This window comes from Neophocaena asiaeorientalis, unplaced genomic scaffold, assembly GCF_003031525.2.
Source record: "Neophocaena asiaeorientalis asiaeorientalis breed wild unplaced genomic scaffold, Neophocaena_asiaeorientalis_V1.1 scaffold86, whole genome shotgun sequence".
Classification (NCBI taxonomy): Eukaryota; Metazoa; Chordata; class Mammalia; order Artiodactyla; family Phocoenidae; genus Neophocaena; species Neophocaena asiaeorientalis.
The window spans coordinates 7,810,615-7,950,543 of NW_020175039.1; the positions used below are offsets into that span (position 1 = coordinate 7,810,615).

Sequence of the window (139,929 nt, forward strand, 5' to 3'; positions counted from 1 at the left end):
GGTGCATCTGAATATAACAGGCGCTGTACAAGGCAGTGTCATGTTAACAAAACAAATAAGGCAGTGAACCCATTGTCTTCATGGAGTGTACAGTCTGGGAGGCACAGGTAGCCGCACAGACAGATAATTACGGTGAGGAGGCATTGGTGCCATCATGAAAAGTACGTCCAAGGCAGAGGGAAGGATATGAAGGAGAGAGTGTTCAATTCTACCTGGGGGGAAGTTAGGAAAGTCTTCACGAAAGAGGTGATGCTAACTTGGTACATTAGTTCAGGTCCATGCAAAGGGAAGACTAGGCATGCAGGAGATCTGTTGGTGGAGGGAGCAGAGGAAGAGCCCTCAGACCACAGTGTGGCCTGACACCTGTGGGAAAGGAGGGAAGGGTAGGAAGAGGCTCAGACTGCAGGGCAGTTATAAGAAGTACTCTGCCAGACCAATGGGGAGTCCTTGAGCCAAAGCTGCCATTGCAGGAATCTCAGATCTTGTTGGATGGGGCTGCCTTAGTGACCCACCGTGCCCAGTTGCTGGCTGGGAGCAGCCCGCAAGAATCATGGCCTCAGCAGGAACGTGGTGGCGCCTCCAGCAGGGCAGCAGCTGGGGGCATCATCAATTATGCTCCCTGCAGCAGGAGATAGGAGGGCACGTTTTCTTGGTCTTTATGCTTAAGTAAGTATCAGCAGGCATGTAGGTGAGGGGATGTGGGAGAAGACAAAAGGGAAGATGTTCCAGGATGAGGAACGTGCATAAGCAAAGACACCAGAGCATGAAACAACGGGGCTCGTTGGTGGCCTGTAATAGTTGGGCATGAATGGAGTGTAGGCTGGGGTGTGGGGAGGCGCGATGCAGCAGGAGATGAGGTGCACTGGTGCACCTGTGGCCCCATCCTGGGGGGCCCCATCCTGGGGGTATTACATGGGAGCAGTGGGGAGCTGCGGAAGATTGGAGGGGTATTAGAGCAGATTTGGGCTTGGAAAGAGGCTCTGGTGGTCACACAGAGGAGGGCTCAGAGGGAGGTGGGCCAGACGGGAGGCCCTAGCAAGCACTGGGGAGCAACACACTGAAGATGGATGAAAGCAGCAGAGGTAGAAAAGGAGAGGAAGAGGGAGATGAATGAATGGAAGGATGGATGAACGCAGAAACGAGCGAGTGAATGCAGGTGGTCAGATGCAAACCAGCTGTGCCCTCTCAAGGACAGCTCGTTGTATCCAAAGCCCCGGATTCTGCTCTGCGTGCAGATAGAAACAAAGAGCTATTGTAACTCTTTCCTGCTGAAGAATTTCCATTAGGTGGAAATATGCCTGATTCATTATCAAGGGACAAATCTCTCTCCAGGGTCCTGCTCTGCAGAAACACACTATCACTTGCCCCCCAGCCCAGGCTCATCTCAGGCAGGCATGCAGGCGACTCTGTAACCAGTTGGCGCCCGGATCCCTGGGAGGCCAGGCTGTCCTTTTTCACTCCATTCATCTTCAGGGCCAGATGGTGTTTGCCTCATTGACTTTCACTGCTGATGGCATCTTGTTTGCTGGGTTTTCACAGGTTGCTTCCTTTCCTTTACTTCAATTCATTCTCCCACTTGCCCCACTTTTGCGTCCTGTGTCATGTTCATCACGATGGCAGGGAGACACCTGGAGTTCTCAGCAGGTGGACGTTTCCAGGGAGCCAGCCAAACCCAGTTCCTACGGCCCAGCGCCTACCCCCACCCGACTCCGGCTCTGCGAAAACATCGCGGTGGGAGCCCTGAGAACAGTAAACTCAGTTTTATTGAAAAACACATCTTGTTAAGCAAGAAGCCAAGGCCATCAACGACAGCCATGACCCAAAGGATGATTTCTGGTCCAATCTACTTCCGTCTTCCCAAGCTCTCTGTCACCATCTTGCATAAGCACTAAGTCTATAAAGCAACTTCACGATGGTCCCCATCCAGGTGCTCTGCAGGGATATCAGCAAGGACAGTCAGCTCCTCCACCTGCTCACGCCAAGCCTCCTGGCCTCAGGGTCTACCCCCAACTCGAAAGGCTCCATCCTTCCTTTCCAGGCAGACAACACCTTCTTTCACCTTTCAAATTCAGATTTACTTTCTGCCAGAAGCAATGTTTCCAACAATCTCTGTCCCTTACGTCTGCAGCCTTGTGCAGTTGTGGCTACTTGTTGACTTGCTTCGGTCTGAGTCCCCTTGGACATTAGGTGTTTCTGTTCTATCTTCTTCACCTTCTCAGGTCCTCAAGAGTGAGAAGAAGCCTTGCTCCTTCTTTGGGGCCTCCAAGCATCTGGGCAATGGCTTGTTGTCAGCCTGCAGTTGAGTAATGTCAGTGTACGTGACTTGCAAGGCCCGGCTTCCAGGTCTGCTCTAGCTGTGTGGTGAGTCCTCAGGCCGGCACCTCCACTCAGTGGAAGGACCGGCTTCTGCTCACCTGTAAGCCTTATCAGGGCCTTTTCAGGCAAAGTACTCTGAGGTCCTAGGAAGAAACAGGACAGAGAGACTCACAGCCATTATCAGCAAGTGATCAACACTGGAAAAAACATCCAGTTTTACGTTTGTCTTATGTTTTCATCACTCTCATATACCCTGGTCCTTCTTGTTTGGCTCCGCCACTTGCCTTCGGCCCTCCTCCCCGCAAGTATTGATGACATTATGTAACTACCTCACGTTTGGATTTAACTGACTCTAAGTGTAATGTCCACAGTCTTTTTTTTTTTGCGGTAGGCGGGCCTCTCCCGCTGTGGAGCACAGGTTCCGGACGCACAGGCTCAGCGGCCATGGCTCACGGGCCCAGCCGCTCCGCAGCATGTGGGATCTTCCCAGACCGGGGCACGAACCCGTGTCCCCTGCATCGGCAGGCGGACTCCCGACCACTGCGCCACCAGGGAAGCCCTGTCCACAGTCTTTTACTGATAAACACATAGTTCCCTGGGCCCCAACTCTGCACTTTGGTGGTGATGGGAGTGGTGTGTGTGTGTGTGTGTGTGTGTGTAACTGAGAAACAACTCAGCAAGTGCCAACTGGCAGCCTCTCTGGATCAATAATATTAACGATTTCAGAGAGTTCCAAAGAGGTATTGCCAACTCTTTTGGCTTTTTTCAATATTATTATCACTATTACAAGGACACCCCAAGGCCCTTTTACTTAAAGACATGGCGCAATGCCCCAAATGAGAGTAATGTTGAGTACCGTCTTCAAGGGCTGCAACCTCAATGTTAACTGGAGGGGTGGGTGCTTGGAGCTAAGCTTGACCTTAATTTTGCGGTTAAGGTTTCAGTGGGAGGGATGGCATGGTCTCCTGAGAGCTTATTTTTCACTAGTTAGCCACGTGACCACTTACTCTACATTACCCTGAGAATTTCCACCTGCCTAAACATGTCTTAAAAGAAGATATGTTTATAAAAATCTAGGGTTTCACCGGCAAAACAAGGTAGTGTTTAAGCACCTATGCCCAGGCACAGACATTTCGGTTCCACTCTTTGCTCTATCATTTACTGGGTGTTTGTCCTTCACAAGGCCCTCCTCTCCTGGGGTCTTCATCCCCTGTTACGTGGGGTGCAGGGGCTGGAGGGTTGTCTAATGATGATTGTTAGCTGAGAGTCTGTGGTGGGCATTCAGTGTAGGGAGAGGGGATCCAGAGAGAGGGTATATGGCTCAGGCGAGAAGACAAAGGTCTGAGAAATCTATGGAAATCATTCATTCATTGTTCCATCCATTCATTCATTCACATTCATTCATTCAACATACATTTTTTTTTAACATCTTTATTGGAGTATAATTGCTTTACAATGGTGTGTTAGTTTCTGCTGTATAACAAAGTGAATCAGCTATGCGTATACACATATCCCCATTCCCCCTCCCTCTTGCGTCTCCCTCCCAGCCTCCCTATCCCACCCCTCTAGGTGGTCACAAAGCACCGAGCTGATCTCCCTCTGCTATGCGGCTGCTTCCCACTAGCTATCTATTTTACGTTTGGTAGTGTATATATGTCCATGCCACTCTCTCACTTTGTCACCAACATAACATTTCTTGAGGGCCTGCTCTGGGTCAGGCATTATTCTAGGTTCCAATGTGGTCCAACAGAAATTTAATGTAAGCCATATGTGGGATTTTAAACTTTCTAGTAGCCACATTAAAATGAGGAAATAAGTGAAATTAATTTTTCTGACATGTTTTAGTCAGCCCAACATATCCAAGGTATTACCATTACAACATGAGATCAACATATAAAGCACTAATGAGATATTGTATGTTCTTGTTTTTATCCTGAGACTTTGAAGCCCTGTGTGTGTTACTCTTCCGGTACATCTCAAGTACTGGCTACGGAGGCTGCGACAGCTGGAGACTTGGGAACAGCAGTGACAGCTAACATTTACTGGGTTCTCATTAGGAGAGAGGCATCGTGCTAAGCGTTTCCATACATTAAATAAGTCCGTCCCGTGGCACAACTGATAGGTATTGCTTTACACTTACTTCACAGAGATGAGGAAACGGAGGCCCAGAAACTATTGGCTGAACCAAACCATATGGCTGCTGAGGGGTGAGCAGAGCAACACGGTCTGTCCGACTCCGCGTACTTAGTCGTGTATGTACAATCCCATTTACTGTGTCCCTTTGGGGCGGTTGGCCCGTGTGAATCTGTTAATACCATGCGGTTACTTCTTAGTTCTCAGGGCTGTGGTGAGGGATGCAATGAAGCTGTTGTGACCTGTATGAACTTCTTGCTGTGCCCCACCCAGGACACCAAGAAAGGTCACATCCTTTAGATTCCTCCAGTTTATTTTTAATTTTTTCTGTTTTGTTTTTGTTTTGTTTTTTTGCGGTACGTGGGCCTCTCACTGTTGTGGCCTCTCCCATTGCAGAGCACAGGCTCCAGACGCGCAGGCATTGTCTTGTTTTTGTTTTGTTTTTTTGCGGTACGCGGGCCTCTCACTGTTGTGGCCTCTCCCATTGCAGAGCACAGGCTCCAGACGCGCAGGCTCAGCGGCCACGGCTCACGGGCCCAGCCGCTCCGCGGCATGTGGGATCTTCCCGGACCGGGGCACGAACCCATGTCCCCTGCATCAGCAGGCGGACCCTCAACCACTGCGCCACCAGGGAAGCCCAGATTCCTCCAGTTTAGATAAAAGCCACCCATTAAGCTAATCAGTAGGAATTCAGTGTCACCCTTTTGGGATCCTCCCCGTCCCTGGGACTTACAGAGCCCTCAAAGGGGCTCTGCAGCCAACTGCCACTGTCCCATGCGCCACGCAGGGCCATGTAGAGTGCTGGGCCTCTCTCAACTGGAGCTGTGGGCTCGTGATGAAGTTGACCTGAGGTAACACCACAGGACTCCGCCCTCCACAGTGCATTCCTCAAGCCACAACCCAGCGGCAGCAGGTGAACCTAAAATCTCAGACTTTGGAGCCCACATTAAAAAAATCAGGATATTTCACAGAAAAATATAGAGCTTCTCTCAAAACCCCCCACAAAACCCAAGTATGATGACCCTCAGTCCATATACCCACATGGCTACTTCTGGGCGGGTTCCTTTAGGGGAGGCATTTGTTACCGTTGCCAACGGCCCTCACCGTTCCCTACTGTCCCTGACACAAAAGAAGATTAAAAATTTCATTTATCATCACACGTTTGCCATTGTTTTCAACTGTGGAGACAGTGATCTCTCTGTGCTCACGTCTCTACGAGACAGACCGCACACAGACAGGCTGTGTGTTGTCTAAGGGCAGCAGCTTAACTCTTCCTTACCTGGCACCTTGCAGCACCTGCCCAGCTCTCAGGGTCCCTCCTTCAGCCCTACATACAGCCGGTCTCTTCTCTGGAAGCACTGCACTGGGGCAGAGTCAGGCATCCGGCCCTGTAGAACCTGCAAGCTCTAAGCTTCTTTCCAGTTCTGAAAAGTCTTTGAAACACTAAGCATTCATTTTGTTTTCCCAACAGTAGGGTTTGAGCGTGTGGACATGCTTCTGAGCAGGCTGAATTTAAAACCTCAGCTGTCCATCTCTCTTTTGCTAGGAGCTGGGGAAACATCAACCATGGCTCACTGGGTTGTCTTTCTCAGGAGAGCATGTAGTAAAGTGACTAACGGCCCAGATTTGGGAGCCAGACTACCTAAATCTAAATCTGGCTTTCACCACTCACTACTTATGTGAACTTGGAAATGTTACTTGGTCTCCCTTGGCCTCACCTTCCCAAATGGGAATATGTACTGAAGTACGTAGGGTGCTTGTCTCAGCACCTGGCACAGCTAGTGCCATGGAAGTGATTGCTGTCATTCTGACAAAACACAAACCAAGTAAGTTCTCGGCGGGTCACCATTAAATCTGACTGGTGCAGAGTAGACAGAGGAAAACTGTTACTGTTTCCTGTCTTAGTACCATGGCCACAGAGTGCCAACTCTGGGAGAGACTTAACTTCTTTTAGAGTTTCTGATTTCACAGCAGGGACTAAGTGCACTTCATCTTTTTTCTGCACCAGGAAATAAGCATGATGATATGCCCCAAGGAAACAGGCCCAATAGAACAGCCCTGTTTACTCTGTTCACCGCTCAACAAAGAGGGGGATGTGTACCACGGGGCACAGCAGACAGCCCGACCCTTTTCACAGGTGGGGAGGCCCAGGCCTGTTCCCAAGTGTGGACACACAGGGAGATGGGCGGCCTGGCTCCAGCCTAATCACTCCCTCTGAGTTCAGGCTACAGCAGGAGGTGTGGGTACTGGGCAAAGTGTTGTCCCCCCACCCCATACAAACTACAGAGAGAGAAGGGAAGGATTTTGCAGAAGAAAACACAAATGCCAACCCAAAGGGCAGGATAAACACAGCAGGGGGCCAGGGTCAGCTGGACACAGGGCAGGCTGCTGTGAGTGACCCAGGCGAGCAGATTGTAGAAGGAATTTCAGGTGGCCTGGAGACATTGAGAGAAGAGGGGTAGGACTCAGGAGACTTGGGTTCCAGGCCCCGTTATGCTGCCAACTAGGCGAGTGACCTTTGAGTCCCCTCTGCTGGTCCTCGGCCAAGGAGGGGATGGACCAGGTATTCTTACTGTCCCTTCTGGCTGTGACACTGTCTGACCACTTTCTGGCCACCCTTGTTATGTGTTCTGTCTGTCCCAGTCCTCAGCGGTATACCGTGACCCCCCCCAAAGCAAGAACCATGTCTATGATAAGATCCAGGCTCCTATGTCAGGTGCTGCCTAGAACCTCAGACCTCACTGGGCTCAATAAACCTTTTTTTAAAAAATAGCGGTAGCTTCCATGCTGGGCACCCCACATTTATGTATTCATTTATCCATTTTTCCATTAATTCAACAGCATTTATTAAACATTGGTCATGGTGTGGGTACTGGGGAGAATGAACGAGACAGCCCAGGACGTAAAATCCAGAAACTCGCCCATAGGGCATGAGCCTGGACCTCTGAGCACTGCTGTGTCAAAGCATCCTGATGTGCCCCTGCTTAAGGATACCTGCCATGGTGTCACCCTCATTTCACGAGTCAGGTGCAGGGGGTACCAGAGGGCCAGGCCAGCCTCCGGCATCATCTGAAGTGCCATGCTAGCAAGATCCCTTCCATGTTACACCTTCCCCGTCTTGTTAAGGGCCAGTGAATGGTCTGAAACCAAAGCATTCCCAGAGACTTTCCCCAAACTGAATGTTTCCTGGGCTTTGGTGTCAGGAGCGTCTATTCTTTTCCCAGAAGCCTGGACGGCCTCCCACTGATGGAGCCTGATAATAAATGAGTTCATTACCCAGGCTGCTGGGGCCCATGACAGCCCATCTGCTGGCATGATTAATTAAAACTTTGACTGGCAATGGAGGTGCCATCTCGGGGCCGGAAAGCAATTAATTGGAGCATCTTCCAGCCCATCATTTCTGATGGATCCTAGAGAGACCAACGCCAGAGACAGAGAGCAGGGTATTCGTGGGCTGGTCCCTTTGCCTTTCTCTCCTCTGTGTTCCCTGCAGAGTCTCCTTCCCTGTGAAGTCCACTCTAATTAAGCAGAGGAAGAATGATGAACCAGATCCTCGAATACCCCAAGTGGGGTTATCCCCTAAGTCAGATTTCCTTACAGAATGGTTTTTCTACTCCTCCCAGGAGCAGGGAGTGTTGGGGTTTGCGTTTCCCCCTCTCTTTTCTTGACCCCTGTGCTCAGACACAGTGAACTCCTCCCACTTCTGTCTCCACATGGAGATGGTTTCATCCCTCCCTCCCTCTCTTTGTCCTGCCAGCTGTGTATGGAGCCAGGCTGCTAGGAAAGGCCTCAGGCCCAAGCAGAGCTCTTCCTCCTCTGGACAGCTTGTCACGTGAGACTCGCATACTATCAGGAAAGAAGAATGAAGAATGAAGACCCAGATGTCCTGGAATCAGGTATGACCTTGAATTAACCCATGTGTATACTTGGTCGCTTCTAGCAGGTGTTTGTGATTCTGGTACTGATGTCGAGATGGCTGGGAGACGAGTTGCGGGTGGGTGTCAGGCTGAGTACCTAACAAGTATGGCTAAGAGAGAGGATGGGCAGGAAATTGGGGTCACCTTGTGGGACGCTGACTCAGTTGGCTTAAGAGTTCAAGTTCTGCTTTCCCCACACATTCACCGTGGGACTGTAAGGAAAAGTCCCCACCTCTCTGCATCTGTTTCTTTTACATTCCCATTTGGAGATTCTTACTTGACTTATTGTATGGAAATGTGACAACAATCAGGAAAATTTCCTGTGATAAAAGATTTGAGCTTCAACAGGGGAGCTTCTATTACCTCGTCTCAAAGCCCCAGTGCCTGCTCCCTGAGCATGTGGACAGGCCGTCTCGGATGTCAGTTTATTGACGTGTCTAGAACAGTGCCTGGCACACGTTAAGTACTCCATAAATGCTCGTGGAAAATATGACGGAAAATAGACTAAGAAGTGTCCTTCAAGCCTTCACGTAGTCCAGTGTTTTTGAACTTTTTAAAGTCATGGAACCCTCTGATGAAACAGTATCTTACAGGGACTCCCAATAAGGAACACAGAGAAGGAGCCGCTCTGGTTCAAGTGTGTATGAACAGAGCCAGGAAGCCCTCACCTGCCCACACTCCGAATTTACAAATAAGGAAACTGCAGACGTAGCCCAGGGCCGCCCCCTCCCAGCCCAGCGCTCTCCCCACAACTCCGAGGCTACCAGACCACCTGGGGATGGGCCTGAGCTACCCCGCCAGGCCACCCCGCAAGTCTTCTCCACCGGACCAGCCCTACCTTTGTCTGTCATACATGTTAAGCTTCTGTACAGGCTTTCATCTGAGGAAAGGGTTCTAATGTTTAAAAAACAAATAAGCAAATAAAAACCATTGTTGGGGGAGTAGGAAAAGGGAGTATTAACTGAGGCAGAGGCTGGTGCTGGGGGAGATTCAGCTTCCTTTTATCAGATGACCCTAAAGAAGTCAGAATAGAAGAGGCAGGGACGAGACGTGAACATCCTTCCCTGTGCTTCTTCGGGGGATTATTGTTTCATTCTGTGCAGTAGGGAGGGTACTCCTGCTTACTGACTAGGATTTGATTTGGGAGGAGAAAGGCAGAAAAGAGAAAGGGGAGAGGTGAGGAGGGAAAGAGACAAAGAAGAATCCCTACTTTGTCCCTGGTAGACCTGAGATGCATGGAGACCAAATGCCTCCAAGCCAAACGGGAAGGAGTGACCAGACAGCCTTTCTGCCAGTGTCCCTAGCCCATGTCTAGAGCGAAATACTGCCAAGAGGAAGAGGGAGACACCAGGAGATGGTGCCCAAACTTGGCCACATGTGGAATCAGTGAGGGATCTTTAAACACTAGTGATGCCTGGTGCCTGCATTGTGATTCAATCGGCAGGGCCTGGGGCCCCGGTGGCAGGAGTTTTTAAAGCTCCTCTGGTGATTCTAAGGTAGAGCAAAGTTCGGAAGCACTGCACCAGGAGCAGGGGTGGGTAGCCCTGCCTGAAGCCTCCCAATGAGCAGCGTCTGTGATTCTTACCTCACTTCTCCCAAAGTGTGGGTCCCGGGGGACAGGAGCCTGGAGCCAGACAGGACAGAGGTGCAGGGGCATACCGGCATACCTGCATACCTGCTGGCATACCTGCTGGCACACCTGCATACCTGCTGGCATACCTACAGCCTATAGTTATTCTGTTCCACAGGGTTTCCTGCTCCATGGGGCACAGGCAAAGTGACACAGACAAGAGCTTTGCCAGAGGCTGCAGAAAACAGGAGGTGCCAAGTTGGAAGCATTTTTCTGAAAAGGGAGAAAAGGTCAGAGAGGGACAAGGCTGAGGCAGGAGGGAGAACGACAGGTGTGTCGAGGTGGGGCAGTGAGCAGCTGGTGGCTTGCTCTGAGAGGAGGAGAGGGAAGAGGCTGGGGGAATGAGCTTACTCAGCCTGACAAGTGGGCCGAAATGGGCAGACAGACACACGCCCTTGACAGTGGGCTCTGATTTTCCAGGAATCTCAGGACCCCAGCGGGAGTCGAGACAGATTCCCACCACTAAATGGCTGTCAGTGGGGTCAGGCTCTGGGCCATCCCTCCTCTCCACTCCCTCGGGGAATGCCTTGGTTTCTATCCTCATTCTCTTTCAGACGCTATTCCACCAGCCTCCCAATGGCTGACCCTGCATCCTCTCCGTCCTCTCTGCCAGAACAACCTTGAAGTGCCCATCCGATTGTATTTTTCCTTTGAAAAATACGGTTCTTCTCACAATAACTGCCCTGACCTATCTTTGCAGTCTGACTGCTTGCCATTTTCCATAATACGCCTCACCCTCCAGCCAAGCCAAACTACTTACACTTTTCGGGGCCTGGTCTGAACTCTTGCTATGTCCTCTATTTCAGCATCCTGCCCCTCTCCCATTAGATTCCTGTTCCATTCATGGTCCGTCTTAAATGCCACCACAAAAGTGTCCCCAGTTACCAAGACTGAAATCAATCTCTCCTTCAGTGTCTGAAGCCCTTTTTGGTCCCTTTTATAGCCTTTCTCACCTTGTGGATTCTGGCTATCTGTGAACTTCTGAAGGACCAGCAATGTGTCCTCCCATTCTAATCTTCTGGAGTGTGCCCAGTGGTGTTTTGGGTACAGCTGGCACTCAATATATGCTTATTAAATTGAATTTTGTAAACAGGGAACCCAGGGCACATGTCAGGGAATGGGTGGGCAGTGGGACCTGCTTGTGGGGTAGCTGGAAAGAGGCACCCCTTCCCACCAGCCTTGGAGTTGGATAAGAGCCCCGTGTCCCACATACACCCATAAGGGCAAGCGTGTGGTAGGGTCACATGCCTGGGCCAAATAAGACACTGACCACGTGGTCTCTGTCCTCATAACAAAGAATTCATGAATAAAAGGTTACAAAGACACACACGTATCAATAACAACAGCTAACACCCAGGGAACACTTTGCGGTTTGTTTCACATTTATATTATCAATAAATACAGACACACATACTCTCTCTTCACTGTTCACTCTGGCCCTTTACACTCACACAAGATGGACAAATGTTCATCACCTCTTCATCGAGCGAAGACACCACACACACACACACACACACACACTTTTTTACATTTATAGAAAGAAGGGGACTAAAATTATTGCATCTCTTCTATATTTCTGGTGCTGATCTAGGTACCTGAAGATATAAAAACACACTCCCCAGAGGCCTGCTCACGTGTGTGTGTGTGTGTGTGTCCAACTCAACCCACCTCCTGTCTGTACCACACCTCTCCTCTTCTAACTCTACACGTTTACTCTCTGCAGACATAATCATCTCAGTGGCCGCTATTGGTTGAATTGTGTCCCCATGAAAGCTATGTTGAAGTCTTCACCCCCAGAACGTGACCACCTTTGGAAATAGGGTTGTTGCTGATGTAATTACTTCAGATGAGGTCCTACTGGGTAAGGTGGGCTCCTAACCCACAACGACTGGTTCCTTATGAACGCTGCCCTCGGAAGTGAATATGGTGGCCCAGCAAGGGAACGTGTGCATGTCTGGGTGCACGTTGGGTAAAGGATTATGCCCTGCGTGTGTAACATGTGAGTATACGTGTGTAGGTACGTGCTAGAAGGTTTGAATCTGTACGCACACATATATCATGCATGTAAAGTCAAGGGATGATTTTGGCCTCTCTACCATCACACACACACACACACACACACACACTATAGCCTTCAGCCCTGAACCTTCCTGAGTCCTCTCGGCTATCGTGCACTCCCCTGCGTCCCTTTGCCGGTGGGTGCACGGCAGTTTATGAGTGGTGATTAAACCTCTCATCTCTACTGATCATCGTAGCCCATAAAAGGCATCTAACCCTGGTGCTGTTGGAGGATCAGGGCTCAGGGAGTTGGAAAAAGGGGAAGGAAAGCTTTTTTTTTTCTTTAACATCTTTATTGGAGTATAATTGCTTTACAATGTTGTATTAGTTTCTGCTGTATAACAAAGTGAGTCAGCTATGCTTATACACATATCCCCATACCCCCTCCCTCTTGCGTCTCCCTCCCAGCCTCCCTATCCCACCCCTCTAGGTGGTCACAAAGCACCGAGCTGATCTCCCTGTGCTATGCGGCTGCCTCCCACTGGCTATCTATTTTACGTTTGGTAGTATATATATGTCCATGCCACTCTCTCACTTTGTCCCAGCTTACCCTTCCCCCTCCCCATGTCCTCAAGTCCATTGTCTACGTCTGTGTCTTTACTCCTGTCCTGCCCCTAGGTTCTTCAGAACCATTTTTTTTAGATTCCATATATATGTGTTAGCATACAGTATTTTTCTCTGACTTACTTCACTCTGTATGGCAGATTCTAGGTCCATCCACCTCACTACAAATAACTCAATTTCGTTTCTCTTTATGGCTGAGTAATATTCCATTGTATATATGTGCCACATCTTCTTTATCCATTCATCTGTCGATGGACATTTAGGTTGCTTCCATGTCCTGGCTATTGTAAATAGAGCTGCAGTGAACATTGGGGTGTACGTATCTTTTTGAATTATGGTTTTCTCAGGCTATACGCCCAGTAGTGGGATTGCTGGATCATATGGTAACTCTATTTTCAGTTTTTTAAGGAAACTCCATACTGTTCTCCATAGTGGCTGTATCAATTTACATTCCCACCAACAGTGTAAGAGAGTTCCCTTTTCTCCACACCCTCTCCAGCATTTACTGTTTGTAGATTTTTTGGAGGGAAGGCTTTAAACAAAGGAGCCAGGTGAAGTGACGCCTTGCGATTTGACCTACCTGCTGAGGTTCCAAGACTCGGAAACGTGCCTATGCACGTGCACACATGTCTCCGCCCAGCCAGAACTCAAAATGCCCTCGAGTCCTTTTCTCTCAGAGAGCTTCCCATTCTTCATCTTCTGTTCCACCATCCCTCAGAGGCAGGTGTCCGTTTTGCAGGAGAAAACAGATGGCCTGCTGGAGTGATGCAATCCGGGACACAGAGCAAGTTAAGGGCAGAGATGGAGTTGTCCCTCCGAGCGTTGTTCCTGTCAGCTAATCCACAGAGGGTTACGGGTGTCCGTCCAAAGCAGGCAGAGCAGGGCATTTTAAAGCCAGACAGATGCTGGCGGGGAGGAGGAAGAAATACAGAAGTGGAGGGGCCGACAGTAATGGGAAGTATTACTGGGCACTACTGCGTGCCAAGCATTTTATGTGGATCGTCCTCATTCATCCTGACAACCCTGGAAGCTAGGCATGGTGGACGTAAGCCTTGTCTGGTAGCTGCATCAACAGGCAGAGACTGCTTAAGTGGGCCATGGTCACACAGCCAGGCAATGATTGAGGCAGGATCAGAAATGTAGGCAGTCTGATCCTAGGTTGGGCTCTTATTCATGATATTTGGTGGAAATTAAAAAGCAGCCTTCTGCAGAGACAGGAGGAATGAAAAAGGAGCTGTGGAATCACCAAGCGGCACAGACTCTGCAGACGACTGAAGCCCTGGATTCACGTCTGCACTCCTTCCTCCCTGGCCCCCAATTTCCCGCAGCTGCCAAGCTTGGGCCAGTGGTCATGGTGCACGAGGGACTGCACTCCTCAGAGCACTGCCCAAGGCTCCGGTGTAGAGAGTAAACAGGCGTGGGAGGGACACGGCATGCCTCCACGGTAGGCCCTGGACAGACGGCAGGAACCGTCCTGGCTCCACCCGGAGAATTCTGCAGAGTCTCGGGCTGTGACACAAGATGCAGGATGGCGAGCAGGAGGCCTGGGGGACTGGAATTTACCAACACTTACTGGTTTACTCTGTTGGAAGTGTTACTTCAATCAACTGATTTTAAATCTCAGATAAACCCACCAATTACCATATGTAGAGCAAAAGGGAAGTTTAGACGGGGAGGCAACTTCTCTGAGTTTATAGCCAGTACGCGAAGGAACCGGTGACAGGCGGCCAGTTGGCGAACCCAACATCGATTTTCTGCCCCCTTCTCCCTGACCTGTCTCCAGTTAGGATGCCTGAAACGATACAGATGCTCTTACTTCCCAGGTGCCCTTGCAGCGAGAATTGGACATGTGACACAGTTTCGCGCAAAGAAGTCAGCTGCCTCAGCACCACCCCCGTCTTTCTTTATAAAGAGGCAGCCACAACTATCAAACTCTTAGAAGAAAACATAGGAAGAACACTCTATGACATAAATCACAGCAAGATCCTTTCTGACCCACCTCCTAGAGTAATGGAAATAAAAACAAAAATAAACAAATGGGACCTAATGAAACTTCAAAGCTTTTGCACAGCAAAGGAAACCATAACCAAGACCAAAAGACAACCCTCAGAATGGGAGAAAACATTTGCAAATGAAGCAACTGACAAAGGATTAATCTCCAAAATTTACAAGCAGCTCATGCAGCTCAATAACAAAAAAACAAACAACCCCATCCAAAAATGGGCAGAAGACCTAAATAGACATTTCTCCAAAGAAGATATACAGAATGCCAACAAACACATGAAAGAATGCTCAACATCATTAATCATTAGAGAAATGCAAATCAAAACTACAATGAGATATCATCTCACACCAGTCAGAATGGCCATCATCAAAAAATCTAGAAACAATAAATGCTGGAGAGGGTGTGGAGAAAAGGGGACACTCTTGCACTGCTGGTGGGAATGTGAATTGGTTCAGCCACTGTGGAGAACAGTATGGAGGTTCCTTAAAAAACTACAAATAGAATTACCATATGACCCAGCAATCCCACTACTTGGCATATACCCTGAGAAAACCAAAATTCAAAAAGAGTCATGTACCAAAATGTTCATTGCAGCTCTATTTACAATAGCCAGGACATGGAAACAACCTAAGCGCCCATCATCGGATGAATGGATAAAGAAGATGTGGCACATATACACAATGGAATATTACTCAGCCTTAAAAAGAAATGAAATTGAGCTATTTGTAATGAGATGGATAGAACTAGAGTCTGTCATACAGAGTGAAGTAAGTCAGAAAGAAAAAGACAAATACCGTATGCTAACACATATATATGGAATTTAAGGGAAAAAAATGTCATGAAGAACCTAGGGGTAAGATAGGAATAAAGACGCAGACCTACTGGAGAACGGACTTGAGGATATGGGGAGGGGGAAGGGTGAGTTTTGACAGGGCGAGAGAGAGTCATGGACATATACACACTAACAAACGTAGTAAGGTAGATAGCTGGGGGGAAGCAGCCGCAAGGCACAGGGATATTAGCTCGGTGCTTTGTGACAGCCTGGAAGGGTGGGATGGGGAGAGTGGGAGGGAGGGAGACGCAAGAGGGAAGACATATGGGATCATATGTATATGTATAGCTGATTCACTTTGTTATAAAGCAGAAACTAACACACCATTGTAAAGCAATTATACCCCAATAAAGATGTTTAAAAAAAAAAAAAAAAAAAAAAAAAAAGAGGCAGCCACAGCTGATGCTGCCTTGTCTACCTTTTTTGCTGCTTTGAATGGGAACAAGATGAGGAAAAGGCCAAAAGAACTGATCTTCCCCACGACATTCCTGGGCCACGGAATCACCGGCAGCTGCCTATACTGCACTTCTTGCACGTGGAGAGAATAAAGGCTTGCTCTGCTTCAGCCAGCGTTAGCTGGTGTTCCCACTGTTCACAGCCTGAAGCTCTCCTGACTATTCTGACTGCGAAGTTCGCATCCCTGCCGTGACACCAGTGAGGGGAGCAAGAGGTAGGCGCGTTATTTCATCACTCCTACGTATTTTGTAGTATTTTAACATTAAAAAGATTAGGATGCAAACTAAAATGGCCACTGGCTTTTCTCCATTTCTTAACATAATTAATGGCGTTTAGATGTGAAGAAATACTACACCTGAAAAGGTCCCATGAAACGGACTGCTGGGCCCATCTGGTTTCTTGGGTTCTCCAGCGTTCACATTGCCCTTCCCACTGCCTCTCGTTTGCTCGTGTCACATGGAGGGAAGGATGGGAGGCTGAGTCTTTATCTCCAGGGACAAGTCCATAGATCCCTTTAAATAATCACAAGCCCTAGCAAGCCTCCTGCTGCTTAGAGAACAAGGTTCCTTTGAAATGAATACTTCAGCTGTTTATGCCATAATATAGGTATGCTGCCATTGAGTAAAACTTCTTCTCAAATTGTCTTTGGAGCCTATAATTCATCCTTTTGGATTTCTGCAGTGGTCTACAAATTTTGAGTACACTTGATGTTTGGAAACAGTGAAAAGTCACCTCTGGTCAAACCTTATGAATAATGATCAAAACGATGCAGCTGGTTTGCTTTAAATGAGTGACTGAAACAAGCATGCTGCTTCCCAAGATTTCTTTGAAGAATTCCAAGAATTCCAGCCCCCTCTTCCTTTTTTGAGTCCCATATCTCTCACCTTGCCTTTGAAGACCAGCAAGTGTGGCATTTGGGATGGCCTGCCTTCTCCCACCGCTCGTGCCCCGTAGCCCTCAGGCAGACGCAGGTAGAGCTCGCATCTAAGTGCCTCAGTTCCATCCACTTGTGAAACACTCGAGCCACAGATACGTTAGTTTTGGACGATATTTCCCCTTTAGTAAAAAAAAAAGTTAGGAGGGGACTGGTATTTCCGTATTACTTTGCATAGGGCTCATGCCTCAGCTTCATGTCTGGTCCAAGATAGACTCTAATCTTCTGAGGTGAGCACATTCTATTCTGTTCACCTCATCTGGCAAACACTGGGACGCAGGCCACAGGAACTTGGTGTTGACAAACAGGGTTCTTGGGTGCTGCTAAAGCTGCAGAAATGACACGTCAGCCTTAGGATAGCTTCTGCTGGATTCTGCCAACCCCTATCACACATTCCCAGGTGGGACTAGGGTATTACACCACCTGGCATCAGAGATGCCTTATAACTTCCTTTAACCCCCATCCTCTGCCAGCTTCTGTCAATGCAAACTAGTAAGAAACGACATATCTTTCAACCTTTTATTCTTGCTAGGGCAGGGACAGCGAAAAGCCACGCACACGTTACTTAAGGTTGGATTTGCCAGAGGTTCACCATGCCCTTCCTTCTGCCTCTCTGGGCAGGACTGTTTCTAATCCAAGTGGGTGGACCACCAGAATAGGGAGAGGAATCTCTTTCCTGTTTTCAAAATCGCTGGAGACCCCTCAGCAGGGCACAGTCTTAACACTATGGACAGACATAGCATCCTGTGAAATACACAACAAAGGCACGTGGCCACGTGGCATGCGTCTGCATCTTCGATGGTGTGTTGGATCTGGTCTCAGTTTCCCTCATTTGATCAAATTCAAGCCCAACAGCCGGGAATGCCATTTTTAAATTAGGAGCAATGACAAAGGTATCACAGACACTGCCTTCTGTGCTGTCCTGGTCCAGCTGTTATCTACTTGCTGTTACTTTCAAGAACAGAGTTCATTTTCGTTCGTACTCCTGGAAGGGGAATTGTTACACAGATGTTTGGTTTTGGCCATGAAACCACAGCTTGGGGGCATGGGGGCCTATACTGTGACCTAAGGAGTAGAGTTCGCTGTTACTCACATTTGACTAATTTCAGGTTTCCGCAGTAAGGAACCCACGTAATTCAGAGATGACTGGACTCTCCGTGGGCAGCCTATGTCACCCTTGCCCTCCTTGACGCAGGTCAGAGTTCATCACAGTTATACGCATCCTCTAAAATAACCAACTCTAAAGACACTAGTGAGAAATAGAGATTTCACTGAATATTTAGTGGGGATGTGAAGACTCACACCCCACACGGGAAAAAACTAAGAAAAACGTGCCCCACAGATGCCCGTGCTTCCCTACTCCCAAATTTCCCCTCCCTGCCAGCCGCTGGACCACTCTTTTCTCCTCAACCTCCTCCATCTCTAAAACTCTGCCCTCATTTACAGCACAACATTTATCCAAAGGGAGGCTGGTAATTACCCAGAACACCCTACCACCACTTCTGTTGTTCCCCAAGCTTCCCCGTGATGATGTCATCTTCCTCCTACGCCCCTCTCCCCATCCTGCCGTCACGCTATGTGTTCATTAATCCGAACAACCACTCTGTGAGGGGCTTAGAGAAATTCAGAGACTCACCCAAGCTAAGGCATGATAGTCGAGGACTCCTCCCAGGTCTGTCAGACCCCCCCTCAGGGTCCTCACCCACCCCACATGCCGCAGTGCAAAGGCCATGAGCCTGGGGAATGTACCCGTGAGGCTGGGAGAGGGGCATGTGTCTGGGGCTGTTTTCTCTACACCCCGGGCAGCACCTGTTCCCCTTATTCAAGCAGCTCCTACAAAGCCAGCTGTGAACCCCCTTTGAGTGATAAGGTCCTGCCTTCTCCCAGGCCATCCTGCCTGCTGCCTGCCGGGAGGAAGACTTACCAATGTGATTGGTGACTCGACCTTATTTATTAGGGGTCATTAAAAGCCCCGACAGATTGTAAGTACATTAAAGGACATGCGCATTTCTTCTCTCCCCCAGGCGGCCAGTCTGGCCCTACTCTGAGTGGGCCCAACAGGGTGCTCTTGCCCTGCCCCAGGCTTGGCAGCCAGCTGGTGGCAAGATCTGGACGCAGGAGGCAGGCTACAAACATAGGTCATGAGCTACAACCCAGCTGCCCCTGATTTCCACCTTGCTGTTTGCTCCCTGTGTATTTAGCTCCAGCAGGGCACTAACAGGAGAGGGGTGGTTCACAGGGGAGGGTATGTCCATTGCTTGAGCCCTGGTTTTGATACTAATTTATATGATCAGAACCCAGGGGGACCATGTAGTCCATACTCCATATTAGGAGGATACTTCTGAGAGTGAAAGCGGACACTGTAAATTATGCCAGGACAACTCCTAAGTAAACTGGGATGCGTGGTCACCTTATTGAAACTATTAAACACCTGGGCTTCCCTGGTGGCGCAGTGGTTGGGAGTCCGCCTGCCGATGCAGGGGACACGGGTTCGTGCCCCGGTCCGGGAAGATCCCACATGCCGCAGAGCGGCTGGGCCCGTGAGCCATGGCCGCTGAGCCTGCGCGTCCGGAGCCTGTGCTCCGCAACGGGACAGGCCACGACAATGAGAGGCCCACGTACTGCAAAAACAGACAGACAAACAAACAAACAAAAAACCCTACCTTGATCACACAGAGACTGGAACACTCAAGGTTCTGCAAGAAATAAGATGGAAATAAAGACAGAAGGCAGACCTATGAAAAAGTTCTGCCCATGCCTTCCTTCTACTTTGAGTTTTCATAATACCATAATGTTTTATTCATGTAAAGCATTTTATAGTTTACAAAGTACTTTCACAAGCATGCTCTTCCTTGATAAGCCTGGAAGGCAGGTAATATGTTTAGCATTTTGAAAAGGCCACAGAGTGAGCTGCAGAGGGAGAACACGAATCCAGGATCAGGGCGAGCCTAGTGTCCTTTCCTCACCCACACCGTGTCCCCTCACGGCCTCTACTCTGGACTGAGCTACCAGCTTGTGTTCTGAACCTAGAATACCTGGGAGAACAATATAGTGAGGCCAGTGGGAGATAGTGGACTGCATCACAGTGTTGTCTGAATCGAAATGAGCTGCAAACCCAGTCATCAGCACTGTGCATATTCAAACAGAAGTATATATGTGTTCATTTACTTCCAAAACCAAGGCTGGGCTAGGTAAGACACCGCCTATCCCCAACATGGCTTTCCAAGGAATTTTTCAAGATTCTAAATTTTATACATATATTAATTGGCAAAGGACCAAACTCCAACATTTGAGACAGTGGCTTTTAATGGGGGGCAGCACATTTGGGTGGTGACTGGGCGGGAGTCCCCTCCTTTATCTCTACCACCTCTGCAAGTCAGTGAATGTTAGTGACACAGAGGTCCAAAGGCACCAGGCCCGATAACTTCCAATTCCCACACAAGCCTACCATGTGTGGGACTAGTGGCCTTCCGGGGACTAGCCTGCAGCTAATGATGACATCTTGCGTGCTGCTCTCTGGGGCCACGGCAGGCACAACACCTAGAAGTTCTACGGATCTGCACATCTCATTTCAGGGAAATGGGACCTTGGTGTGTTCATCTAAAACATGATGCCCCTACTCAAAACAGTATGTTCTGAACAAGTAAACACAGCACGGATACCCTGCCTACATGAAATTACATAGCTAATTTAGTCCTTTCTCTCCCTAGCCTGTTAAACTTGCTTCTTCTTTTGGGTATTAAGATAACTTAGGTAAAAGTGGAGTTAGAGGAAGCACAAATAATCCCACTGTGTATAACATAAATCAAAAAGTATCACAAAGGACTAACCTGATGCAAACTTTTCCTGGTTGGACAGAAGGACTGATGTTTCCGAGAAAGAATTCCCCAAACCGTCAAAGACACGGGATGCTTATGAGGCCATACTCATGGAACTGATTCATACTGCCAGGAGGATCTGATGTGAATAACGAAGAATTCAGGGAAAAAAGTTTGCCCTCTTGATTCTGACAAATGTCTCAGTTTTGCCCAAGTCACAAAGCTCCCCTGGGCCTCAACTATCCAACTGGACAGTAAGATATGATACCCTTCATTGGGGTTGCTTTACATGGGCAAACTGTTTGTCAAGATTGATTGAAGTGTGCACGGTATAATGAGATGTCCTAAAGGCCCAGAGTAAACAGCTCCCCTCTCTCTTCATGGAGTTCCATTTTCAATCAAAGCACAGAGGGTTTTTAATTCTCAGCACAGTACTGAAGAATTCTTCTGCAATTAGTAATTAGCAGCAGTCCACAGGAGGAATGAATCATTGATGCCTTTAATGTTCGCAAAATAAAGTGAGTCAATGACTATTTATGGGGCTGCTGAGGATATGGGAGCCTGGGTACCATGAAGTTTGTGACACCAAGGAAGGAGAAGTTAGAATTTGGGGAAGAAATGAGGATAGGAAAAAAATAAGGGTTTCTTATTTTCTTATTATAGGAAAGGAAACATCATCCAGAGAGATAGGAAAGGAGACTTGGGTAGAGCTGGGAAAGATGGGAAAATTAAGGAAGAAGTGTTTTAACACAACCGAACTTTCTGTGAGACCTGCAAGTAGAGTGTAATGAAATGATAGAATCTTTTAACTATTGGTGATGAATCTCTCAGTTATTGTGTTTTCTTTTTCTTTTTTTTTTTTGCAGTACACGGGCCTCTCACTGTTGTGGCCTCTCCCGTTGCGGAGCACAGGCTCCGGACGCGCAGGCTCAGCGGCTATGGCTCACGGGCCCAGCTGCTCCATGGCATGTGGGATCTTCCCGGACCAGGTCACGAACCCATGTCCCCTGCATCGGCAGGCGGACTCCCAACCACTGCACCACCAGGGAAGTCCTGTTTGCTTGTTTTTGTTTTAGGGTTCACTGATATGTCAGAGGCTGGGTCAAAGTAGCATCCTTTCTTCATGAGCACATCATCGTAACTTTGCTTAAAATGGGTACACAGGGAAACGGTGCTCCCCCGCCCACCCTGCTGTACAGCCAAAGTAATGTGATGACTAAAATGCTTAAAAAAAAAAAAAAAAGAAAAAAAAAGCTGGCCATGATTTTCCAAAGCCAGATTTCTGTTGGTAAGAAACTAATGCCACCATTTGATCAGAATAAGCTGTGATGCTGTAAGAGGATCAGACAATGGACTAGACCTCATGGGGAGTATTGAGAAACTCACCAGTGACCATGCCATCATTCTACACGAGATAATTTCATGAGGCCTGCAATCCTCAACGATATACCAGATCGGGATGAAATCCATTTTCCAGGAACTTCAAAGCACGTGTGTAATACACTGAGATCAATAAGATCACAAAAGAAAGAATACACCGATCAGAAAATAATGACTCTTTATTAACTTGTATGGGGTCTAAATTATCCCTTATATACGTTTGTATTCATTCCACAGGGAATTAGGTGATTCACTTCTATATCATCTGCAGGGACCATCTCCAGATCCTCCGGTTCTACTCGAATGACCTCCTCCAGGTTGTTCTGTATAGAACTCTCAGCACCACAGTGATAGAAACTCTGGTAGATTCCCCACACATCCATGAGCTATATCAAGTCCAGCTGTAAACAGGAACAACAGATTTAGAGAGGAAGCAGGCCAACTCCAGAACACTGCTTCTCTGGGGAGAGAACCATAGTGACAATGGTTCTCGTCACTGGTGGCACGCATGGACTGGCACACTTACTCACCGCTAACTAACTTAGGAGTTAAATTTAGGAGTTAAATTCTAAGTACCTCTTCATTTCAATCCTAAGAAGTTCTCCACAAAACGGCTGAAAGTTTTTACTGGACTGCTGTCATGTGAGGCTTAAAGGCAGGAAGTTTCCACACATGAAAGATGGATACAAAAGCCAATACTCTACACAGCGTCCCAGGCATCCAGACTCAGTGTGATAAGGTCCAGAAATCCCCAAATACCTATCAGCCTATTCTGTTTACATAAAGTTAACTGAGAACATTTAAGAATTAGGCTTTTTAAAAGCTGTTTTTATTTGTCAACCCACACAAATCGCACATTGTATTGCTTATTTTGGTTGAGAGCAATTTCAGTAAATTATGACATTTTGCTGCTACAGGAATAGCCTTCCCAGCTCTTTTTTAGTCCTTCAATGACAGGATTAAACTGAATGAACAATAAACTTAAAAAACCATAGAGCACAGGAACATCCATTATGAAATTACGTATCTGATTACAAGTATAATGGCAATAAATAATAGTGTAGAGAGCTGCTGGTATGTTAGAAATTAAAACACAAATATGTGGGCTGGAAAACAAAATGGTGGAAATAACTGCTGAGGAGCAGAATAAAGAAAAAAGAATGAAAAAGAATTGAAGACAATCTCAGAGACCTCTGGGACAACACTAAACGTACCAACATTCAAATTACAGGGGTCCCAGAAGAAGAAAAGAAAAAGAAAGGGTCTGAGAAAATATTTGAAGAGATTATAGTTGAAAACTTCCCTAATGGGAAAGGAAACAGTCACCCAAGTTCAGGAAGAACAGAGAGTCCCATATAGGATAAACCCTAGGAAAAACACACCAAGACACATATTAATCAAACTAACAAAAATTAAATTCAAAGAAAAAATATTAAAAGCAGCAAGGGAAAAACAAAAGGTAACATACAAAGGAATTCCCATAAGGTTACCAGCTGATTTTTCAGCAGAAACTCTGCAGGCCAGAGTAGGATATACTTAAAGTGATGAAAGAGAAAAACCTACAACCCAGATTACTCTACCCAGCAAGGATCTCCTTCAGATTCGATGGAGAAATCAAAAGCTTCTCAGACAAGCAAAAGCTAAGAGAATTCAGCACCATCAAACCAGCTTTACAACAAATGCTAAAGAAACTTATCTAGGCGGGAAACACAAGCAAAGAAAAAGACCCGCAAAAACAAACCCAAATGAATTAAGAAAATGGTAATAGGAACATACATATGATAATAACCTTGAATGTAAATGGATTAAATGCCCCAACCAAAAGACACAGACTGGCTGAATGGATACAAAAAAAGACCCACATATATGCTGTCTACAGGAGACCCACTTCAGACCTAGGGACACATATAGACTGAAGGTGAAGGGATGAAAAAAGATATTCCATGCAAATGGAAATCAAAAGAAAGCTGGACTAGCAATACTCATATCTGATAAAATAGACTTTAAAATAAAGACTGTCACAAGAGATAAGGAAGGACACTACATAATGATCAAAGGATCAATTCAAGAAGAAGATATAACAATTATAAATGTTTATACACCCAACATAGGAGCACCTCAGTACATAAGGCAAATGCTAACAACCATGAAAGGAGAAATCGACAGTAACACAATCATAGTAGGGAACTTTAACACACCACTTCCATCAATGGACAGATTATCCAAACAGAAAATAAATAAGGAAACACAAGCTTTAAATGACACAATAGACCAGATAGATCTAATTGACATTTATAGAACATTCCACCCGAAAGTGGCAGAATACACTTTCTTCTCAAGTGCACACGGAACATACTCCAGGATAGATCACATCTTGGGTCACAAATCAAGCCTCAGAAAATTTAAGAAAAATGAAATCATATCAAGTTTCTTTTTTGAACACAACACTATGAGACTGGAAATCAATTACAGGGAAAAAAAATGTAAAAAACACAAAATACATGGAGGCTAAACAATGCCCTACTAAATAACCAAGAGATCACTGAAGAAATCAAAGAAGAAATTAAAAAATATATAGAAACAAATGACAATGAAAATACGATGACCCAAATCCTATGGGACAAAGCAAAAGCAGTTCTAAGAGGGAAGTTTATAGCAATTCAATCTCACCTCAAGAAACAAGAAAAATCTCAAATAAACAATCTAACCCTACACTTAAAACAACTAGAGAAAGAAGAGCAAAGAAAACCCAAAGTCAGTAGAAGGCAAGAAATCACAAAAATCAGAGCAGAAATAAATGAAATAGAAATGAAGAAAACAATAGCAAAGATCAATAAAACTAAAAGCGGCTCTTTGAGAAGATAAAACTGATAAACCCTTAGGCAGACTCATCGAGAAAAAAAGGGAGAGGACGTAAATCAATAAAATTAGAAACGAAAAAGGAGAAATCACAACTGACACTGCAGAAATACAAAGGATTATAAGAGACTACTACAAACAGCTATATGCCAATAAAATGTACACACGAAGAAATGGACAAATCCTTGGAAAGGTACAATTTTCCAAGACTGAACGAGGACAAACTAGAAAATATAAACAGACCTATCCCAAGTAATGAAATTGAAACCATAATTTAAAATCTTCCAACAAACAAAAGTCCAGGACCAGATGGCTTCACAGGCAAATTCTATCAAATATTTAGAGAAGAGCTAACATCGATCCTTCTCAAACTCTTCCAAAAAATTGCAGAGGGAGAAACACTCTCAAATTCATTCTACGAAGCCAGAATCACCCTGATACCAACACCAGACAAAGGTATCACAAAAAAAGAAAATTATAGACCAATATCACTGATGAACATAGATGCAAAAATTCTCAACAAAATACTAGCAAACAGAATTCAACAATATATTAAAAGGATCATACACCATGACCAAGTGGGATTTATCCCAAGGATGCAAGGATTCTTCAATATATGCAAATTAATCAATGTGATATACCATATTAACAAATTAAAGAATGAAAACCATATGATCATCTCAATAGATGCAGAAAAAGCTTTTGACAAAATTCAACACACATCTATGATAAAAACTCTCCAGAAAATAGGCATAGAGGGAAACTACCTCAACATAATAAAGGCCATATATGACAAACCCACAGCAAGCATCATACTCAATGGTGAAAAACTGAAAGCGTTTCCACTAAGAACAGGTACAAGACAGGGATGTCCACTCCCACCACTCTTACTCAACATAGTTTTGGAAGTCCTAGCCACGGCAATCAGAGAAGAAAAAGGAGAAAAAGGAACACAAATTGGAAAAGAAGAAGTAAAACTGTCACTGTTTGCTGATGACATGATACTATACATCGAAAATCCTAAAGATGCCACCAGAAAACTACTAGAACTAATCAATGAATTTGATAAGGCTGCAGGATACCAAGTTAATCCACAGAAATCTCTGGCATTCCTATACACCAACAACGAAAAATCAGAAAGAGAAATTAAGGAAACAATCCCATTTACCACTGCAACAAAAAGAATAAGATACCTAGGAATAAACCTGCCTAAAACACTTGTACTCAGAAAACTATAAAACACTGATGAAAGAAATCAAAGATGACATAAACAGACGGAGAAATATAGCATGTTCTTGGATTGGAAGAATCAATACTGTGAAAATGACTATACTACCCAAAGCACTCTACAGATTCAATGCAATCCCTATCAAACTACTAATGGCATCCTTCACAGAATTAGAACAAAAAATTTTACAATTCGTATGGAAACACAAAAGACCCTGAACAGCCAAAGCAATCTTGAGAAAGAAAAACGGAGTCGGAGGAATCAGGCTCCCTGACTTCAAACTATACCACGAAGTTACAGTAATCAAGACAGTATGGTACTGGCACAAAAACAGAAATATAGATCAATGGTACAGGATAGAAAGCCCAGAGATAAACCCATGCACATATGATCACCTAATTTACAACAAAGGAGGCAAGAACATACAATGGAGAAAAGACAGTCTGTTCAATAAATGGTGCTGGGAAAAGTGGACAGCTACATGTAAAAAAATGAAATTAGAACACTCCCTAACACCATACACAAAAATAAACTCTAAATAGATTAAAGACCTAAATGTAAGACCAGACACTATAAAACTCTTAAAGGGAAACACAGAAAAAACACTCTTTGACATAAACCACAGGAAGATCCTTTTTGACCCACCTCCTACAGTAACGGAAATAAAAACAAAAATAAACAAATGGGACTTAATTAGACTTCAAAGCTTTTGCACAGCAAAGGAAACCATAAACAAGATAAAAAGACAACCCTCAGAATAGAAGAAAATATTTGCAAGTGAAACAACAGACAAAGGATTAATCTACGAAGTATACAAACAGCTCATGGAGCTCAATAACAAAAAAACAAACAATCCAGTTAAAAACTGGGTGGAAGACCTAAACAGACATTTCACCAAGGAAGACATACAGATGGCCAAGAGGTGCATGAAAAGATGTTCAACATCATTAATTATTAAAGAAATGCAAATCAAAACTACACTGAGGTATCACCTCACACCCATCAGAATGGCTATTATCAAAAAATCTAGAAACAATAAATGCTGGAAAGGGTGTGGTGAAAAGGGAACCCTCCTGCACTGTTGGTGGGAATGTAAATTGATACAACCACTATGGAAAATAGTATGGAGGTTCCTTAAAAAACTAAAAATAGAACTACTACATGACCCAGTGATCCCACTACTGGGCATATACCCTGAGAAAACCATAATTCAAAAAGAGACATGTACCACAATGTTCACTGCAGTACTATTTACAGTAGCCAGGACATGGAAGCAACCTAAATGTCCATCGACAGATGAATGGATAAAGAAGATGTGGCACATATATACAATGGAATATTACTCAGCCATAAAAAGAAATGAAACTGAGTTATTTGTAGTGAGGTGGGTGGACCTAGAGTCTATCATACAGAGTGAAGTAAGTCAGAAAGACAAAAACAAATACTGCATTCTAATGCATATATACGGAATGTAAAAAAAAAAAAAAAAAGGTACTGATGAACCTAGTTGCAGGGCAGGAATAAAGATGTAGATATAGAGAATGGACTTGAGGCCATGGGGTGGGAGGCAGAAGCTGGGGCGAAGTGAGAGTAGCATCGACATGTATACACTACCGAATGTAAAATAGTTAGCTAGTGGGAAGCAGCAGCATAGCACAGGGAGATCAGCTCGGTGCTTTGCAATGACCTAGAGGGGTGGGATAGGGAGGATGGGAGGGAGGCTCAAGAGGGAGGGGATATGGTGGCATGTGCATGCTTATGGCTGATTCACTTTGGTGTACAACAGAAACTAGCACGGTATTGTGAAGCAATTATATTCCAATAAAGATCTATTTAAAAAAAAGAGAAAAAGAAAATAAGAAGTAAGTCTATGATAAGCAGGCTTTGTGGCTGTATTTACAGCTTAGGCAAGTTCAAGCATTAGAACACCTGCTATATATTAAAAGTACTTACCAAATCATCCACGTCACCACCTTCCTCACATACAGCTGCTGTGTCTTCATCTGGATTTTCTTTGGGGGCCAGAAACTGTGAATAGAAGTCAGGCACAATACCAAAAGGATGTTTTTGCCTCCTTTAATGGAGGAACGCATGCAAATGGCCCCAAAGAAACACCATCTTGACGTACGCTCCTTCATTTGGCTCTGGATGAGAGGACCAACTGTGAGGTTGAATAGTGCACTAACTAGTCACAGAGAAAGTTCTTGACAAGAGGGAGGAAATGACACGGCTCGCCAAGGCAGCGGGCACGCGGAGGGTCCTACATCAGGCACAGAGGACAGCAGATATTCCCATTTCTGCTTCCACAGGGGGCATGTGGGCTCCTGAGGGTTCAGAAGAGAACCAAACACCCCAAACAGGTATGTCTCTGCCTCTTTTGAAGAGAGCATTAAGAATCAAGTGTCTGGACTTAAAGATTATAACCATCTATTCCTCAGTTTCACTGAGGACAAAAAAGGTAAAAGGAAGGACTTCTTTTAGAGATGTGAAACACAAAAATGGGTGAGCTTGAGAGATTGTTCAATTCTTTTTCTGGCAATCTTTAAATTTCTGTTAGAAATTGTTTGAAAACAGGAAGGTGGATGAGAAAACTTCTAGTGTACACTTCTGCTTAGCATCAGTGTTGTAGACTTGGAACTTCTAAAAGGCAGCTACGTAGAAAAGCAAGGGCCCTGAATTGAAGTTTGCAAGCATCTAGGAATGCAACTCAGATGTTAAAAGGGTAGTGAGTGCCCTTGAAGACTATCTGAACATTCCTGCCCTCCATCCTGTCCCTCCAAGAGATAGCAGTGGGGACTCTTATCCTTTAAGGTGTGTGGTAACTGCATCTAAGAGCTAGTTTCTATGAACCACTTATCCATCCTCACACCAGAGTTGATCTTCTTGTAGCACAAGTACATAACATGGTGGCAGAGACAAGGCTGCAGAAGTGAGTGTTTTTAAAAGGGGAGGTGGGAGGCGAGGCACGCCTCTCCCGGCAAGCATCCCTCAGGGTCAGTGTGCATGGAGCCTGCAGGCAGTGAGTGAGCCTTTCGGCCCACTTGCTCCTGTAGTAGCTCCACCCAAGAAGGAAAGGTGTACTCGTACGCACTGTCCTCACTTTCTCGACATGAAAGCATGGCAAGAACCGCTTTCCCTATATATCCCTGTGATTTCTATGGTACAGTGGACATAATGGAGGCCTCGGAAACCTAAGATCTGTAAATAGGCCTTGTTAGCACCTTGGACATGGCCATGACAGGTTTTTTTGGTTTTTTTAAAATTAATTAATTTATTTTTGGCTGTGTTGGGCCTTCACTGCTGTGCGCAGGCTTTCTCTAGCTGCAGCGAACGGGGGCTACTCTTCGTTGCGGTGCACGGGCTTCTCATTGCGCTGGCTTCTTTTGTTGTGGAGCACAGGCTCTAGGTGCGTGGGCTTCAGTAGTTGTGGCTCTCAGGCTCTAGAGCACAGGCTCAGTAGATATGGCGCACGGGCTTAGTTGCTCCGTGGCATGTGGGATCTTCCTGGCCCAGGGCTCGAACCTGTGTCCCCTGCATTGGCAGGCGGATTCTTAACCACTGCACCACCAGGGAAGTCCCTGACAGTTTGTTTTTGACTCAACATCCCTCCTGGACTTTTTCCTCCTCAGTCAAAAACATCTCATCATTCATTAACTTCAATTTTGATTGAGAGATTAAGGAATTTTTCTTCTTCTAAGGACATTTACAAATCTTTCCATAGCCCTCTGTTGACCCTGAACTGGACTGTGTTCAGCGCTGGGCAGAAGGGGACAGAAAATGCTAGCAGTGGGCACACAGCCTGCAACAGAACTGTAACGCAGCATCCATATCATTAATTCTATTTATTCGGCTGATTTTTAATAAAGATATCTGAGGGCCACATAGAGATACATGAATAAGAAATTCATACTGTATTTGCATATGGTTTACATCTAAAGCTTAAACCCTGCTCTTAGATGCCCAAATTAATCTTTACTTATGATTCTAATTATTATCAATATTGAAAAAATATTTTTTATTTTATTCCTCTCCTCTCCTACTCACGATCATTAATCCCCACATGGTTTTCCCTGCAGCAAGAATACCAGCGCAAAGGACAAAGACTTATCCAGCTGGTAAGAAGTGAATAAAAGGTAGAGCCGTGTCTTACCATAGGCCTCTGGGGGGCTACAAACAACCGGCACCTTCAAACACAAGCTCCATGGTCTCAGTGTTTCTGTAGTCCACTATGCCTTTTATCATCCCTTAGAAACCTGATACATGGTAGGTATTTATTGATGAATCTAGAAAATTCCTAATGTTTTTTGGCACGCAGCCTCTAAAAGCTCTAATTCCCATTCCCTCCTCACCTGCAAAAGCCCCTTTCACACTGCAATTACAGGATAAATGAAGATAGGACTGTCTGCACAGTATGACCATGGTATATACAATTAAACACAAATGGCATGTCTCTGAGATGAGGCCAAGCTCCTAGGAAGAAAGGAACGGCAGCAAACAAACTTCCATTTCCATCAAGTGCTAAACATCTGCAACTGATTTCCTGACAGATCTGCTTCACATTTCTGCTCAAGCAAATTACAGCTAAAAGCTGGGCTGCCATCCATTATCCTCCCCAAAGCCCCAGGCAAGGCTGATCTCTTACACATATCATATCACTCCTTACCATCAGAGTTTTTAACTACAAGTAATTTCCAGGCTGTGCAGTGACAGGGAAGCTAGAGATAAAGCAGAGAATTCAACGACTGGCCTGTTTTCTCAATAAAAGCAACAGGTTCTCTGAACGCAGCCGAAAGGGTCACACGTCAACTCTTGACTTTTCTTTTGTTCTTTCTCTCTGCAATATGCTGAAAAAGCAGAGAATAAACAGAAAGAACTGTTGTGTGACACAGTCCTCCATCCTCAAACCACCATCATTTACTTGGGGTTACCAAGAAAGAACCTCCTTACTTGGAGATCTTTATGAAATGGATAAACTACTACTTCTCAGGTACACCGAAATACAATCCTGGCCACAAGCAGAGAAACGGCATCAATAACCTCTATAGAGAAGCTTCCAGTCCTATTCCTCCATAAGACTAAAAACTAAAACTCAGCTTGTCCTCAGACCCTTACCAATCCCCAAATTGAAAACACATGGCTTCCACCGGGCTTATTCCAACACCATCAGGTGATTCCAAAGAATCACCCATAATCCAGATACACAAAAGCATCAGGAAGAATGAAAATCCGCTTGCATGAATTTTGTCTACAACGACACACACTTAGGTTTCATTAATGCTATTTTCATGCTATAAAGACAACACAGTGCAGCAGAGAAATCCTGCTAACTAGTGTGGAGGGAAGAACCATAACCTAAGCACTGCCCGTTCCTCAGTAACCCTGGGCAAGCCGCCTGGCCTCTCTATAACTAGTCTTCCTCAAAAATAAGATGGGAATACTACTACTGACCCTATCTATTTCATGGGGTTGTATTGCTTCTCAGGTAAAATAAAGTATACAAAAATGCTTTGTGGTACTGTAGATTTTATGTTCCAATTCCTAGGAATACACCCAAAACATGTCTACCAAATGATAGGTATAAGAATACTCACAGCATTTTTATTCACAATTCCCAAAGTTTGGAAACAATCAAATGTCCATCATTAGGAGAATGGATGAATAAATTGTGGTACAGCCATAAAAGCGAATACTACCTAGCTATAATAAAGAATGAACAATTTTAACATCATGGATGAATCATAAAAGGCATGATTCCAATTATGTGAAGGTTAAGCCAGGCAAAATGACTCTCAAGTGACAGATGTCATCAGGGAGCCTTCTGAGGAGTTGGAAATGCTCTTTATTTTGATCTGGGTGGTGGGTACTCCGATATATGAGCATGTAAGAATTTATCACTGTACACATTTAAGATTTGTGCATTTACTGTATGTTCCACCTCAAAAAAAGTTTTAATTGTATCTTAAAAGTATCAAGCTCTAAACAAATATAAGGTAACACTGTGATATTTTAATTATCGCTTTTCTCATACTAACATCCAGAACAATTACACTAGAGATTTAAGGCAGAAAAGGAAAGTGGAAAAGAGCAAAGAAAAGTGTCATGGGGTCCAAGAGCGGCCGGCAGTGAGAGAAAACTGTTCTCAAGAAATGATTCCTAAATTTTATCTTATAATCCTTCACAAATTAGTTTTGGAGATCTCTTTTGAAAGAGGGAGCATGAGCCTCTTTTCTTTATGTACATGCAGCTGGTGGCATTCTAAGGCGGAGGCATGGAGATGACTATAGTGGGAATCCAGGGTCTGGGCTCTAGGCAATTCAGCTAGCCATGAACTTGTTGTGAGACACCGAGAAAGTCAACTTCACATCTCTAGACTGCATCTAGATAATGACCAGATCACTAAGCACTGAGCATCTGTGATGCTACGATGGAAAAATCAATAAATGTCAACAACAAAAAAGCAGGCTAGATTAGGCAGCTATAAGGAAAACAAGTGCTAAAATGATGCTTTCTCCCCCATAGATCTTGTATCAAATGATTGTTTAGACATAGCTCAGCATCCTGGAATCCCGTAAGAAACAATATTCCAAAGCCATGGGAAGAAATCCTCTTTCCCCTCTGTGCTCTTAATATGGAGTAAAAAGAATGGAGGACTGGGGGTCAGTCCAACAACTGGATTCCTGGCCAGTGACTTACTATGAGATCTCAGACACATCATTTTACGTCTCAGCCCTAAGTTTCTTCATATATAAAATAAGGAGTTTGGACTAGATCAGTATTTTTCAGGTTCTGTTCCTTGAGGTCCTGAGGGTTCTTCCAAGTCCCGTGGGCATGGGCAACCCCAATTTGCCACTCCCACTGCCCATCAAGTGAGAAGCATCACCTTTCTCTGTTTTATCTATCAGGCTTCCTTGTAAGCTTTCAGTTTTAAGAAATAAAAACTCAGCTAGGAGATCATGAGGATTCATTCCAGCTGAATAAAATTCTACACAACTTAAGCCAGTATCTTCCGCCTTAGTGAAGGCTCTGACTTGTTTAAATTCTTTTAGCCCAGGGCTTCTCAGAAGCAGCATCCTTTGTTGTGGGGGCCTGCACCCATTAGGAGGCAGTAGCACGCCACCTGCTGTAACCACCCAGAATCTCTGGACAATGGCAATGTCTCCTGGGGAACAAAATCACCCTTGGCTGAGAACCACTGTTCTATCCCTAACACAGGTTAGTAGGAAAAACTTAAAAGAAACTTTTTTTTTAATAAAGAAGATAAACTTCAAATGAAGAATCAGCTTATCTTGACCTTTCACAAGTCCAGGTCTCTCACTGACTGTGGTTCTCAGATGCTCCTGGAATGTGCCAGGATAAACAGGCACACCTCCTACCCACCACAGAGCCACGCCCTGTGAAATGAGCTGACGGAGGAAAGGTGCACAGGCGCTACGAAGGCCCATCCACGTTGTCGCAAATGGCAGGATTTCCATCTTTTTACGGCTAAGGAGTATTCCATTGTATATGTATACCACCTCTTTATCCATTCATCAACGATGGGCACTTAGGTTTTTTCCATATCTTGGTTATTGTAAATAATGCTGCGGTGAACAAAGAAGTGTATATATCTTTTTGAATGATGGACCTTGAGAGTATTATGCTAAGAGAAATAAGTCAGATAGAGAAAGACAAATAGTATATGATTTCACTCATATGTGGAATATAAAAACAAAACAAAACAAAATAAATGAACAAACCAAACTAAACAAAAACAAACACACAGATACAGAGAATAGAGTGGTGGTTACCAAAAGGGAAGGCATGAGGGGAGGGCGAAATGGGTAGAGGGGGTCAACTGTATGGGGATGAATGGACACTAAACTTTTGGTGGTGAGCATGCTGTAGTGTATACAGAAGTCAAAATATAATGTTGTACACAGAAATTTACATAATGTTATAAACCAATGTTAACTCAATAAATATAAATAAATAAAATAAAGCCGGAGGAAAAAATATAAAAGACCTTATCAAACATCAAACATTGATGGCATGTCTAACAATAAAAACTAGAAACAGAAAAGTTAAATGAAAGAATTCACAAGTTATAATGACAATAAACATGAATGAAAAAGAGGGGTAATATTTATGTCTAGGCTTTGAAATGAAATAGAGGTATCAGTTATTGAAAAGAATAGTGACTGTCTACGCTTATGTCATGAAAGAACTTTCTATTTCTGCAGCAAGGCTGACGTACCTATATTTCTCAAAGAATCATAAAATCCACATATTTCTAGAATACACTGGAGGGAAACAGCTCTCCTTAAGACGTACAAGTGTCAAGTTATGATTTAACTTTCATTTAAAATGGACATCCTGAATAATTATTTCCTTTCAAATCATCAACATTTAATAGCAATAATGTGACAGCTGCTAACTTTAAATAACTTATGGTAAATATCTTGAAAGAATTTTAATGGACTATGAGGACTGTTCTCCAATCTCTGATTATAGCCAAGTTTCCTTAAGTGATTATTTGGTAAGTGGCCAAACTTAACACTTGCTTTGGGACTTCCCTGGTGGCGCAGTGGTTAAGAATTCGCCTGCCAATGCAGGGGACACGGGTTCGAGCCCTGGTCCGGGAAGATCCCACATGCTGCGGGGCAACTAAGCCCCTGTGCCACAACTACTGAGCCTGCGCTCTAGAGCCCGTGAGCCACAACTACTAAGCCCGCGTGCCACAACTACTGAAGCCCACGCGCCTAGAGCCTGTGCTCTGCAACAAGAGAAGCCACTGCAGTAAGAAGCCCACGTACCGCAATGAAGAGTAGCCCCCACTTGCCGCAACTAGAGAAAGCCCGTGTGCAGCAACGGAGACCCAACACAGCCAAAAAGACAAAAAATAAATAAATAAATTTAAATAAATAAATAAAAACACTTGCTCTGAAGAAAATGTAAATGAATATTTTAGTGTATGGCCAAAAGTGATTACACTTCTATAACTTACCTAAGAGAAAAAGCTGAAGCATGTCTCTCCTATTAAAACCACAAGGAATCAACTTCCTTGAGCCAGAATCTCACTAATTCTCCCCATTATCATCTGTATGTACACTTTTCCTTCCACATTTCTCTCCAAAAATCAACAGGTGCCATTTAAAAATATTTTTAATATAAAGGATTAAGTTTTCATTCTGAAAAAAAATGAAGGGTTCATGTGATACTGAAGCAGACACAAAGGCATAACTGCAAGTCAGACAGGACAGAGTGTGCGCTGAGCATAAATCACAACAATGGGCTCCACTCTGCTGTTTACCATCTTTTCTTCCTATTCAGACATGGTGATGTTTTCAGAGTTGTCTTAAACCGCAATCAACTGAAATCAGTTCTGTTGATACTAGAATCATGTAAGGACACCAGCCCATATCTAGTCGTAACTGAAACTCCTCTCTGCAGCTTCATTACCAGACATTACAATTCCTGATGGTTAGGCTCGGTGCCCTTACATTCCAAAGGTGATGCTGCATTTGCGACAAAGACTAAGCCCCAGACACTTGCAAGCAGCACACTATCCCTTCCTAGATTTCTTTCTTTTCTGATTTTCTGGGGTCACTTAGCTGAGACACCTTTGGTTAAGAGGTACTGCTGGGAGGAAAGACTACCTTTTTCTCCCAAAACTGTAATGTGTACTCAACTCTCACCTGGATGATAGGTTTTTTTTTAATGCAATGACTAAAATTATTTGCCTTGACTTATTTTACCTGTTTAACAAAAACTGATTGATAAGCTTTCACCCTATGTGATTTTATGTGTCAACTTGGCTACACTATGGTGATCAGCTGCTGTGTCAAACACTAGTCTAGAGGTTTCTGTACAGGTATTTTGTAAATGCGACTAAAATTTACAATCAGCTGACTTTAAGTAAAGGTTACCCTTGGTAATGTTGGTAGGCCTCATCCAATCAGTTGAAAGAATTCTGTCTCTGGACTGTAATAGAGAAATCCTGCCTGAATTTCCAACTTGCTGGCCTGCTCTACAAATTTCAAGTTTGCCAGCCCCAACAATTGTGTGAGCCAATTCCTTAAAATAAATCAGTCCCCACCACCCCCATACATACACACACACAGACACCAGACACACACGCATTGTATTGGTTCTGCCTCTCTGGAGAGTCCTGAATGATGCATCCTAGTTCAAGGGGGAAAGATTATCATGCCATTGTATAAAATAACGAACAGAAATAGAACCACTTAAGTGGCACTCTGAAGCCCAAGGCACTCAGTCCTGACTGTGGCAGAAGGGGGTACAGACACCACTGAACCCCTTCTGAGACAATAATCAGCACCTTGGAGTATGCTTTTTTTTTTTTTTTTTTTTAATCCTGGTTTAAAAATTCAATTATGGGGGCTTCCCTGGGGGCACAGGGGCTGGGGGCCCCCCTGCCAATGCAGGGGACACGGGTTCGTGCCCCGGTCCGGGAGGATCCCACATGCTGCAGAGCGGCTGGGCCCGTGAGCCATGGCTGCTGAGCCTGCGCATCCGGAGCCTGTGCTCCGCAACGGGAGAGGCCACAACAGTGAGAGGCCCGCGTATCGCAAAAAAAAAAAAAATTCAATTATTTCCCTTTGAAGCATGAGGATGGATAGCTTCATTTTAACTAGGCCCTAACATCAGCCCATCTCGCCAAAAGACATTTAATAAGACGAGTGATGTTTTCTACTCTTATATAGCAGTCCACGTGGCCTTCTAATCCCAACCTGATCGTGGCGAGGAGGCAGAATTCCTCACATCCTTTCTCTGAAAATGGCTGCTGCTACTTAAGCACCTCAAGTATCTGGAAACCTTCATTAACTGATGCTTACTATGAAGTTTAAAATTAAGCAAAAAAGGCCTCTGCGTAATCGTACTTCATAAATATTCATCTACTATGTATGCCTCACTGGACGTTAACTCTCGTGGGGACTGTGGTTAACAGTGCAGAGGGCTTGGCCTCTGTTCGTCCAAGCTCTTCCTATCTCAGGCTCCAGGGCCATGGGCAGCTTATCTAAGGAGACAACATGGAGTATGCTTTTTAAATTCTGGGATCTTACTTCCTGAAAGCGGGGGCCATATCTGTTCTTTAACAAAATGCTTTTGCCAGGCAAAGTGCTTAATAAAAATTCTTGTATACTCTAACTCCTCTGCCAAACAATATTATGGTTTTTTCCAAGTGCATTTATTGAGCTGAAAATTCAAGGTATTTAAAATTTGGCCTGAATTTGGCCGTAGATGAACATCTCCAGCCTTGTTTCTGCCATTTCCTTAGATTACTGTCCACCAGTCCCACACCAAGCTCTCCCTTAGCTTGGCAGTTAATTTTTGAGTCTCCAGTTTTTCCTTCTACTACCTTATAACCAGCTGTTTGAGTTTCTAGAGGGCGGAGTGCTGTCTTATCATCGAGCACAGTGCCTAGCAAACAGCACAGACTTAGCACATAACTGACAGATGCCAGGTGTGGTACTAGCAGGGCTGGGTCAACCAGTGACTGTAAGTGACACTGAATGTTACAAACCATATACTTTTGAGCTACTCAATTTAATTTCATTAAACTTTCACCACAAATCTGAGGTATAATGAAAGACTACTGAGCTAAATAGCTATATGTTTTTGACTCATAACTGAAATCAGATTCAGTGCTCATACATCAAGCAGGAAGACACCAAGCATATTGACCATTTGTGTCAATATGAAGATCATGGGGTCTGCATACATGGGGTGCTCTACTCTAAAGACCTAGATATGCCTTATGTTAGAATACCACTATTGTTCTACCTTGTTGCACATCACAATCATCTGAGGGGCTTTAAAAACTCAAAATCATGCCCAAAACACATCTCAGACCAACAGAACCTCAGGGGAGAGAGAGAGGTACCTGTCATCAGTAATTTTTCTTTTAAAATAGCTCCCCAGGTGACTAACAGGTGGCCTGGGTGGGAATCACTGGGCTGGATAGATTTCCTAGCCTTACCCAGGGTCTAGGCTAAGTGTGGTTTACACCATGGACCAGGAACTCTAGAGGTACTGAGTTCTAGAAACACTAATCTAGTTACCCTTAGAATTTTACTTCTTCAAGAAAGAATGGGCATCGGGACTTCCCTGGTGGCACAGTGGTTAAGAATCTGCCTACCAATGCAGGGGACACAGGTTTGAGCCCTGGTCCGGGAAGATCCCACATGCTGTGGAGCAACTAAGCCCATGTGCCACAACTACTGAGCCTGTGCTCTAGAGCCCGTGAGCCACAGCTACTGAAGCCCACACACCTAGAGCCCGTGCTCTGCAACGAAGAGTAGCCCCTGCTCGCTGCAACGAGAGAAAGCCTGCACGCGGCAATGAAGACCCAACGCAGCCATAAATGAATGAATGAATGAAATTTAAAAAACAAAAAAGAAAGAATGGGCATCAAGAAAATAATATCCACTGCAATAATTCATCTAAAGACAGGGAGCTACCCCTCAATACCTTTTTGGCTTCCTCAGCAGTAACAGAGCTTCCAGAGGCTTCATCTTTGGTGATCAGAGTAATTCCATCTAGAAAGTAATTCACAGAGTAAAATTCAAGTACAAAGAATCAATCCCAATCCCACCTTCCTTTCCACCACACCTCCTCACATCTTTGCATTGGAGATTCTTAGAACTATAAAGGTGCTCTTCTCTATAAGACATATAAAACTTTATTAAAGGCACTCATCTCACATTGCTCCTCCCATCTTACATTACCCTTTCTCCTATTTTTGCTTATATAAAATGAAGGGCACATCGCAAATGCTACCAGCTGTGTGCAGTCTTTCTTGATTGACTCTCCCCTTTAGAACTCTCAGATCAGTTTGTTTATCCCTTTGAAATGGCTCTCATCATATCATATCCTGTATAACTATTCGTACATATTTTATCCCTCCTAACAGATTATACTTTTCTCTAGGGCAGGGACTACACTTTATTCATCTTTATATTCCCCTCAATGTAGTACATAGCAGGAGCTCAGTAAATAAGTGAAAACTGAATGACTATACTTTGGTCCCAACCCATGAGGTACCAAATATGGGAATGTGCAGACATTTTGACTTCTAGTAGTGTTACTGGCTATTGATGGAATGGCAAGAGAGCTAAGGTCAGGAGGAAACATGCTCTTACAATGAATGGCCTTGTCTATCATTTAGCACAGTACATCGAGTTTAGCTCAGTGAGAGCAAATCAAGGATAGAAAATTTACCCTTTAGTTTTCTCTTTTTCTTAAGATTTTCTTCTGCCTCAAATGGCTGATGCATGAAACGCTTTCAGAAAAGCATATGCATTTAACATCCACTTGCACCTAGAAATGGCACAGGTCATGTGTATTCTCTCAATAGGTTATAGGCTCTTAGAAAATATGTATCTTGTGTGTGTCCTACAAGTTTCTTTTCAGCAAGCAATATGTTAGAGGCATTCAATAAATACCAAAACCAATCGCTTTCATCTATTGGGTCGGCAGCAGGGACACAAAAGCGATTTGAATAAGCCCCACTCACCACCTATTCTAATAGCTTTTGCTCCCGAGTGTAGAAGTTAAAGGGCTGAAAAATTAACTGTCAGAGAAATGCTTGCCTGAGTGATGAAAAGCTGCCTGTTAGAAGCTGGATAGATAGGAATGCAACTCCTTTTATACAGAATTTGCATAGAAAGACAGGTTGAAACTAATTTGGGGGGCTCTACTTCAAGTACAAAGTTTCATACTTTGCAATATCATTGTTTTCATAATATGTATTTTTAATAGGTAACCTCTTATATTTGGGTTCTGAAAGAAAATCAAGTCAGGTTAAAGAAAATGGGCAAAGGACATGACGGAAATCAAACATCAAGCCTAAAATTGAAAGATTTGCCCTCTTTCTACGAGTGATTTGCATTGGTCACTGTAAGTGAGGAACGGAATGGCTTTGGTGCATGAAGATGCTGGTCAGCTGATATGGAAAGCCAAAGAACACGGCAATGAAAGGTGGAGGAGGGGAAAATGTGGGGGAAGTCAGTGAAAGTGCCGTGGATCCAGCAGGACTGAAAGGTCTAAGAATCGCAGGAAGGGGACAATGTCTGCCTGCACAGCTTCTTTACTCATCAAACAGAAAGGCGTAATCTCTGAAAGAGTCACGCTGCATAACGAGTTTAAGATGGGACTTATATGTTTACTTATTATTTATCACTTTGTATTTATGCTTATTAAGCAAAATTTTTAGTTCACTGAATCCTGAGCGTTTCCCAAATCCACATGGAAAGTTATCAGGTCCTCATATAACACATCACACAATATAATTTATATTTAGAATTTATACTTAGAAAAAAATAGCATAAATATTTGGATAAAAAGATAAGTGACACCTTACCCTGGATGACAATCTCCCAGAAATGATTTAGTTGTTTAACTTCCACTTTCTCTCGAAGGGCTTTCAGGAAACTGTTAAAGTGCTGCTCTTCTGAAAACTGTGGTAGCATGTGGAGGTAGAGGAGGTGGCAGGTCAGAGCTCATACAGAAACGTGCTTCATCCCCAGACCAAAGCAGCACATATACAAGAATCCACGATATTTATTAAGAATATATAAAATGTTCTTCTTTGGTAAATGGGAAACTGGCATTTCAAATTTCACCTTCATTTGCTGGGAGCCAGAAGAAATCTTTCCATCTGTTGAAGGCGCAGAAATTTCCATAGCCACACAGTTTTTTTGGTGGCCTGGTACTTTGTTTTTTAAGTTTTAATACAGACAGAGTCAAACAAAGACAGAATAATTTAGTGGGATGCTTGTGTACCCATCACCCAGCTTCCATAACTGTTAAGTCGGCCAATCTTGTTTCATCGATAACCCTCAACTTCTCCCACAACCCTTGGATTGTTTTGAAGCAAATTTCAATCACATTAGCTCATCTATAAATATTTCAGTATGCAATATTTAAAATATAGAGACATTAAAATATTCACAAAAAATTAATAACAGGAGCAAATAACCAGTCACATTTTCCCAATTTACTTTCTTTTTACATTTTTAGTTTAAAAAGGTCATTAAGATGGACTGATATGTCTCTAAAGTCTCTCTGGATCCTCCTCCATCTCCTTCTCTCTCTCTCTTTTTTGGAATCCAATGACCTGGTACTCTAAAGGACATGTGGTGGCAACAGTGCACAGAAGCGTTATCAGATACTCCATCCAGCCTGGGGGCAGGGCATGGGATAGGGGTGCTAAAAAACCATTTTCACTACCTTTTCATCTAAGCAAATCTTTCTCCACCTGACTGAGTCATCCTTAGTCTTATATTGACTCTACTTTGCCAAAATTTTGGTTTTTTATCTGTAGGGAATTTGGATTATCTACCTCTGAATCTTTTATCCCATTTTAATTTGAACAATTTTCTCATTTTCTTATCATTCTTTGTAACTACCTAAACAATTCAAGAAGTAATTTGTTCATTTACTCAGCAAATATGTAATAAGCACCCACATACAAACTAATGTACACTACAACCGTGTCTACTTTAAAAATATACTTTCTAATTTCAACTTACTCACTCTCGTCTACAGTTTATGTATAAAAGCCTAGAAATAATTTGGAAGATTTTTAGATGCGTTTTCTAATATTCCTACTAAAACAAAGAGAAAACCTCACAAAAGGTGGGACAGGAGTGCTGAGTTATTCATTTTCAGTGTTCTTTTTTTCCTGGCATTCAGATCCCTACTTCTGTCTTCATCAAATCCTTCTCAATAATTACACAACTATATTTTTTCCATCCATTTCCCTAAAATAGTTAGCCAAATATAATACAATACAATAGAAATTTCATTGGCTCCCTAAATAGAAATCATAAAGCCAGGGCTACAGAGTGTAATAAAAAGCTAACTCTCAGGGATAAAAGATCCCACTCACCCACACATCTTTATTCCTCCTCAGAAATTACACCAATAGCAAAATGAGTTAGTCATTTCTACTTCCTTGGCATATGCTGCTCTTCACAGTAAGGATGAGTATTTCCAAAGCCTAGGCTTATTTGTGGGGTGCTGTATGTCTCCCCGCTGTGATGGCGACCAACTGGTTAGGAAGAGGACACAGGATAGCATTACCTGAATGGCTTCTTCCCGGAAGACTCTGATACAGTCCATGCTCTTCATAAAATACAGTGTTTCGTTAGTATCCAAAAACTGCTCAATGTGATTTATTAACTGGTGACTTGCTAGAACATAAGACAATAAATTTATTTTCCTTGATTTGAGTGATGCTTGTTAGAGAGAATGTACGCTCTTGTGTGCTTGTAAGTATGTGTTATGGATCAAAAGCCTCGTGGTCCATATGCACAAAAGCCATTTTTCTTGTAAGGGGGTGGATGGGAAGGAAAGATGAGATGCAAAACACTGACTTCAAAAGTCTACATTTAGAAAGTCTGCATAATACTTATTGACATTTGACAAGAAATAAAATTTCTAAAATGCTTAGAATTATAGCTAAATGTTCCTTTTGGAATTTCAAACACTAAGCTGTTGCTGCTTTTTATTTTCCCCCCACAATTCAGGGGTCATTTGGATATTTCAAAACTGCCTTTCCTGATACAGTCATAGAAAATAGATCTTCTATTCCCTCCCCTAATTCCACTCAGGATAAATGTCAAACAGTGTCACACAATGAAAAATAATGAGCCAGGGACACTCCATCTTCTTCTAATCACAGGTCAAATTAGAAAAGACCAGCTCTCATCTTAATTTCATAAAGTCCTTTTAGAATGGAAAATCATTGCTACATATCTTCTGCCCTTAGCTGAATCTGAATAGTCTCTAAGTTACTCAGCACTCTACAGAGCCATGAATACTTAACAATAATGGTCAGCAAGCAACATCATAAATGCTATAGGAAGAGGAAATGCGTTAATAATGTTATAGTTTCCAAGGTGGTTTGCAACTTGAGACTACCTCATAAACAAAAAAATAAACATTCTTCATAAAAAAAAAGCAGAGGAAAATAAAAGCATAAAGTCATCAGGGAACTTAAGTTGCTGAGCAGATAGATCAAAATAGACACTTACGATCTGTGTGGAGGAACAAACCAAGGAGATGTGCACAGTCATGGCCTAAAGGCTCACTCTCACTTGTCCCCGAAACTGCTTGCTAGCTGGCTGTTCAGCAGTTTGTGCTGAATGGTCAAGATATTGTAAGACTGCAGGTCTGCCATCGTCGTGGCCTCATCCAAGCATTCCCATAGTTACAAATGTGTGTGCGTGCAGTACTAATGAAAACTACTTTCAAGGCTTGCCTATAAAGGCTCAAGGCCACTAACTGAATCACAGTGACCCGAGCATTGCTCAATGCCTTATGAAAGACATGAAATGCGGTGCCATCAACTTATTTCCTAAGGATCCTGCAGCATGTGAAAAGGATTAAAAAACTGGACAGAGTATTTCCTAATATAATAATATTGTAGCAAGAGAAAATATCCCCAGTAACCATTTCATCTTTTCTACCAACTAGGAGATTATGATCTCTATTACAATAAAGTACTTAACCAACTTGAGGGATTAAAGAAACGCTTCCCTGCAATTTCAGAAATCTTTACCAATGTATCCGGCAGCAGTGAATTAATATCCAACTACAATTCAAAGGAGAGAAGGAATGTTTGGATGGGTCTTTTAAAACAAGGTAAATAACCCTAATTAGTAAGCAGAGCAGAAAACCATCAACAAGAAACTCAAAGCAATAGAAGCTATCTCCCTTTTTTAGCCTGGAAAGGCGAAGTAACAGAAATGTTTGATATTTCCTATACCACTCAAGTAGCCTGCTTTCTCAGACAGTCTGATATGAAGTTCACTCAGCGTTTCATATCTGTGCACAAATAACAGCCTTTACAGGCCAAGGGCAGTAATCCCGGAGATGCCAAGTTTCTCATTTCTTTTGAAATGTGAGTAAGGAGTCTCAGCAAGCTACAATGTAAATATTTCTCTTTGCTTGATTTAGTGATTATTTTAATTTAGCCTAGTACATATTTACTGTGTAACTGCTACATATAAAATGCTATGCTACATTCTATAGGAGATACAATTAAGTTGAAGATAAGATCCTTACCCTTGGGAAGTTTACAGTCTAACAGAGGATATAATACATATACACAAAAAATAGTAACAGGAGGTAAATGTTAACAGGGCTGTGAGTGGTACGGAAATATATCAACTATTCTGAATTTTAAAAAATCTTTGGTGATTAAAAGAAAGCTTCATGAATTAACATGGCATTTTTGCTGGGCAATGAAAAACAGAATTTGGCTATCAGACAGCAAAAAACAGAGTGAGCAAAAAGTATAAAGAAGAGAGGTGGGGGCTTCCCTGGTGGCACAGTGGTTGAGAATCTGCCTGCCTATGCAGGGGACACGGGTTCGAGCCCTGGTCCGGGAAGATCCCACGTGCCACGGAGCAACTAAGCCTGTGTGCCACAACTTCTGAGCCTGTGCTCTAGAGCCCGTGAGCCACTACTACTGAAGCCTGTGCACCTAGAGCTTAGGCTCCGCAATAAGAGAAGCCACCGCAGTGAGAAGCCCGCGCACCACAAAGAAGAGTAGCCCTCACTCACTGTAACTAGAGAAAGCCCGCACGCAGCAACAAAGACTCAACACAGCCAAAAATAAATAAATAAAATAAATAATTTTTTTTAAAAAAAGAAGAGAGGTGGGAAAGCACAGGGTGTATCTGGAGAAAAGCGCATGGTCCAGCACATGGAGTCCATGGACAGGAGTAGAGAAGAAAAAGGAGGAGGAAGAATTAGACAGGAGAGGAGGTGGGAGGAAAGGGAGTTCCAAGGAGGACGAACAATGTGTGCAAGGGGCCTGTGGCAGGATAGAGGAAGTGTAGGAAAAAAAGGGTTCAAGAACAAGCCTTTTAGGAACTGCAGCGTTTAGAGGTTGTACAGTGGCAAGGGAGCTGACAAAGGAGGCCAAGAAGGAATGGTCAGGGAGACGGGAAAAAGGAGGGTAAGGCAACACAGATACTGAGAGAAGAAATTATTTGAAGAGGAGAATTGTCTACTGTGTTATAAAGTATTACATAAATAATATTATGTATAATTATTATATAAATTCTGCAAGAAAGAGTATAATGAGCACAAAAGATTAAGTACTGAAACTTAGGGTGTCCTTACACCCAGGAACCCATGAAACAACTAGAGACTGCTGAATGGCTTTGCAAAAAACACAGCTTCCAGACCCATTTTTATCTTGAAATATGATGGAATACACACACACACACACACACACACACACACACACACACACAGTTGCCATCTTATAGAAAAAAATATTCAAAAGAAACTAAAATAAAGCAAGTGCAAAGCCAAAAATCCATGTGCAATAACAGTATGGAAAAGAAAAGATACAAAGAAAAGAAGTAGGAGTCTCAATAGCCAGTTTCCATTTAAGAATGAAGTCTTTATGTATTTGCAGGCCTATCTGGATTTAGTTTTCTTATTTATATGTTAGACTGCTCTGTTCTTTCCTCCAGAAGGTTCAGGAATGCAGGTACTAGGTAAACATATCCAAACTTCTAATAAATCCAATGAATACACAGAACCAGGTTTTGCCCTTCTAGGAATACTCAGTTACATGGCCTGTGCGTCTGGTCCATAGTTGTGAATTCTGTCCCTCTACCTAGACTATTTTGTGGTTCACTGACTATAATGAATCATTTAACACCAGTGAACAGATGTGATGGATGATGCTTTAATATACTGAATATCAGAATGGGATGTGGATAAGGGACCTCTCATCCAAACTTTGGTGGATTTCCCTGCCATTTTTAATAAAAGTAAAATGCAGAAATGGCTAAAAAAATAATCTACTTTGACTCCCCCTTTCCCCCTGCTCCTCATACAGGAAATACTGATCATCAGGGTGCTTTTCTCTGCTTCTACATCAATTATAGGGCTAAGGAATGGCCTGTCAGTGTTCATACTCAGTAAATCACAGCCCTAATTATAATTCACCAAAATGCTTTTCAGAGTTAGTCAGAGGCTCAGTAATACTCATTAGCAGATAAAATAAAAAATGGCCATTGGAAAGGCCATCCATCTTAGGATACCAGGTCAGGCAAAGGCTGTCATTTATCTCAAGAAGTTTTCAAAAACAAAATGTCTATTCTGGATTTCAAAAGTTTCTGTTCTGGATTTTGAGGTTTATAATAGGGACATTATATATTAAGCCAGCATCTGACAGGAGTACAGATTGTCGATACATAAAATGAGTCAACACAATAATACTTTAATGTTATATTAAAATGTTATCGAGATCCAGAAGTGTCATGTAAGAGGAAAATGGCAGTGTTTCCTTGTTTAATCTCTTTAGAGAAAACATTCAACACCTTCCAAAGTCCTACAAAATGAGTCATCTCCCTTCTTGCTGCAGTCACAAACATCTGGGGCCATGAGCTTGCTGGCCTCTGACTTAACATTTACTTACTCCCTCTGTTCCCTGCAAAGATGTTTCCAACAAAGTGAAAGGAAGTCATTTGTTTTGGGTTTTTTCCCTCCATCGTACAGAGCCAAGAGAGCAGCAGGTTCATTCAGCTGTCACACATTATATATAAAGGACTGGAAACCATCTCAAATGATTTTGCTGAGCCCAGGCATCATCCAGGATGTTTCCCAGTTTAATTCTTCTCATGATCTCAATCAATGCCTTATGAGAATTTTACTTATTGAAGAGGTGCACATTTTGCAGATGTCAGCGGTTAAATCATTTTTAAATGTCAAACAAACAGTTTACATAGTCAATGGCATCTTTATAAAACAAAATAAGGTGACAATAAAGATCAAGCATTTAAATCAAATAAGTATATGATCAGATCAGTCATTAAGAGAATTAAAAGGAATAACATCTATCAGTAGCAAATAAAAATCTAAGCAAGTAGTCCTGTCTGCCGCCAATTAAATCCACATGTAAATTACAATCACTGTTTTAAAGGAAAACTTAACAAGAAACACTTGCCTGGTAAGAAAACAAGTCTGTGTTTTTAATAAAGGTTACAGAAACAGAAATCTGTCACAAAGAAGCTTCTTTGTGTCTCTTTACTATAGGGTATAAATTGGCCATTGTGGTTACAGGCTTCGTGTATTATTGGCCAGGGTCCAACCAGAAAAACAGAAATCACTGAATATTTAACCAGGAAATTTAATGCAGGCAACTGTTAAACGGGTGATAAAGAACTATTAAGCCAACTGAGAATGGGTGCTGTAACCCAGAGATTAGGAACAGCAAGAAGCTCCTAGCACCCCTGGCACTGTGGAGGAGAACAGAACAGAAAAGAAATGAGAGGGGGTATAACTAAAGTTCAGGGGACTGTCCTATGGGAGGCAAAACCATGGAGGACTTGGAGCTACTGCCCTACTCGGTAAAGGAAAAAGAGAAATATCCTGGCTTCTCCCTCCTTCCTTACTTCCCCCCAATCTCTCACACTGGCTGAACCCAGTAGGAAGCTAGCAGCTGTAGGAGCCTGGAAAATGCAACCCGCAGGGGCTGGACCTGCCCCAGTCCTCCTCCAAGAGCTGGTGCACACAGGGGAAGGGTGAGCTACATACACTTCCCTTTCCTTCAGGTTTATGATGAAACACAGTCAACAGGTTTCTCACAATTGTGTGGACCATGTTGATAAACCTGAGTAACTAGAAGTGACTGAACCCTTCCCATGGTATTCATGTCCTTTCAGGAGCAAATGCACTTCTGAAAATGTAAGCACAAAAAAAAGGTATCCTAAATATTTTCCCTCTAAATGACATTTTATGCTGATTTATTTCTTAAATACCCTTTCTGCTTCCATTTCCAAAAGAGTCTGGATCTAAGATACCAAGAATTTGTCCTGAATGTCTGTGCTCCTTGGTCTGGTGTTATTCCCATTTTTTGTCTTACAGTCTTTAGTGAAATCTGCTTACTAGGAGAAAATAAATCACTGGTGGCAACAAAAGAAACTGAGAACTAGGGAAAAACTATAAGCTTTATGAACCTGAAAGTGAAATTCAATTGTTGTCTTATTTTTAAGCAGGTGGACTGTGGAGTAGACACAGCTCTGTCCTGCACTCTGCCTCTGCCCCACCCTTCCCCCTTTTAGAAACTGTTGTGCTAGATTCTTTGCCGCCCTTTTAAGAACAGAAAAAGTCAGTAGATATGACAGAGAATACCACAGCAGTAATATTATGCATGATCAGTAGCACAGGAAATTGTACGAAGGGATATAAAGCACTGACCACTTCAACAGTACAGATATAGCCCTGCTTTTTTAAATTATTATTTTTCTTACCAATAACTGAAAAACTCAATTAAAACCTCAACGTTTAAGCTCCATAAGTTTAGTCACAGCCCATTTTTTCCATGCTTAACGATTTTCTCATTAAATGCAGTCATTTCTTACAAATCGCACTAATAAAAGTAAGTCCTGCTGGGTGTTTTCCCCCCTTTTTAAATGCTAACTTTTCATTGATGTGTTAAATTAAAACCCCAGGCACAGGAGCAGAGTAAATGCAAAACCTTTATTGTTAGACTCCAATCCTGCAGACTATGATATCTCTCGTTTTATTTTTGGAGTCCTACTGTGTAGCCACAGGAAGAAAGATTTTGAAGGTCTCTTGGTCTTAGCTCACTCTAGAAAAAAAGGTGATAGTGTAAGCTAATGAGAAACTAAAATAATGGCATCTGGTTCAGCCCACTGGCTTCAAGACGAGTTTAAATAGGGAACATTATGACAAGTCTTTTTCATTCTGGATGAATAATATTTCTCATCTTAAATAACTTGTGTGTAAGACCAGACCTGTTCCCAAGTCAGCTGGAAATTTTTAAGTTTGCTGGCCAATGGGTGGGTTTCACGGCATTCTATGGTCTTTTAATTTTTTTACTAAAAACACTCAATTTAACTATTAAAGACCCACTGAACATGTCCCATAAAACCTGAAGGTTATTAGTTCATATTTACAGGGCATATAGCAGTTAAGTTAAGAACAAGGAACATCCACTCTTTAGTCTAATTCCTCCATTTCCAGAAAGGATTGCACTTAAAGTAGTGCAAAACTGGGACATGATGCTAACATAAGAAAGAAACTAAAGGAAGTTCTTTTCATCAAATGAGGAAGTGATTTTTTGCTCCGGACGCGCAGGCTCAGCGGCCATGGCTCACGGGCCCAGCCGCTCCGCGGCATGTGGGATCTTCCCGGCCCGGGGCACGAACCCGTGTCCCCTGCATCGGCAGGCGGACTCTCAACCACCAAGCGGACTCTTGCCACCAGGGAAGCCCTCGAGGAAGTGATGTTTTTAGCTCATTTATGTAATGTACACATGCTATATGCTTGGCAGTGTGCGTTGAGGTTGGGAGTAGGGAGTGGAGAGGGCAGAGAAAGAGCATCTCCAAGATTTTCTTTTTTTCTCTTTCCATAATTTTCTAAGGTCCTAAAACAAATTCTAAAACTTGGTGAGCCATACTAAAATATGATAATTTACTAAATACTAAAGTGACACAGAATTCAGAGCACCGTCTAGACTTGATCCCATTCTAGATGAGTGGTAGGAGGGAGGCAGAATGCAAGATGACAGTAGTGCTGTAGTAATTTTATAGTATCTGTCTAGCTTCAGACCTGAGTGGATGTCATCAAACTAATACAGGAAGCTGGCAGAAGGAACCAAGTAGCCATAGAAACAGTGCAGCCAAGAGAAAATGCTCTGGAACAGACCAATCTGGCAATGAGATCCAATTAGAAGTTGGTAATTGAATGAAATTGAAATTCATGGATTAGCTGAAGAGATGCAGTGAGTAATGAGTCAGACTCCTCAGCAAGGAGAGAAGCAGGCGGCCACTAGTTGAATGTGCTTTTGTGGATGATGGAGGAGGGGACGCAGCTGGATGCAAACATCCAGCACTGTTTTACAATATGCCTCAAGAATGTGACTCATTCTTAAATGGAAATATCAAGTACCAGAAATTTTCAAACCATATTCCATGTAGTAAATCTTCTTGAAAATTGGTAAATAATGATGTACTGTGTTTATATTGTATCTTTCCTTAAGGACCCCTCATTTTTTTCTTTCATTTTTTTAAAATCTTTTTCTGATTTTGTGAAGAAAGTTGTATAATATTCTGGAGCTCAAAATACAGAGATGTTATTTTTCTCTACTTCTTCTTCGATGAGGCTAAGATTTATAAATCAATACAGAGAACCTGAGGATTAGTTCTGCTGTAATTCAAAAATTCAAATCGTTATTGTTAAAGACAGTGATGGAAACAAAATAATTACTGCTAACGGGCAGTACTCAGAGAGCATAAAAATAAATAGAGGTTTTATTTGTCCCACTGATGGCAGACCAGCAGCAGCACCTTTGATAATGAATCATATTACAATAAAACTACCACTGGGCATTAGTAACCCAGCATACACTGGCTCTTAAACCTCAAGAATCTCTTTAGAGGAAATTTGGGGGTGAGAAAAAAGAATGGACATTCTTTGTGGAAGAAAAACATACAGAAGAGCCGGAAAGCCAAGAGTATTAGCGGGAGTACAGTTTGGTTTGAGTACAGAGGGGACCTGTAGAAATATGGGTCTAGAATGGTGGGATGGGACACGGTTGTGGAAAGTCTTGGTTGGGGGACTAATTTCAAAGAAACAGAGCATGACTAAGAAGGGCTGACCCATAATCAGATCTGTGCTATAAGAAGTTAAATCTGTACCAACATACGGGATGAGTTGAACAAGAAGAACTTTGAGGGTAATTAATATAGGATGCTATAACTGTCCGATGGTAAAATAATGAAAGCCTAAATTAGTGTTTTTTAGGATGGAGAGAAAAAGACAGATATGAAACAACTGGATTAGAAAGTGATTAAAATTAGAAGAAACTTAGAAATGGTACAAAGTGGTCAGAAATGCTCATCAACAGTAAACTCAAGAGACAAAGTAACAGCAGTAACAAAAATCCCTATTTCTGGAGAAAGTCCTGTTAGTACTCATAGAACTAGGACACCCCATCACTTTGGCTGTTGCCTAACTTGGGATACCTTTCTCTGGGCCCTTTCCTATCCAGCCTTTTATGGCTCAGGTCATGCCAGCCTCTTCCATGAATTCTTCCTCAAACTGGTCAACCCACCTGCTTCTATACCCATACTCTGCATCCTTCCTACTGGCTTGGATGAACTGTGTGTGCATCTATCTAAATTACCCCTTCCACCTGTGCCCTAGATCCCACACCTCTGCCCCACTTAAGGATCTCGCCCATTCTCATGTCTTTATAGACCATCTCTATGATGACTTCTCCCAGATTTATATTTATAACCCAGGACTTTTTCCTGAAGTCAAGACCTATATAACCAACTTAGTATGTCTTTCCCTTCTCAGTAAATGCCAATTCCTTCCATTTGCTCAGGCCCAAAAACTTAACAATCACCATTGACTTGTTTCCTTTTCTCACATCCTATTTTCAAACTGCCAGCAAAACCTGCCAAGTCTACTTTCAAAATATATCGAGCGTCTGACCTCTTCTCGCTACCTCCATCACTACCTCTCTCACTTGGATCACTGCAGTAGCCTTCTAACACATCTGCCTACTTCAACCTTGCCCATGCTCATCACGGCAGCCAGAGTGCCTTTTAAATCAGATCATCCTCTACTTAGAACTCTTTAGTGGTTTCCCATTTCACTCAGAGTAAAAGCAGAAGGTCTAGGAAGCCCTATGTGATATGTGCCCCAGATACCTCTCTGATCTCACCTCTGCTTCTTTCCTCCAGACACACTGGTTTCCCTGATGCTTCTGGGCAATGCTCCCTCTTGTCTGCAAGGCTTTCCCCAGAGATATCCACCAGGCTCTGTCTTCCACTTTCCTCAATTCTCTGTTCAAATGATAACCAAGCAACAAGCCTTCCTTGATCCTCTACATAAAATCACAAGCCCCTCACAACCCCAGCATTCACCATCCCACTATCCTGTTTTAAGTTTTCTCTATAGTGCCGTCATGAGTTGAACAGTGTTCCCCCTCAAATTCAAGTTCTTTCCAGAGCCTCAGAATGTGACCTTATTTGGAAATAGGGTCCTTGCAGATGTAATCAATTTAAGATGAGTTCATAAAGGGGGGTGAGCTAATCCAATATGACTGATGTCCATACAAGAAGAGGTCAATTTGGACACAGTCACACAGAACTCCAACTGAAGATGAGGCAGAGACTGGAGTGATGCATCTACAAGCCAAGGAACACCAAGGATTGCCAGCTGTCACCACAAGCTAGGAGAGGGCCATGGAATGGATTCTCCCTCAAAAGTCCTTAGATAGAACCAACCCTGTTAACACCTTCATTCTGGGCTTCTAACCTCCAGAACTGAGAGAAAATAAACTTTTGTTGTTTTAAGCTAGCCAGTTTGGTTACAGCGGCCCTAGAACATAGATTTTATTTGTTTATTGTCTGTATCTTGCCACAATGACTAGCACATAATAGGCATTCAACAACCATTTGCTGAATGGATGAATAAACGATCAAGGCCTCACTGAGTTACTCCTCTAAAAGCTTCATGTCTAAAAGACATGAAGGTGTCTTTTTGTGTTCCTTCAATTTAAACCCATACACTGTGTATTCAGTACTGGCTATCACTGAATGGGGGAATGGACAGTCTAGAATTCTGATCACCACCCTTTACCTTAATTTTATAGCGATATAAATGGTTAAAATAAAGCTCTATGGAAAGGGAAAATACATAGACAAAGAGTAATGGGCTATGTAAGATGTATGCAGGTATGTGTGGATAAGATATCATTTCCACATTATCGTGACTATATATGTAGGCATCTTTGTTGTTGTCACTTACTAAGTATGAATTAGCCTCATCCCATCTTGTTGTAAGCTCTTTTTTTCCCTCTTAGGTCAAGATGCTTGATCCCATGAGGAATGGGAGGTTCTCTAAAATGTACTGCCTGTGGCTATAACCTCAATTTACCATACACTAAAACAATTAACCATCTTGACTATGATACAGAACATTAATAGGGATTAACAGGGTTATTCCTATGAAGTGAGAGAAAGCAAGACAAAGAATGTGGGTATGAGGAGGGTTTGTAAGAGAGGGGGACAATGAATGAATAGAGTTCCCCTTTTTATGTACTACTGAATTACTATTTGATGTTTTTCCAATGAGCATGTATTTATTTTTTAATGAGAAGCCAAAGAAGCAATTAAGTCATCTTGAAACATATAAGAGACTATTACATAAGTTAACAATAAACAATTGTTTGTATTTTTAGTGAGTTCTAAACGGAAAGACATTTTTCATGGGTTGACATTTACTGATGGCAGTTACTCAGGACCCTTCTATTTCACTGATCCTTTTATTTCTTTTTTGTTTTATTCTTTCTCTTCCACCTACTTCCTTCTGTTCATTACTCATATACTTAAAGGAGAGTACGAAAAAGGATCTTAGAAATTATTTAATTTCACCCACAATCCTCAGGATAGTCTACCAATTTGAACCAGATTTGTGGCAGGCAAATTTTATCATTAGTTTGTAGATTCAACCTCCCCTGTAATTCTATACATTTAAAATTCCAATGTGTAAGTCCTGCTGGCTTCATTATAGTCCATCTAAGAGTAATTAGAAATGGGACAATTATGAGATAATTGGGATAATCCAAACTTATGTATGAGGCAAATAATGAATCAAACAAAATACACCCATGCTTGAGAAAAAGAGCACCAAAGAAGAAACAAATGAAAGGAGGGAGCAATGAACCTATGAATTTTCCCAATCTCTAAAACACTGAACTAAGACTTGCCAGCAAGTTCCTGAAATCTCCACAGTTTTTCCTGTACTGAGTAAGCTTGTCATTTACTAATGTGAGTGAATTCCTCCCATGAAGCAGAGGATTCTGAAACACAAACATAATCCTGTGATACATACATCTAAGTTTTTTTTTTTTTAACTCCAATACCTGAAGACCTTTATTTAAAATACACTCTATTACTTGAACTGACAATGTTTTCTTTATTGGTACTCTAGAAATTCACTTGGGTTTCCAGATTTTTGTTTAGCTAGGTGAGGCAAAAATTATAAAGGTCTTAATAGCCCACAAGGTCTCAAGGTGAATAAACCTTCAATACTCAAAACATCATGGAGAACAACTAGACATAACATCAACAAAGATATAGATTTGAAAAAACTATCATCCAAACTGGCCAAATTGACATTTACAGAACCCTCAACCTAGCAACAACAGAATACATATTATTTTAAAGGGCATATGAAACATTTGTCAGAACAGACTATATGCTAAGCTATAAAACAAGTCTCAATAAATTTAAAAGGACTGAAGCCATTCAAAATATGTTCTCCAGTCACAACAGAATTAAATTAAAAATCAACAACAGAAATAAATTTGGGAATTTCTTAGTATTTGGAAATTAAACAACACAGTCTTAAATAATCCAGCACAGTTCTAAATAATCCAAAGGTCAAAGTAATCACAAAAGAAATTAGAAAGCATTTCTAATTGAGTGAAAATGAAAACACGTTATCACAATTCATGGTGTGCAGCTGAAGAACTGGCTAGATGAAAATGTATAGATTTAAATACCTATGTTAGAAAAGAAGTTTCAAATCAGTAATCTAAACTTCGAGTGTAAGAAACTAGGAAAAAAAGCAAATTAAATCCAAAGCAAGTAAAAGGAAGGGAATAATCAAGATCAGAGCAGAAATCAATGAAATTTTTAAAAAATATAATGGAGGAAAATCAATAAAACTAAAAGTTAGGATCTTCTATAAAAGAGAAACAAAGCCCATAATCCTTTACTTAGACTGACCAAGGAAAACAGAAGATACAAATTACCAAAATCAGGAATAAAAGCAGGCATATAACTATAAGCCACAGAACTCAAAAATATTGTAAGAGAAAAATAACATGAACAATGTTATGCCAACAAATTAGACAACTTAGATGAAATGGACAAATTCATATAAAGACACAAATTACCACCAATGACTCAAGAAGAAATAGAAAATCTGACTAATTCTATCATAAGTAAAATGACTATATTAGTTTTAAAAAGCTTCCCACAAATAAATCAGGTCCAGAAGGCTTCACTGGCAAATTCTATCAAATGTTTAAAGAAGAAATCATACCAATTCTGAAGAGGAGGAAAGAATACTTCTCAACTCATTCTATGAGGCCTGTATTCCCCTGATACCAAAGTCAGACAAAGATATCACAAGAAAACTACAGAAAAGTATCGCTCATGAATATATACACAAAAATCCTACCAAAATATTAGCAAAATGAATTCAGAAACATTCAGAAAGGATTATTTACCATGACTGACTGGAATTTACCCCTGTAATGCAAGGCTGGTTTAACAACTGAAAATCAATGAATATAGTATACCATATAAATAGAAGAATAAAACCCACACAATCATCTCAATAGATGTAGAACGTGCATCTGACAAAACTCAACATTCATTCACAATAAAAACTCTCAATCACATAGGAATGGAAGAAAACTTCTTCAAGATGATAAAGGGAATTTGAGAAAACTCAGAACTAACATCATACTAATGGTGAAAGTCTGAAAGCCAACACTGTACTGGATGTTCCAGCCAGTAAAATTTAAAAAAAAAAGAAAAAAAAGAAATTAAAAGCATACAAGTTAGAAAGAAAGAAGTAAAACTGAGTTTATTTGCAGACAATATGATCCTGTAAGTAGAAAATCCTAAAGAGTATATAAAAACAACTAGAACTAATAAACAAGTTTAACAAGGCTGCAGGATATAAGGCCAATAGACACAAATCAATATTTCTATATACTAGCAAGACAGTCCAAAAATAAATTTTTAAAAATTTCATTCACAATTGCATTAAAAATTAAAAAACACTTGGCAAAAATTTAACAAAAGAAGTGCAGGTCTTGTACACTAAAATCTATAAAACACTATGGAGAGAAAGTAAACAAGATTTAAATAAATGGAAAAAGAATCCATGTTCATGGATTAGGAAATTCAATATTGTTAAGATGGAGATTCTTCCTTAATTATTTTATATACTCAATGCCAATCCCTATCAAAATCCCTAAAAAATCGAAAAGCTGATCCTAAAATTTATATGGAAATGTGAAGGACCTAGATTAGCCAAAACAATTTTAGAAAAGAACGAAATTGGAAGACTTATGATTCAGTATTTCAAAACTTACTATAGAGCTAAAGTAAACAAAGCAATGTATTAGTGAAGGACAGGCATAGATCAATGTAATTAAATTGAAGACTACAGAAATAAACTCTTACACTTATGGTCAAATAATTTTCAACAAGATGCCAAGGCAATTCGATGGGAAAAGGACAGTCTTTTCAACAAACGGTGCTGGGACAATTAGTTATCCCTCTGAAAAACAATGAACCTACACACTTACCAAATACTCATTTACAAAAATCAACTCAAAATGAATTATAGGCCTAAAACTTTCAAAAGCAAACACAGGAGAAAATCTTTGTGACTTGAGCTAGGCAAAGATTTCTTATAGATGACAACAATATGACAGCCCATAGAAGAATAAAAACATGATAAACAAGATAGAAGATATATGAATGGCTAATAAGCACATGAAAACTGGTCAGCGTCATTAGCAGTCTTTAAGAAACTGCAAACTAAAACCACAATGATACACTGACACATTCGCACTAAAATAGCTATAACTGAAACGACTGACAATACAAGGTTATCAAGGATGTGGAGAAAGTGGAACCCTCATTCACTGCCAGTGGGGATATAAAATGGTACGCCACTTTTGAAAAGAGTTTGGCTATTTCTTAAAAAGTTAAACATAAACTTCCCATATGGTTCAGCAATTCCACTCCCACCCAAGAAAACTGAAAACATACAAAGACTTGTATGCAAATATCCATAGCAGCATTATTTGTAATAGCTAAAAACTGGAAACAATCCAAATATCCATTAATTGGCGAGTGGATAAACTAACTGTGGCATATTCATTAAAACGGAATATTATTCAGCTCAAAAAGAAGTCAATTATTGATACATGCTACAACATAGACAAACTTCAAAAACCTTATGCTAAGTAAAAGAAGTCAGATGCAAAACACTGCATATTGAGTGATTCCATTTACGTAAAATTTCCAGAAAAGACAAAGCTATAGAGACAGAAAATAGTTGCTTGAGGTGGTGGTGGGGAAAAAAAGAACTGACTACACACTGCCACGGGGAACTTCCTGGAGTTGAAGGAAAACTTCTTTAACTGGGTTGTGGTGATGACTGTGTAACCTCTTCCATTTATAAAGGATCACTACATCACACTTAGAATGAGTACACTTCAATGAACTATTTAAAAACTGGCAATAAATAAGTGCAATTTAACTGAGAGATCTGTGGAGATTTACCACAGACAGAAAGGAGACACTAGATCTTTCTTTTATAGAATGACTGCTGAAAAGCTCACACAGTAAATCTTATCCTCAATGCCCCAAGGAAACACTACAAGATTCCAAGGGCAAGAGAATTATAGTTAGTTAGTCCTCATATAAGAAATGGCTCCTGACTCCAATGGCCTACCAATGAAATACAGTGACTAGCTTGAGTGTTACAGTTGCATCTCATTACCACTAAAAGACATAAAGAGATAAAATACAGGATTTCAGCAGTTTAATCTGACAAAGAAAATGAGCCTGTATTAGTCAGCTCAGGCTGACGTAACAAAATATCATGGGCTCGCTGCCTTCAACAACAGAAATTTATTTTGTCACAGTTTGGAAGCCGGTGCCAGCATGGTCAGGTTTGGGTGAGGGCTCTCTTCCTGGCTTGCAGACAGTCACCTTCACATCACAGAGAAAAAAAAAGAGCAAGAAAGAGGAGAGTGCAAACTCTGGTGTCTCTTTTTATAAGGGCACTAATCCCATCATGAGGGCTCCACCCTCATGACCTCATCTAAACCTAATGACCTCCCAAAGGCCCCATCTCAAAATACCATCACATGAGGAGTCAGGGCTTTAATATATGAATTTTGGGGGGAACACAATTCAATCCACAGCAGAGTCTTTAATCATAACTATTAACTAAAGATTTTTCTGTAACTGTCCATAAGAAACTACAAAAAAAAAAGTTAATTTATGTCTAAGGACATCTACACTAATAATATTCTCAAGCCCTGCTGAAACTGTGTTCTATATATGAACCAAACTTCTCTCCCTTTTCTGACCAAAGAAACTAGTATGCCATTTAAAAAATTTTATGTAGACATGGGAACAGACAGGACTAAGTGTACTAAATTATACTTGCCACTTCTTTCTGTGTAAGCATACTTTTTGCCCTGCGCTTGTAATTTGAAAGGGGGAGGGGACCAAAATACTTTTATTGCCTTTAAATGGGACTCCAAGCTGTTTCTAGGTTCCTCTTAACACATTTCAGCCCATTAGTTACTATTTTAACAAAAGCCTAACATCCTTTCCTAAACATCTTAATTGGTTAAGAGCTTCTGCTGTTTGCCACAAGCAGTCACTTTAAGTCATTGATGAAAGCAGTTTGCACATCAGCACAACCTGAAATCAGTTTCCTTTATCAACCAGCTGGGCTTAAGAAACAATCGTGAAGACAATTCTCCAATTCAAGGAGAACCAAGTGCAATGCCCTGCATGACAGTGATCTACCATGCACCATGAATGCACCATGAATTTATAGGCAATAAAGAAAAAACCAAATTGCCGTGAGTAAGTACTTCAACAGCTTTTTGCTTCACAAATCATTCTCATTAGCACTTCCTGCAAGGGTGAACTCCAAAAGCAAGGTGGGTAACACACCCTTTTCCCCAAAGCACCCATCATTTAATTCCGTGTTTCCAGCAGCTGGCGCAGGTCAACAAAGCAAGCCAGTGGGTCACTACGTTAAATGCAGGCTTGAATGGACTCTGTTCTTCTAGCTGTTCTGACACAGGGAAAGCATTCATATGAGTTCCAAATTTTCAGCCAGAGGGAAAAATATTCTTTTTACTTTTAACCTAAAAAGGGAAAAAAATACTCAGCAGGTTTAAGGCAAGCAACTTTACCACCTGGCATGAGAAAACAAAACACTGGGAGAATGAAAATGCTGTCGTGTATCACATACAGACGTCCTTTAATGCTCTCAGGAAGAAATCCTGGTGCTCACAGAGAGCTTACCTATAGCAAACAGGATTTGTACGCTCTCTTTTTTTAACAGACAGCCAGGCTACATTTTACAAGAGCCATACTCTGTAATTAGAGATATTCTGATCTACAGATTGACAGGAATTTGAAAAGATGCTAGAAGCTGAGTAAGAATGGACAGACGCCTTTTAGGGAGAATTGTGAAAACTGAAAACACTTACTTATAAAGTGGTTGTGTGTATATGACGGTCTTTGATTTCTATGTTATGTCTTTTTTATTTTTTCTTTTTGTCTTCATTTCAATGATTTCATTTTAATTATTTGGTTAATGAGTTTTATTATATTAAAATGTAAACTTCAGAGCAGTGCTGTGCTGTCTCATGAAATGTAAGCAACCAATGAAGATGTTTAAGCCACAAGAGGCCAAGAACTGGCTCTCTGGAATCTGATCCGCATATTTGCAATAATCCGTGGAAAGTCATCTCAGCTATTCTGGGCCTCAATCCATGCCACACAGAAGATGAACAAGACCCTAAGGGTCACTGATACACAATTACCATGTCAAATAATAACATACCCTTTTAGTAGTGATCCTTTACAATTCCAAATAAACTGATTTTTGTTTTCAAATGAGACTACTTGTCATTGATAAGTGAGGTGTAAAATAAGCCTGGATCATCAAGTTCTGGAGTTTAACAATTTAAAACTAGACAGGTTAAAAAGAAAGCCAGTGAAGAACAAGTAAGATAGTTAATAAAAAATATAAAAGGATAGACTAAACCTCTAGAATATGTACTCATGTATTTTCTCTCTTGTGATTAGATGGATCACTGCTATTTTGGGAAAGGACTAAGAAAGTATGTCAAATTGTTAAAAAACAAAACAAAACTTTTATACAGCTAAAGATACTTAAAATTTTAGTTCTGTTTGTACTTAGTATCCTTCTTTCAAGACGTTCAAGGTATTTAACGGAGGTTATTTTTCTTAAATTTACCAGCTCTGCGCAAAATAATAAAGGCCATATTTTTATCTTCTTATGTTTATCTGGAAAGAGCTATAATAGGTTACATAATCCATAGCCAAGATTAATACACCATTAAAAAAAGAAAATACATCACACACACACACACACACACACACACACACACACACACACGAAATTTCTCCTAGATCCCAACTCTTGAGAATCCACAAGTTAGGCTTGATTCATGGCAGAAAATCATATAATGTGTGTAAGTAAACTGCTCTACCCACAGAGTTGAAAAAAATTATCTATTTGACTTTGCTGAATAATATAACTTTATTACTAATTGTGGTAGTAACGTTCTGCCTAATTTTGGGAGATCTCGCAGAAGTGAATTTTAAGAAATGTCCTTTAAAATTGAAAGGATGTTGTTTGATGTATGAGAATAAGATAGGTTAGAGAACAAAGGCAGCAGACTTGAGGATGAGATGTGATCCAAACAAAGTGAGAGAGAGGAAAGAGATGTGAGAAAAATGAAATATCTCAGTAGCCACAGAATAAAGTCATCATCACCTGTCAAATGGACGTGCGCACATTACACTCACGGCACATGAATCTAATGTTAAATAACAGACCCCAAATAGGAGTCCATACCACTTCTACTTAGGACGCCTTTTCCTGATAGGTTGTTTTTTCAACCAATCAGGCTCCTGTGAATTCAGCTTGGTGGAACAGAGCTCTGCCACCCTGTCACTGCTGAGGAGTCTCTGAGAACTCTGTGGACTCAGGCTCTCCGATAATCCACAACTACACACAACAGACATCACAGATGATGGTGCTGATGTGCTTACGAATACTATGTGAGGGAAACAACCCCACTTTCACAACTGAGCGATGATTATTATATATACAGCTGTGGTCAAGAATTTTCTATTTTAAAACTGTAGTAATAGAAGAGTGGGTGGGTAGTGAGGGAGAAAGAAAGGGACCAGAAAAAGAAGAGCACCTGAGAATCAAAGACATCTTACAGAAGCATCAACAGCCAGAAAGAACACATTCCTGGGGTTTAGTGTTATCTACTCTATGCCAATAATCGTAGGACAAGAAACATCCCTCATACCAAAAACTAGATAAGAAAATGTGTAGCTGCCTACTGCTGATGTCAAGGGGATAGGGTCATACTCTCAGTATGACTCTGCTACTAGTACAGGTAAAAAGGAATTACACCCATATTTTAGTTTGTAACAATAGGTGAAAGGGCCAAGTTCTAACTAAGGGTAAAACTATCTAATATTAATCATGCTTTTGGCAACTGAATTTAAAAAACAGATACACTAGAGAGAAGAGAAGGGCTTCTGCCTCTAGAAGACCAATACCAGGGAGGCAGCTTTAAGTCTGGAGGGGTACTTTGGGCTTGCAAGGTGAGTCCTGGCTCACAAAGAGCTTAGCAAAGAGTTATACAAGTAGAAGAACAAAGGTAGAAAAGTAATGAAGAAACAAAATTTCTGGAGCTTGAAGCAAAAAAGGGAAGCCAATTTAGGATCATGAAACAGAACTAGTTGCTAACAAGTGGGCAGTCCCATTTTCTTGCAGCTCTGCAGAAAGTCTGCTTTTGTGAGGTCACTGGAGATCTCTGACTGATAAGTCCCAGATGGAGGTACAGAGGGACATCCACCATCACAGCACTTCAACGTGCCAGCATGCAATCACGTTCAACAGAAAAGAACCGTCTACTCATCAAAAATCCTATCTATGGGCACAAGGTTTGAGATGCTTGACCTTATAATGTTTAAACAAAGAAGCGTGTAGGAAAGGAAGGCATTAGGAATCAGGAGAAATAGTACTGCTAGGTAGAAAAATCCAGTATTCAAAGGAGACATGGATTTGAATCCCTGTGTGATTTGGAGGGGAAGTTCATTTCTTCCAGTTTTACAGTTTTTCCACCTATAAAATGGGAATAATAATACCTATTATAATCTATATGCCATCGAGGGGCCACTTGCCCTTGTTATTTTCACAAGACTCCTTTAAATCCCCAATTAGTCTAGGAGAAACACTGTTTTCCTAAGATGTAGGCAAATTCTCAGGAATTTACTCTCATGACCTCTTTAGACTCTGGCCTCTGGTGCTCTCAGGAGCTTTCTCTGCTCTGCCTGAAGGACTTTCAGACCCCAAACTGCCTCCTCACCAGTTTCCCCAGATGGAGCATTCCAGCCAAGCATTCCAGAGTTTTACCGACACCGAGTATCTGCAGTCATGAGCTGGGAACGTACTGCAGAACGCTGTGCCCTTACATAAATACATTCACTTCCTCTCCCTCTTACCTGTTCTCCTCACCCGCTTCCCTCCTGAAACTAGCTCCAGTTTTTCCACTTCTACGGTGCTAGCAGCTTCCTCCTCCTCTGAACCCCAGCAATGGCCGACAACCAAGCCTGGGGACACGGACTCAGTCTCTACCCCAAAGACTTATTTAAGTATTATCCCAATAAACATAACTTTCTTTTTCAGAAAATTCTGACACCAGCTGTTGGAGCTCTACTATTTTCTCCACTTGCTCACGTGACTCTGCAGGACCGCTATGTGGAATAACCGAGACAAAGAGTAGATGCCAGCACAATGACCTGAACTAACTAGTAGGCTGCCTTTATAATGGTGATGATGCTACATTAGGTCCCTGAAGAGATCACACCTACACCAACCAGGAAGACCAATTACTTCCAAAGGGACGACCTTTGACTTTGGCTGATGTAATACATAACATATCATCACAAGATAAGAAGGCCTCAATCTGTCTTCAAAAACACAACAACCATGATAGATGACCGAGTCTGTTGACTTGTCACAGCGGTGTTTCTGCCCCCTTCCAAACACACAGTCACAATATGCAGCCTAAGAGACAAGACAGGTTCAATGCTGTGAAAGCCTCCTTTGAGTAACCCAGTTTTAGAAGGAGAGAAATTCTGAAGTACTGTTTCCCCCAATCTTTCTGGAAGCTGTCACTTTAATTTTAGATTTCCTCTTTCTATTTAGATGTAGTTTTGTTTTATGTTAAAACTCAAGGTTTTCTTCTATACTTCAGTCTTTAACAGGGCAAAAAGCTCTTCCCCATTCTCAGAAAACAAAATGTACACACCCCACTTAAAAGAATGCAGATTACCATGAGGATGGAGCTGGTCTTCCTCAGGAAATTCTCATGGGCTTGGCCTCTGTGTTCCCACCAACAAGATTTGGCCTGGCAGATTATATGCTCTCAGCTGGTTATAACTGCCTTTGGGCAACAGCACAGGAAGTCTAGGCATCTTGCTAGGATTCTCACACTCTAAGCGGTAAGGCCCCTAGACCTACGCTAGGTACTATAGATGATTAAAAAGCTGTAGTGTTTCTAGGCATTTAGGACTCATTTCCCCCAAAATGCCAAGAAGTTGGAAGAGAAGGTTCTGTGCACACATGAACATAAACACTCAGAGAAGGCAGCTCGCAGTCCTGACCCTGGGTAGCAATAATGAATGCAATACTGTTACACACAAACCTGCAGGATTACAATTGCCAGCTGCCATTCATTAAAGGTGAATGAACAGGAACCTGAATGCAATCAAGTGAATGAATGTCAGTCTGAGACCCTCTATCCATCCCTCAAAGCTGTTTTAATATCAGCTCAAGCCTAAATGGAATTCTAGGTTATATCTGAAAAGAAAAATGTGAGGACAGGGTCAATTTCAGAAGGATCAAATCTAAGGGCAGCAGTAAGGTCTTTCCGAGATTACTGTCAAGGGGCTGAAACTCTTAGGAGAGAACAAAAATTATATGTCTCAGAAAACAGGAAGATATGACACAAAAACGTTTTATTCCCAAAGGATTTCACTGAAGTGGAACTTAAAGCTCCAAGATTCTGGCCCCCAGTTTTCTTAACAGGGAGACCTACAAATTAGCTTGTCTCTGTTTAGCAGACCTGTGCTGAGTTTACCCTCCTGTGCTCGTGATGTTATCTCGGTGAGCTTACTAACAAGGGACAGTCACAAAGATCCGCCAGGAAAGAAAACTGCTATATAAGGCATTATGACCAAAGGTGACACTTACTAGTCTAGACTTAAATCAGTTAACCTAATTAACCACTTTTCCTTCACTGCAAAGCCTACGGCACATCTCTTACCTTCCTCAAAGCTGGTCTTCTTCTGCCTCACTAGAACACGGAAGTTTTCAGCAGGATTCACACTTCCAACCTAGAACACACCCACAGACAATGAAACTGCAGGTCACTTCTCTTTTTGGCAGCACCCAGGCAAGACAAGACAGCTTAATGTAATAAGTGTGTTCTCATAAAATAGAGGCAAAGACAAAGTGAAGGCCCTTTTCTGTTCATTTTCATTTCTACGGATCTGTTAAAAGCTAGTGGATTCCTGTGGTCAAAGGGCTGTCCTCTGTCCGTATTTTCACTTACCTCTCCTCATGCAAACTGACTTCTTTCCGGAGGGGTCAGAAGTATGACCCAAGGCACCCAAGGCACCAGGCGGCCCAGTTTGAAGGCTTTATGTGGCAGACTGCCTGTCCATCCTGACACCCAACCAATTAGGAACGGGAGGATTCTGCAGTGCAGGGTCAGTTCAGAATACCTTTGTTCCACTAAGATGACACGAGAAATAATAGCCTGATGCTTAATTCACTGAACTGTCCTTCCTGGGGGCTGCTGCTGACCCTTTGGCATTGAAGTTTTGGTAGACTATTCAAACATGCCCAAACTAAACATGTCCCCCAGAGTAAAAGCAAATCAGTGCTAGATGGGAAAGTTTCAAAGAAGAAAATCTCTGCCACACTATACGGCACTTTCTGACCATACCTATGTCTTTTACCTTCCGATCCCAACCTTAATAGGGCTTAAGTTCGGCTCGAGGGGGAGAAGACAATGGGATTCTACAATGGCTGGGAAATGTTGGTACAAAATGTACGAAAGTTTCCAGTCCACTCTGGTATAGAGCAGTCAGAAAAGCTCCCGGAATAAATAAGGTCATGATGCTTTTTCCTTTACTATAAGACATTGAAATAAAATCCAAATCATTTTTCAGACATTGTTTTTCTGAGAGCATTACTTTTTCAGGTGGGGAAAAGGTATGCCCTAGGGCTAGCTATCCTTCCTAGTATATTTGGCTAGTAGTAAGGGACAATTTTTAAGATCCACTGATTCAAAATAATGCCACTTAAAACAAGGCAATACGTTCAAGTTCCAAAAACCATTCCATTAAATAAAGAAGATCTCAAGTGTCAAAGGATACCTGGTTTGGGGAAATCCTAAACTAGTGAAAACTGTTATGAAGTTGTATATTAGAATAAAGAGAATTATACTCTTAAAGCTTACATACTTGGAGATTAAGACTCGTATCATTAACCCCCCCCCACTTATCCTACCATTGTGACTAAACAGAAAGCTGCAAAATGAAGTTACCAAAAAAACTCTACGAAAGTGATGTTTCACGCTGTATATACTATATAGTGCTCTATGTACTATACATCAATATAAATAATTCTATAGGTAATTCACTGACAATAATTAAAGGAAGAAAGGAAAACGTGTGGGATGGACATATATGGCTTATATGTTGAAAGGACCAAGGAAAGTGCTACGTTAAAAGACTAACAAAAATTGATGCAATCTCCCCAAGCCCCAACCTTCCTGAAAGAGGGGAGCACACCCGACAAGTTCTGCTTACACGGGTGACACTGCCTTCAGCCAGGCTGGAAATACTAAAGTGGGCTTCATCTCCCTCAGTCTTCAGTTTTTTAGAGATGGGTCCCTCTTCATGGCTGGAAAAGAAATAAATGTTTGGTTTTTTTTTTTTCTCTCCCCTTAAAACTGAACAAACAATACAAAACCCAGAATTGCTAATGTGAAAAGTATAAATTTATTTTTCAAGACTCAAAAATAAGCAGCTGCACTTAGTCCTCCTTTACACACGGCTGTCTCCCTTTCCCACCCTCTGGACCCCTGACGGCCTGACTGGAGCAGCCCTGGCTTTGTTTCCAGCAGTAGGGAAATCAGAATTAGCAGCTGCATCACAACGCCCTTTCAAAAGATGAAACTGCAAGCATAGGTAATGGAAACTTAGCATTTCAGTATGAAACCCATTTACCCTTCAGTTATTATTTGCTAGTTTCTGCCTGAGAATTGATAGCTATTAGCTTTCCATGTACATAGAAGACCTTTGTGTCTAATAACCTGTCTTCTTCATCGTGTGTGTGAGAGCTTTATAAGCTTCTACTTACAGCTGTCAAAACTTACTAGACAATCCTCAAACATGCAAGAGCTTGCTCTTAGAGAAGTCTTAAACTAAAAAAACCACTTTCAAAAGAAAACTTTTAATCTGTTCCTTCATAAACCTAATTCTGTCTTGGGCAATATGCTAACAGTCCAAAAGCATCTGTGTGATAAGGGAAAGATGACTCGGAGGAAGTATATCAAACATCTTGCTTCAAGTAACAAGCTGGCTTTAACAGCCTGCCTAAAGTCAAAAGGAGGTCAAGTCAATTGCAAAGGAGAAAAAAAATCCAAAGACTCTGCCCATAATCTCACTTAAGCTGCTGAACACAAGAGATTATGAAGATCCTTCTCCCAGACAAATAATCAATCTGGGGCAAAAGCAGCTGTCAAGAAATGGCTGAAGATATGGGAACATATGTATATGTATAACTGATTCACTTTGTTATAAAGCAGAAACTAACACACCACTGTAAAGCAATTATACTCCAAAAAAGATGTAAAAAAACAAAAAAAGAAATGGCTGAATGAGAAGGGAAATTAGTAACTAAGAGTACTATTAGTAACCATTTCTAAATGTGATGTTTTCATTCAAAAGCCCAACTTTCAGATAGTGAGGCTTGAAGAGGTTATCCTAAAAATAAAGCAAAGTAAGACCTAAGTTAGCTTATTCAATGATATTTCAATAATGAATCTCCTCTTACAGCTAGATGAAAGAACTAAAGTAATCATTAGGCCTTACCAAGAATTAAGTTTTATTACTTGACATCTTTCCCATTCACCACTTGCCTTCTTCCTTTTGAGAAGTAAAGAAGAGATAAGGGGTGAGTCATTCAGAGCCCTTTCCTTCAAGGAGAATAAGAAATAAACACACAAAGCCTTGGTGGCAAAAATGGAGGGAAAATGCACAAATCTGAGGCAGCACAAAATTCTATCAGAATTTGAGTTCTTTAAAAAAAAAAAAGTCACAGCCACTTCAGTTAACCTTTGCCGGTTCTTCCCAAGAGAAAGACAACATGGTACTGCTGAAGATTTGGAGGAAAAAGACCCAGATTCTAGTCTCAGTTTTGCCACTGGCTAGCCCTGGAATCTTACACCTTCTTGAAGGTATTGACTGTGTATTAATTTTTGTATGTCTAGAGTTTAGAGTCTAGTAAGTTACTGTCCTATCTGATCTTCAGTTTGTTCCTCAGGAGAACACTACAACAAAAAGTACCATATCAACTATTCACCTATTCTCTTCCAAAAACACAAATTAACTTATATAGTGGTATTAAGAAGCATTAAACATACAAAGCACTATGCTAAGTTCCGAGAGAAATCAAGGTTGAATCACATGAAGAATTTCTTAAACGCTCCCAAATAAGATTCTAGGGAAGGAAGAATAAGGAGACATATATACTAATTCGCCAGAACTGCACAGGTAAAGGCAAGTCCAGAAAATAGCAGAAAGTAGTGAAAATTTAATATGTTTAATAATCTCAAGATTGAATCATTTAACAGGATTTAATTAGGAATTTTACATATATTAAACTCATAATGTCTATCTGAAGTGGGAAAGCACAATGACTCTCATCCCCAAATTATCTATGAGGGAGCTGAGCTCTGGAAGGTACACGTTATCCATGCAAGGTCACAGCAGACACAGAAATGTTAAGAGTTGCTGCATTTGGATGTTGGGACCCTGGATAATTTGTTGTTCTTTCTTCTCTTCTCCTTTTCTTTCATATAAGAGTATAAATCTTTTTTTTTTTTTTTTGCGGTACGCGGGCCTCCCACTGCTGTGGCCTCTCCTGGTGCGGAGCACAGGCTCCGGACGCGCAGGCTCAGCGGCCACGGCTCACGGGCCCAGCCGCTCTGCGGCATGTGGGATCTTCCCGGACCGGGGCACGAACCCGCGTCCCCTGCATCGGCAGGCGGACTCTCAACCACTGCGCCACCAGGGAAGCCCGAGTATAAATCTTGTAATTCATTTATTTAGCCACACATTTACCTAATACTTACTATGTGTGGACCCCTAAATTAGGCTCTAGATTCTAAATATATAAAAGTTAATAATCATCACCTTCAAGAAGTTCAGCCAAATTAAAAAGATAAATATATAAACAGGCAATTAACAAAATATTGTGGTAAGCAGCATATCCCTTTGAGAGGATAGCAGGTAGCTGTGTTGGGCTGGGGCATGAAGTGCAAGCTGGGAAGTAGTGAGAGATGATGATAGAAAATATCTAAACTGTAGACACAAACTGTGAGGAAAGAAAGTGGTTCTCCAGGTAGCTGGACAGACATTTCTCTTCCTTCTGCTTATCTGGGTTTTCTCATTTGTGTAACAGAATTTGGTCTTAAGCTGAAGGTAATGGAAAGCCATGAAAGCAAAGATTTTTAATCAGGCATCCAAGGATGACATCAAGGAATTTGTGAACCACCTAAAACTACATGCAAAATTTACTATGTTAGGGCATTTTCCTGGGGAGAGGGTTCACAGTTTTTATCAGATTATCCAAAGGGTCCATCATACACAAACACACACAGATTAAGAATCACTGCATTAAAGGATTTTAAGGAAGGGAGTGATGTGATCAGATTTGTTTTTTAAAAAATCACTCAGATAGAAGAATGCAGAATGGATGGGAAGGGGCTAAGACTGGAATTAGGGGAATCAGTCAAGGGGTTATCTCAGTAAAGCAGGCTAAAATGAAACCTACATAAAAGCAACGGCAGTGGGCGATGCTAGTAAGAACTAACTCACCATCAGTCACGAAGCCAAGCACACGAGTCAGCTATTGTTATTGTCCCTTTACAATTAAGCAAACCAAGGCTCAAAAGGGCCTGACCTTGTCTAAAGCACACAGTAAAGGGTCCACAGCCAACTGGACTTTTAACCACTCTCCTAAACAGCCTCCTAAAAGGCAGGTATTTGTTATCACAACTTGGCACAGAGCAACTTGTCAATTTTAACCACTATTAAAAAGAAATACTTGGGTTTTGATCCAAATCAATGCTCTTAGCCACTGTACTAACCTGAAGCAAAAGGAGTGAACTTGAGGTAAACCTAATACAACTTGGTAAGCCAGTTACGTGTGGGGAGTGAAGAAAAGGGATGACTCCCTGGAAATTAGGTGTCATTCACTGAAACAGAGAATCACAGCATGAAGAGGGGGTTGAAAGGAGCGTGGAAAGAGAAAGAAGGTGATGAAGTCACTTCTGGACATACTGACCTTGAGTTATCTGTAGACACTTAAGATCCAGTGGATAAGATGGAAGTATATTAGGATAGACAAGATTTTTAGTTATTTTTGGAGACCCATATGTGAATTATTGATAATACAGGTCTTAGGATGTGCAGCCTGGCATAATCGTTGACAGGGTAAGCTCTGGGGTCAAACTGCCTGCGTTTAAATCCATCTCCATCGCTTAACCAGCTGTGATCCTGAGTAAGTTTCTTACCTCCTCTAAGCCTCAGTGTCCTCAGCTTTAAGATGAAGTGAATAAAAGAATCTACTTCATAAGATGGCCAAAAGGATGCAAAGAGATAATACATACCTGTGTCCAATAAATGTCAGCTCTTTCAGAGGAGGAGTCCTACAAAACATCAACATTTAAGGTTGGTGGGGAAAGAAAAGCAGCCCCCAGAGGAATCTGAGAGGGAGCCTGTCAAAGGTTTAGAGAGGAAAATGTGGAGAATCTGAAGTTAAGGAAGACATATGAGTTTCAAGAGGGAATGGATAACTGACAATGTCATGTGCCACAAAGAGGTCAAGAAAGAAAAGGGGGCTTCCCTGGTAGTGCAGTGGTTGAGAGTCCGCCTGCCGATGCAGGGGACACGGGTTCGTGCCCCGGTCTGGGAAGATCCCACATGCCATGGAGCGGCTGGGCCCGTGAGCCATGGCCGCTGAGCCTGCGCTCCGCAATGGGAGAGGCCGCAACAGTGAGAGGCCCGCATACCGCAAAAAAAAAAAAAATGAAGAAAGAAAGAAAAGGACTGCCATGCTTAAGTAAATCCAACAGTTAGTGTCTTTTAGAAGACCAGTTTCAGGGCAGTGGTGCAGGCAGAAGGCTGAGCCAGTGAGTGCTAGGAAAAGAAGCAGTATAGGCTCTTCTGCTAATAAGCCTGGCTATGGAAGGAAAGATGATGATAACAGGGAGTAATTAGAGAGAGGAAACTGAGGGGGTTACTTCATTTTCTTTTAGAGGAAAGAAATAAAATGTTAATGTGTGGAGGGAAAGGAGCTGGTACACAGGGAGAAGCTGAAGATACAGAAGGAAGGAAGAAATTATCAGTGGACTGAGGTACCAGATGGGACAGAAATAGCATCCCAGGACATAGGTGAAAGGATTAACTTGGGACAGGATGAGGTACCCTCTTCCACTGAGGCAGGAAAAAAGGAAGTAAAGGCAGATACAATACAGATATGTTTTTAGGTAAGATGGGCCAGAAAACTGAGACGTTCCCACCTACTGGCCTCTGTTTCCTCTGTGAAGTCACCAGCATGATCGTCGCTACTGCCGTAGTTGGTGAAAATGTGCTAGGGACAGGACTAGGATCTTGTAAATCATCTCTTCACAAACACTATATTCTTACTATGTGTTCGGCACTGTGCCATTCTAGGGTGACAACAGTGAACAGCATATATTACTCAACTAACCTGCATGACAACTCTATGAGACAGATATTCCTATTATCCCTATTTACCCATGAGGAAACTGAGGCTTAGGGAGGATAAGCAACTCGCAACTAAGGTCACACTGCAGAGCAAGGGGACCAACTCACACTGTCTTGACCCTGGAGTCTGAAGTCTTAGCCAGTAAAACCAGGTGAGGTTGGTCTCTGACAGTAAGTAGGGACTGGGGTCTTAGGGGACTTGAAAAAAGTAGAAAACTTTACACTATTTGCATATAGAGATAAAAAGAAATCAAGATCACATATTAGTTCCATAGGCAGGATCAGACCTCAGATGTCCCTATTCTCATGTAAGTTCTGTCCAAGAGATGATGCTTTCATTTCAAGGGTGTTGTTCAGCAACATTAAGGGAAGCAATGCTTTTCTGTGATAAGAGTAATATTCAGTACATTTTTGGAATGCAATGTCAGATGGTACTTTTACCCTCTTGAACTGAAGAAATCACTTCGACACTAGGGATTGAACAGGTTCAGCATGAATAGTAGATCTTCTCAAATAGTCAATGTTTTTATTGATAATGACAGTATTACTGCTCTGGGTTTTGACTACTGCCTTCCCTCCAAATAGTTTAAAGTCCTTTAATATCTGTGATTTTACTGTTATAATGTCTCTTACGATGAGCCTGTTTTTAGATGAAGGAACTCTCATAAAGGTAAAATTATTTAACCAAAATTAGATCAAGAGTGAAAAAGCTGGAATGAAAACTAGAGACTCCTAGCTCAGAGGTCTTTCCTTGGCCTCTGACACTTCCTGAACAGACATTTGCCCCTCCCCCCCAATCTCAGCCCCTCATCCGTATACTGGAAGTATGTACCCTGGACACAGGGATGCTGAATATACACAAAAACACAGCTGGTTGTTAGCAATCTTTCTTTCCCTTAGGGAGACCACCTGTAAAGCTGATTGGAGCCTTATCACAAAAATTGAGTGGCTGTAAGAACCCTGCAGAAGGACTGAGTCATTCTTGAATATAGGAGGTGCTCAATAAATATTTGTTAAATGTGTCATTTCTGCAGTTCTTAAAAACTAAGACTTCTGAGAAGAAATAGTAGAGAATTGGGGTGTGCGTAGGTGTGTGTGCGCAAGATTATTCTCCGGCCCCCCACAGCTAATTTGGCTGTGTGGCAAACCAAACCCATTATGGGGGCAGAGAACAAGAAGCCTGGCAGGCTCAAGCTTCCTGAAAGAGTGAGAGATGGGAACAGGGCTGAAGGTGTAATCACAGCAGGGATCAAATCACAGAACAGCCTTCTGGGTCTAGCTGGTATGTTTTTTTTTAACCAGCTAATTTACAGTTTAATCAACAGGAGGAGGAGAAAATGGCCCACTTCTTTCCCACAATACCAGAAGGTAATCAAGATCATGAACTGGAGCTTTAATACACAGAGAGGGAACAGCCATATGACTGCAGAAGAGACTAAGGCAAGGCTGTCATGGGAAGAAAAGGACTCAGAATTTTACTGAACTGTTCTCTAAGATACGAATCCAGAGGGATCTAGGTAGATGAGGAAAGCAGAATTTTTAGTGACAGTCTTCCTATGTAGAAGAAGCCGTGACAGACTAAAAAGAAACATAAAAGCCTCCAGGATGTGTTAGAAATGTACATGAGAGAATCTTTCAATCCCACGATTGTTTTTTTTTTTCTTTTTCCCCCAATTCTGAGAAAGTTTGGGGTATTAACCTCTAAAAAGCCACCGAAAATGCAAACCTGTCTTTTCAACTTGGCAGATAATTCACTAAATTAACAATTTACAGAACCCTGTAAAGTGAAGGTTTCTGGAAATTACTCAATACTGGTCCAATGGGGTATTTACAAATACAAGCTTTACTTTGTCAATACAGACACAGCCGTAGGAAGGAACTCAAAGAAAAAGGAAAAAAATTGTGATCTAAAACTGAATCTTGGAATGCAACCTAAAGAAATGAGTAAATCGTTTTGATTTGGGGAGAAAAGTCACCAATAATAAAACCAAAACCTGGTAAAATCAATGTCATACACCCAAATAATTCTGGATAAGAACAGCTTCTTAAGGTTTGTTTTTGTTCTGCTTTGAATGGAAACTGATATAATTCTAAACAGACTTGATGTGGGGAAAAAACACTTAATAGCTACCTGAGAGCTTGATCTAAGGATATGAAAACCATTTTACAATCCTTAAACTACACCTCACTAATGGTATAACCAAGCACATCAACACAGTAACAGCACAACTACAGAGGGCCAGGTTTTTCATTCTCCTTCCCATTTTCCCTCCCAAAATCTCACCGATATTCTCCTGGCACCTTACCTCCAAAACGAAAAACCTTACGACTTTCACCCCTCTCCTCTCATCCTTAGCACTTTACTTTAAAAATGTTAAAATTCAGTCTTAGATATTCAAAGATTGTTTGTCTTCCTGTATATATAATTCATCAAGAATCTGATGCTGATCAAAAAGTCAACAACCCCAAAGGTAGCTCTAATTTCTAGGTGCACAAGGATAAAATATATCTACAGTGGACAGATGTGAGAAACCAGGATTTCCAATGCAAGGCTCAAATAGCAAAAGGTTTCTTCCTCCCACCTTTGTGATTCCACAAACCCAGGTTGCAACCCTTAATGCCACAGCCCCTCTAAGACCACAACCAATCTTTGTGTTCCAGCATCACACACAGCTCCATCGAGTACTTACTTATCTGGGAAAATGTCCTGAGCAGTCACTTGGTCCTTTTTCTTGAGGACTTCAGTCAGAGGGAAAAGGGTCTTTATTTTAGAGACAGGAACCTGACATTTAGCTGTCACCTCAGTGGGGGGATCCAGCATATTCAAAATGTGTTGCTGAATTGGGGGCAGAGGCTCCTGGGGATGTAAAGCTCTGTGCAGCAGACACTGTGGAAAAGGCATAAGGATTTTAAAATGCAGATGTAGACATCACACACAGCTTCATTACACTCTTCTGATCAGGGATCCTCATTCTTTAATTTGGGAGGGTTATGGGATTCCTACCATGTGTAAAAGACAGTAAAGAGGGTGGATCCAGAACCGCCTTGGTTAGCAGGATGTTGGTAACGTCTAAAAGCAACTGTAAAACAGATCTAAGCCTAGCAGCACAGTCAGCTGAAGCCATCCTGGAAAGGAGCCTCATCTCATAAAAAGAGGCCACTGCTCTGACTACTTGGAGGATATACGAGGTTCCCTGAGATGCAATTCCAAAAGCCTCTGACAATCTGCGATGATAACTTTTTTTTTTTTTTTTTTTTTTTTTGCGGTACGCGGGCCTCTCACTGTTGTGGCCTCTCCCATTGTGGAGCACAGGCTCCGGAAGCGCAGGCTCAGCGGCCATGGCTCACGGGTCCAGCCGCTCCGCGGCATGTGGGATCTTCCCGGACCGGGGCACGAACCCACGTCCCCTGCATCGGCAGGCGTACTCTCAACCACTGTGCCACCAGGGAAACCCAGATGATAACTTTCTGGTTATAATCCTTTAACCTCCCTTCAGCATGCTGTGCTTTCTCTCTTGCACAACCTTAGAAGACAACCTAAGGTGGATGAATCAGGTGCTAAAGGGGAGGTGCCCATGCTCTGTGAGTCCCAGGATGAACACTGTGGAAGAGATGAGACTACTGGTCTGTCCCAAAACTCCCCCGAGTGCCGAGCTTGGGCTATTCTCCACCCATCTACTCACTTCCGTCCATCTCCACTATACCACTCTTGTCCAGGCACCATCACCTCTCATGTGGGCTACCACAATCCCCTCCTAACTGGTCTCCCTGCATGCATTTTCACGGCTCTACTGTAGCTCAAGTCATCTTAAAACAAGTTCCTTTCCATATCCTAAAGTCAACCCTAACACAGCCCCTGCATGCCTCCCTCCTCCTTGCTCACCCCAGCCGCCCTGTTAGACTGGTTTCCTTCTGCTTCATGCACATGCCAGCTCACTCCAGACTTTGGGTCCTGTGCTTAATGCTCCCTCAGCCTCTTCTGCCTTCCCTTACATCTCAACAGAGCTGGCCTTTTAAAAAATCATTCTGTTCTTTGCTAAATTATCATCTCTTCTGAGAGGATTTCCCTGACACCGTATGAAGGAGCCCTTTACCCCCATGTTACCACCCTGTCATTCTCTATCATTAAACTTGTCTTATGTTTCTTATAGTATTTATCATTAACTAAAATTATCTCACCAATTTTTTAGTTTATCTTTTGTTACCTCCACTTACCCCTTGAAAGTAGAGATCTTGTTTGTCTTGTCTACTGCTGAATTCCAAGTACTGAAAAGAGCACCCCACACATGATAAGCACCCAAAAGGTACTGGCTGAGTGAATAAAGCGCTCTTTCTCAGAACTCTACAGAAGAGGTGACAGAGGTGTCAGGAAGCAGCACCAGGAGTGGGGCCAAGATCAAGCCAGGGCAGGTTCTCCACTGCTTACACAGGTGGAGATCCGGACCGCAAGCCACTCCCATTCAATCACTGACACTGCTTTCAGACTACCAGGCCTTGGCAGTAGTGTTATCTGCCCAGAAAAGTAAGTATTCTAAAAGGAGTGTAGGAATGTAATCAAAAAATGAGATAACCGTTAAGAAAAAAAGAAAGAAAATGAAACTCTCAATTCATTGATGTTTTACTCCCCTTGCTAGAGGATAATTCCAAAATTAGGTTGGAGAACAAGGCTCCTATTCCCACCTTTGAACAATTTATATGTTAGTAATTGTAAAGAAAAAAATGGAGCTGAATAGCTCCTGCAATTTTAAAATTACTGTTTCATATCACAAGGTATATGATTTAAACTACTCCATGGATTGTTTTCATACCCTGTAAAAATGGAAGCTAGACTTCTCGGTTCTAAAAAAATAAAGATACTTGGGCTTAAACAGTAAATGTCATCGAAGAGTCAATGTTCTACAAATTCAGAAAACCCTGAAGTATGTATTAAATAGCAATTTCCTCTAGAAATTTCATGTTCTGCTCCCGATTTCAAGAGACCAACCCCAAGCCTTCCTTCTCCTAGTAAATTCATTGTTTCAGAGCCTGACTCCTGCTTTCCTTTTCCATAATTACTCTACTTTCCCTGGAGCATCAATGACATTAGGCCTGTTTAATGTAAAGCAAAAGGGGAAACCAAAAAGATCCCAAACCCTGTGAATCTACCCCAACCTTCTAATACATAATTTGCAATTCACAGCGCTCACCTTCAGGTCAGTTATTAAAATACCCAAAACAGGACTTCCCTGGTGGCGCAGTGGTTAAGAATCCGCCTGTCAGTGCAGGGGACATGGGTTCGAGCCCTGGTCTGGGAAGATCCCACATGCCGCGGAGCAACTAAGCCCATGCGCCACAACTACTAAGCCCACGTGCCACAACTACTGAAGCCTGTGCACCTAGAGCCCGTGCTCTGCAACAAGAGAAGCCACCGCAATGAGAAGCAAGCGCACCACAACGAAGAGTAGCCCCCGCTCGCTGCAACTAGAGAAAGCGTGCGTGCAGCATCGAAGACCCCAATGCAGCCAAAAATAAATAAATTTATATTAAAAACAATAATAAAATACCAAAAACAGCTTACAAAGCCCTAAATATGTAAGCAGAAATCCAACACCCAACATAGCAGACTACCTCGCAAACACTCTGGGAGATTCTATCTCTGATATCCAAGTGACATTTGTGGGAAAAGAACTCTGAATTCCAGGCAATTCTTTCAAATAGTGTCATCACCCATAAGTCAGTAATAAGGGACCCACAAGAGATGTTCTAAAGCATCACCCTCTCATATTTTCTTAAAGGCCACATTTTAGATAAAGCTAAGTAGGATAAAAATTCAATCAAAAAAATTCCAATTCATTAAAAAAAAAGGTTATGAGAAAGTGACTTTTTAGTAGCTGAGAAGCTGAGATCTCAGTCCTCAAACTACTTAATTTCTCCTTTAAGCAACCGTTTTCCTTGATGTGATTTTTACAATTTGAAAAAGACTAGAGAAAAAACTGCAGGCCACCGTGGCTAGCTCGTAAGTTAATAATATGTTGATTTCAGCAACCCAGTATCAATTATTTAAAAGGGAGTATTAACTGTACACTTGACAAAAGACATATTTTTCAGCATTTCTTTCCAAAATTAGAATTAAATTAACCTCTTGCCAACAAGTTGATTACTAACCTCTCCCTCCTTCTGCCCCCTACTCCCAGTTCATTTACTCTTATTTATAGCTATTTTAAAAGAAAAAAAAAAAAGTCTTCCTGGGTCCTACATCCTCCTGTAGCTTCCTGGATCCTCTCTCTCTCTCTTCCCTTCATCAGTAAAGGTTTCTCCTACAGGTACTGTAATCTGGCTAACGCCCCATCACTCTACTCCAACTGGGCCCTCAAAGTCATCAAAGACTTCACTACAAACCCCAAAGGCCCTTTGCCAGGCTCAGCTCTCTTCACCACTGTGCAACGTCTGATTTGTGATTCTTTCCTTTCCAACACTCTTCTAGTTCTTTCTGTCTCTCTGACCTTTTGGGGAGGGTGGAGGTAGGAACACTGTTTCATTTCTGGCAGCTTTTCTGTCTGTCCCTAATTGTCCAATCACGGTGGTGTTCAGGACTTCATTCTCCCTCCTCCTCACTCAACAGACTCTCCCAGGTGACCTCATTCACTTCTGTTTCTACCTAAAGGAGGAGGACACTCAAATCTATACATTTAGTCCTGAACGCTCTCCTGGGCTCTGCACCCCTATTTCCAACTTCCCACTGAGTGTCTGTACTGGGACAGCCAACAGATAACTCAAATTTAACACTTGCAAGAATACATGAATTACCTTTTCTGTCTGTTCATTCTATATTCCTTATCATAATTAATGGTGACATCATCCTTCCTGTCATCCAAGCTAGGATTCTGTTATCTTCAATTCCTATTTCTCATCAACCACCATCCAGTCCCTTAAGTCCTATCTACTTTACCTTCTAAATTTTCTCCTCTCCACTCTCCATCACTGCTTTAATTCAAGCCTTCCTGGGGGCCACTGCAGGTTTCCTAACTGGTCTCTAGTCCATTTCCCATGCCACCATCAGACCTATTTTCTAAAAATCATGTCACCCGCCTGCTGACAAAATCCTTTAGTGATTACCCACTGCCTACAGGATAAAATAAAAACTACTGGCTCTTCATGACCTGTCTGCTACCTGCTACCTTTTCCACCATTTTCCCATAGAGCCTATTCTCCAGCCAAATGGAACTGTTTGTGGATCCCTAAATACATCACACTTCTTTGTGTTTTCTTGCTTTTGCATGTGCTACTTCTTTTGCCTGGCATGCCCACAGCACATCACACATTGCCTTTATTCCTAAATGAAATCTTCCTGAAGTCACTCACCTGCAAGAATCTCTCTTTCCTCTCATTCCCACAGTATTTTGTACCCACCACTATTGTGCCTATTGGTTTTATCTCTCTCTTCTCCTCTCACTCCTCTGGAGGGGTCCTTTCAGGTAATGAGCTCATAGTATCACCAGCACGTGATACATTGTTAGTACTCAATAAGTATTTGTTTTAGAAAAAGTGAATTCAATTTATATATACCCTAGCAATGATACTTCTTTATACAGATAGGCCATGTTAACAACTCTCCGAGGGGGACCTTCAAGACGGCGGAGGAGTAAGATGCGAGATCACCCTCCTCCCCACAAATAAATCAGAAATACATCTACATGTGGAACAACTCCTACAGAACACCTACTGAATGCTGGCAGAAGACCTCAGACCTCCCAAAAGGCAAGAAACTCCCCACGTACCTGGGTAGGGCAAAAGAAAAATAAAAAGAGACAAAAGAATAGGGACAGGACCTGCACCAGTGGGAGGGAGCTGTAAAGGAGGAAAGGTTTCCACACACTAGGAAGCCCCTTCACTGGCAGAGACGGGGGGCGGGGGGTGGTGGGGGGAAGCTTCGGAGCCACGGAGGAGAGCGCAGCAACAGGGGTGCAGAGAGCAAAGTGGAGAGATTCCCGCACAGAGGATCGGTGCCGACCAGCTCTCACCAGCCCGAGAGGCTTGTCTGCTCACCCGCTGGGACAGGTAGGGGCTGGGAGCTGAGGCTCAGGATTCAGAGGTCGGATCCCAGGGAGAGGACTGGGGTTGGCGGCATGAACACAGCCTGAAGGGGGCTGGTGCGCCACAGCTAGCCGGGTGGGAGTCTGGGAAAAAGTCTGCACCTGCCAGAGAGGCAAGAAACTGTTGTTTTGCGGTGCACGAGGAGAGGGGATTCCTTCCCCGTCTGCCAACAGAAGGCAGAGCACCGCCTAAACAAGCTCCAAAGAAGGGTGTGAGCCGCGGCTGTCAGCTCAGACCCCAGAGATGGGCATGAAACACTAACGCTGCTTCTGCAGCCACCAAGAATCCCGTGTGCAAGCATAGGTCACTATCCACACCCCCAACCCCCCAGGAGCCTGTGCAGCCCGCCACTGCCAGGGTCCCGTGACCCAGGGACAACTTACCCGGGAGAACAGACGGCGTGCCTCAGGCTGGTGCAATGTCACACTGGCTTCTGCCGCCGCAGGCTCGCCCCGCATTCCAATTATAACTACTGTACCCCTCCCTCTCCCCAGAATGAGTGAACCAGAGCCCCCTAATCAGCCGCTGCTTTAACACCGTCCTGTCTGGATGGGAAAAGATGCCTGAAGGCGACCTACACACAGAGGCGGGGCCAAATCCAAAGCTGAACCCCAGGAGCTGTGCGAACAAAGAAGAGAAAGGGAAATCTCTCCCAGCAGCCTCAGGAGCAGCGGATTATATCTCCACAGTCAACTTGAGGTATGCTGCATCTGTGGAATACTTGAATAGACAACGAATCATCCCAAATTGAGGAGGTGGACTTTGGGAGCAACTGCAGACTTGGGTTTTCTGTCTGCAACTGATTTGTTTCTGATTTTTATGTTTACATTAGTTTAGCTTTTAGCACTTGTTATCACTGGTGGATTTGTTTATTGGTTTGGTTGCTCTCTTCCTTTATTTAAATTATTTTTTATTATTTTAATAATTAAAAAAATTTTATTGATTGACTGATTGATTTTCCCTTCTTTTTTTCTCCCTTGTCTTCTGAGCCGTGTGGCTGACAGGGTCTTGGTGCTCCGGTCTGGTGTCAGGCCTGAGCCTCTGAGGTGGGAGAGCCGAGTTCAGGACACTGGACCAGCAGAGACCTCCCAGCCCCACGTAATTATCAATCGACCAGAGCTCTCCCAGAGATCTCCGTCTCAATGCTAAGACCCCGCTCCACCCAGCGGCCAGCAAACTCCAGCGCTGGACGCCCCATGCCAAACAACTAGTAAGACAGGAAAACAACCTCACCCATTAGCAGAAAGGCTGCCTAAAATCATACTAAGTTCACAGACACCCCAAAACACACCACCAGACACAGCCCTGCCCACCAGAAACGTAAGATCCAGCCCCACCCAACAGAACACAGGCACCAATTCCCTCCACCAGGAAGCCTACCCAAGCCACTGAACCAACCTTACCCACTGGGGGCAGACACCAAAAACAATGGGAACTACGAACCTGCAGCCTGTGAAAAGGAGCCCCCAAACACAGTAAGTTAAACAAAATGAAAAGACAGAGAAATAAACAGCAGATGAAGGAGCAAGGTAAAAACCCAAGAGACCAAACAAATGAAGAGGAAATAGGCAGTCTACTTGAAAAAGAATTCAGAGTAATGATAGTAAACATGATCCAAACGCTTGGAAATAGAATGAAGAAAATACAAGTAACATTTAACATGGACCCAGAAGAAAAACAATGATGAACAACACAATAAATAAAATTAAAAATTCTCTAGAAGGAGTCAATAGCAGAATAACTGAGGCAGAAGAACGGATAGGTGACCTGGAAGATAAAAATAACTACTGCAGAGCAGAATAAAGAAAAAAAAATGAAAAGAATTCAGGACAGTCCCAGACACCTCTGGGACAACATAAGATGCACCAACACTTGAATTATAGTGGTCTCAGGAGAAAAAGAGAAAAAGAAAGGGTCTGAGAAACTATTTGAAGAGATGATAGTTGAAAACTTCCCTAACATGGGAGGGGAAATAGTCAGTCAAGTCCAGGAAGCACAGAGAGTCCCATACAGGATAAATCCAAGGAGAAACATGCCAAGACACATACTAATCAAACTATCAAAAGTTAAATACAAAGAAAAAATATTAAAAGCAGCAGGGAAAAGCAACAAATAACATACAAGGGAATCCCGATAAGGTTAAGAGCTGATCTTCCAGCAGAAACTCTGCAAGCCACAAGGGAGTAGAAGGACCTATTTAAAGTGATGAAAGGGAAAAACCTACAACCAAGATTACTCTACCCAGCAAGGATCTTATTCAGATGTGATGGAAAAATTAAAACCTTTACAGACAAGCAAAAGCTAAGAGAATTCAGCATAACCAAACCAGCTTTACAACAAATGCTAAAGGAACTTCTCTAGGCAGGAAACACAAGAGAAGGAAAAGACCTACAAAAACAAACCCAAAACAATTAAGAAATGGTAATAGGAACATACATATCAATAATTACCTTAAATGTAAATGGATTAAATGCTCCAACCAAAAGACACAGACGGTCAATGGATACAAAAACAAGATCCATATACATACTGTATACAAGAGACTCACTTCAGATCTAGGGACACATACAGACTGAAAGTGAAGGGATGGAAAAAGATATTCCATGCAAATGGAAATCAAAAGAAAGCTGGAGCAGCAATTCTCATATCAGACAAAATAGACTTTAAAATAAACACTGTTACAAGAAACAAAGAAGAACACTGCATAATGATCAAGGGATAAATCCAAGAAGAAGATACAACAATTGTAAATATTTATGCACCCAACACAGGAGCACCTTAATACATAAGGCAAATGCTAACAGCCATAAAAGGAGAAATCGACAGTAACATGATAACAGTGGGGGACTTTAATACCCCACTTTCACCAATGGACAGATCACCAAAAATGAAAATAAATAAGGAAACACAAGCTTTAAATGACACATTAAACAAGAGGGACTTAACTGATGTTTATAGGACATTCCATCCAAAAACAACAGAATACCCTTTCTTCTCAAGTGCTCATGGAACATTCTCCAGGACAGATCATATGTTGGGTCACAAATCAAGCCTTGGTAAATTTAAGAAAATTGAAATCGTATCAAGTATCTTTTCTGACCACACTGCTATGAGACTAGACATAAATTACAGGAAAAAAAAACTGTAAAAAATACAAACACATGGAGGCTAAACAATACACTACTAAATAACCAAGAGATCACTGAAGAAATCAAAGAGGAAATGAAAAAATACCTAGAAACAAATGACAATGAAAACACAATGACCCAAAACCTATGGGATGCAGCAAAAGCAGGTCTAAGAGGGAAGTTTATAGCAATACAATCCTACCTCAAGAAATAAGAAACATCTCAAACAACCTAACGCTACACCTAAAGTAATTAGAGAAAGAAGAACAAAAAAACCCTAAAAGTTAGCAGAAGGAAAGAAATCATAAAGATCAGATTAGAAATAAATGAACAAGAAATGAAGGAAATGATAGCAAAGATCAATAAAACTAAAACTGGTTCTTTGAGAAGATAAAATTGATAAACCATTAGCCAGACTCACTGATAAAGAGGGAGAAGACTCAAATCAATAGAATTAGAAATGAAGAAGTAACAACTGACACTGCAGAAATACAAAGGATCATGAGATTACTACAAGCAACTATATGCCAATAAAATGGACAACCATGGTGAAAAACTGAACCCATTTCCTCTAAGATCAGGAAAAAGACAAGGTTGCCCACTCTCACCACTATTATTTAACATAGTTTTGGAAGTTTTAGCCACAGCAATCAGAGAAGAAAAAGAAATAAAAGGAATCCAAATTGGAAAACGAGAAGTAAAACTGTCACTGTTTGCAGATGACATGATACTATACATAGAGAATCCTAAAGATGCTACCAGATAACTACTAGAGCTAATCAATGAATTTGTTAAAGTGGAAGGATACAAAATTAATGCACAGAAATCTCTTGCATTCTCATACACTAATAATGAAAAATCAGAAAGAGAAATTAAGGAAACAATCCCATTTACCACTGCAACAAAAAGAATAAAATACCTAGGAATAAACCTATCTAAGGACACAAAAGACCTGTATGCAGAAAACTATAAGACATTGATGAAAGAAATTAAAGATGATACAAACATCTTCCCTGCCAGAAGGCAGAACATTAGACCTTCCGACTCTGAGCCTACGCAGGACAAAACCTCAATAAGCTGGACTGTACATGCAAAGGCAACTTGTGTTAATAAAAATTCTCTTAATTAAGAAAATGCCATTTGTTGTTTTCAAGTACTTAGAACAACAGAAACCAGTGTCAACAAAGGGTGTGGACTGTTTTAATGAAAAAATTTTAAAAAAGTTTAATGAGCACTCTGTATGCAAATAAATTTTGCTGAAGTTTTTTTTTTTTTTTTTGCAGTACGTGGGCCTCTCACTGTTGTGGCGTCTCCCGCTGCGGAGCACAGGCTCCGGATGCGCAGGTCCAGCGGCCATGGCTCACGGGCCCAGCCGCTCCGCGACATGTGGGATGTTCCTGGACCGGGGCATGAACCCGTGTCCCCTGCATCGGCAGGCAGACTCTCAACCACTGCACCACCAGGGAAGCCCACTAAAGTTTTTAAAGAGAAAAAAAAAGACAATACAAACAGATGGAGAGATATACCATGTTCTTGGATTGGAAGAATCAATATTGTGAACATGACTATACTCCCCAAAGCAATCTACAGATTCAGTGTCCCTATCAAACTACCAATGGCATCCTTCACAGAACTAGAACAAAAAATTTCACAATTTGTATGGAAACACAAAAGACCCCGAATGGCCAAAGCAATCTTGAGAAAGAAAAACAGAGCTGGAGGAATCAGGCTCCAGGACTTCAGACTATACTACCAAGCTACAGTAATCAAGACAGTATGGTACTGGCACAAAAACAGAAATATAGATGAATGGAACAGGATAAAAAGCCCAGAGATAAACCCACACACATAGGGTCATCTTATCCTTTATAAAGGAGGCAAGAATATACAATGCAGAAAAGACAGCCTCTTCAATCAGTGGTGCTGGGAAAACTGGAGAGCTACATGTCAAAGAATGAAATTAGAACACTCCCTAACGCCATACACAAAAATAAACTCAAAATGGATTAAAGACCTAAATGTAAGGCCAGACAGTATAATACTCTTAGAGGAAAACACAGGCAGAACACTTTATGACATAAATCACAGCAAGTTCCTTTTCGACCCACCACCTAGAGAAATGGAAATAAAAACAAAAATAAACAAATGGGACATGAGGAAACTCAAAAGCTTTTGCACAGCAGAGGAAACCATAAACAAGACGAGAAGACAACCCTCAGAATGGGAGAAAATACTTGCAAACGAAGGAACTGACAAAGGATTAATCAACAAAATATACAAGCAGCTCATGCAGCTCAATATCAAAAAAACAACCTGATCCAAAAACAGGCAGAGGACCTCAACAGACATTTCCCTAAAGAAGATATATAGATTACCAACAAACACATGAAAGGATGCTCAATATCACTAATCATTAGAGAAATGCAAATCTAAACTGTAATGAGGTATCATCTCACACCAGTCAGAATGGCCATCATCAAAAAATCTACAAACAATAAATGCTGGAGACGGTGTGGAAAAAAAGGAACCTTCCTGCACTGTTGGTGGGAATGTAAATTGATACAGCCAATATGGAGAACAGTATAGAGTTTCCTTTAAAAAACTAATACCACATGACCGAGCAATTCCACTACTGGGCATATACCCTGAGAAAGCAGTAATTCAAAACGAGTCATGTACCACGATGTTCACTGCAGCACTATTTACAATAGCCAGGACATGGAAGCAACCTAAGGGTTCATCGACAGATGAATGGATGAAGAAGATGTGGCACATATATACAACGGAATATTACTCAGCCATAAAAAGAAACGAAATTGAGTTATTTGTAGTGAGGTGGATGGACCTAGAGTCTGTCACACGGAGTGAAGTAAGTCAGAAGGAGAAAAACACATACTGCATGCTAACACATATATATGGAATCTAAAAATTAAAAATGGTTCTGATGAACCTATGGACAGGACAGGAATAAAGATACAGATGTAGAGAACGGACTTGAGGACACAGAGATGGGGAAGGGTAAGCTGGGACGAAGTGAGGGAGTAGCGCTGACATATATACACTACCAAACGTAAAATACATAGCTAGTGGGAAGCAGCTGCATCACATAGGCAGATCAGCTCGCTAGGTGCTTTGTGACCACCTAGATGGGTGAGATAGGGAGGGTGAGAGGGAGACGCAAGTGGGAGGGGATATGGGGATATATGTATACATATAGGTGATTCACTTTGCTACACAGCAGAAACTAACACAACATTGTAAAGCAATCATACTCCAAAAAAGATGTTAAAAAAAAAAAGTAAAAAAAGAAAAACTCTCCCCTACAAAAGAAAACAAAGTTGGTAGGTTGTAAAAATCAAAGTTGCCAGTTCTTAAAGCTTTAAAAGATAATAATGAAAAAAAGATAACAATGCCTGCACTTATGGCTTGCATCTGTTCATTAATACAACAAATATTTGTTGAAGATAATAGTACCTACCCTTGGTATCTGCCAAGTATTAGAAGTTTCTACTTTTCACCATAGTGACCTGTTTTTGCAAGGTTTCCACACCAACTAGTCTGCTCCTCCCTTCTCTACAAATGGCAAAGGCCTTCAGGTCTTGAAGTCTACTTGTCAAAAACCTCAAAGAAATGTATACAAGTAATTTATACTTGATTACACTCAGAATACGAAAGTATTCACTGAGTCAGGTCTTGACCTGTTAATCTTCATAGTTCTGATTTTAGAAAAAAAGATTTTTTTAAAATTACAAACATCAAAAAACCAGGCAGTTTCTTCTGAGTAGAAGATCCCTCAAAATCACAACAGGCTCTAACACGGACTTGAGTTAGTTAAGGATGCTTTGAGAAATGAGTCAAAAGGGGCAATCAAGGAACTCCCCAACATGCAGCCTCCTTTCCCACCTCCCCGCCTCCCCACACCTGCCACAGCAGTAGGCCCTCCATTGCCCGAGGGGAAAAGTTTGCCTGGCAAAGCTGCTTGTGATTTTTTTCACGTTTGTGGGGTTCAGAGAAGCTTATGTCCTGCTTTCACCAGGTTATTCCAGGGTTGGGATAGCCCTACCACTTCATCCTTGGTCCATTCCTCCCCTTCCTTCACACAAATCAGCTCTCTTGTCAAGTTACCCAGCTTCCCTTAATCCAATGTCCATCCTCTAGTTCCTTTGTACCAAGACTCAGAAATTTATATTTTATATTTTTCTTTATTTTAGCTACTCTTTAATAAGTTCATACTATAACCTCTCTGACCTCTAATACTTCTTCCCTAATAGTGGTTACATATTACACAGTTCATAAAAAACCCCCTCCTATTTGGATATTAAAAAAAAAAAAAACAAGGAAAAGTCTCATTCACATAAAACAGAGGAAGAAACCCAGTAAAAAGCATAAAAGAAGCATAAAAGAAGAATAGCCCTCCTGTTAAAAAAAAAAAAAATCTAGCCTTCTCCCAGAAAAAAAATTTAAAACATCCTAACTTTACTTCTTTCTTTCTAAAAGCCCAGAGTATTTTTTAAATCTTTTTTCAGTAGGTAGAGAAAGGTGTTATTCTTCCATTAAATAGACAGAGCAACTGAGCCCTCAGTTTGACTGGGACCAGCCAATTACCCTAACTTCTCACTTAGCTCTCTTTCATCTAAAAAAATTATGACTGGTTCACCTTTCCTCTCTCACCTGAAATAATCTCTGAAATTGAGGATTTGGGATTTTGCTGGTTGGAAATAAGTCTTCAATGGTGCCCTCCTCTTCGTCTTTCTTTACCAAGCTCATGGAGTCAATCAAAGCATCAACAGCACTCAACTGCGCCTCTAAGACAAGGATAAACAGAGCAGCAAAAGGAAATAATGATTACCTCCATTAGTCTCCAAAACAAATGCTTTCCATTCACAGATATTCACAGCAATACTGGCAGGATATTCAGTCCTGGCCCTGCCAAAAATACTCTCTAGTTATGCAAATCATTTCTTTACTTGAGCCTTGGTCTTCTTATTTGCAAAGAGAGCTATTTAGAGTAGCTAGTCTTTTAGGTACTTCCCAGCTCTAATGAACTTTTGATAGTGGAATATCCTACCAAAGCAAAAGAGTTTGTTCAAGAAAAATGCACCAGAGCCATACAAAACCCACTTTCCATATGCTAATTCAAAATACTCAGTATTCATTGAGTTGACATTAAAAAAACTGGTAACTGGCAAAGGAGAATAACATTAAAAAAGAAAAGGAAAATGCCTTTGGAAATGAAGCATTAGCTTTATAAGGATTTAACATTACCTGTATCAGAGTATACCAACTTAACAGGAAGACGCCATTGGACCAGAGTGAGTGGATTCCTTTACAGTCTCCCCAAGTCAGAATGAGTTCTTTCACAATGAATGAGTTTCTCTCACAAACCTCATGGCGCTAATCACACAGACCTGTGTGCATGTCGTTTTTTTAAATCTTTTTTTTAATTGAAGTATAATTGATCTACAACACTACGTTAGTTCCAGGTGTACAACGTAGTGATTCAATATTTCTGTACATTACAAAATGACCAACATGATAAGTCTAGTTACCATCTGTCACCATACAAAGTTATTACATTATAGACTATATTCCCCATGCTGTACATTTTATTCCTGTGACTTATTTATAACTCGAAGTTGGTACCTCTTAATCCCCCTCACCTATTTCACTCATCCCCTTACTCCACTCCACTCTAGCAACCCCCCAGTTTGTTCTCTGTATCTAAGAGTCTGTTTCTGTTTTATTCGTTCATTCGTTTTGTTTTTTAGATTCCACATTTAAGTGAAATCATATGGTATTTGTCTTTCCCTGTCGGACTTATTTCACCTAGAATAATACCTTCTAGGTCCATCCATGTTGTGGCAAATGGCAAGATTTCATTCTTTTTTATGGCTAAGTAACACTCCATTCTGTGTGTGTGTGTGTGTGTGTGTGTGTGTGTGTGCGCGTGTATCACATCTTCTTTGTCCATTCATTTATTGATGGACACTTAGGTTGCTCCCATAACTTGGCTACTGTAAATAATGTGGCAATGAACATAGGCATGCACATGCATATATCTTTTTGAGTTCGTCTTTTTGTTTTCTTTGGGAAAATACCCAGAAGTAGAACTGCTGGATCATATGGTAGTTCTATTTTTTAATTTTTTGGGAAACTTCCATACTGTTTTCCATAGTGGTTGTACCAATTTACATTCCAACAACAGTGCTCAAGGGTTCCCTTTTCTCCACATCCTTGCAAACACATGTTATTTGTTGTCTTTTTGATGATAGCTATTCTGACAGGTGTGGTTTTAATTTGCATTTCCCTAATGATTAGTGATGCTGAGCATCTTTTCATGTGTCTGTTGGCCACGCGTATGTATGTCTTCTTTGGAAAAAAGTCCTGCATACATGTCTTACCCCACTCCATTCAAATTCTAAGGATCCTCGAGAGCAGAAACATGACGTCCTCTTCTTTATGTCTAATACCAGATAGGAAGCAAGTTCTCCCCGATAAAAATCTACCAAGTCAGTGAAAACAACACAGCCCAAAGCAATGTGGATGAAAGGCAACTCTCCCAAAAATGTTTCTACCTAAACTGCCACGTGTAACTTTCATTCTGCTGATTCATATGGCAGTTCAGCTATTAAAACCGAAGTGCAATTTTGGGATCATTCACAGTCACTGGGCAAAAGGCAGAAAAGAGTAAGCAGTTCCTAAAAGTTCATTATGCTTCTATTCTTCACCTTTTCAAATATCCCTTTTGGACAGCTACTACAAAATGAACGAGCATACAGATATTTATCATGAGACATTTCTGTCCCATTTTTGGAGTTTCCAAGGGAGGTTTCAGGCACCATCTCAAGCTGACTACTGCAGGGTCCACCCGGTAATAGGAAGCAGGTGGTACCTGTGTGGGTGAATATTTGGTGATTTCCATCTGCTATGACAGGCTAGTATCAGGCCAGACTATGCTGGCATTACACACCCCTACATAAATGCTGACTTGGGAAATACGCCAAACAATTTTAATGATCCGTTTTTCCAATGGAGCAAATGCAAACAAAAATGTCACAGAACTCACACAATATAAAGCAACAGATAGAAAAATACTTAATGTTTTAGATCCTGAGTGATTTATATCTATAAGGTAATCTCTCAACAAAGTTCTCTTCTTTAAATGTTCTTCTCATTTAAAGTTTGGAATTACCGAGAGGAAGAGACAGAATACTGTAACACGCTGGCACCCTCTACACATTCAAGTCCATGCCTGGTTCCACGTGATGCAGAGAGACTCATTTCTGGAAGGTAAAGATACAAGCCCTAGGGGCCCATTTGATTCTTAGCTTTTGCCCTGCACACCGCTCCCAATGTACAGAGGGCACCCAGTTCTGAGACTCACCTCACAATTCCCTAATCCTACACTGATGCAGATTTCAACTTGTCAACTAAAACATCTACTCATCATTTTGTGTTCCTTTTGGTATGTTCTCTACATTCAGCCCACTGGTATATCTTACGATAACTGTCGTAAACTGAGATTCCTGGAAGACAGGATCTGTGTGTGAGAAGCGCTCTGGGTAGCACCCTGACATTTGCAGTCAGATGCTTAATAAAGACCTCTTCTCGTTAAGCTCCCAGTAACTCCTGGAACAGGACTTGCACTGATAATGTAAACTGTGAAGAAAGGGCAAAGAGAAAAGGGCATCTACAGCATTGTCACTTTCTGGTTAAAGTTACATCGTATTTTACATAGGACACTAGTCACAGGTTTGATACCACATGTCAGTTCACTTCAGTAGAGGGCAAACCTTCTGCTCACAATTAAAGAATGTACATCCATTTCCAGCAAGCTGCCCCCCAGATACAAGCTCTAAGTCAGAAGGGGGAAACTAGACAATGTTTGGAGCAAACTATCCCTGCTATTGGAAAAAAATCACCTTCATCATTACCATATATGAGTGTGACTGGAATCCAACTACAGTTGACCCTTGAACAACATGCTCAGATACACTTATATGTGGATTATAAGTATATATGTACATTACTACACAATCTGAGATTGGTTGAATCTGCAGATACAGAACCATGGATACCGAGGGCCAACTGTAAAGCTATACGTGGACTTTCGACTGGGGGGAGTGGTGCCCCTAACCTCTTCATTGTTCAAGGGTCAACTGTAACTCCACCCTGTGAAATCCTAGCCCCAAACCATGACTAAAGGCAGGTGATTTCCCCAAAACAATCTGTGTTTAGAGACAATCAGTGAGCAAAATGGAAATAAACTCACCTGTGGGAGTGCATTTCCTATTATTTTTCAAGGATGAAAACATGTACTGCCGCAAGTCTTCCATGAAAGGCAGCTGTACGTACACTAAACACTAATGAGAAAGAGTGGAGGTAAAAACAGAAACAACTGAATTAATGGAAAAAATTTAAAGTTGATCTCAAACACTGTGAAAGTGGCACAACGAAAGGATTTCAAAAATCAGACGGCTCAAGTCTGGGACATGGAGAATGAAGTGTTCCGATTTCTGTGATTAGCTGTACACAACTGCAAACAGTACAAAGAATATTAAACATAAAAGAAACGCTTAAAAGAAAGACTATCAAAGAATACCTACAAAATGCATGACCAACACAACAAATGAGAGAGTCAAGGTGACTGGCAAGCTGATGTGGAAGTCAAGATATCTGCCTTCTCGTTCCATTTCTGCTACAGTGAGTTCTCTGAGAAACGGGAAATGGCGAGGGATCTAGACCTGTATTTTAAACAGGAGAGCCCTAGGAAAACGGAACTTCACCAGGATCACAAGAAAATCACACCCTCAACCTTTATCCACACTAAAGGCTGTTGTAAAAAGGGAGGTAATCTGTACTCCCTTTAGGTTATGAGAAGTCAAGAAGGATGAGAATGGAGAGAAGGTCCCTGGACTGGGCAAACAGAAGATCACGGTTAACGTTTACTGATTTGATTTAATAAGAAGCTCTTTGCATCCTCTTATAATTCATGTCCTTTCACTGCATCTGAAAGTGTGGTTCACAGACCAGCAGCAACAGCATTACGTGGGAGTTGGTGAGAAATGCAGAATCTCAGGACCCCACCCCAGACCTACAAAATCAGAAACTGCATTTTAACAAGATCCGCCAAGTAATTCTCATGCACGTTAACAGTTGAGAAGCATTGTTTATAAAGGAACCGAAGGGAAAAAAATTAATATGAATAAAAGACTTTCAGGTTTACCTCATAGGTGTCCCTGATATAAGGAAAAGCCACGCCAACTTGAGGATTAGCTCTTCTGTCATAAGCATATCGAACTATGGCCACCATGTCCAATTCATCCAAAGCATGAATCAGGGAGGAAAGGGCAACTGCTGCCGCCTAGCAAGAAAGATGCATGTGTTAACACGTATCAAACACGTGAGGATTTTCACAGCACAATACTTACGAGACGGTTATTCGCTTTCTTCCTGTTTTAGATTGTAAGTGCCCCTCTAACCACTTTAAGGCTACACTGTACACACCTGCATTTAATCACATTTACTGTACCTCTTCTGGAACTTTTCTTCATTATATTCTCTCATTCCTTCAATTTTCCTTCTCCTCTGAATTCACACCCTCACTCTAAACAAAACCTTTCTTTGTCCCTCTCTCCACAAATTAGTATCTATAACTTTCTTTCCCTTCATCTTTACATTTCATGAAATAATAATCTTGCTGTTTCACTGCTTAGAACACAATTATTCTTCAATCTAACCAAGCTACTGACCCACTTCCTTACTGAAATTATCCTCTGAAGTCCCCCATGATCTCCAAATTGCCTAACTCTTAGTCCGCATTCTATTTGCTTGATCTATCAGTAGCATCTGACCATCTCTCTTTCTCTACACTTTCTCCTTCTTTGGCTTCAGAAGCAACACTCTGCCCTGTTATTCTACTTCTGTACACCACTCCTCCCCCAGCTCTTCTGTTCTTCCAACTAATCTTGAAATTCTGCTCTTAGCCTTTCTCTCCTCCTCTCACTCTAAAACTCTACTTTCGCAACTATTTATTTTATCCAGTCCCATGAGTTGATGAATCAAAAGTCTGTATATTCAGCTTTAAAACTCTCCCAAGGGACTTCCCTGGTGGCGCAGTGGTTAAGAATCCACCTGCCAGTGCAGGAGACACGGGTTCGAGCCCTGGTCCGGGAAGATGCCACATGCCGCAGAGCAACTAAGCCTGTGCGCCACAACTACTGAGCCTGTGCTCTACAGCCTGCAAGCCACAACTACTGAGCCTGCATGCCACAACTATTGAAGCCTGCATGCCTAGAGCTCGTGCCCTGCAACAAGAGAAGCCACCGCAATGAGAAGCCCGCGCACCGCAACAAAGAGCAGCCCCCAGTCGCCCCAACTAGAGAAAGCCCGTGCGCAGCAACGAAGACCAATGCAGCCAAAAATAAATAAATAAATATTTAAAAAGAAAGATTTAAAAAAAAAACTCTCCTGAGATCCAGGCTTATATCGCCCACTAGCTGGTAGATTAACTCGTACAGTTATATCTTAGGTATCTCAAACTATCCATGACCAAAACTAAGCTTCCTGTCTTCCCCCTCTTCTCCTCCTGTGCTCCCTGCTTCCACTAACACCACCTCCCAGTCAACCAAATGAGAAGCCCTACAGCTGATGATGCCTGCCTACAGCCCCTCACCTTCAAGTGTTCACCACACTCTACCAAGTCTACCTCTATGCCGTCTTTCAAATTTTATCTGTTCTGTTCCATCACTGCCTCCTCTGTTCCTAGAGCTGATCACGTCACTCTCTTCCATAAAAACCTCCAAGGGTTCCTCTATCCCTGCCTTGGTAGAGCTGATCATTATTCACGGGCAAGTCTTGTAGTCTCCCAACTCGGGAGCTTTTTGCTTGTACAGTTTCCTCCTCACTAGAATGCTCTCTCCAAATCTCTGGCTCTCAAGCTTCTAACCTATTTTCAAGGCCCAGTAAATTGACAAGCTCTCCATTTCAGATTTGCTTTACTCAGCTCTCTCCCTCCCCATAACTCCCCAAAAACTTTGTACTTTTCTCAGTGTTACAGCTAACCTTTATCAAAGTTAGCTATGTGTATTCAATCTCCTCCACTAAAAACCTATGACATCAATACCTAGTCATCAAAAACCTCTATAGATTTCATGACAGATTGATTACCTTTTCAGTTCAATTCAAGGAATATTTACTTTGTGCCTACTCTTGGCTAAGCACTATCTTTGGCAATGTAAGAAAACAAAGTTGAGTCCCTGATCTCACTGAGCTGCTTTACTAGCAGAAATGAGATGTGTACCAAATACAGAATGTATATATTCTAACAAGTCCCATAAGAGAGGCCAGATAAGCACGACGAAGAAGTGATTAGAAGAGATTACTTCCAATTTGTTTGCAAGTTTTTATTTAGGTGTCTTTGATAGGACCAACTGGGATACTTAAAGAAGGAAGGATGGGGCTTCCCTGGTGGCGCAGTGGTTGAGAGTCTGCCTGCTGATGCAGGGGACACGGGTTCGTGCCCTGGTCTGGGAAGATCCCACATGCCACGGAGCGGCTGGGCCCGTGAGCCATGGCCGCTGAGCCTGCGGATCTGGAGCCTGTGCTCTGCAACGGGAGAGGCCACAACAGCGAGAGGCCCACGTACCGCAAAAAAAAAAGGAAGGATGGGGTCCGGAGTGGCAGCTAGAACACCATATTACACCTGTGGGAAACTCAACTAAAGCTCCATTTCCTTCCCTTTCTCTTCTCCCATTCTCTTCCACATAGTGAAAACCAGCACATAAAAATGTAGATTCTCCATACAAAAAAAATTATATGCTAATGACCAGAGAAAACATTTTTTTTTTTGCGGTACGTGGGCCTCTCACCGTTGTGGCCTCTCCCATTGCAGAGCACAGGCTCCGGACGCACAGGCTCAGCGGCCATGGCTCACGGGCCCAGCCGCTCCGCGGCATGTGGGATCCTCCCAGACCGGGGCACGAACCCATGTCCCCTGCACCGGCAGGCGGACTCTCAACCACTGTGCCACTAGAGAAGCCCAAGAGAAAACATTTTTAAAAAGGAATATATTCATAGAATCATAGAATATTTGAGCTGAAAAACAAAAGTATTCATCTAGTTTAACAACCTACATGATGAAGGAATTCCCTTCCTAACATCTGATTGGTAGAGACTCTGCTTAGAAACTTACAGGAATGGGGAACTGACCATCTCACAAGGAACCAATCCATCTGGAGACAGTAATCCTTGTTGATAAAATAATTCTTCATCTTGAACAAAATGACCACTTGTTGGTTCCAATTTACCCTCTGGCAGGAAGCATAGTTTAGTTTCTATTCCATATGATAATCCTCTAAGTATCTGAAGAAGGCTATTGTCTCTCATCCCTCCTACTCCCCTGCCTACCCACACAAGTCTTCTCCATGCAATCTTTTACTCAAAGTCCTCATATGACATAGTTTCTTTACTCCCCTGCTTATCTCATAGCCCCAATTAGTTAATATTATTCTTTGACTATGACATCAAGAACTGACACCAAAGAGTAGCCCTTTGCCATCAGTAGATGAAGTTTTTTTTTTCTTTAGTGACTCAAAGTGACCCTGTGATCTATAGGGTCTGTATGAGGCTGGATTTGAATTATGCAAGTCACAATGCTGCCCTGACCTGAGCCAGCAAGTCTAGAGAATCATATGTGTCAACACAGCTTTGTGATATGACTTTCCTTACTGCATACCCAGCAATCACATGAAGTGATCAGAATTTTCTTTGGGTAAAGGGACAGTAAGTTGGAGTTAAAACCTCAGCAGAAGTGAAAAACGCAGTTAAGTTGTGTTCACAATAGATACTAGAACTGCCTGATTCCCATTAGGATTTGATTCAGGAGAAATCCATGAACTAGGGTTCTCAAATTTGAGGATTCACGTACACCTACTGTGCTTTAATGAATCCATTTAACACTGAGTGGGAGCCAAGCATTTTCTTCTCTTAATTTTACTGTTCTAATAGAATAATGGCATATCCATTCACTGAATCAGCAGCCAGCTACCCTTCAGAAGTGAGGAGAAAAAGAGGACTAGATCACTTATATCACCACCCTTCCCCCGACCCCAAACAAGCCATCTACATCCAGTTTACCAGTTCCAAATGCAAGTAACTTCTGGAACATGGAGACCTAAGTAGTCTTAAACAGACACTGGATGGTAATCTTCCAGTTAACATCAAAATCTCCAAGGAAATAACAAGTTCTTACTTGAAGACTACATAGAAAATATTTATAGAGAGGGCAGGTGTGAGTGTAGGATGCAAGAGTCACGGGTTGTTAGCTAGGCAGAAACCAACCTGCGAACAGAATCTCTTGGGGATGTAAGAAAATAATGAAAAGAAAGAGGTAAGGGGGATAAGACAAATTTCTCAATGATGGAAGTAGTCCCGTGAGTCAGTGAAGCTCATCTTCAGGTGGCTTAAGCCAGCACTAAATGTTCTGTTTATGAAACTGAAAATGTTTACCTGACCCCAACCTTCCTGAACCTGTGCCCATGAGATCCCCATACTTAAATGTATTTGTTCAAATGTTTTTGTTTTTAATACTCACCTGATCTCCAATTGCAGAACTATGTCTTCAGGCCCTGTGCTCATGCTATGACAAATTCATTTATCATTTCTCCATTTTCAGAGTTAAAGGTCAGTGAATTTTCCCACTGCTATTGCAAGAATTAATGTCATTTTAAACTATAAAAGCCCCAAACAACTCACTTAAAGTGACAATTCAATTCTATGGCACTACCTCAAAGACCTACTGTCAACTCACCTCATCATCTTTTGTTGCAAAGACCTTTAGAACTTGATTTCCCATAAAATATTTCATGTGGACCTACAAGAGGAAGTGAGGAAGAGAACTGGTTTCAATCCAAAATAAGTAACACAAAAAACCATAATGCCACACATTACTAGGAAATTACATTCAAAATGCTCTTACTGGAAAACATTCACAGGTACTAGAAACAACTTACTATTTGAGGTTCAAATCACTTAAACACAACAAATGTATGAGTGCCTAGTTTATGTCAAACATGGTTCTGGGCGCTATAAACACAATAATGAATAGGACGTAGCCTTGTCCTGAGGAGTGTAGATACATACGAAATTAACTGCGGTGGAGTATTACCAGACAGTGCTACCAGCCCACAAGAGTACAGTATTATAGTTCAGCGCTACAAGAGCACATAAGAAGGGCAGCTGTCTTAGTCATGAGGCGTCAGCGAAGGCTTCTGCAAATGGTGACACCTAAGTCAACACTTAGGAACTAAGATGGAAGCCTGGCACAAGTGTCCCCAGCAGAGGGAACAGGGTGATTAAGTCTGGAGTGACGTAAACACATAGTGCATTTGGGGCACTGCTTTAGGAGTAGCGCAGTGCCACAGTGCAAGGGGGAAAGCTGAAAAGTTAGCTGAGTCAGATTAGCAAAGATCGGATCATGAAGTCTCTTATGAGCAAAGTTAAGTGGTTTGGACTTCATCCTAAGAGCAATGACAAGGCATTGATGAACTGCAGAGACTAGAGTACGATGTGTCCTTTAAATTACTCACCTAGCACAGTATCAGAGGAGTCAAAGACTAGAAGATGAATACTAAGAGCTCCTAATATTATAACCACCTGCTTCTATCAACCAAGACCAACTTCTCTTCGATCTAGGTCATCTTGAGCCTGGAGTGTATTTATAAGAATGTGTCGTAAGAGAGGCAATGCTTCTCAAATATTTTTTCTGCCCTCCCAACTCTAAGCTGAGAAATTGTGAGCACTTTCATAGTAACAGTAGCTCAGGAAAACTGAGTCCCAAAGGTGTGGGGGTGAGGCCCATATAAGCCAAATACCTCCATCTTCATTTCCATTCCCCATCTGAAAACCATTATTTGAAAAAATATGGGAATAATCTTATATTTTCAGTTTGCTACATCCATATAGATTTATTTGCTCTCCTATTAGAATCTGTAATAGTTCTTGACTGATTCAAGAACAGTTAATGATACCTTTTCCTAAGGTACCTAAATGACTTCTCAAAGGACAGCCAGACATTTGGGGAAATTCTGATCCATCCTATACTTAGATACCCAGAACACTGACAACATGGAAGAAGGCAAATTGAAAGGACTCCTGAAGCTGGAGGAATCAGGCTCCCTGACTTCAGACTATACTACAAAGCAACAGTAATCAAGACAGTATGGTACTGGCACAAAAACAGAAAGATAGATCAGTGGAACAGGATAGAAAGCCCAGAGATAAACCCACGCACATATGGACACCTTATCTTTGATAAAGGAGGCAGGAATGTACAGTGGAGAAAGGACAGCCTCTTCAATAAATGGTGCTGGGAAAACTGACATAAAAAAAAAAATTCCAAACCAAAAAAAACCTATTTTATATTATGAAAAGTTTCACACTAATTCAATCCAGAAATATTAGTGTCCCTCAGATTAAGGGAATCTGGAAAACTATGTGATCTTAAATTTAAAGCCAATTACTAGTTTATTATAAGGTACATACTTATACTTTACCTTAGTTGATATGGAAAAACCTTGTTCTTAAGATGACGTGTATGCATTTGTTAACATAATACACAAAAGCAGGTATGTAAAAACTAGACTATTCAAAAATGAGCCTGTCTATCTGGTGGGCAGATTATAGCTGATTAATGGCATAGCTTTGGAGTCAGAGAGACCTGGTTCAAAACCCATCTCTACCACCTTCTAGCTGGGGACCTTGGGCCAATTACCTAACAGTGCTGAACCTCAATATCCTAGTGTATAAAATACATATCACGGCACCTACCTGAGAGGACTGTAGTAAGAATTAAATGGGAATTTATATAAAGTGGTTAGTATATTGATTATAATATTATAATCACTCAATAAATGGTAGCTATTATGACTATCTTTATTGTACCTGTCTGATATTACACTTAAGACAAAAATAATTTAGAGCTTAAAAACAACAGAAAGTTGGTTTAGAAAACACTTCATGACTTAAAAGTTAATTTTAAGTCAATAAAAATCTTTTAAAATGGAAAACGTACCTTTTCAGCTCACTTTTTCTTGCTTTGCCATCTAACTAAATAGGTCCCCACACCTACTATGGCACAGATGATTTGTTTTTTGAGTCCTAAATTACAGTTATAGGAGTTTTGGCTAGATCTTTTCTGCTTATCTGGAATTAGGCAGACCCAGTTCCCAATAAGCCAGTTTCTACAAATAGGTCTGAATGGAGGTTCTGTTTCACTGAAAAGACTCATAAGCACTGACATTAAGAACCAAATTTAAGTTTATATACCTCCCAAAGTGAATAATTTTAAAGAAAAGCACATTTAGTGTAATTTGTTAGAGAACTGTTAGAGATACTCAACTTCCAAAAGGTATTTATTCTCACCATTAACTGTATCGACTTTAAGTAAATACTCTCAATTTTTGGTTTATGAGTCTTAAAACTGTATCTATCAGTTTGAGCATATGATGGAAAACATTCTCCCCACCTCACTGAATTATTCTGTATCTAACAGTTTGAGCATATGATGGAAAACATTCTCCCCACCTCACTGAATTATTCTGTATCTAACAGTTTGAGCATATGATGGAAAACATTCTCCCCACCTCACTGAATTATTCTAACGCTGAATTATACAGAGACTGCATGCTGGAGCAACATGAAGAAATTTAAATCTGGTATATTGGGTTATATTTATTTTTATTTTAATTCTCACTTGAGTTCTTCTAGAACCAACAAAAATCTCTTCATCCCTATAGAGCCTGAAAAGATGCACTTTCTACTTATTCATTCTGTTTGGTTGCCTACCTCAAGAACATTTCATCTAAGACTGCTGGGAATCTTTAATGACTCTTTCTTGGATAGTATATGGTATCCACAGCCTTCAGTAAGTTACTGCATTTTCCACTGTGTCTCTTTTGTAGATCTGTATTGCCGTCTAAAAAACATATGACTAATGAACAATTTTTGTATCCTAGATCTCTTTGTTGGGCGTTGAGAAGAAGGGTGACTAGCATAAATCAATGATATTCTAAGAAATCTACGGTCATTCAAAACCCAACTAGACCCTGACTCCTGTAAAACACTCCAGTACACGTAACAGTTAGAGAAAGCAATACAATAGCAAAGAACTGGATGCTGGTTCTTTAAGGCTACTATGAGCTATGACCGACACCAAAGTTAAGAAGTGACTTTTCACTTCTTATGCCAACTTCTCTACCTCTTGATTTTTAACCTTCAAAAATCAAGGATAGCAGCACGCCAGACTACATTTTAGAAAAACTAAAAGTGAAAAAAACATATTATAAATAACAGGCCCAATCCAAAGCACACCATCTCAAATAATGAGAAAAAAGCTCATCTGTTTTGTTTACAATTAGTAGACAAATACGTGCTTTACCTGAGAAGATGTACAAAATCCCAAAACAGAGAAGCACTTCCCCTCCGATTTATATTTCATTTGTTCCTCATCCACTTTAGAGAAAGGAATGATATCACTCCCATAGCGGAACCCTAAAGAACAAGAGAAGAGCATCTGTTAAGCGTATGGGGCCTCATTTTCTACAAGCTGAAATTGGCCCTATACATACATCAACGATACACGCACACTCCGATCAAGCCTCCATATACTGTTTGCCGGAATCAAATTTCTGCCCCTTGTGATCACTGCAGAAAAAGAAGCGGCAGATCCACAAACATATATGACACAGGGACAATTAAAATCTAATTACAGCTTTTTAAGTAGTGTATTCTGCAATCTAGTTTACCTTAATGATTATCCATCCTAGAAGGAAGAATGTAGCAAATGCAATGTACTAGTTATCCTCCAGAGATAAACCATGGTTGACTAAAGTACAGTCATGACTTGTAAACATAATAACAAGAACACATTTATTTAGAAACCTGGAGACCCACAGAGAAATGTGCCCATAGGATTTTCAGAACAAAATGTTCTCAAAAATGGATGCTGGAGATATACAAATGCCTAACGGAAGAAGCCAAAATTTTTCTATTTAGAAACATTCAATTGACAAGCTGGATATTTTTCTGCATTTAAATTTATTTTATTCCTGGGATTGGATTGTCTATTTTCTTTTCTTTTTGATTACTTAGGTTATTACAGATATAGGCTCTTGGCTCCTTAAAAAAACTCCGACCCTGTTCCAGGGCCTCTCTGCTCTGTGGAAGGTCATGCCCTTTCACTATATAGTCTTATATGTTTAATGGGGAGAAAGATCAGCAAAATCCAAGGATTATGACCTTGAATAGATGAAAAGGAAAAGCATACGCATCTTTACTCCAAGAAACAAAGAAACTTGTGTGTTTGGGGGCAGATTCTGTGATCCAGTGTTTATTAGTTCCCTCACTCTGCACATGCCATGTATTTAATTAAAAACAAATGCATTTCTATTTTCATATATGTCTTTTAAGAAAAGCTGGTGATATAAACAAAAATTTCAACAAGAAGTTAAGAGGGAAATGTATGGCACATGATTAAGAGTGGTATCTAAACACAATGTTTTTTCAGACATCTTACTTGAATCGTTTAAGAGTAACCTAAAACTTCTAATTAAAACTGTCTTATGTTTTCTGGCTCATCTTTTACAGGGCAAATCAATAACTGTAACTTTTGTACATGGCAAAGAGTAGAGAACAGACTACAAATATGACCATAGTCCTTTGCTCACATAAACTAGTCCCGCTATCTGAAAAAGAGAACTCTACATATTAGGGGATAGAAAGTGGAAGACAGGCAAAGGAAGTATGTGGGTAACTGCAAAAAGATAAGAGAGAAAAGCTGCCCATCTATGCTCTTCGAACTGAAACAATGTTTAACTCTTCCCTCTCCCTTGCTCTACCAATATGTTTGCTTTCTGTCGAAGACAACCAGAGCTGCTTTCTTTGCTTGCAACCGAAAGAATTGGTACCATCTCTAGTCCCTTCTCCTTCCAATCCATCCTATACCCAGATGTCCTATTAATCTTTCTAAAACACAGTCCCTATGACACTCTGCTCCTCAAAATTATAAACAGCTCCATGGCGCTTTCAAAATCAAGCATAAACTCTTCAGCGTATCATTCAAAGCCCTTCCTAATTCAGAATAGCATGTGGAAACAGACTCCTGCAGCCCTGGGTTCAAATTCAGCTACCTGTTAACTATGAGATTTTGCAAATGTTAATGAATGTCTTTCAATCTCAATTCTCTTATCTGTAAAATGGAAACAAGAGTGCCTACTTCACTGGTTGTTGTGAAGATTAAAAGAGAAAATGCAGATTGTCTTTTAGATACTACCCTGAGTACAAATCTGCATATGCCCAATACACCTTACCCAACTACTTGGTATCACTGAGAAGGCCCTCTGCTTTCCTGGTCTTATGCCCTTAGTCACACTATTCTTCCTACTATGAGCCAGTCATTACACGAGGATTAAATGACAAGCAAGTAATGGAGCCATGATTCTAACCAAGGTCTGACTCCAAAATTTCTGTTCTTAACCACACTATGCTATTGAGTTGAATTAAAGAATTAGTAGAGATTGTGGGTTGTTTATTACATTCTAATCCATCAGAAGAAAGAAAGGGGTCATGACCACCACTACCTTTAATCACTCTCCCACCCGCCAAGACCCCTGCAAAACATATAAATATGCAAATACTGCAACGCAGTGCCCCAGATGAAAGGAAATTTTTTAAGGCTTGCAAATTAAAATTATACTGAGTAGCACATAGTCTGGTGATAGATTTATATAAAGACTCTGGTTTCTACCTTAACCATCATTTGGTATCTTATCATTTTAGCTCTTGAACACTCAGACACCCTCAGCTAGCTTCTAAGCCCTCTGGATAGAGATGCCATCTAAATACACTACACAGAGCCAATGGGTACAAATATATGAAGTACAACTCTAAAGATCCTAGTGAACATAAGGCAATATAACAAACACAAATAATTTTTCTTATCCCCTAAATTACCTTAAGGGAGCTAAACAGGCAGGATATAAGACCTGAAATTGGCACTCAGAAAAATGATCACTATGGAAATAAAAGGTAAACAAAAAATTTGCTTCGGCCATGTTAATATAAGCATTTTCCTAGCTAGTGAGTTTCAAACTTTAAAACAAAGCCAAGTATTAAGTCCTGTCACATGAGACATTTAAAACCCAGAGAGACTGAATGCCCGAGTATACTCCTGCCTCGGAACCATCCTGCCTGAGACCCAACAGATGACCTAAAGGATCCAGTGTCTCATGATCCCCTCATATAGTTGTGTCTCTAGACAAATAATAATACAAAACCTAGCCTGCCTCCTATCATCTTGAAGAAAATTTTCTAGGCAAAAGTGAAACTCTCACTGGCATAATAATACCTTGAATAGTATCCTCTCTTGGAACTTCAGTTTCATCATCGTCATTCAAGCAATAAACTGTTTCTTTTTGTATATCTTCTTTTTTTTGAGTTCTTGCATCCACAACTGTCCAACACTTTTTAACTCTCTCTTGTAGAATCTGATTTCCAAAAGAAAAATAAAGGGAAAACAAGAAAAGCTATGATTCAGATGGACAAAAGATGAAAACCTAATATACTCTCTGCTTTACAGAAAAAAATCCAAAACAATGACTCCAGCTACATTGGTTTGTTGTCTCTTGCCTACTGTGGAAATTTTAGTTTATTTTATAATTCTTTCTACATTTTATTTTCCAAGGGTAATCCACAGATAAATATGAGTATGTGTATATATTCAAACACTTTCTATACAAAACCCTCAGACTGTCCAACAAAAGAGGGCCCTACATTTTGTTACCACAGTTTCCCAACACACGAGAAAGGGGAAAGCAGTCTATCAGTATTCAGAAATCAATAAGGAAATATGAAAAAGTAACTAGGAAAAAAGAAGGAAAGAGACTGTATTCTCATTCCCAGGGACACTATTCTAGGCCTTGAAGTACCTCCACGGTTTTCATGCACGTAGGGTGTTTTGGAATTAAGTCCTTGAATATTAAAAAAAACACTTGAATATATAAAACAACATGTTTTTGTATATGTTGTACATTTTATATATTTAAATGTTTTTATATATTTATTTTGTGCGTTTAAAGAAAAAAGACAAGGAAGGTCATGCGGAGGCATGGATCCAAGACTCATACTCAAACTGGAATTTCATCAAATAATTACCAAAAGCAACTCATTTTTGAAAATATACTATTACGTACAAATGTACATGTTACAAAAGGCTATTTCACAGTAACAAGTCAACATCTTTTGATATTTCTTAGATGCTGTTACTACCAGATCATTAACAACTAAATTAGATGTGACTGAGTTTTCAAAATCCTGAACTGAACTCTGGTGTGTATCTGTATTTCTGTTATAATACCACAATGATACAACTTAATGCATTTCATTTTCTTTCTTTAAAAAAAAAAAGAGAAAGACCTGAAACTCATGATTAACAATCAATTGTCAATGGAGAGAAAGAGAAAAAGGAGGGAATCAACCCCTATTATAGACCATTCTTTTTTTTTTCCTTTTTTTTTTTTTAAAGTAGTTGCGGCGCGCGGGCTTAGTTGCCCCGTGGCATGTAGGATCCTTGTTCCCTGACCAGCGATCGAACCTGTGTCCCCCGCATTGGAAGGCAGATTCTTAACCACTGGACCACCAGGGAAGTCCCTATTATAGACAATTCTTAAAACTTCCTCTGTTAGCATGCCTTTTACATAAAAGCTAAATAGAGATGAAATGAACAGGGAGAGCAGTTAGAGAAGCAGTAATTATGGTTTTGAATAACCCACACACGAACTGTCAGTTCCTTATATAAGCATATTTGTCTGCCTGCTAACATTTCTTTAAAAATGTGTACCTACCACTTACCGATTTATAAGCCACAATCTTTATAGACAAATTGGAGCCAATGGTCAGTTGACAGGGCCAGGGCATGGAACGCCTCTCAATTTTCTTAAAGACACACAGCTGTCTCAGACTCTCACTTAATAAAGAAAAATGTATTATGAAAGCAGCAATTTTAAAAATGTTAACCTGTGCTGGATATTGCATTTAGTTGTCTAGAATGAGAAGTGAGATGCTGTTGATCATAAAGAGAGGAACAGCAGGGGATGGCAAGGAAAACTCGTGGCGACCATCAGTTGGGAGAGAGCCAGAATACAAATGAGTTGGCTTAGGAGGAAGGAGTTGAATTCCTTTACTGATAGGTGAAAAGGAACATCTTTACCTTCCCCCTATTCAATCTTTTCTTCAACTTGGCCAGCTGTTCTTAACATTTTTTTTTTCAGGACCAAGGACACTGTGAGGATGTGATAAAAGCACATTCATAAATGTGTTTGCATACACCAGCTCCCTGAAAACCATGGACCTGAGGATAAAAAGCCCTGCTCTAAGATATCAAAGGGTGGGCTCCATCCTGTATCGTCACTGTTCACAACGCTGCAATTCTTTGGCTCATTTCCATTCTCTTAAATAAAAGACATGGTAAGTATATGCACACAGTGGAGAGAATTAAATAATGACTCTCCATGGGATAAAGGAATTTAGCAGTCCACACTCAGTCTTAAAGCAGGTAGGTTTCTCACTGCATAGGGAAAGGGAATTGGGAAGTAGCAAACACAATGCAGAGGGCTACTTCATTTGAATACTAGTGAAGATCAGTTCTATTTTCATCTGGTTCCTAATCAAACACAACAGAGAAGATCATAGGAGATAGGTGGAATTTGTGGTATTCACTAAGGATTATCTGACATTATCCAGAGTTATGGACAAAGAGGCCTCAAGAGACTCCAATTTTCAGAAATAATCTACAATGAATAGTAGATATTCTACCTGATACCCTGCTCCAAAGCTTACGGTACACCTGGGCTTTGTATTCACTGAGGAATGAATGGGTCTGAAACCAGGTCTAACCTGTCTCATAGGACATTGCTAGTCTGATTATGAGTCACGTCTAAAACCATCAAGAGGTTTGGATCCTGTTCCAGGGGAAATTCTAAAGACCAGCCTCTTATATGTAACATCTGAGAACAACTGGATGAGTTCTGCAGATTTGAAGCTCCCCAATTAGAAGTCAAGTTATCTTCCTCTAATGTCTTCTAGATGAGGATAAGTCTAGTCCAGGGCTGTTCTGTACAACTTTGTGCAATGAGGGAAGTATTCTATTTCTAACTATTCTTGTCCAATAGGGTACTGAGCTCTTTAACTCAGTGGCTACTATGACTGACAGACTAAGTTTTAAATTTTATTTAATTTTAATAAATTTAAATAGCCACATGTGGATAATGGCTACTGTATCAGATGGCAAAGTTCTGATCCACACCTTCACGGCAGACCTAAAATCAAAGTAACTTCAAATGGCTAGGACAGCACATAGTAATTTCCCTCCTTGCTATGTTACAGGAAAAGAAACTTTTTTAGGTAATTTTATTGGCCTATATTCTTCTTTACAATATCATGGTGAATATGTTAGCTTTAGACATGTATTCCCATGTTAGAGAAAGCCATATCCAAATTTGAAAGAACAATAATTTAGGAACACATATTTGCATGTATTACAATTAGAACACATATTATGGCAAAGAAACATCACTTTACAGGATTCTTCATTGACTCCTTTGACAACCCCTTGGGAAATTACAGTTCAATTTCTAAAATTCCCATTTACCTGCAATTTTTCAATAGTATCTATGTTTAGAAAAGCAGGCTGATTGCTTATCAATTATAGCTCACCAGAAATATTTGAAAATTGTGATTGAGAATAAAAAGTAGAGCAGATACACACTACTGCTACTCAAAAAAATCCTAACTGTTTAACCTTTATTTCAACTGAACCTCTACTTCAATTAAGAACTTTTCTTAAAATGCTTGTATTTTGTGTATTTATTAATAAACTGGAATTAATTCTTTAACATCAAGTAGCAGTATCCCTGAGGATTTGAAACTCCACAGCCATACAGTGTGGTATTCTATTGCCACTTTTACCAAATCAGGCCCTTCAAATACACACCGTTCTAGATGCTATGGACCCCTCTCAGGTTCTTTGATCAAAATATATATCCAATTCCAACCAAGAATAATACAGATAAAGGAGATCATCTCTCCCACAGTCTCTAATTGGATGGCCAAAAAAAGTAGCTTGACTAATCGTTATATGGTACTTCAGGGATTTCACATTTCTTAAATCATTTTGCCTTTACAAAGCCCACATGGAATAAACAGGTTGTAAATTCTTAATATTTGGGGGTTTTGCTTTGTTTTGATTTGTTTTTGCCTGACCAAACTATGTTGAGACCAAAAGTTTTTTTTAAAAAATCTCTATATTATAGTATACTGCCTCCTAAAACCTAAATCAGAAGATTAGAGGATATTAAGTATTATCTCAGATCTAACACCACTTTTTATAATTAAGAATGTTTTTTAGGTGTATGACAAGGAAGGGCCCAAGAAATGTGCCCCAAGCTCGGCATAAAGAAGAAATCTACTACCTCATCTTTTATAATTTGACTTGTTAAATCGTTCGTTATATCTATGTATTTCCAAACTCTACCGACATAGTCTTGCAAATAAATAAGAAATCTTGCACCAACCATGCAAACTTCAAAAAATGGGATTAGGGGCTGGTGCACCATTTCTTTAATAAAAATTGAAATACTAAAGTATAACTGCTAATTCAAAAGTGGCCCAGAAAAGGAAAAGCATTAGGGAGCCGTCTGATCAGAAGAAAAATTAATATGCTTACAACTGAAAGTTGTAAACAATGCTTTCATGTCTTACCTGAAGGAATAAATTTCCTCCAGCCCATCTTCACCTTCTAAAGACATCATCACCTTTTTCACCATCCGAATACCTTCTTTTTGCTGGTCACTGATTCCTTTTGGAGGAAAGGAGGACCCATGGTGGTCGGAGAGCAAGTTGCCATCTCCTCTGTCCCCAGTTCCATCTTCCTTGCCAACTGGGAAAGGCAAACTATCAGGAAAAGACCAGAAGTACTTAAGAAGAAAAGCCCTGAAGCCAAATAATAAACGGGGTTCCAATTCTGTGACTGTCACTCACTAGCTATGAGAAAATGGTCAGTCAGCCTCTCTGAGCTTTACATTTCTCAACCATCAAATGGCACTATCTACCTTGACCAATATTCTATCGGTTTCAAGTGACCGAAGTCTCTTTGGTTTGGCTTTTATGGGGGTAATTTATTGGCTTAACATAACAAAATAATTGAAAGGGCAAGGCTGCACATGGCCTTAGGATGACTAGACCCAGAGTCTCAAACACCACAAGGATTCTATGACCCTCCCACTCTCTATCTCCATATTTCATTTTCATTTGCCTTTATGCTGGCCCCGCTCTTTCAGACTGGCTTCCTCCACATTGTTTCTGAACACTTTCAAGCTCATAATGCCCAACTCCACTACCAAAGAGGGACTGAGGGTTTAACCCTCTACTCTCCAATTCAAAAAACCAGGAATTAGTGGTAGCCTAGGAGCCAGATCTAGATGTCAGCTCTCATTCAAGCCATGAAGTTAAAAAGTAGGAAGGAACGCTTCCTAGAAAAAGGCTGGGTGACATTCTAGGCAGACAAAAATAAACAAACAAATGCCCATTAATGATCTCTCAAGATTATTATAAAGATTAATAAGAGAAAGTGTATAAAATACTTAAAACTCAAACAATGTCGTCATCATTATTTCAGATAGAGAATTCCTATACAGAAACCAGTTAATTGCTAGAAATAAGTAAAACCAATTTTGTTCCTGTGTTTCACTCCAGTTGTTTGACTGAAATGAGACTAAAACTAGAGTGGGGTTACCAGTCATGGGAATATTCAATAATCAATATACAAACTGAAAAGTAAACCAACCAAACACATTTTATGATAATATTCTACATGACACTTTATAAATGTTTTTATATAAACAATCTCATTTCATCCTTATGTGTTAGTTGGATAGAGATTTCTACCTCCATTTTCTGAAAAGAAACGGAAGCTACAGAAATGAAATACTTTGGCCAAAACCGTATAGCTAATAAAGCTAATAAGTGATTGAGCAAAGACTCAGTCATCTGACTGAAAGAGCAAGGTTCTTTCCACTGTAGCATGTCACCCTAGTTTGTCCCTGGAAACCCAAACAGTTGAATTCAGCGATCTTTTCAGTTTACTCAAAATTACCTGCTGGTCACCCCATGTGGATTTTTAAGGTGATTCCTTTATCATTTCATTTGTTATCATCAAAACAGAGCTTCATGTTTCCATTTTTTCTATGTATTCTTAGCATGAGAGATGTGCATGTCCTGCATTACATGAAAAAGAGCTTCCAGCAAGCAGGGTACGGCACGTCAGGTTTGCACCAGGCTGTTGCTGTTTCCAGAGCATCAACCAGGAAGAAGGGACGATTAACATGAAAATGAAGGGTCAGGAAGGTCCAGTCCAACTAGAACAATCCACCATACATGGGATACACCAAACAATAAGAGCAAAAACTCTACTTCGCATGCTAGAAGTTTGCAGCAAAGGAAGAAGGGTATTACCCAAGAAAAAAATACAACCAGTCAAATAACAAGCAAGTGGAAGAAGAGGCTATGTTCTGTCTTCAGCTTGCTTTACAGCATTGTTCATATAAAAAAAAGTAGCCCCTTCCAATGACATTGACAGAAGTGCAGTATGTGTCAAGGATGTAAAGGCATCTGAGATTATGAACAGGGAACAGAAACCGAGCTGGGCTTTTGAAGTGCTGAGAAAACCTCAACTCAATAAGAAAAGAAGAGTCACTTAAAAAGCACTTAATTTCTCTGAAGCACCGTCGTATCAAGTATCAGCTTGATGGGTTATTCTGAACTATTTTTCTACAGTTCTACAGAAAGGAGTTGCCCCTCAGCAGTCTTAAGAGGTACGTACATGCAAGAGAGGTTCTTAATTCTCCATGGCAGGCATTTTAAAGAAGCTGTAGGCTTACCACTCAGAGCTGGAGGCTTCTTGGTAGGGCTCTCAATCCGAAAAAGGAGTGTCCCTAATAATTCAACATTCTATACTACCACTCTGCTTTTACCAAAAATAGGACAAGAAAAAACAGGTTTCAGATGCAGCAGGAAGGAGTAGTGGAAAGAACTTTCTGTTAGGGCTATAAGATAAAGTAAGTGCCTGGAGGGGAAATTCAAGTTATTGGGGGAGGAGGGACTCTCTCCCTAACAAATTGTGAAAAATATTTTCCTCCTAAGTTTGTATACCTCATCTGTAAATATGCACAAGCAAATTACATTTTATAAATGTGTGTGTATCCTTTAGATCTGAAAAAGACTTAAAAATAAGCATACGTGTTTAAAATCGTTCCCAAGTTGACATTCCTCTCTATCCTAAAAACATCTACTGTCTTTAAGACACAGTCCTCTAGGCTGTTTAAGAAAAGACACCACCAATCTGGTAATTGTTTGGGTAAAGTCTTCTATGCAGGCAGGAGATGAACTGAATGTCCTTAAAAGATTCCTCTAATTCCTCAATTCTTTGGGTCCAAGAACAGCACAAGCAAACATCTGCTACTGAGCTAAACTCCCAGGTTTCCCCGTGACATTCATCCCTTTATCATCAAAACTCAGAAGAGTTCCTGGAACACAAGAGAGTAATCAATGAACGTTGGCTGAAGTCAGTGATCTGACAGATTCTGACTCAGAGCAGAGAGGACTCTTGAGAACTGAGTGCCCTACGAAGGGGTCCTATCACTGCATTAGAAGAGCACAAGATCTGTCTGCAAATATTATTCTTATGGACTTACAAAAACTGCAGGGAGATGCCAGATTTCTTCAAGTTATGAATTATAATACCCAGCTGATCTCTGCTGAATGGGCTGCTGAGGTCAGTGAACACTTCAATATGCCTCTTCTCAAACTTCTTTCCTCTAGAAGAGAGAGTTAGCATGTTAAGAAATCATTCTCCTGAGTTATTTCCTAAACATTCAAATGTACTTGGTCACTGAGCAGAAACAGCGTAAGGAATGAACCTAGCTCCAGCTAACAAAGGTGATTACATTCCAGAAGTCCGTGTGCTGCTGATGCTCAGCTAGGTTCCTACTAAACATATAACCAACCCAGTCATGACTCATGCTTTGAGCATCTCGGGCAAAATTTCTGAGCATTATGGAAATAGTATGTCTCTGATTTCCTAACTTTAACTTCAGTTAAAGATGTGGTCACTACGATAAAAAAGGATCCCCTCCCAGCCTCCACAGAGGTACGTACAAGCAACTCTCCCAGGTACTACAATTATAGCCTTGCAAGGGTTTATTTTCCAAATGGTCTGATTCCACACAGACAGGCTCATTTCCAGCTCTCTTCAGTTGAGATACTTACACAGTTTCTTGTTGAATCAAATCCATGCACACAATGAGGGCATCCAGAACTCAGCTAGTTAAGGGCAGAAGATAACACCAAACAGTCCCTTTATCCCAAGAACACGCAACTTTTTTCCAGTGAAATCTACAATGCTGAAAATTGTGGACACTGGGCTGACGGTGTGATGAGTTAAAAGTACTTGCCCAAGTGCCCTTCTTCCAAGTCTATTTCACTAACATATATTCATATATGTTATAAATCAAAGTACACTTCCTGAAACATATAAACAGGAAAAGTGAAATAAACCAAAAGGTAATCTGACATATTCCGCTCATTTAATGAAAAATTATGATGCCATTTTACAGTATCTAGAACCCATCTTCTGTGATTACAGTCCATTCTTACACATGAAGTGAGCCATAATGTAGCATTTGTAAGTCACTCCCAGCACAGCAGCACCTCCCAGTGACCAGGGATGGCACCACTGTTTAGAAAAATAAGAGGAACCCCTTAAAACCAGGGCACCTGTGGAAGGAACTGTTAGTCTCACAGTTTGGGTTATCAGTCTGATTTTTGGCATACAATTATCCTCCATCCAGGAAGGCTAGGAGAATGCTAATGCTATACTCTTCTAAAAATAGCTTCTCTATGTCCAAACATTTCCAACCATTGCCACCACCAAACCCTCTACACATAGTCAACACATATACCCCCTTCTGATACCTCCCAACCTCTCAATGTCAGTAGTGCAGAGAAGGAGCAAGTTACTGCAGGGTGTGGAGTCCAGGCACCCAACCCAACCTAGTTAACGTCACATTCAGTCCTAACACACATCACCTCCGTGTTCTCAGAGCCAAAAACGTCCACATACTCAGAGCTAGGACTCTTAGAGAACCTCACCAAACTAGATTACAATCCCCCAGATTAAAGGAAATTTCTTAAGAGTCTTCTCTGGATCAAAAAGGATACAGTCAGCTTGTTGAGAACCTGGTTGGATTTTGCTTTCAATGTCCTCCAGCAAGTCAAAATCCGGTAGCATCAGGTGTCTGTGCACTGTGATGTTCTGATACTGGCCCTCACCAGCAAGGGCGTTCTCAGTGCCATCTGTACCAAAAAGGACTAATGCAATTTCATCCTTGCTCTCAGCAAACACCTAGAGAAGCAGGTTAGAAGGTTGAAATCATACAATATCACCTGGAAACCATTAGATATCTAACCTTCAGGGAGCAAGACAACCATACCTCCCTATGGCAGGTCCCTGGGGCCACCGTCAACAATAGAATATTGGGCTAACTGGTCCGTGGGACTGATGAGCAATGATAATTCCTAGGTTCTAAGCAGACTTTTTCATTGACTACAGTTCCCATCCTTCCAGCACAATTTGTGGTGGAGGAATGGGAGGGCAGTAACTGCTCTTGATGAGTTTCTTTGATTTGCTTCTACCCAAATCAGACTCTAATTCCCAGTGAAAACTAATTATGTATCATTTGAAAAGATTTTAGTCTGTCTTTCTGGAATGACTATACAAGGTTTAAATTTTCCAGAGATTAAAAATAAATTGCTGATTCATATTCTATACCCCAGCAATTCCACTTACAGGTATATATACTGCAGAGAAGTTCCTGCACATGTACACAAAGAGGCAAGAGACAAGAAAGTTCCAGTTCACTTCAGCACTGTTTATAACAGGGCCAATCTGAAAACTAACTATCCATCGACTGAAGAATGCAAAAGCACACTGAAAAATATTTATACAATGGAATATTACACTCTAGTAAAAAAAAAAAGAATGAATAAATTTGTTCAATGTTTACCAACATGAATAAATCTCAAAAACAAAAGACTGAGAAAAATAAGTTGTGGAATTATATGTACTGAATAATACTATTACATAGGAATTATATGTACTGAATAATACTGTTACATACACTTTTGAGAGCTTCATACAATACTAAATATTATTTATAGATACACTGAGATCCAAGGTATAAAGTATGTGCAGTAATAACTGAAAATTCTGAGGAAAGGAGGGGAAGAAGAGGAAAGAAAAGGGTTGGGAGGGGATACACAAGGGGCTTTAAGTTAACATTTTATTTTTTAAGAAAAAAAAAGAAAAAGAAATCAAACAAATATAGTAAAACTTTAGGGCTGTTGTAGTTCTAGACAATGGGAAAACAGCTTTCCATCATATTACTCTCAGTTTGCTTCTTTTATGAAGCATTCCATAATGAAATATGAAAACAAGAAATAGCGTGCGACACAAGAGGCAGTCCTATTCCCACCTACTTATTAACAGAAGCCTTCTGTGTCAGTAAAAAGAACACTGCATGGGCAGAGGATGGAATCCTGTCATTCTTCACCTCTGTTTGGTCTGTTAACAACTCCAGCTGCAACTGCCAGTTGTATATGGAGGGAAGGTCCCAGCTGCTGGGGTTCAAATATTCCCAGCACGCCAGTGGGGCAAGCCAGCTAGAATTCTAGCTGCCTCCTGCACAAGAATTCATCTTAAGGCAAGGTAATCTTGTTCGACAACAAAACCTCAGTCAGGAGGGGGAGGAAATTTGAATGCAGCATGGGAGCGGCACCAGGTTTTGTCTCCCAGCCTTCCAGATTTCACTTCAACTCCCATGCGAGGGGCAGAGCCAAAAATAAAAACTGAAAGCACTGTTTCCCTTTTTAAAAAAATCTATACTACGTTAGGGCACAGCAGCACTACTTGAATACAACCAACACAAATGACTATAACCCAGAATGAGGTTAGAAGCATCCTCATTTTCTTTGAGATATTAAGGACTCCAGGTTATCAGAACTTGTAAAAATCTAGGATGACAGGTGGGAGGTAACAGTGCCCAGTAGAAAAGGCAACACCCAGAAAAAACAGCAGACGTGTCCAGAGGAGTAGTGAATGAAGGACTTCATGGACTTCGCAAAAGTAGCAGTCAGACCAGGTAGAAAGGGCAGAAATTAATAATAATGGTAGTAGTAGTAATAATGATAATAAAAACACATATAGCATTTACAATACGTCAAGTACTAAGTACTTTATCTTAGAGATATTCACTGAGGCACCGTGGTAGAGAGTCTTCAAGACGGCCTCCATCCATTCCTTCTCTCCCTGTATTTGGAGGCTACCCCTTAAAACAATAGGGGACTCTAATTCCCGCCCCTTCCCCACCCCACTGAATGTGAGATAGCTTAGCGACCTGATTGACTAATAGAAGGCAGTGGAAATGACCTTCTGGCATTTCTAGAGGTAGGTCATACAAAGCCACATAAGCAGGTCTCTTAGAATACCCACTCTTGGAACACTCCTTTTTAGAACCAACTGCTATACTGTGAGCATCCCAAGCTACATGGAGAGGCCACAGGTAAGGGTTCTGGGCGACAGCCCCAGCTGAGCTCACAGCCCCCAGAAGGCATAACTACCAGCTACAGGGGTGAGCCATCTTGGATGCACGTATAGCCCCACCGAGCCTTCAGTGACTCAGCACCGGCCACCACGTGAGTACACCTGCACAAGAGGCCTCAGAGAGAAGCACCCAACTCACACTCCCAGTCGTCTCACAGAACCATGAGAGATGATTTTTTTTAAGGTCATTTAAGACACTAAGTTTGGGGAGGGTAGTTTGTAACCAGTAAACGATAACTGGAATAGGCACAAAGTAGTTGAAAGACTAATTCAAGATTGCAAGGTTAGTCAGTATCATGGCAGAGCAAGGATTCAAACCCAGGCCATCTGGCTCTAGAGATTCCACATTTAGACATCACATTGCCTCTTGCTTCTGATAAAAGTTATAATATCCAGTGGAGGAGCCAAAACGAGAAAAGAAAAACATATCAGGCTCCAGTGGTAGCATATGAGTACATGGAAGTATAACCCCTCAGCTTCCCCAGAACACTGAGGGTAGACAACATAAAGAGGGTGGCATCTTGCATTATTAAGTGGAAGCAACAAGCAGTTAAACCACGAGTTACAAGCTCAAGACCAATGTGAATCTTACCTGTCGCTGCACAAACATGGTCACCACCTTCTTTGCTAGTTCAAATGGGGATTCTTCACCAGGAACAGAGTTACTCATGGCAAAACGCACATCCATACACAGCACCACAGCTGCCTGGAAAAAAAGTCCCAAAGAACATGTGAGAAAATGTTATTAATGGTTATTTAAAAAAGAAAAAGAGATATCCTTTACTTATTTCACCCATAGATATTCAGGGTATGCGTGATAAAGGGAAGGGAGGTGTTCTACTTAGAAAGTGTATGTAAGGCACATAAATTTTCACTATGGAGAAACTTTAAATAGTCCTGATATTTACTGAAAGCTAGAAAGTATCTGCCAGGACAGGAGCATGCTCCAAGGAGCTGCTGTTCCTCTGGCCTGAGCCTGAGCACAAATCCATGGGGAGTAGATCTGAAAACAATCTGCAGGCTAGAGCCAAGTCCAACCCAGCTGAGCCAAAAATATTATACATCAAACCAAATGCAACTGATATGCTGACCCACAGTATGAATACAGATGCTTTTGTCGTAAGCCACTGACTTGGGGTGTAGTTTGTTAGAAAGCATTTTGGTGGCAATAGGTGACTGTCACAATCTACATATGCTAAAAGGATACACTCCAATAATTTGAATCAGTTTGTAAACTGGGAATCTAAAGTGAAGACTAAGACACCAAATCCATTCTAGCAGGGGACACAGACACTTAAATGATACCAGCACAATATTCCATGACCGAGGTATACAGTGGACACTAAGAGAGCACACAGGAGGGGCATCCACCCAAGGCTGGTGGAAGGGAGAGAGGACGGGTAAGGAGGCAGAAAAAGCCTCCTGGATATGATCCTTGGGTGAACCTTAAAGAATGAGTAGGCAGAATGGGAGAAAATACTTGCAAACAAAGCAACTGATAAAGGATTAACCTCCAAAATATACAAGCAGCTCACGGAGCTCAATACCAAAACACCAAACAACCCAATCCAAAAATGGGCAGAAGACCTCAACAGACATTTCTCCAAAGAAGACATACAGGGTGCCAACAAACGCATGAAAAGATGTTCAACATCACTAATCATCAGAGAAATGCAAATCAAAACCACAATGGCCATTATCAAAAAAATCTACAAACAATAAATGCTGGAGAGGATGTGGAGAAAAGGGAACCTTCCTGCACTGTTGGTGGGAATGTAAATTGATAGAGCCACTTTGGAGAACAGTATGGAGTTTCCTTTAAAAAACTAAAAATAGAACTACCACATGACCCAGCAATCCCACCACTGGCCAAATACCCAGAGAAAACCATAATTCAAAAAGATACATGTGGGCTTCCCTGGTGGTGCAGTGGTTAAGAATCTGCCTGCCAATGCAGGGGACACGGGTTCGAGCCCTGGTTCAGGAAGATCCCACAAACCACGGAGCAACTAAGCCCGTGCGCCACAACTACTGAGCCTGCTCTCTAGAGCCTGTGAGCCCCAACTCCTGAGCCCCCATGCCACAACTACTGAAGCCTTCGTGCCTAGAGCCCGTGCTCTGCAATAAGAGAAGCCACCGCAATGAGAAGGCTGCGCACTGCAACGAAAGAGTAGCCCCCCTCGCTGCAACTAGAGAAAGCCCACACACAGCAACAAAGACCCAACACAGCCAAAAATAAATAACTAAATAAATTTATTTTTTTAAAAAAAGGTACATGCACCACAATGTTCATTGCAGCACTATTTACAATAACCAGGACATGGAAGCAGCCTAAGTGTCCATCGACAGATGAATGGATAAAGAAGATGTGGCACATATATAAAATGGAATATTACTCAGCCATAGAAAGGAACGAAATTGAGTTATTTGTAACAAAGTAGATGGACCTAGAGTCCATCATACAGAGTGAAGTAAGTCAGAAAGAGAAAAAGAAATACCATATGCTAACACACATATATGGAATCTAAAAAACGGTACTGATGAACCTAGGGGCAGGGCAGGAATAAAGATGAAGATGTAGAGAATGGACTTGAGGACATGGTCGGAGGGGGAGGGAAGCTGGGATGAAGTGACAGAGTAGCACTGACATATATAAACTACCAAATATAGAATGGATGGCTATGGGAAGCTACGGCATAGCACAGGGAGATCAGCTCGATGCTTCGTGATGACCTAGAGGGGTGAGATAGGGAGGGTGGGAGGAAGGCTCAAAAAGGAGGGGATATGGGGATATATGTATACATATAGCTGATTCACTTTGTTGTACAGCAGAAACTAACACAACATATAAAGCAATTATGCTCCAATAAAGATATTAAAAAAAAGAATGAGTAGGAGTCGATCATGTGAACAAGGGCAGTTTTAGGCAGAGGAAACCACATAAATACAGACACCTGGTCACTGGCTAGCAATCATGTATGTAGGGGACTAAGGAAATAGGGCAAACGTAAACTAAAAGTAAAATGGATACATGTAAAGTTCTGTGTTTGGCAACCAAAGTTTAACTGATTTGGGTTGGAGGAGACCTGAACAAATAGCAGCTCCATTTCAGGGTGGATTATAAAATGACATTATAAAATGTCACCAGTACGACATGGCTACAGGAGAACATTCCCCACACCTACCCCATTCCATCCTCCAAAATATTTTCAGTCCTATCAATGGTGTAGTAAATTTAAGGAAGGAAAAGACAGGTTTTATGGTTTAAAAAAAAAAAACAAAACTAAACTAGATCCCAGGAGACCTGGGATCCAGTCCCATCTTTATCACCAAGTAGCTAAATTCTTGGGCATGTAACTTAAATTCACTATTAATTTGTGGAGGCAGGAAGCAGTTGTTGGACTAGATGAGATCTAAGGTATTTTCCAGAGTTAACATTCTTTGACATTGACTGACAGTCTCACCTGTGCTTTGTACTGATCAGACCACACTTGACAAACAGTGAGCAGCTCTGATCATCACGTCTTATGAGAAACACTAATTACAACTGAACATGAAATGAGCAGATTAGAGAAGGATCTGGAGAATATGTGACCTGAGGAACAGGTGGGAAAAACTGGCTATTTTGAACCAGACGAGAAGATTTAGAGGAACCTGACTGTTATCCTCAAATAGTTGACAGCTGTGTTATAAAAAGATAGCTCCGCAAGAGAGAGAATAGGATCAACAGATGGAAGCTATAGAGATTGATCTGACACCATATTAAGGGAGAAAAAATAATATTTAGAAGTAATAAATGAAAGAACTACTGTTTTCTGAAGCAATGATCTCCTGAGCCTAAAACTGTTTGAAAAACCTAGATGAGCTCCTATCAGGGACATTATAGATGATCTCTAATTTGGTTACATCTCAGGCAAGGCAAAACACGGAAAGAAAAGACTATTTAAGTTTTCCCCTAGTTTACAAAGAATTAAACATAATGCATTAATATTAAGAGAGTTCTAGATTATAAATAGCATGTTTGGAGAAAGGGTGGTAAAAAACTACAAAATTCCTTTGAGAGCAATAAAATTTACATCCCATAGTTTCAATGCTCTGAGCATAATAACCTTTAAAAAGTAAAGAGTCCCCAAAAACGCTGCTGCACCTATTTAATATATGTTCATAAAAGCTACTTTTATGAACAAAAAACTCTAAATCAGAGGACTAAAGGTCCTTTGCCAGGAATCAGGTATCCAAAAAATGGCATCAAAGGGTTTCACAGTATGGAAGTTCTTATCTGGAAGCAGAAGAATGGTCTACGTAATACCGCAAGCTCCCTTCTGGTAGCAGGAAGAAAACCAGGAGAAAGAAACTGAGCAGCATGGCAACCCTTCATTTAAACACTGAAGCAATACAGGCTATTAGAATTCTGCTGCAAGTCCACCTGCCATAAACAGCTGCTTCATTAGCGCTGAAAGTTTTCAGCAGCTGAAAGGAATAAAGGAGGTGAGTGGCATATGTTCATAATCATTTTAATCAGCATTTCCCTATGGGGAGTGCAGGAGACTAGGGATCAGCTGCTCCAACGCCTATCTTGTTTATCTGTATACCAAATGCCTAATAAAGGGCCTAGTTTTGAATAGATGGATGGACAGACCGATGGATGGATGAATGAATGAACAAGTCCTTGGAACACACCTCCCTCTAGAGACCCTTCAGAGACAACTATCACGCTCTGCCTATATTGAAAATGCCATTTTAAAAATTCATCATAATGTTATTAACCTGGGTCACTGAGGGTCATAGATTCCTAGCAAGAGAGACATTCTCCCGGACTCTGACAGCTGAAAGCCTGTGTTCAAATTCAGATTCTACCACTTGTGGACTGGGTGACCTTGGGCTAATCACTTCACTTTCTTTAGGCCTCGGTTTTCTCACCTGTAAATTGGGGATAAAAGTTTTCAACTCATGGGCTTGTTGTGAAGATTAAATGAGACCGGAATAAACCGTTAGATCAGTGCCTCACCAGAGTAAGCTTTCGCAATAAATGCGAAATATTAGATTATTATAGAGGTAATAAGACGTTTTACATTTCAAGTTATTTTACTCAATCCTTCTCTGAAGTTTTACAAGCCTCTGGGATTGGTTCGTTTCGTGGCTAACTTCCATTCTCACAGATTTAAAAAACCCAGATTCAGAAGTAATGGAGTCGGGGATAGGCTGGGATAGAGAGGTACAGAGGGGAGGTCGGAGTGGGATGGAAAGCAGGATGAGGACCGGTGGAGAGGAAGTGAGAGGATGGAAGGGCTCAGTAGGCGGCGGGGGTGGGGAGTGCGCGAGGCTCAAATTCCCGCCTTAAGACTCCAAATCGCCAGCTTTTCTCACAGCGCAACCCTCGACCCCGGCCCAACTGATCCAGCCCACCACCGGGATCTCTCTTCCTCACTCCTTGGCACCGCCGTGATCCCATGATTCCTAATTCCGGACCCCCGGCACAGGCAAGGCCCAAGCCTACAGATGTTCCTACCTTATTCCCCGACCGCGCCATGTTGACGTTCCGCAAGCGCCTTGGTTGCCTCTTCCGAGCTGGAACCTGCGGCGCCGAAGCTCAGTTCCGCCGGACGCGGAGCTGGAGGGCCGCAGGAAGAGCCGCTTTCCGTTGAGGCCGGAAGGGGCGGGGAAACTGTGCGTCGACGTTCTGAGCATGCGCAGATGCCCTGCGTTGCTCCCCTTGTTGAGGAGCTGTGTGGTCTTCGGGCTTCCCAAATCGCTAGAGTTAGGAATCACTTCTCCGAAAGATTCATTCCCCTTTTCTCACACTGAGAATAACGCCTACAGCGTTTTATGTCAGATATCTGGAGTTAGATTTCCCTGAATATGAGCATGAATCCAAAAAGTCACTTAACTTCCCTAAAATTCTGTTTCTTCTTCTAAAAATAAAGATAATGAAAGACGACAGATGCGATGACCTTAGATTCAACTCCTGAAGGAAAAGTAGTTTTCCAGGCAATCAAAAGTGGAAAGAAGATTCTTCCTTGGAAAGGAGATGGGATGTAAAAAGGCCCGGAGGCATGAAACACCGAAGCGTCGCTAGCTTGGAAAGGAAGAAGTGAGGTTTAATTCCGGAAGACGAATCTAGGGAGATGTTCTAGAAATGGCAGCTATCAATTTCGGTGCCTGACAATCGCTCCACCCCCTTTCAAAGGAAACTGTCCAGCCTGCAGCCCTTGACTCTTTGAGGGAGGCAGGTCCAAGGTGAACCTTACAGAGAAAAGGCTCTTTTCTGTACCAAATGACCCACAAGCTGAGAGCTGACTGGACGAAGGGTCTGGCAACCTGCAAAGTGTCTGCCAGCCTAGAACATTAAGTCCAATTAGCTTCTGTCCCTCTTGAAAATCAGACCTGGGTAAAGCAGGCCTGCAGCTGGAAAGATGTGGAGAGGCCATGAGGAGGGAGGGGGTCTTGAGGGAGCCTAAGTTATAAACACACTGAAGCCAGGAGAGTCAGACACTTTCAGACGGTGCTTTCAGAGCCTAGAGGGTTCATCTAGTTTTTGATTCAAGGAGTTCTTTTAAGGCTGAAATATTATTTTTAAAGTATTTTTCATATGACAGGTAAATAGAATTACTGGAGACTCACCATGGTGAAGGCAATGTCTATGCTTTATGCCCATGATTTTATCTTGTGTTTAGTCTCTATTTCCTTCCCTTTTTTTCTCTTCCTCTTGTACTTTCTCTGTCCCCTCCCCTCTCTCTCACACTACACACCCTCCAATACAGATTTGTTTCCTGGGAAAAAGTTTTTAAATTCTAGTGCGTGTGCTTGTTTGCATCTCTCCACTGTCCTTATAGAAGTCTTTAGGATCACACACTTCCAGACAGCTAGGCAGCGATGGTGTTGAGAATGGATATGGACTTTAAGCACTGCTTCTCCTGGCAAAGGGCCTCCATTAATCAAGGGTGAGGGACAAACATTACCAATGTGACAGTGTAAATGGCGACTCCCTTCGTCCTCCACAACGAAAGGATTCTGACTTTTTTGGTTCCATTTCAGCCTGTCAGTTCAGGATCGGTTTAGATTTGTGTGATACAGAATTAGGTGGAAAGGGTAAAGATAAGAGGTGATGGGCTATGGCTAGTAGAGGAGAAGGGGCATTTTGGACAGAAAGAGAAGTGCATGGGAGCCACTGTGGCATATGAGGGAAATGGATGAAATAAGAAAAGGAAAATCATTATTTGGATGGCCCCCAATAGCTATGCCTCTCAGCATCCACATCCTTATATAGTCCCTTTCCCTTGAATCTGGGCTGGCTTTAGGACCTGCTTAAAATGCAATAAAATGTGGTGGAAGTGACACTGGGCCAGTTTTGGACCAAAGCTTTCAGAGTACCTGGCAGATTTGGTTTTTGCACTCTAGTGGGAGCCAGATACCGTATATAAAGACTGACTACCATAAGACTACATGCTATGAAAGCCCAACCTAGCCACGTGGGGAGCCACACGGAGGAGCGCTATTAGGGGTTATGTGTGTGTGTCCTCTCCAAATTCATATGTTGAGGCCCTAACCCCCAATGTGATGGTATGTGGAAATGGGGCCTCTGGGAGGTACTTAGAGTTAGTAGAGGTCATGAGAGTGGCGCCTTTATGATGGGATTAGTGCCATTATAAAGAGAGTTAGTGTGCTTGCACTGACTCCCCGCTCACCAACCCCACCAGCCATTTGCACAAAGAAGAGGTCATATGAATATGCAGAAGGCAGCCATCTGAAAACCAAGGGGAGAGCTCTCCTCAGGCTCAATTCAACCGTGCTGGCACCCTGATCTCAAACTTGCAGCCTCCAGAAATATAAGAAAATTAATTTCTGTTGTTTAAGCCACCCAGTCTATGGTATTTGTTATGGCAGCCTTAGCAAACTGATACCAGCACTGAGCACCAATGCCCCAGGGGCCCACCCAGATGACAGCCAGCACCACTTTGGCAGAAATGCAAGTGAGGCCATCTTGGGAGTAGGTGCTGCATCCCCAAGGGAGCTGTCTCAGCATTAGAGAGACATTGAGTAGAGACCAGTCATCATCAAGCTCTGCGCAAATCGCAGAATTACCAGCAAGTAAGTCAAATAACGGTTATTTTAATCCAGTAAGTTTCACGTGTTACGCAACAAGAGATAACTGAAACAATAAGGATATTTTAAACTCTTGCTGTAGTGTAGAATATGCATCCCTTAAGAGTAGTTAACAAAAGCAAGGAAAGACTTTTATTTTGAAATTACAATTGAAGTTGCGGAAGTGTGTTTGAGTTTGATATTGCTCTGAGAGTGAACTACATAAGTGATGAATTCATGAACATTATACAAAATAAAAATGTGCAGGCTTTGTTTTCTGACAGAGGTGTAACAACGTTTATATGGGCAATTGGAAAAATTAGTTTAAAATCTTAATGTGGTACAAATACGAAATAAAAGTTTATATCCCAGAAAGATGTGAGTGGTGATGTACCATATTCTATGTGAGTTTAAAATACCATTAAAAAAAACATGTAAAATGCTTGTTAAAAATGATTAAAGAAGACAATTTCAATGATACAAATTTTATTTAACACTTTATGAAACAGACTGTTTCCATTCAAAGGACAACAAAATGAGACAAAGACAGGAAGCTTTTACAGGATAGATAATAATGAATAAGGAAGAGAAAAATAGAAAATATTGGATTGGCTGCGGCCACATAGTCAGCCTTGTTTGGAGTGAGAAGGAACAAGGAAAGAAGTATAGATCCCGAGCTGCCTTGCTGTTTGGGGGTTGGCTGACTGGATATACAGTCGGCCCACCATATGCATGGGTTGGGCAACCGCAGGTTCAACCGACTGCAGATCAAATTCAACCCCTGGTTCATTGAATTTGAGGATGCAGAACACAGATATGGAGGGCCGGCTGTACTACCATTTTGTGTAAGGCACTTGAGCATCCCTGTGGATTTTGGTCTCCACAGGGGTCCTAGAACCAATCCACCACTGATGCCAGGGACGACTGTACTACATTTCTGGTCAAGCAGAACATGTAAAGGGATGCAAAAGTGACCTAAGTTTTGGTTTGCTGATGTGGTATCTAGGCAGGAGTGGCTTCATCGTGGGCCTAGAAAGTATTTCAACAGGCTCATGTTAGTAATTAAATTAATCGAAGAGGGGAAAATTTCTTTTTTTTAAATTAATTTTTATTGGAATATAGTTGCTTTACAATGTTGTGTTAGTTTCTACCATACAGCAAAGTGAATCAGCATTATGTGTACACATATATCCCCTCTTTTTTGGATTTCCTTCCCATTTAGGTCACCACAGAGCATTGAGTAGAGTTCCCTGAGCTATACAGTAGGTTCTCATCAGTTATCTATTTTATGCATAGTATCAATAGTGTATATACGTCAACCCCAATCTCCCAATTCATCCCACCGCCCCCCCTTTCCTCGTTGGTATCCATGTTTGTTCTCTATGTCTGTCTCTATTTCTGCTTTGCAAATATCATCTATACCATTCTTCTAGATTACACATATATGCGTTAATATATTTGTTTTTCTCTTACTTCACTCTGTATGACAGTCTCTAGGTCCATCCACATCTCTGCAAATGACCCAATTTCATTCCTTTTATGGCTGAGTAATATGCCATTGTATATATGTACCACATCTTCTTTATCCATTCCTCTATTGATGGACATTTAGGTTGCTTCCATGTCCTGGCTATTGTAAATAGTGCTGCAATGAACATTGGGGTGCATGTGTCTTTTTGAATTATGGTTTTCTCTGGATATATGCCCAGTAGTGGGATTGCTGGGTCATATGGTAGTTCTATTTTTCGTTTTTTTATTTTATTTTATTTTATTTTTATTTTTCATTTTTTGAGGAACCTCCATATTGTTCTCCATAGTGGCTGCACCAATTTACATTCAAGGAGGGTAAAATTTCTGATGTTGGCCACTAATCATTTGCAACACTGTAAAACTTAAGCCCTAGGTGGCCTGGTATCAATGACACAATGAAACTTTCAAGTCATCTAAAATTAGTTCTTCTTAAGATTTAGAACCTTGTTTTATTAGAAATCATGGATAACAGGGGTTTTGGTCCCCTTGGACTTGAAATGAAGGGCGCTACCTAATGTCGATGGACAAGATGGCTTGGGAACATTGGCATCATCATACTGGATCAGACATGGTTTACCAAGCTCAGAATATTATGGCTGCAGAGCAATTGGAAAGCATAGTCCTCCTTCCTGATATTCACCATGAAGAGTAGGTAACTATGAGCTAACAGAATGTTCAAGTATGGCATTTCACTCTCTAATTTCTCCTCTAAAATTCTCTAGGTATTTGCTGACAGCAAGGATGAGATTGCTTTAGGTCTGTTTGGTTAAGTTTTCCTTCCTCAGGTCTAGGCTTTTACATACCTCTCTGAGCCCTTTTGAAATGATTTTATTTTAAGAGCCTATTTCTTCCACTAGGTGGCGAGCCCAATTAGGGGGAGGGTTACATCAACTTCACCTAGGTATCCCATGCTCCTTACCCTGACCCCACCCTCCTTCGTTCTGCCAGGGACATCTTACCCTTGTCCTTATCATGACTGTTTTTCGCCTTGGCCATTTGTTTCCTTAACCCCCCCAAAAAATGTGACAAATGTGGCTGCAACTTCCTAATGTAAGCTTAGGTAAATCTGTGATCTGTGGAAAAAATCCAGCTAAACAGAATCCTCATAAATTGGTGGTCTATGGGAAGAGTCAAGACATAAGGACCCATATTAAGATCATTATACATATATAAAATAGTCACCACGCTCAACCTTTTCTGAAAACTGTAGCGTTCAAAGCAATTTTGGAGAAACTCAAAGACAAAGTGAGCAAACGTTAATCTGATTTTATTTTTATTTTCTTTGTCTTCATTTCAATTGTTTATATCTCTGTCAAAGCACCAGAGAGCACCAACATTATCTTCAAACGTGTTGGACACAGTTGTTGTTTTTTTCTCAAACTAATAATAGTTATTTTTAAAAAGGAGGGGTTTCCTCTGAAGGTGGAGTACAGCACCATGCATCAGGCAAATGTCCTGGCCTTCTGTGGGACAGCATTGCTTGACCCATCTGGTTTGATTCACAGCAGTTCTTTCAACAGCTTCTTCCTGAGACATGAACCATGAATAGGGCACCAGCTATTCTTATAAGGACTCAAACCTCCAAAATCTGCTTGACCTCTTAGGATTTGATTTTTTTGAAATTGGAAAGAGACCCTCAGGAATATTTTTTTAAAGTTCAGAATCTATTAATCTGGATCCATCTGGTTTACACCCTCAGGGTCCACGAAGACCCAAGCTTTTCAGCACAGCAAAGACTGTGTTTGCTGTGAGAAGAAAGTTCTGAGTGAGTGAAGCTCTGAGTGAGTTTTGACAAACCACACAAAGCTAACTGTCTTCTTGTGCTTAGGGCTGCTGACCCTGCTGGGGGAAAGTCTGACAGATGCAATGCCTCCCTTTGCAGTCTTTCATCTGTACATTAAACTAAACATCACCACCCAGGCCCACCTTCACTACCAGGAAGAAAGCTATGCTACTATGATATAATTGTATTCAACTATTCACTCTTCCTTTCTAAAAAACCTGAAACCACATGGCATTATAGATATTTAATTGCAACATACATGAGTTGCTAATATCTACGTGTGGTTTATGCATAGTATATGTAGCTAGTATCTATGTATAAATTCTCTGTGTAATATTTAGGCTTAAATAAATAAATACATACATACATAAATAAAACTGTACTCGCAGTTTTGGATCTGAATGTATTTAAATAATTACTGTGAGCCAGAGATTCTTACTTGCCTACCAAAATAGCCATTATTTCCTTGTCTCTTAAATTAGCAGAACCCAAACATTTAGAATATAGCTGCCCGGCCAAAAGACTACATTTCCCAGGCTTTCTTGCTTGTGAGGTCATGTGACTATGGTCTGGCCAATGAGATACAACAAGTGTTAAGGGGGCCTTCTGAGAAGCCGCCTTAGCCTAGGAGGGTGTATGTGCTCTTCGTTGCCCTTTCCTCTGTTCTATCCGAAACAGGGATGTGATGACTGGAGATGTAGTCAGCACTGGGTGCTGAGGATAAAGGCAATGAGCGTTGGTGAATAAAAAAAAGCCTGGAATTCTGACGACTTCATCAATTTCCCTGATGGCCTGCCTCCAGACTTCTTCTATACAGGAAAGAAACAGACTTCTATCTTGTTTAAACTACTGATATTTGGATTTTAATTATATTTAATATATAAATCAAAATCTAAGTGATACACACATATCTTTACATTCTGCTACACTGTTGCAGCCTGCTTCTTAAATATTTCACTCCATCCTTATCTATTATCTTATTGGTGGACTTGGGTCTCCCGTGAGCCTCCTTATTCTCCCTGTCACATTTAGTCACATCTCCCCTGGGTTCCAGGCACCAGGAACACCTCCAAGCTCCTGAAGTGACACACACCTGACCTCTCTTGTCTCAGAAAAATGGTCATCTTAGGGCAAGGAATGAAGAAGAGTTTATCCACTGGATGGACTATCTGGGCACAAATTGCTTTTCTGTTTTCTGCCCTCCTGGAAACCAACAAGATGGTAGGACAGATCAGTGTGGGCTAAAATTTTCTAGAAGAACTGTGTATGGGGGAAGGCGGGGGAGGAATAATTTAAAGAAGGAATATTCTGAAATTGGAAGATGATATACAGGCTACTGAGACCAGAGAATCAAGTAAGTTGTTGGGAGTTTAGACAGTGGATGTTTCTACCTCCTGGGTGGCATCCTTGTTGGACAGATTGCCTGAGATATTGTCAGATTCAAGCAGCTCCACAATGCTGTAGGGAGAACAGTCTTCCAGACCCAGCTTGCTGCACAGCCAGCCACAGAAGCCTTTCTCCATGTCCCGGGCAGCTTGCCACCATGCTCCCCAGGACCATGAGAGCTGGACCACGGCAGCATAGAGGCCCAGGGAAGAGGCCATGGCCATGATGAGCACTGGATAGAAGAGAATGAGGCAGGGGCAACATGAGATCTTGTGCCAGAAGGTCCTCTCCTCGTTGTACACAAGAAAGATATTGTACCAGGTGATGGTGCCATAGTAGAAAGAGACCACGAAGGAGAGGATGAAAACCACAGGCAGGCAGACCAGTGTCCAGAGGACCACGTGGGGCCCACGGTCTGCTCCCAGCTGGCAGGCCTTTCTGCCTTCAGGTGCCATTTCCCTTGAAGACACGTTAGGCTTGGTGAGTTCCTGCAGCTCCTTCTCTGTCAACGTGACATGGATGTCCACCATCTGCCCCTTTTTCTTCCCTCGGGTGATGGTCCCAGTTAATGTGACATAGTGGCTGTCCACAGGCATGTTCCACATACCTGCAGGGCATAAAGAGGGGAAAGTCAAGATCAGAAGAGTAGACATTTCATCAGAGCGTCATCCTCTGAGACTGGAGCTGAGTACAAGGATGTCCATTATTATAGCCCCTGACATGGTACGCCCTGACATGGTATGAAATCAGTGTTTCCACGATGGACTGAATGGGCTTCCCTCAGGGGAGGGATTAGTACTCCCATGGTAAACTCTCACATCAGGGCCCTGAAGCAGGTTAAATTTGTTTCTCATTCTCTCTCTACTTTTCTGGGCCTCTATCATGTCTGTGATATGGAGGGGAGTGAGGAACTCTACCACAGACACCACTTCATAGTGACCTTATTTCTAGTTTACAAGTGCTGTGAAAATACTGTTTCTGAGTATCAGCTACTGTGTGTAAAGGTGGTGCTGTGTGTGTGTTATACTGACGAGCAGCCCACCTCTCTTCTCTCCTCATTCCTAACCCCATGCTTCTCTGAGAGGGTCCTCCTCATATGCTGGTGGACATCCCAGCCTTCATATCCAAATTCTGTGCATCACCACCACCACCACCAGCAGCATCACCATAATCACCACCACCAGCACCACCATCAACAGCATCACCACCACCACCACCACCAGCATCACCACCACCACCAGCATCACCACCATCACCACCACCAGCATCACCATCATCACCACCACCACCGCCAGCATCACCACCATCATCACCACCACCAGCATCACCACCATCAACAGCATCACCACCACCAGCATCACCATCGTCACCACCACTACCATCACCACCACCCTCACCAAACAGCCACTCTTTGGCCATCCCAGCAGTGAGATTGCGGGTAGTGAAACAGCAAAGTCCACAGTCCTTAGTATGTGAAGTGTAGTCTAGAAGTGGAGGATGGGAGGAGGGTATAGGCTTTCGGTTGGCATGTCCCCCAGGCCCTGTGGACTCCTAGCCCCCTGGCTGGTAGACGGACAGAATGGGGCTGCCTCAAGAGCAAACGTCCCTTCCTCCGAGAGGCATCCCCAACCACACAATCTTTCCCTCCACCCGCCTCCCTCATTTGCTCATCTTCCCATCACTGAGGTTTACTGTCTTTGGAACCCGTACCACTACCTGTAATTGTCTCTTATCTGCTGACTTTTTGCTGTCTGTCTTCCCCTGACTGGAAGGTAAACTGCATGAGGGCAGAGGCATTGCTCGTCTTGTTCACCGTGGGCGTATGTCTTAGGGGTGACCATCGACACAGAGATCTACCTCATCCATCTATTGCTGTGTAGTGACACTTAATATGGACACTCCACAGTTTCCTTAACAGAAACAAACATTCTTATACATGATTCCTTACGCACATGGGCATGAGGTAGATACTGAGAATTTCTTGGACATAGGCTATGCATATTTTGAATTTTAAATTTAATAGATATTGACAAATTTCCCTGAAGCAGATTCCTCTTCCACATGAGGTATACGAGAATATATCCATGTCCACACATTGATGTTATCATGTTTTACCCAATTTTTGGCCATCCTACATGTGAAGGATTACTATAATTCGTTGTTATAATTCGCATTTTCCTGATTATTATGAAAGTCAAATATTAGTTTATCTTACATGTATTAAATAGTTAGCATGGTTGTCTTGTATTACTATTTTTTGTGTATAAATCGGTCTCTTCCATTACACAAGGAGTTCCAAAAGGGCAGAGATCTCTTCTGTATCACCTAGAAGAGAACATAATAAACGCTCAACAAATACTATCGATTTGTTGAATGAAGACTGCAACACTGCGAGAAGAAATGTATCAACAAGAAGTACGTCAGTGAGCAGATGCCTGTCTGTCTTCTGGAGGATCCTCTTTTGGTTTCCTTCCTGTGGCTTTAAGTAGGTGGCCCCAGAGAGACTTACCATCATCCACAGGATAGTCTAGGAAATCATCTCCCTCCTCCTCTTTAGGCTGATCTCCACCTTCTAATTCCCCAGGCTCCTCATCCAGTTTCTCATTCTCTGACCGGTAGATGATAATAGATTCTGGGCGGGACTCTTTCTTCTTCTTTTTCCTGCGACCCAGTGTGGATTCCCCATCAAGGGCCAGGGCAGCTGCCATGGCTTTCCTCAGAGAGCCCTGGTGGGGGCTTGGGAGCTGGCCCTGGCCTTCCACTGGTGTTGGCTCTTCCATCCTAGTCTTCAAATCTAGCTATTCCTTGTAAAGAGTCCAATTTGCTTGAGCAAACTCACGATCCACACATCACAGAGCTTCTTCCAGGATGGGGCTATGCAAAGACGTTCCAACGATGAGTTGCACTTGAAAGATAGGAAAGCAAAATCATCAACAGGGAATGAATAGGGTGAGATGGAGAGGGGTTTAGGAAGTGGTCCTCAACTTGGCAGAAGCCTTTGCCTCCCTTTATTTCTCATAAAAGTTTATTTTGGGAGTGCTATGGAAATACTTTTACAGGAATGAATCATTGTTAATAAAATATTATTTGTGTTGCCATATTTTGTGTTGCATATATTATGCAAAACTCATCAATCTAGCTGGGGGATGCCAAGTATAAGGAAGTTGGGTGAGGAAGCCTTACAGACAGATTAAGGACCATTCTTCCTCTCACCATAGATGGAGATTGCTATGGCTGGCACCAGCACTCCAGGCTTCTGGCTATTGGGTCAGCCATTACAACTATACTCAAATGGTTGAATGCAACTTTGAACAAGCCATCCAACAATGGCACAACTCCACTAACCATGCCTTCTCTGATACTCTATAAAGACACTTGTCTCCTGGCTTCTTGTTGGCCCAACATCCCAGAATGGCTGGGATTTGTACTATCACCTTCTGGGAGACCAGTGGAAAGAATGCACACTTTTCACGCAACACTTTTCTCCTCTTTTGCTCTCCAGGTAAAAAGAGGTGGGAGAGAAGAGAGTCTATACAATATCTTTTAAGGAAGAAACTGATCCGTCTGTGTTTTTGGTACATGGAGCCATTAAGAGGAACGGAATGTTTTGAGTGCTATTGCTAAAGAGGTGCCACTTAGCAAATACCCAGCCAGTGGCATTTAAACAGGTAGCTGCGGGACTTCCCTGGTGGTGTAATGGTTAAGAATCTGCCTGCCAGTGCAGGGGACGTGGGTTTGATTCCTGGTCTGGGAAGATCCCACATGCCACAGAGCAACTAAGCCCGTGCACCACAACTACTGAAGCCTGTGAGCCTAGAGCCCGCGAGCCATAACTACTGAGTCTGCTGCCACAACTACTGAAGCCTGTGCCCCTAGAGCCTGTGCTCCACATGAGAAGCCACCGCAATGAGAAGCCTACGCACTGCAGCAAAGAGTAGCCCCCACTCGCCGCAACTAGTGAAAGCCCACACATAGCAACGAAGATCCAACACAGCCAAAAAAACAGGTAGCTGCTTGTCTGCTTCTTTTAAAAAAATGTTATTATATTATGGAACGTTTCAAACATGTAAAATGAGAACATTTTTATTAGGGAAAGTGGCAAACATTTATAAAAGCAAAGAGAATAATTTGAATGAATCGTTACTGTACCTCTCACCCAATTTCAACAATAATCAAAATATTAGTAGCCAATTTTGTTTTATCTCCTCATATTATTTAAAAGCAAATGTCAGATATCATTTCATTTCATCTGTATCTCTTTCAGCATGTACCTCTTACACATAAGAACTCTCTTTTTAAAAAAAGATTATTACCATACCATTATCGCACCTAATTATTTAAACGATTCTTTAATAACATTAAATATCTGATCAGTTCAAATTTCCCTGTTTAAAACTTTAAATTCTATTTTCTTGAATTAGGATTCAAATAAGATCTATGCAATGGACACAGATCGCAAACCTCTGTCTATAGCAGCGCTGTCCAATAGAACTTTCTGCCATTGCACCTGAAAAGAGTCTAGTGCAACTGAGGAAATGATTTTAATTTTTATTATTATTATTTTTTTGGACACGCTGAGCAGCTTGTGGGATCTCAGTTCCCCGACCAGGGATTGAACCTGGGCCCTCCGCAGTGAAAGTGTGGAGTCCTAACCGCTGGACCTCCAGGGAATTCCCCAGGAAATGCATCTTGAATTTTATTGAATTCTAACGAATTTAAATTTAAATAGCCACATGTGGCTATTGGCTACTATATTGGACGGAACAGGTCCATATATTCCCCAACCAATTTTTTTTTCCTTTTCCTTTCTATTTATTTGTTAAAGAAAGGTCATTTACCTTGCTGATTCTCATAGCCTAGATCTTGAGGATTGCAACCCCCATAGTATGTTCCTCTGAACCACATATTTCCTATAAATTGGTAGCTAAATAAAGAGGCTTACTCAGATTTGGGTTAGAATTTTTTTGGTTGGTTGGTTGTTTTGGCAAGATGTTATAGATGGTGTTTTGTATTTCCATCAGAAGGTAGCTAATATCTGCTTGACTCCGTGAAATTAGTAGCCATTGACGACTATCAGCCAGACCCATTCGTTCATTAGGTGTTACAAAAATGATGACATTCTATTTCTCTCATTTCTTCTTTATTTATTAGCCAGAATACTCTCATGGGCCTTTTTAAAAAAAAAAAAATTATGTATTTATGGCTGTGTTGGGTCTTCGTTGACACCCACGGTCTTTCTCTAGTTGCAGAGAGCGGGGGCTACTCTTCACTGCAGTGCGTGGGCTTCTCATTGCAGTGGCTTCTCTTGTTGCGGAGCACGGGCTCTAGGCGCGCACGTTCAGTAGTTGTGGCACACGGGATTAGTTGCTTCGCGGCATGTGGGATCTTCCCGGACCAGGGATCGAACCCATGTCCCCTGCACTGGCAAGCAGATTCACCACTGCGCTACCAGGGAAGTCCCTCATGTGCTTTTAACAAACCCAGTTTTAAACTTAGTGGAGGAGGCAAGTGGCGCCATTGTTATATAATATTATTGTCAATTATACTGTTAAATACCTTTCTTTAATGAGAACAGTGGCAGCTTCTATTGATACGAAAAGTTTCTGAATTATTTACCAAACAAATGTCCTAATTTCCAAATAACTGTATTTATAATTGAGAATTGTAGTAGACTGTAAGTAGACTCCACTCACAGTTCTGTTGCCCCAGGCACCCGGAGACTGTTTACTCTCAGTAACTCCAGGGTGCCAGCTTTTTGTTACTTTTGTTCCCAATTCTCAAATCTTCATTTTGTTTCAGTGCTCTCTGAGTACTTCCTTTCTTTCAAGGCCACATGCACACTCTTTCGTGTCTCTTTATCCCAAACAATAAAACTTCTCCTCTTATTTGTATTAAATGGCCCCAACGTTTAGTGAACTGGCCCAGTCAGGGCAGGATGGGGAATGGGGAGGATTATGAAACAGACAAAAATCTAACTAGGCGCTAAATGCCGCTCAATTTGAAGCAAATTCCATGTCTTAATATGATGCATCTTCTGTATTACCAGGTACCAAGACTGACTCTATCACATTTCTTTAAATGCCAAAACTCCCCAAAGTCTGAGCAACCTTCTCAGCAGGTAGCTCTCCTCCATTGTCCAAGTATCACCTAAATACTTCTCCTTTGTCCTTTAATTGTTAATTTTCTTTCCTGTTTCCCCACTGGATGGAAGGTGGGTACTGGGTCTTATCACCTTTGTATCTTAGGCACATAGCCCAGTGACTGAAACAAATGAGGTGCTCAGCGACAGAATTGAAAACGCCCACAGGTGGAATTAAGGTTTCACTAAATCTTCACAGCCTGACTTTGCCTGTTTGAACAAAATAAGTACCATTACCTTCACATTCTTATGCATGGAGCTTGTTGGACTATGAAATTCGTTTGGTGACGTCTCTAAGAGCACATGATGTTCTAAAAATGGGAAGATCCAGAGTACAGGAGCTTTCTGTGATAAAGTAGGTTCTAATGTCCTCACTTGACATTATTAAGCTCTGCCATGTTAAATAAAGAAGTGAGAGAACTGGATTTAAGCCTAACTTGCACAATTCCTAACAGAAGAAGCACTATTTTGCAATGAGGACATCTGGACTTAATAATAGTAATAACTAAAACTTACTGGATGTTGACTGTGTGCCAGGGGCTGTTCTAAGTGCTTTTCAATAATCATTATTGTGTAATCCTCACAGCAAACCAAGGAAGGAGGTACTATTATTATCCCCATGCAGAGGAGTAATTTGCTCAAGGTTACATAGTAATTGGTGCTGTGACTCACACTCAGCTTTGCTAATTTCAGAGCCCATGTTTTATTTACCATGCTTTGCTGCCTGCCAACATTTACCCCAGATTTTATACTTAAACCTCTAGGGCTGTCTTTGATGAATCCATCTCCTATATTAAGGATATCTTCCTATGTCCCTATTACTAATCAGTCTCTAAGTCCTGCCACTCATTCCTATGGAATCTCTTTGGTAATGTGTTCATTTCAATTTCTACTACCACCATATGCTAGAATACAGCCCCTGCACTACTTCCTCCACGTAAGTTCCTCTGCCTTCCATTTCAGAATTCTTCCTCTACCGTTTTAAATGGTGATTATGACACAAGATATTTTTATTTTGTCCAGTAATCATCACTATCTTGCCATTTCTGACTAAAATATATCTCAAGGGTCTGCCTGGTGTTTGAGGCTCTCCATATTCATGCTCCATCCTAGGGTTCCATAGCAGTTTTTCCCATTCCCCATAACATGACTAGTTGACACATTTATTTATGTCGGTTCCTTCACCTTTTTCACTCTTCTCCACCTCTTTCAATCCTGGCTCAAGAGACTCACTCACTCATGTTCCCTCCTGTGACCACCCCAGCCTACATGTCTCTCCCCGACCCCAATCCTGTTGTTGTAGGAGGGAGGTGAGAATGACATGAGTGTTCGAGTGTCCAATGCCTAGTATGAGTTGATGCTTCATAGATGTTAGTTTCCAATCCCTTTCTTCTGCCTTTTCCTACTCTGTATTCCAGTAGTATTTGTCGTTTGTACCATACTCTCTTAGTGCTTAATTATGCAGCATTTTATATCATCTTGAACTGATTATGAATGGCTTCATGATTTTTCATTCATCTCCCCACCGAAGATTATAAAATTTTAGAAGTCAGGAACTGTCTTACACTTCTTTACCTCTAATGGGAAGACCCCAGGGCTGGACATGTAGCAGATACTCAGTACGTACTTGTTGACCCGGTAAGGCAAAGGGGAAGGGAAAATGCCTATTTGTAAATATGATGTGAACAAGGGTTAAGAGAGGAAGGCTTAATTATTTTCCTCATTTCTGTACACTTTATTATGCTGTTAGCATTTGAGCTGAGAAGCAGGTTTTGAACATTTCTCCTTTCTTTTACATATCATAAGAGAGAGGGTAGGAAGAAAATTTCTCTAGTTTCCAAGGTTTTAGTCAATAGAATTAAGAGAAGACACAGGACTCTGCTCTTTTTCCTGGAAGGTAGGCTTCACCCATCCTCCACCTCCACCCCCAGTCCAAAGATTATTAACGAATGTGATACTGCAGACTGTTAACCTCAATCCACCATTAGCTCTGACTCCTCAGTCATTCTGGGGGGGAGAATAGGTTTTAAAGTATATACTCAGACTCTGGAACTTACGCATAAAATAACTGGTTTTAAGCCACCCTTGAAGAAAATTCTCCAGATAATTCTTAAATGCATCCACCACTTTTCCCCATCTTCATTGCTACCACTCTGGTCTAAGAGGCCATCATCTCTTACTAAGGTTCTAAAAATGCTCCACATCTTCTGGCTTTTACTCTTGCTGTCTTCAAATCAATTCTCCACTTAGCAGTTCGAAAGATCTTTTGAAAACATACATAAAATCAGGCCGTTTTCTGCTTAAAATCCTCCAGTGACTTCCCATTGATATAAAATGAAATCCAAACTTTTCATGTGGCCTAAGGACTTGTGTGATCTGGCCTTTCCCTGTCCTGCCATCCTAGGCTGTACCATCTCCCTCATGTATAACTCCAATGCTTCAATCACACTAGCTGCCTATGTACTCCTCTAGAGTTTTATTAAAAGAAAACCAACAGCTCTTAAGCAGTCAGTGAACACCCCAAATCTCCACAACACCACAAAATGAACTTACCTACCCAGGTGTAATGCCTTGGTAGAGCCGAGTCATCAGCAGGAAGTCTGGTCATTACTCCCATCCTGTCACTTGGTCACTAACTCCCACTCCCACCTCCACAGTGGTGGCTCACTGCTGCTTCATGGACCTCTGATCATCAGGCATGATTTCCCTGGAGCCTGTTCATGATTCTCTGTTCCTAGGTGGTCACTGAAGCACACCTGATCCAGGGCCTTCTCCAAACCCACCCAGATACTCAGCAGAACTTGTGGGCTTGGTAGGTGGAGAAGCCAGGGAGTTTTGAAGCCTCTGCTCTTAGATTAATTGCAGGGAAGCAAGTAACATATATGGATGAAGTGTGGCTGGAAAAAGCTGATAAATGGCAATGACACCAAGCCTTAGCAACTGGACACAGGGAATGGTGGGGGCTGTGGTAAACATAAAGCTCACTCAGGTCTCATCTGAAGTAGCAAGTTACTGTTCTCCTCTCTTCTTCCCACCAAGCCCACTGTTCAGCCAACTGCTTTCATAGAGAAATTCAGGTCCATTTGGTATGGGTTGCCTGAAATTTCATGAGAAAGTTCCTGATTTTAATTACTGCAATTAGTCCAAATTTAAATAAATTACCATGTGGACAAACAACCAAAACAAATCACAGATAGGCTGCCATTCTGCTGTCTCTGGCTTATAATGCTTCCAAATTAGGGTGCCCTGCTCCACCGGTTTAACTAAATACAATCAGGAATTGACTTTTTGCACCTTCACTGCTATTAACACATCTTCCTCTTCCAAGGCACATGAACTGGGGCTAAGTGGGTAAAGTATCATCATTTTCAAGTTCATTTATGACTACTACAGTGAGCTGTGCCTTGCTCCAGCCCTGCTGTTCTTCCAGTTCTTTTCTGACTTGTGTATCTGTCACTCAGAGGGCTACATATCACCTGTCTGGGGTGGCCAAACTCCCCCGTTAGCATCTTGGTTTGCCACCATTAGAGGTGCTAGGCCAACCAGGAAATAAAATATTTGCCATTTTACCACTGAAAATTACTATTAGCCACTCCCAGAGAGACCGTCTCACCAATGTAAAGATGAAAGGAAATTTGGTTCAGACCACTATCAAGTGATTGGCACGATGATGGAACAGCAGCTTAGAAGTCGCAGCTTCCAGCCCGTTGCTCTGGTTGACTGTGAGCACAGTCAGGCTGCAGCCTTTTCCTCTGTGGTCCTGTGAGCAGCATTTCTCTTGTCTCCTGGTCCTGAAAGGCTCCCACACTGAGGCTGGTTCATCATCTGGGGAGCATCTGACTGTCTACAGAGGAAGTATTTCCCAGTAGTGAAGGTAGCTGGGTATAAGGAGCTTGAGCAGCTTTAGTGTAAGGGCGGTTAGAGCTGATCTTTATTGTCTGATCTTTTGTTTATTTATTGTCCTACCTCTCACGGCACACATACTCCTTCCACCCCTAACTACCAACATGTGTACATCCTAGAACATAAACTCTACCAAGGCAGGGACACCTAACCGTCTTGTCCACTGTACCGTAACCCCCACGTCTAGAATAGACACGTGCTCAATAAATATTGGCTGAATATTGTGAACTGGTTAAGAATCTTACTTATATAAGTTGGCTCAGGACTGCTTTTACATCAAGGCAGGCGGGGCTAGATATGCCTCACTGATATTCCTTCAGCACCGAGATTCTGTCTCAGTGTTGAGAATCCCACAGGCCCCTGTCAGTCTGAGCCAGCAGCTGCTTCCTGAAGGGGAGAAAATGAAGTTACCAGGCAGATGGGGTGGGGGAGGGGTGGAAGATGGGTGAAAAGCAAGAGCATCTCAGAAGATGAACGGAGGGAGTGCTAAGGGGTATGACAGAGTGGGAATGTGGCGAGATCATAGCCATGGAGATGCCTTTTTCCCCAGGACAAAGGGGGCAGGGATGCAGAGTGCCAGGTAGCATTTGATTTGGCCAAAGGGACAGTCATTGCAGCAGGGCACGGATGCCCTGAGAAGAGAGGGCTCAACCAAGAGTCAGAGCTAAAATCTGGAAACAAAGAGCCTTCAAGAGGCAGAACTACTGCTCTGCCTGCAGGCCTTTTGGGGTTAGCAGACATTCAAACCCTGACTGAGGTCAGAGGCAGGGGCAGAGAGGACACGCCTTTTTCTTTTTAACAAAAGATCTCTTGAAGAGACTCTACATCTCCCTTAATCACAGGCTCTCTTTGGACTGTGAAAATGAGCTTTCTGACTGCTCATAGCTTCCCTGAGGCTGAGGAATGGCTCCTTGCCATCCTCAGCAAGCAAAACTGGCTTGAAGCCAGTCCAGTCACCTTTTCACTGGAGGACTGCAGAATCCCTCTCTGAGGCCACTCAGCCACCACACAGAGGCCCATGTTGACCCACCCTGGCAGAGTTCCATAAATCCCCAAGTCCAGACCAGGTCACAAATCACATTTAATTAGATCTTCAATAAAAGTACCTTTGAAAGAAATTTAAATTGTTCCTTCCTCCCAAGAAAGAAAGCCTGGAATTTTTCGGAATAAGAAACCTCTTAGATCTGAGTTAGTAGAAGTGATTCCTTGATAAACTATCCTGCAAATGAGAAGCGGAAGAGATAGCTTCCCTTCTTTAAGCAGTGTTGATTGGAATCTGTCAGCAACAAAGATAGAGGGGGAGGTGTTTCTCAAAGGAGGTCAGAGGAGGGCAGGGGGATGGCGGAACAGGGAGGAAGTGATGTTTGATTCCACTCTCAACCAGATCCATTTCCAATTCACTCTAACTCAGTGGTGGACCCAACAAAAGAATGATGGCATTTGTTTGTTTTTACATTATTTTAATACCTTGCTGGGGAAAATACAGTACTCTTGTTAGGGGAACCACTGACTGAAACCACCCACCCTGGCCAGGCCCAAGAGTAACCACTTGCATGAGTTACCTTAAACAGGAGGTCCTGGTAAGGAAAGCGGAACTAACAAGCTGCCACCAACTGGAAGAATTCAGGAAAGGTCAAAACGAGAGAGGAGACATCAGTCCATATGTCCTACCAACCTCCCAGATTCCTTCTCGCTGGAATCCATCTTGGCTGAGTGATGTGGAAGCCACCAGGAAGGACCCTGAGTCAGAATGATTGGCCAGGGACAACCTGGAAACTAACCCCATCACCGTAAAACCCTGAGACTGTGAGCCACGTGGCAGAGCTGTCCTCCTGGATTCCCTTACCCTACTGGTCTCTGCCCGGGCACCCCTTCCCGATAAAATCTCTTGCTTTGTCAGCACATGTGTCTCCTCCAACAATTCTTTTCCGAGTGTTAGACAAGAGCCCACTCTTAGGCCCTGGAAAGGGTCCCCCTTCCTGCAACACTCTGAAAACAGACTTAGAAACATGATCCTGCCTGGATTGTTAAGACCACAGCACCTGACATATTCCCTAGATTTGTCAAGTTCTCAGGCAAAGTCTCCCCAGGCTAGTCCAGGTGTAATCCCACTCTGGTGGGTTGACAGCAGGAAGCAAGATGGAGAATTTGAATAATAAATCACTGTTAATGGGCACCAAAACACGGATGAGAAATTTCCCCCATCCTCAGGAGGCACGCTCCTCTGCATAAGGAATGAACTAGAGGGTAGGATCTCAAACACACACCTACAGATGCATTCTTGCAGGAAGCATACACCCTTCGAGGAAAGATCTTTTGGACTCATCAATTTATGCAGCCCAGCAGAAATGTATCAAATCTCAAATCTGGTAAAGTTTCCTTCTTCCCTTCATTCCTCAGTGAGGAGAGGGAGATGAGGTGGAGGTGGGCTTGAGTTTTTTCTAAAAATCATTTATTATCTTGGTTCTCTGGATAACTACAATTGTATTTCCCCCCTCCCCCTCTCATTCCCATCCCTTCCGGAGGATGAAGCCGGATTTCTCCGCCCTCAGCTAAGGTTGCCCCTTTCCTTCCCAGCCAGCTGCACACAGCAGCTGGAGCCAGAGCATCGCTGGACTTCCAATGCGGGCGGGCGCAGCAAGGAAGAAGGCAATACGGGAGGCTCCCGAGCTGCAGCCTCTCTTTACCCAGATGCACTGGAGATTTAATTTTAATTAACCGTGAGAGCTATAGCACTGAGGATTGAATTTTTCAAAATAGAGCACAATCCCTCTTTTTGTCTTCCTCCCTTTCCCAAAAGCATCGAAATAACACACACACACAGACACACACACACACACACACACACACAGACACACACACACAAGGAACAAAGAATCTCACCTACACGTGCCGGGGAGATAGGCAGGCGGACAGTTTGAACCGTATGGACGCCGCCTTGGGGGAGCGGTTCTTTGCTGGGAGAATAGAGAGCCCCTGAGGCGGCCGCGCGGGGTGGGGGGGGGCTATGG

The 139,929-nt window shown here is 41.7% G+C and overlaps 2 protein-coding genes across 6 annotated transcripts; both read right to left on the minus strand.

Annotated features, from left to right (window-relative positions):
- Positions 1–22,203: 22,203 nt before the first annotated feature.
- On the minus strand, positions 22,204–119,711 carry XRCC5 (X-ray repair cross complementing 5). 5 transcript variants are annotated; one of them, XM_024763221.1, is made up of 23 exons: positions 119,605–119,711; positions 114,688–114,801; positions 111,656–111,839; positions 110,705–110,753; positions 110,131–110,253; positions 107,141–107,332; positions 104,234–104,348; positions 102,732–102,870; positions 99,765–99,877; positions 96,138–96,200; positions 91,554–91,691; positions 90,600–90,690; positions 86,999–87,132; positions 73,817–74,013; positions 70,007–70,045; positions 67,206–67,259; positions 65,919–66,012; positions 64,367–64,436; positions 42,217–42,326; positions 40,493–40,589; positions 38,602–38,669; positions 28,084–28,158; positions 22,205–22,444 (listed from the first exon to the last, which is right to left on the minus strand). In XM_024763221.1, exons 1-23 carry the CDS (start codon positions 119,623–119,625, stop codon positions 22,430–22,432), a joined length of 2,295 nt encoding a protein of 764 aa, XP_024618989.1. In that variant the 5' UTR covers positions 119,626–119,711; the 3' UTR covers positions 22,205–22,429. The 5 variants fall into 5 exon arrangements, with proteins under 5 accessions (XP_024618992.1, XP_024618989.1, XP_024618988.1 ...); XM_024763220.1 differs by lacking the exon at positions 22,205–22,444 and having other exon boundaries at positions 28,063–28,158; XM_024763224.1 differs by lacking the exons at positions 67,206–67,259; positions 70,007–70,045 and having other exon boundaries at positions 22,204–22,444.
- A 7,149-nt stretch (positions 119,712–126,860) lies between these two features.
- On the minus strand, positions 126,861–129,656 carry TMEM169 (transmembrane protein 169). The gene is made up of 2 exons (XM_024763332.1): positions 129,386–129,656; positions 126,861–127,483 (listed from the first exon to the last, which is right to left on the minus strand). The coding sequence occupies exons 1-2, from the start codon at positions 129,654–129,656 to the stop codon at positions 126,861–126,863; spliced, it is 894 nt and encodes a 297-aa protein (XP_024619100.1).
- Positions 129,657–139,929: the final 10,273 nt, after the last annotated feature.

Bases quoted from the DNA above. Each gene is read 5' to 3' on its own strand.
- TMEM169 (XM_024763332.1), bottom strand. From the start codon at position 129,656: ATGGAAGAGCCAACACCAGTGGAAGGCCAGGGCCAGCTCCCAAGCCCC. The intron at 127,484-129,385 runs GTAAGTCTCTCT...TATGCCCTGCAG, and splicing joins AGACTATCCTGTGGATGATG to GTATGTGGAACATGCCTGTG.
- XRCC5 (XM_024763220.1), bottom strand. From the start codon at position 119,625: ATGGCGCGGTCGGGGAATAAG. The intron at 110,754-111,655 runs GTATCCTTTTTG...TAACTAGCTGAG, and splicing joins AGGTTCTCAACAAGCTGACT to TTCTGGATGCCCTCATTGTG. The intron at 104,349-107,140 runs GTAAGACATGAA...TTCTTTATTAAG, and splicing joins GAGGAAATTTATTCCTTCAG to TGAGAGTCTGAGACAGCTGT.